This window comes from Sorex fumeus, unplaced genomic scaffold, assembly GCF_029834395.1.
Source record: "Sorex fumeus unplaced genomic scaffold, SorFum_2.1 ptg000003l, whole genome shotgun sequence".
Taxonomy (NCBI): domain Eukaryota; kingdom Metazoa; phylum Chordata; class Mammalia; order Eulipotyphla; family Soricidae; genus Sorex; species Sorex fumeus.
Genome location: NW_026606060.1, coordinates 7,057,365 through 7,201,543, shown reverse-complemented (window position 1 = coordinate 7,201,543; position 144,179 = coordinate 7,057,365). Strand labels below are relative to the sequence as shown.

The 144,179-nt window shown below is 45.2% G+C and overlaps 1 protein-coding gene and 1 pseudogene across 1 annotated transcript; one reads left to right on the top strand and one right to left on the bottom strand.

Annotated features, from left to right (window-relative positions):
- Positions 1–69,735: 69,735 nt before the first annotated feature.
- LOC130028211 (complex I assembly factor TMEM126B, mitochondrial-like) lies at positions 69,736–107,972 on the top strand (annotated as a pseudogene).
- A 6,992-nt stretch (positions 107,973–114,964) lies between these two features.
- On the bottom strand, positions 114,965–143,586 carry SEMA4F (ssemaphorin 4F). The gene is made up of 14 exons (XM_056115683.1): positions 143,311–143,586; positions 140,328–140,479; positions 139,255–139,314; positions 138,956–139,054; positions 133,591–133,684; positions 123,503–123,622; positions 123,269–123,420; positions 122,183–122,361; positions 121,846–121,993; positions 121,510–121,732; positions 121,304–121,413; positions 121,042–121,202; positions 116,263–116,321; positions 114,965–115,867 (listed from the first exon to the last, which is right to left on the bottom strand). The coding sequence occupies exons 1-14, from the start codon at positions 143,525–143,527 to the stop codon at positions 115,257–115,259; spliced, it is 2,385 nt and encodes a 794-aa protein (XP_055971658.1). The 5' UTR covers positions 143,528–143,586; the 3' UTR covers positions 114,965–115,256.
- Positions 143,587–144,179: the final 593 nt, after the last annotated feature.

Below are 144,179 nucleotides of genomic sequence, written 5' to 3'. Positions count from 1 at the left end.
TCCTTCCATCAAGTCACTGCTGCCCACCTACTCAGTCCTGGTGGTCTTTCCCTCCTGTGACCCCAACTTGGGCTCCTGAACTTTCATCACTGTTCAGGACCTCTTTGCTCTGGAATTTTTCTTCTTTTAGAGAGGTGGGGTGAGCCACAACCGGCAATGCCAGGACTTATATTTAGCTCTGTGCTCAGGGATCACTCTTGGCAGTGCTCGCAACCATAAGCAGTGCTGGGGACTGAACTATTTCAATCCCCTGCAGGGCAAGTGTCTTACCCACTGTACTCTCTGCCTAGCCATTGGAACTTTCCTTAACAGATTCTCTTAGAGATTCCCTCCCACCTCTCTAACTGTTTCTCTGGGTCTGCTGAAGTTTCCACTTTGACCTTATATCCTATTGTCAACATTTGCTGGAGATCAAGCCCTGAGCATTCACCTGCCTTCCTTCATAATCTCTCTGTCTCTGTCTGTCTGTCTGTCTGTCTGTCTGTCTGTCTCTCTCTCTCTCTCTCTCTCTGTGACTACACACTGCCTCTGCTTTAATTAACCTACTACATTGTGTGCTCCAAGCAGATACTGTCTCCTCTACCTGTAACAATTTCCAATTTCCTTACCTTCATTTTATGCAGGGGCTTGGGTGCTGGGGTGTGGGGAACTGATTTGGAGCAAACCTAATTATTCTCAGAGCTTCTAGCTCTGCACAGGAATCACTCACTCCTGGAGACGTTTTGGGGAGATGATATGCTGTGACAAGGTCGAACCAGGGCTGGCCACTGTATTATCTCCCTGGTCCCATCTTTGCTTTCTTCGGAGCTTTGAAATCCTTTTACATACCAAAATTAAAATTCAGAATTATCTCTGTTTTTCCTTTCTCTCTTTATCTTCCTTGTCCAAACTCCCTCTGTCCACTTGCCTAGCCAAATCTTCCTACCCTACTCCTATTTCCATTACCACCCTGTGAGATGAGCCTTTAATGTATGTTTATATAAGATTTCAGTCCCTCCCTTTCCCCTTATTTGTAAGATCTGTCTCTAGCACCATTGTTTGGAGTGCTGATTCTGGGATTTGTGAAAATGCCAGATTTAACTCTTAACTCCTTCATCTCCAAAAAAAAAATCATCTCGGTCACTCATCATTTCTATGTTTTATTTTGTTTTTAATTGGGAGAAAGGCCTGGCAGAGTCAAACCTGGCAGTGTCAGGTGCTACTCCTGGCTCTGAACTCATTTTCTTTTGAACACTTTTGAACTTGCTTGAACACTTTTCTTCTCTCTCCCACTCTCTTATTTTCTTTTTAGGCTCTGTGGTTTGCAATATTGTGCCAGATATCAAACCAGGGTCGCTACTGGCAGGGAAAGCACTTTAATCCCTATTCTGACTCTCCAGCCCATCACATCTCTCTTTTTTTTTCTATTGAATCACCATGATATTTACAGTTACAAAGTTGTTCACGATTGAGTTTCTGTCATATAAAGTTCCACCACCTGTCCCTTCACCAGTGCACATTTCCCACCACCAGTGATTCCAGTTTTTCTCCTGACTCTCCTCATCTCATTCCCAAAACTTGCCTCTATTGCAAACACTTTTCTTCTCGCTCCCTCTCTCTTATTTTCTTTTTAAGTACTGTGGTTTTCAATACTGTTACTGAAAGGATATCATGCATATCACTTTACCTCCTTTCAGCACTCATTTTTTGTTCAGAGTGATCATTTCTAACTATCATTGTCATAGTTGTCCCTTCTATGTCCTAACTGCCCTCTCCCTCCTCCTTTGTGGCAAGCTTCCTACCATGGACCAGTCATTCTGTGTAGCTATTGGTGCAGCTACAGGACCTGAATACACGAAGACTATTATGTCATCTAGGGCTGATGGCTCAAAGATACACACTCAGTGGATAAGCTGGGAGATACATCCACACGGATCACAGACTGATGGTCATGTGACAGTTTATTGGGAGAATAATGGGCAGAACATAGGGACAGAAAGGGATTCATGACACGAGGAGGACAAGACAGGAAGAGGAAGATGAAATCTATGGTTCCATGGGCTAGATGGGACAGAGTGTTCAAGGATTCTACAAACTAATGTAGAGGTGGAACAATAGGCTTTACAGATTCCACAGGTGTCAGGTACCCCTGCTTCAATTCCTGGCCACCAACACTTGCAAGTTCATCAAGCCATGCTAAACGCCTGGGAATGTCTGGGCCCCCTTGTGCCAACCCACCCTCATCAAAGCTGCTGCTCAGAGCTTGCCCCCATCATGACAGTCCAGATGACCAGGGAACTGTGCCAAGAAAAAATCCAATACATCTGGCCCTTGTTTCTACCGTCTTTGGGTATTTTTCACATACTATGGTTTTTGTTTTTGTTTTTTAATATCCTACAAAATTCTTTTCAACTTTCCCTTATGGTACTTGTTGACTATCAGTCTTGTGCCGGTATGTAGCCTTAGATGGAGTTGACCACCTGCTTTGGGCTGCATTCCCAAGCAACCTGACTCCAGGAAGATCCAGGCCCGGTGTGCCGGGGGCCACAACAGGCCTCACACAGTCCACAGGTTGTGCCTCCATCAGAAGAACTTGGGCCCCACACAAGCAGCACCAGGGACTGGATCTTCTGTACGCCACATGACTGTCTGTACTTTCAATGCACATATGCTGGCATCGGATGCATCCATTGAGGACCTGATGGTACAAGCTCAAAAGATCAAGTATGACATCATTGGTCTGACCGAAACGAGAAGGCATCAATCACATCACGCCATTTTCAACACTGGAGAAGAATTGTTCCTCAGAACATGAGACAAAAGAAGTGTCGGTGGTGTCGGTGTCCTTGTCAACACTAACTTGACCATGAGCATTGATTCATTCAAATGCCTAACAACCCAAATTGGATGATTACACTTGAATAGATGTGGTTCACTGCAGGCAATTTCTATCTTTGTTATCTACACAACAACATCCAATTATGATGGAGAAATTGAGAAGTTCTACATGGAGCTGGAGAAATTCTATAAAAAAAAAGACCACACCTTCTACAAGATCATTGTGGGTGATTTTAATGCCAAGATAGGACCGAGAAGATCAGCTGAAGAACTCCACATCGGGACCCAGGGCCTAGAATGGAACAAAAGGGTGAGAGCCTGTCTGAGTTCATCATGTCCACCAAGACCATCCATGGTAACTCACAGTTCCAGAAGACTGAATCTAAACGTTGGACATGGGAGTCTCCCGGTGGATGGCTCCACAACGAAATAGACCACATCATATTCAATCGACGGTTTTGCCTGACCAATGTCACTGTTGTCCCAAAATTCCAAACAGGATCGGACCACCATCTCCTTCATGCAAAATTCTTCTTCACGGAGCAGGGAGAAAGGGCTGCAAAGTTTAAGAAGAGAACTCCCAGAAAGACCACCAACTGGGAGCTCTTTGGCACTATTTCAGCAACATGAGAAGATGCTGTCATTGACAACATTGATGAATAATACGATCGACTGGTTCAGCACGTCCATGATTGTGCAAAGAACGCCAAGAGAGAGATAGCCACAAAAACTGTCTTCAAAAACTCTTGAGTTCATTCACCAACGTGGATTGGCACAAGCCTCAGGCAACCGCAAACAAACGTTCGAGCTCACAAAGCAGTACAGAGAAGCGATAAAGGAAGACCTCAAACAGAGAAGATCAGCAGTGCTGGTAGATGTGGCAAAAGCTGGGAAAAGCATTCGCAATGCCCACCTGTTGTTCGCCAACTACAAGACCAAGATGACTGCCCTCCGACGTCCTGCTGGATCTATCACAACTTCCAGAAGGGCAATGGAGAAGATTATCCATGACTTCTACTCAGATCTTCTCAATAGCCATGTCCACCTGCCCACATACCAAATTCCGCAGGATGGATATGTTGTTCCCAACATTCTCCCTTCCAAAATCCAACACGCCATTTCATCAGTAAAGAAGTGAACAGCACCCGGCCTAGACAAGGTGAGACCCAAACACCTGAAGAATCTGCCGTCAGTACTCATCAATACACCGACTCGGCTCATCACACACTACCTGTCTGAATGCAAGGAAAACCAGCAGGACTGTACTACTGTACAAGAAGGGAGACCTCCATGACATTGGCAACTATCTGTTGAGACTGAAGCTGTCATCGAAGCCCTAACCAAACAGGGCATTCAAACTCAATACATCAGGATCCTCCATGAGCTATATTATGGATTCACTACCAGGATCTCACCATTCTACAAGGAAGTGATCATCTATGTCAAGAGAGAGAATCGAAAGAGTGATACCATTTCACCGAAACTCTTCAGTGCCACCCTTAAGAATGTCATGCGACAACTGGAATGGGAAGGAATGGGAGTGAAGATAGACGGTCGGCAACAACACCACCTCTGCTTCGCTGATGACATCATTCTAAAACCACCAAGCAGCACAAATGCTGGCCGACTTCAACCATGAGTGTGGAAAGGTTGGACTACAGCTGAATCTTACGAAGACAGTGTTTATGAGAAACAGTTTTGTTCCTGATGTTCGATTCGCTCTCAATGGAATGAACATCTCCGAATGCAACAGTTATGTGTACATAGGTCGAGAAGGCAACATGATGAATGACCTGGAACCTGAGTTGTGCAGCAGGAAGAGAGTGGCTTGGAATGCCTTCAAAAAATAGCTAAGAGGACGAAGAACCTCCGACCGGCTCTGGGCACATCTCTTCGATTCCACTGTTCCACATACGCCTTAGAGACCTGGACCCTATGAAAACAGGATGAGTACGCTATTCAGGTCTCCCAAAGAGGAATCGAAAGAGCTATGCTTGGAGTATCACGCTTCACTCAGTGAGAGAAAGAATCCAGGGTTCTGACCTCCATCGATGATCAAGAATCAGGAACGCTATCTTGTTTGCCAAGGAGTCAAAAATCAGATGGGCCGGACACGTAATGAGATTTGGAGATGACCACTGGACTAGAGCCATAGCCAACTGGATTCCACAGGACATCAAAAGATTGCATGGTCGCCCACCTACGAGATGGTCAGACTTCTTCGTCAAGACTCTGAATGATCTGTTTGAGGCTCTTCATGTTCCTAAAACAAGCAGACGCCATTGAGTTACACTAGCACGCGACAGGGATGAATGGAGACGTTACTGGTGCCCACTCAAGCAAATCGATGAGGAACGGGATGTCAAGTGATCAAGTGATCCTGAAAATGAGTGCAAACATTCTATATTTCTCCCTTTTCCTCTGACTGATTTCACTAAGCACGATACTTTCCATGTCCATCCACATAGAAGCAAATTTTATGACTTCATTTTTTTAACAGTTGCATAGTATTTCATTGTGTAGATGTTCCAAGTTCATCACTTCTATTTTGGATTCAGAACCTTTTTTAAGTTAGATGCAGAAAATGAACTCATCCGCCTTCCATCCCAATCCTAGTGATATACTGACATTGGATAACTCTTCCTGTTGGTAATTTAAAACTCTATACAGACGGGGGCACATCCAGCAGTGTTTGGGAGATATCCCCTGCTCCGTTGGAGGTTTGCTTCTGATAATTCTCAGGGGGACAATGTGTTGACTCTAGTTTGCAAAGCAAGCACCTTAAACTCCATACTATTTCCACAGCCCTACATAAAATATTTTTTATAAACAATTGCTTGAAAGTACAAGAGAAAGTGAAGGACAGGCCGAAACTGGAGGGAGAACATGTACTTTAAGAGAAGGAAAAAGAGGGGGCTGGAGTGATAGCACAGTGGGTAGGGTGTTTACCTTGCACGCAGCCAACCCGGGTTTGATTCCCAGCATCCCATATGGTTCCCCAAGCACCACCAGGAGTAACTCCTGAGTGCAGAGCCAGGAGTAACCCCTGTGCATCGCCAGGTGTGACGCAAAAAGAAGGAAAAAAAAGAGAAGGAAAAGGAGAACAGGGAATCCTGCCTCACGAGATGCCTCCCGTAGTCCAGGAGCTCCCCTGCCTGCTTTCACCTGCCTTTTTATCCCCTCACATAAAAAAATTTCTGAATTCAGAAAAAAATAAATAAGAGAAGGAAAACACAATGGATTTGATCCACTTTTATCTGCCCTTTCCTCAGAGGGTTGTGCGGTGTGGTACAGAGGAACATGTGTGTCATTCTGAGCTACCTAGTGAGAGGTCAGAGTTTGGGGCGACTATGAAGGGACAATAAAGGGAAAATTCTAGAAAGGCAGGATCCACAAAGCAAGATCCCCAAAATATTTGTGCAGACTTCCCTTAAAACCATGAATGATTCTGAATTAGACAAGTTCAGGAAAATAATCCATGAAACTCAGAAAAAGCAACCACTGGAGACAGATATTCCATACAGATATTTTAAGGGCTGTTTGAGGGGATTCAATATAAAATTCAAGTTCCATCACATTAGAGGGGCTGAACTTTCTACGGGAACCCCACTGAAGACTATCTATTAGGAGTAATAATAATAGTTCAAGACTACAGGCTAACCCCTAGGATTTAAATAAGAGAAAAATAGCCTAGTCAAAATAGACCCAAACAGAAACCACCACCACAACACAGTGACACATTAGTACTTAAGCTTTAATCTAGAACAGAATTTAACTCTTTGTGACGTAAACAAATAAACCCATGGGACTACATGGAAAGTATCATGCTAAGTGAAGTGAGTCAGAAAGAGAGGGACAGACAAAGAAAAATTGCATTCATCTGGGGAATATAAAGTAACAAAATAGGAGACTAACACCCAAGAATAGCCGAGATAAGTACCAGGAGGTTCACTCCATGGCTTGGAGGCCAGCTGCACATGCTAGGGGAAAAGGCAGCTCAGATAGAGAAGGGAGCACCAAGTAAAGAGTGTTGGGAGGATCCTCCCAGGATAAGAGATGCATGCTGAGAGTACACTATAGACTGAACATGATTGCCACTCAATGCCTCTTTTGCAAACCACAGCTCCCAAAAGGAGAGAGAGAGAACAAAAAGGGAATGCCCTGCCACAGAGGTGGGGTGGGATGGGGGTGGGTGGGAAGGATACTAGGATCATTGGTGGTGGAGAATGGGCTCTGGTGGAGACATGGGTACTCAATCATTGTATAACTGAAACCCAAGCACAAAAATTTGTAAGTCTACAACTGTACCCCATGGTGTTTCACTAAAAAAAATTTTTTTAATAAAATAAAAATAAACCCAAAGTCTGTACAATGTAACCTCGACAATACTGAACATACAACAAAAATTAGACATATCACGAAGAAGGATGTGATTCATAATGAAAACAAAACTGAAATAAGCCTATTTTCAATACATTGGTTAAAATTAATAGTCAGTGTACAATATTTTAATGGTCTTGAACAGCCAGTCTTTCACCCCTAGGGATGTGGTAGGGAAAGAAACAGATATAGTAGCACATTTTACTTACCATAAAAGTGTGTGTGTGTTAGAATGAATTGATTATTGGTTTAGTTAATTGTGTTTTAAAATTAAAAGAAGAAAATTAAGTTAAGAGCATCTTCCATTTGGAGCTGGAGAGAGAACCCAGGGGTTAAGCCCTTGTATGTGGCTGACACAGGTTCAATCATGGGCACATGACCACATGGCTCCCCCAAGTATCACCAAATACAAAACCATACTGTATGACAGCCTTCCCTAACCCTCCTGTGGCACCTATGTAGCTCTTGGATATCATTTTGCAATTTACCCATCATACCCCTGATCGTCTTATATCTCCAGTTCTCAGTCCAGCATCTGGCTGCCTATGTGCATTCAACCAATATTGTTCATAATTGAATGGGAAAAAAAGTGAAAGAATTTGGGAAGATACATAAAGATTGTATTTACTAAAGTGAAAGAAGGGATGTTCAAGCAATTCTTGGAAATCTTATTCTTTGGGGGTTTTTTTAGGGGTAAGGGGAAGGCTGGAATCATGCCCAATAGTGCTCAGGGCTTACTCTCGGTTTTGTGCTCATGGCTCACTTGTGGTGATGTTCAGGAGACCCTATATGATGCTGGGATGAGATCAGGGTTAGCTGCCTAAAGGTCAATGCCTTAACCCTTCTACTGTCCCTCTGATCCATGGGTAAACTATTTTTACCACTGCCTCCACCTCTTGCAGCATCCACATGGCCACTGGCAGTGACAATCACTGGGTAAAGGCTACCGAAGTCCACTCCTGATGCTAAGTGCACACTGCAAGTCAGGCTGCCTCAAGAGGGTTTCAGCAATGGTCTGGTTTTTCTGGTTTTTTTAGGGGAGGGGATGGGGGCTGGTACTGAAAGACACTGCATAATGAGGTAGTTGGCATCTCCACCGTAAAGGCTGGGACTAATCAGATAACATATTTTAGCAGTCCCTGCAATTATCTGATTGTGCTTAACTTTTCCCTCTAATTCGGTGATTCAGTCCTGGTGGGAATGCTCCCAAGGTGTCTCTGATGATCTCAAACATATCAACAGATTCTCTCCCAAAATCCAATTTGCATTTACCTTCATACAGATTCCCAGAACTGGGCCTGGAACTTTAAAATTCAGCTTCTCAGATGTTCACCCTGTGCTGGATTGGGACCAGAATCCTGGTCTTCTGACTCCAGCTCCAGTGCTCTCAGCAACACTGCAGGGCCTCTGCATTCCCCTGCCTTGGCAGCTGGATCCTGGAAGCTGAGGGAGGCTTCACTCTGGGTTGTTTCTAAATGCCCAATGTGTGTGTGGAGGAGGGTGGGCAGTGCGTGTCCTGTGATGTGACCAGCCATGGTGGCAGAACCCTGAACGGTGGCGCGAGCTCCATGCGTCTGGCCTGCAGGGAACATAGACAGAAAAACGCCTCCCCAACTGCAAGAGAGAGAGAGAGAGAGAGAGAGAGAGAGAGAGAGAGAGAGAGAGAGAGAGAGAACAGCACGCATGCGCCTTCTAACAGTATGGAGGAAGCAGCCTAGAGGTGCGAGAGGAAAGGCTGCTGGGGCAGTCTCCATAGCAACACTCCATCCCTGCCCTTGGAGCTACGTGCTGCCTGGCATGTGCACTTGACTAGTCCCCGGAGGGCGCTGCTGCTCTCACCACTCAGGACTCAGGGAGGCGTTTTTAATCCCTGTGTTCCGATAAGATCTGGGAAACACTTGGGGGGACCCTGAACTGGAGGAACTGAAGGCTTGGGTCTGCGGGGCCCTGCAGGGAGGGGTCTGGAGCTTGGGCACCCTCAATTTCTCCTGGTACTGCAGGCCCTGGCACGCAGCAGGTGCTTAAATCCTGTTGAAGGCAGAGCTGGAGAGCCAGTCCTCTGAGGCTTCAGTAAAGAAAGCTCTTGTACTCTTGAAGGGGAACATGGAGACATGAGAAAACTCAGGCTAAGAAGCAGCAGTTCCTGGAAGCAAGGCAGGGAAGCGGGGACTGGAGAAAAGGGAACCTTCCCTGATTCTGGAGGGTACGTATTTCTTCCCAAATCATTTCTGAGTGCCTCCTCACCCCTCTGAACCATACACACACCACTGTCCACCAGCCCCTCTGAACTGCCAGGAGGAAGGCAACAACGTGGGGACGGACACACACACACACACACACACACACACACACACACACTAGGTTTGGTTTCAGTTTGATTTTGGTGCCACACCATGCGGTACTCAGGGCTTGCTCCTGGCTCTGTGCTCAGGAATCACTTCCAACCAGACATGGGAACCATATGTACTGCCAAGGATCAAACCTAGGTTGGTCTTGTGCAAGGTAAACACGCTATCCACTGTCCTATCACTCCAGCCCCTACATGTGGAATTTGAAGCACTGATGATGAAAATACTTGGTAGGAGATACAACCCTGAGTCTCCCAAATTATCTGCCATTGTCATCTTAACCCAGAGCGGAGAAGAGAGCTCACAGTGTCTTCTCTTCCCACTGACAGTAAATTCCCCATGGGGCCAGAGCACTAGGCTCATCTGCTAGGTAGGTCCCCAGCATCTCACATGGTCTTCTGAGCACTGTCAGGAGTGATCCCTGAGCACAGAGCCAGGAGTAACCCCAGAGCATCACCATACATGGTCAAAAAAATTAAAAGCACCTGAGTGAAATAAAAATAAACAAACAAGTAAATGGGCGTGTCTCTGGAGGGAAATTTTCATACTTTACCGAAGTGCTAAGACCAGTTTTGTGTTTGTAGTTTGGTTTGGTTCTGCTCTTTGCGGGGCATCTGAGTGATTCAGGAGATCTTCAGTGGTATGTCCCATGATCGGGCATCCTCGGGGCTACGGGGACCTGGGGAATTGGGCAGGGTGTGGGGCTGGGGTTCCCTGCCTGCCTTGGAAGGGCAACTACAGCCCTAAGAGTTTATCCTCACGCTCGGCCTCAGACCCTGTCTGCTCCCAGCTCCTTAGTTTTTGTTTGTTTTGTTTGTGGGGGTGGTGGGAGGAATAGGGCCGTACCCAGGAGTATGCAGGGGGTGCCCCCAGAGGCGAATCCCAGCATTACTGGGGGACCATGTGATACTGAGGGTTGAACTTTGGCCTTCCGCATACTCGGCCCTTTGTCGGGGTGGGGGGGGGGGAGGAGGAAATATCTAACTGTTCTCAGGGCTTACTCCTGCCACTGAGCCCAGGGATCACTCCTGGCAGGGCTCAGGGGACCATCCACAGTGTCAGAGAGAGAAGCCCAGAGGTCAGCCAGGCACAAGGCAAGCACTGTACCTGCTGTGCGGTCTCTCCAGCCCCAAGCTCAACCATTTGAACTATTTCTCTGGCCTAGCTCCTTCACTTGTGGAAACTACCAGAGAAAACTCAGCCCTGAATATGTCATTTCCAAAGGTTTGAGGGCACTGGCAGCTGCCAGCCACCCCCATCCCCCTGGCCCCCCTAGACACACACAACACACACACACACACACACACACACACACACACACACTTCCTTCCCACTCTTATCTTCTACATCTCTCAGAGCCTGCTTGCTTTCACACAGACTGTTTCACATTTTAACCATTGTCCTGCTGCTCCAGGGCTGCCGCTCCCCCTCACTATCAGCAGATAAGGCCCTAATATTTTCCAGAGGAAATAGGGGATGGGAAGCTGAAGGGCCAGGCTGGAGCCCAAGGCCATTTTATCTTGCCCTTATCTCAGGGAAGTAGGTGTATCTGCTCTAGCCCAAGTCAAACTCCCGTCTAAGGCGGATTTCCCTCCAGAGGGAATTCCTTTCTAAGGATTTGATTCAGGCATCACAGAGAAGCTTCCACCAGCTGCTTGGAGAAAGCAAAAACCACACTCTTGACCTGTTGTCCTTTACACGTGTCATTTTATATTATCATTTTCCCAGACAGTAACGTTTTATGTAAAGAGGATAAAAGGCACCGAAGTGATAGTACAGCAGGTAGGGCATTTGTCTTGCATGTTGTGGACCCAGGTTTGATCCCCAGTATCCCATTTCACCCCCTGAGCCCACCAGGAGTGATCCCTGAGCACAGAGTCAAGCGTTAACCCTGAGTGCCGCCGGTATGCCCTCCCCCCGAAACATTAATAAATAAAGAGAAAAAGATAATTCATTTGCAGAGACTAAACATGGACAGAGATTTCCTTTTTAACCAACAACCAAACAAAGCCCTCAAAAATGTCTCTATTTATACTCCAGTCCTCCTCCCAGAAGACTACGCTTACACACACATAATTTCATCTGTTTATATCCTTTCTCATTTACACTTGCTGGATTTTTGTTTGTTTCTGCAGTTCTCCAGTTCACACCCAGGGTCGCACACATGCAAGGTGAATGCTCTGTCTCCGACCTTCACCCTGGCCTTTCATCAATCTTCCTGCACACAGTTTAATGGCATGAAGTGCATTCTTCCTGCGCAGCCTTTTGCTACCAAATCTCTCCAGACCTTTATGTTGTCTCACACTGAAGATCCAGACCCATTCAAGAATAGCTCCCTGCTACTGCTAGCAATTTTCCTTTTTACCTTTTGAATTTTATCACGCACACACAGAGACAGAGAGAGAGAGAGAGAGAGAGAGAGAGAGAGAGAGAGAGAAAGAGAGAGTTTTTTCTCCTCCACTTTTTACTTTTTTTTTTTTTGCTTTATGGATCACACTCGGCGATATACAGTCCTGGCTCTGCACTCAGGAATTACTCCTGGCAGTGCTCAGGGAACCATATGGGATGCTGGGAATCGAACCCGGGTTGGCCGCGTGCAAGGCAAATGTCCTAACTGCTGTACTATCACTCCAGCCCCTCCTCCATTTTTTTAAAAATAGGGTCACATCCAGCCAGAGGCGCTGGTAAGAGGGAGGATGGCTGTCCCCTTCTGGTAATACCCAGCACGAGACTGATGAATCAGAACTTGGCTGATGCAGTAATGCTGTACCTGGTAAAGCAGAGACAGGCTGGCCTGCAGCACCAGGAATCAAATGCCAGGCACGTCACTCCCTGAACCATATCTCCAATTATTTATTTTTTCAGGTTTCTAAAGTCTACCCAGTTTTCTTTGAGGGGGGGATAGTCATCATTTTTCACACAATAATTTCTATTGTTAAAGTCATTTTTCTTGGGTTGAAGGGATATCTCAATAGGCTGAGCACAAGCTTTGCATTCAGAACTCCAGGTGCAATCCTGGGCCCACACTGTTAAGAGCAATCCCTAAGCACCGCTGGGTGAGGTCCCAAAATAGAGAAACACAGAAGAGAGCGCAGACAGGTCTCAGCATGTGAGCTGGTGTTGGTGATCAAACTCAGTCTTGCACCCACAAGGCAGCTCTCTGCCTTGGAGCCATCCCCGGGAACAGTAATAATGAGTTTTTAAAGTCTGCAATAGGAGTCGGCTCAATCTGCTGTGCCACGGAATTCCTTGAGCACTGCTAGGAGCAGCCCCTCAGCACGGAACAGGGAACAGCCCCAAGTGCCGCCAAAAATAATGAATTAATTCATCAAAGTCTGCAAAGAGCAAATTTTTGAAAGTGTGTCCGGGAACAGGAGTTCAACATTTGAGTTGTGTTCAAATGTTGAGTTGAGTTCAAATGTTGTGTTCCACATTTCTACAACTGCTATTTTAGACAGTATTAAAAAATAACTCCCAAGTCTTGATGTACTTAAGAACTTACGGCAGTAGGAGACTTTATTAAGTTTATCTTTTCAATACCCATAAGAAAATAGCAAATACAGAGTCTTTCTTTTCCAGATATGAAGTCTCTGAATGCTTCATTCATCCTTCGGTTTTAAACCCACCAGGCACTCAAACTGCACTGTTGATTCAGCGCTGGCTCAGAACACTGTGTGTTACTTAAAAAAAAAGATTGCCATGGGAATATCAAAGTACTATGTAACAGAAAGCAAATATCATGGCAAACATACTTTTGAATCTACACTTTGTAGTGTATGAACAAGCATTTAAAATATGAATCCAGGGCCAGAGAGAAGGTACAGGAGCTAAGATACTCACCTTGCTTGTGGTGACAGGGCTACGACTGTGGTTTGAATCTCCAGCCTAAGAATTCTGGCCCTGGCCACAGAGCCAAGAATAGTCCCTGAGCACTGCTTATTTTGGCCCCCAAAATAAAAAATTAAAATAAAATAAGAATAAACATAGACCAAAAGATTGCTTTCTAGGAAATCAAAATCTTCTTTCTTATATTACATATATATATTATATAGTCTATGCACAGCTGACACAGCCGACCCCAATTCGATTCCTCCACCCCTCTTGGAGAGCCCAGCAAGCTACCGAGAGTATCTCGCCCGCACGACAAAGCCTAGCAAGCTACCCATGATGTATTCGATATGCCAAACACAGTAACAACAAATCTCACGATGGACACAGTGACAGTGACAGTGATGGTCTATGCATATATATGTATACAAATAGTACTGTATCACTGTCCTCCCGTTGTTCATCAATTTGCTCGAGCGGGCACCAGTAACGTCTCACAACAAATTGTGAGAACTTGTACATATATATTTTTGCAAGGAACAAATGGAGAGCTTCATACATGTAAGGCATGCAGATTACCACTGAGCCACATCTTCTGGTGATAAGGAAAACAGACCCCTGCCCACATTTCAAGCAGGCTAACACCAGAGAGTAGCAGGAGCTGCCTAAGGGCTACTGAGTAAAGGTGCCATTGACATAACCATGAACCACATTCGGGATGTCCTTGAGATGGTCAGTCTTGCTTTGTAACCTTGGTTACCTGGGAATGTGTTCCAAACATGCTCAAGTCCTTGAACTGTCCCCGCCCTTGCTTCGCAGGTGATTTGCTTGAGAACTTCTGCTCTGTCCTCTCCCAGCAGCTGCTGCGAATGCTCCATCTCCCATCAAATATCAGAGTTCTCACCGTTGTTCAGGGCCTAGTCTTTCAAGCAAGAGCTCTGCTAGGTCCACTGCTGTAATAAACCTGAGTTCTCCCAACTCTCAGAGTTTACTGCTTGGTTTTTCACTGGCTCTTGGTGAGAATTCCTGAAAGTCTGGCCCCTGAATCGCCTTTCATTTTGGTGGGGGAGAGGATGTTTGGGCCACGTCCACTGGTGCTCAGAGGCTGTTCTTGACTGTTTTGAGAGGTCACTCCTGGGAATACTCAGGGGTACAGAACCATGGTCCGTCACATGCAAAGCAAGTGCCTTAATCCCTGTACTACCTCTCTGTACTTACTCATAAATTTATTCATTAAATAATACTATTGTGCATACTATATACCAGGATTTTCCCCCTTGGTAGTTTCATCTTTGAAGCTTGAAATTTAGAGGGAATATAGTAAGTTATAAATACAAAGCCAAAAAACAGGTAAAAATAAATAATAGTATAATTTCAGATGATAATAATACTGTGGAAATAAAACTGACTGATGTGATAAAATATTTGCTTGAGGCAGAGGATTATTTCAGTTGGAAGAGAAATACTGTCTATACCAAATTTGGAATGGACAGGGAAGACGTACAATCACAACACTAACTTGGTTTAGAAGGCAAAGAGAAAGAGAAATTGGAATGTCTTCATGATAGTGTCACGGCAATGGGTCTCATGTATTCCTTTAGAATCTGAAACTAAGAAAGACTATTTGTTTTAGTTTTAGACCTAAGCTAGGGAGTCAAAAACCAAAATCTGAAGCAAGAAATGAGAGACACAAAACCAAAGGCACATTTTCTACTAAGACCACATGCAAGAATTTCGAGCCTTATGTCAATATTTGGCGCCAGCAGCCACCTCCCGCCGCCCACCACCTACCTGGACACCTCCTCCCCTCCCCCCAGAGGAAGAAGCTTCCACCGCTGCTCATCCCTTAGCAAGATTCCAGTCTTTGAAGGACTATTTCCAAGTGAGCATGATCTGCCTCCCCTCACCCTGCTCCAGTGAACTTGAGCTCCAGAACTCTCTGCAACTCTCTTTTCACCTCACAGAGGCTGCAGCCTTTGCAGAACCCAGTTTGCTTTTGGAGACAAGCATTGCTGATGTCAAGGAGAACATCATTTACAGCTGCTTCTGCTTCTAGCTAGCCCTAGGCGTCCGCCCCCTCACTGGCGGTGGGAGAGCTGGTCCTCACACTCAGGGCTCCGACACAGCAGTGGGGCCTGGGCTGACTGGGGGCACTGGGATTTGAACCGCATGCCGGCCAGCTCCTTGAGCCCAGAGTTATTCTCCAGGCCCTTATGCCTTTCACTCTCAGTTCCTTCTAAACCATTGCACTCTGAATTCTTCTTCTGATCCCCACATACTGCTTAGCTCCAAGCTATTCCAGTTGATTTTGTTCTGAGTGGGACTAGAGACTAATTACTAACGGTCTATAGGCTCTAGAAGGTGGGTAGACAGCAATACCACTTCTGGGAATATACCCTGGGGCCCCCCAAAACACACAGCAGAAACACCATCTGCACTCCTATGTTCATTGCAGTACTATTAACCACAGCCAGAATCTGAAAACAACTTGAGTGCCCAAGAACAGATGAATGGATAAAAAAAACTATGGCACATATACACAATGGAATACTATGCAGCTGTCAGAAAATGAAGTTATAAAATTTGCCTGTAAATGGATGGACATGGAGGATATCATGCTGAATGAAATGAATAAGAAGGAGAGGGACAGATATAGAATGGCTGCATTCATTTGTGGTTTAAAATATATATATATATATATATATATATATATATATATGAAGAATATTCATGGCCAGGGAAAACAGAGATTAGGAGGACTGATTAATGGTTGGAACTAAACACAAGTGGGGGCAGGGAGCTGAGGGTAGGTAAGATAGAGAAGAGACCACTATGACAATAACAGCTGGGAATGATCACTGGACAAGATTCGAGGGTTAAAAGTAGGTCAGAGGATATTCTTGATAACCTTTCAGTATCAATATTGCAAACCACAATGTCCAAAAGGGGAGAGGGAGAGAGGGAGAGAGTGAGAGAGAGAGAGAGAGAGAGAGAGAGAGAGAGAGAGAGAGAGAACGTGCCCGCCATAAAGGCAGGCAGGGGTGGGGAGGGGGGTGGGAGGGAACCTGGGGACACTGGTGCTAGGAAGTGATGGAGGGATGGATATTGAAACACTGTATGACTGAAATCCGATCATGAACAGCTTTGAAAGAGTCTGTCTCACAGTGATTCAATAAAAGTGTTTTTTTTTTTTAAATAAGCACGGTCACAGTCAGAAGCACGGTCCTCCCGTTGTTCATCGATTTTCTCGAGCGGGCCCAGTAACGTCTCCATCGTGAGACTTTGTTGTTACTGTGTTTGGCATATCCAATACGTCTCCGGGAGCTTCCCAGGCTCTGCCGTGCAGGCGAGATACTCTCAGTAGCTTGCCAGGCTCTCGGAGAGGGGTGGAGGAATCGAACTCGGGCCGGCCATGTTGGCCGCTTGTAAGGCAAATGCCCTACCACTGTGCTATCGCTCCTTCGGCTTTTTAAATAAACAAAAAATAAAACAAAGACTTAAAAAAAAGTGGGTAGAGATGCTCCACGGCCTCCAGTGTTTGCTTCTGGGGTGCCCTCAACCTTCACGCAGATCCCTCTCAGTCCAAGTATTCAGCCACTTCTTGTGGCCCCTTGGACCTGTGGTACAGCATCTGGTTCCCAGCAGTGCTCACCCACATGTAATCTGTGTCCAACACATTTTTTCTTTCTCTTTTTGTTGGGGCCGAGTCAGGGACTGGGATCACACTGTCTGAGCTCAGGGCTGTGTGCTGGCTCTGCACTCAGAGATCACTCCTGGCAGTGCTAAAGACACCACATGTGGTGTCTAGGATTGAACAGGATCAGCTGCATGCAAGGCAAGTAAGTACCTTACTCCCTGCACTATGTCTCCAGGCCCACATTTTTTTTCTCATGCCTGGCTACACTCTCATCACCAGGAGAAGCTTTAAAATTGAGTGCCTGGGTCTTAGCTCCAGAGATTCTGATTTAAACAACTTAGGGGAGATGCCAAACATTGAAAGTTACATCAATTCCCCAGGTGATTCTAAAGTCCCATTCTATTGCTGCATATTTCAGATTGCAGTTTTTCTACTAAAGTCTTTTATTCATCTGGAATTTATACTAAAGTTAAATGTGATGTGAAAATTTTCTTTTTGACAGTGATTCAATTACTTCAACACCATTTAAGAAGTGTAAACTACCAAAACTAATCTCAAGAGATAAGTTCCTGCTCCTAGTCCATTGGGTGACTTGGAGAAAGACACTTTAAATTCTCTTTGCCTCATTTCTCTGTAAAACAGGGTTACTAGTAACAGTTAATAGAGTTGTATTGGGGATTTGAAAGTTTCATAAATGTGAAGCACTTAAAAATAGTGTGTAGACCCTAATAAAGTAGCATGTTAATACTTGTTACCTTTATTTGTTTCTATTCAGCAAATGAACACAGGCAGATCCAACAAATACACATGGTATAATTATGACAAATTTTATCATTAAAGAGTTTAGTTTAAGGCTCTGGAGAGATAGTATTGGGTGTAAGACACTTGCTTTGCATGCAGCCAACCTGGGTTCACACAGTGTATGACCCCTTGAGGCCTGCCAGGAGTGATACCTTACTGCAGAATCTCTGAGCTCTGTCTGGTGTGGCCCAAAAACAAACCTCCAAAAATTTTAGCTTGAGTGAAAGAAGAAAGAAAGTTAACTCATCTAGATAAAAATATGCAGACATTAAACAAACAAGCAGAAGAGTATGTTATCAACATGTTAGCAGGGATTGTATTTGGGTGTAGAAGATCATAAGTTCTGTAGTTCTGTTTTTATCTTTAGCTTTTTCTGTGTTTCCCCAATTGCCTATAATGAGCAAGTACTATGTCGATTCCGGAGGAGGAGGAAGGAGGTTTTGAAAATTACTAAGTAAATTCTGCTGACCTGCATTCCATTCCTCAGCACAAATGCCGACTGGCTTGTGTGTTTTGTTCTTGCTCTCATCCGTGTCTTGGAGAGCACAAGAGGCAAGAAGGCTTTAGAGGCTGTGTGATGGCCCAGTATTAGAAATCTAGCCCCTTCAGATTGGCATTAATGGTATTTATTCTAGTCCAGTTCATTGCCACCGCATTGCAACTGCATGGTGCTATCATTTTATCAAGCGGGTTACAAAAGACCTTAGCAAAAACTTCCCAAAAGCCTGCATTTGCTCAGTCTACAAGATGGATTAAGGCTCTAGTATACTCCAGGCCCTTTGTCTAAGTCATCTCCTTAATAGATGTGTCTAGAAAAAATATCAAGGGAAAAGGAAAAGGTCAGGTTGATATATTTTGTTTAAGAAGATGTCTTAAGCAGGTTGGGAGATAGCTCCAAGGGCCAGAACCTTTGTCTGCATGCAGGATGCCCCAAGTTCACCCAAGCATCACCAGGTGTTAGCCCTGGTGATCCCCAGCAGCATCACATCACATTGCATCAGAGGCTCCCAGCACTAAACCAGGTTGGATGGTTCAATGTATCCCAGAGTATCTCTAGGAGAGGTTGCAAGGCCCCTGAGCACCGCTTGTTCAACCCCTCCCCCAAAATGTCAGCCTTAATGCCCATGATTGCTGCTTTCCCCCAAAGTCTCCAAAACCTTATTATTATATAATATCATAATCACCATTATTATATTATTAGTAGCAGTATTTTAAATAACCTAGTTTAAAATATTTTCCGGGACTGAAGCCAAACTCAACCACTACTATTTTGAACAAGTGCTCTTCTCTCTTGAGCATCCAAACAAACTGGCTTCGGTATCCCTTTCCAGGCATAGCCGTTACCCTAAAATGATTCAAAAAGCACCACTCCAGCAGCCTATTCTGCAAAACTTCAGCACTTGGGCTATGATTCCTTTGCACCCAGAGTCTAGAACTCAGTGAGAACCGAAAAGTCTGAAAACCCTTCACTCATCTTGGTAATACTGTTGGCTAAGTCAGAAATGTTCAAAGTACTGGAGAACATTTCTCCCGACTCACTTGCATTCTTTTCAAGTACAATCTGCCAAACACCAAATATCTATTTTTAAAACAAGATCTCCAAGTGAAAGAGAAAATATTTCCTAGTGCATAGATGACTACTATAAACTGACGATAAATCAGCACTTTGAAACCCTGAATTGCGTAACAGGCTGAGAATGTGCTTTTCATACAGAAGGGTTCAATTCCTGACACTGCATGGTCCCCTGAGCACAGAGCTGGGAGTAGGCCCTGAGCACCACCAGGTGTGTCCCCCAAAACTAAAAAAAAACAAAACAAACAAAAACAAACGAAGAATTGAATTACTCAAGGATGTTTAAGTGAATGGCAAATAAATGAGTGAGTTGCCTATAAGAGGTTCCCAAGCTTTCTTTTTTTTTTTTTGAATCACCTTAAAAGCTTTTTTATATTTTTGTTTTGTTTTATTTTGTTTGTTTTGCAATCCCAGCAGTTCTCAGGGCTTACTCCTGGCCCTGCACTCAGAGATCACTCCTGGCAGGGTTCAGGGGACAAAATAGGGTGCCAGGGATCAAACCTGGGTTGACCCCATTCAAGGCAAGTGCTCTACCTGCTGCACTATCACTCAGGCCCCTGGAGAGCTTTTAAACACCAACTATCTTTCTACTCTTCCTAATTACATGGCCGAGAGTCAGACCCCAACAGAGGCAATGGCATCGGGACCATCTCTGAGGGCTGGCCCAGCTTCTCTATTGCCCATTCTGTGTGGGCAATGCCAATGTGCAGTCAACTTTGAGAAGCTCCGGTCTGTAGCCACATTGTGAATCTAGACATGCTATATATGACAAGTGACAACTGTGGGAGGTGAAAACCAAGTAAAATCCAAAGTTTTCATTTTAGAATTTATTAGGCAGTTTGATCTAAACCCAGCATTTTCTTTCTTTCTTTCTTTAAGGTTTGGGGGCCACACCCAATGTTGTTGCTCTTGTCTCTGTGCTTAAGGATCACTCCTGGTGGGGCTCAGGGATACCACATAAAGTGCTGAGGATCAAACCCGGGCCCACTGTGTGCAAGGCGGGTACTTAGCTACACTGTACTGTCTTTCCAGTCCCCAACATTGTTTTTAAAGTCATTTAGAAGATTTTAAAATAAAGTTGTCTTTAAATGCTATCTCAATGTAGCAGGTAGTAACATTTCCTAGGATTGATTTATTCTTTTGGAGGGGAGATTGGGGGGGTATTCGTTTTTGGCCCATATCCAGCAGTGCTCAGGAGTAGCTCAGGGGCTACTCCCAGCTCTGTGGCCGGAGTCACTTCTTTAGTGCTCAGGGAACGAAAGTGGTGGTAGGGAGTGAACCTGGATCTTCTGCATGCAAGGAATGAGGTCAGCTTATTGACTTTTCTCTCTGGCCCAACAGCATGAGTTTTGTTTGTTTGTTTGTTTTTTAATTGTTTTGTTGTTGTTGTTGTTTGTGTATGTTTGGTTTTGTTGTGCCACACCTGGTAGTGCTTAGGACTTATTCCTGGCCCTATGCTCAGGGGTCACTGCTGGCAGGGCTTGGGGAAAATATATGGGGTGCTGGAGACCAAACCTGGGTCAGTCAGACACACGCAAAGTAAAAGCTGGACTTGCTGTACTGTCTCCTCGGTCCCTTGAGTGTGAGTTTTCTAACAACCAATTGCAGGACTTTAATTCTGACTGTGCATCTCAAATTTGAGCATACCTCAGAATCCTCTGGAAGGCATGTTGAAAGCGCTGAGCACTACAGCAGACCTTCTGATTTAGCAGATGCAAAAGGAAACCTAGAAGGTAAAGAACATTCACTGAGGAGACTAATATTCTATCACTAGTTCCAAAAAGAGCTGAGGGGGAAGCGTGATAGCAGCTAACATCCCCAGCAGCCGCAATACGCTGCCCTCACCAGCATGAGCAGATGGAGTCCTCATTAGGGCTGTTCCTGCCACCGCCATCGCCATCCACAGATGCTTTTTCTTTATTGTGCTAAGTGACATAACCCAGACAAAGACAAACACCTTAAGATTTCACTCTTATGTGGCTTATGGAGGGGGAAACAAACAAACCTACGAGCTAAATAAAACGTAATAAACTCTCGACCATTCAGTGCTTCTCAGAAGAAAAGGAGAAGACATGAATGGGAACAAAGGGGAAGCAAGGTTGATGGTCACCTGAAACTTCTAGAATCTGATGTAGCGAAGTTACCTTAAGAAAAAATAAAATAAAGGACCAGAGCTTGGAGGTGTCGAGTGCATACCTCATGTGAGTGAGGCCCTGGCAGGAACTGGTTTCAAGACTTTTGACCTACATATTAGCACACGCAACCTCACTTTCTTCGGGGGGTGGCAGGGCAGGGCACCTCCCAAGTGATGCTCAGGAGGCCCCGGGAGTCACCCCAGATATACTCAGCAACTCATCTCAGTTCTTCCACCTGAGGAAGTGGTGCTGCTCGGCCCCCGGGGCGGCGGCCCCCAGGGCTCTATATTCAGTGGCATTTCCATTTTTCATTAAATCACTTAATCACTTAACTTCCCGTTAGTCAGCGATTTGCTCGAGCGGGCGCCAGTAACGTCTCCATTTGTCCCTGTCGCGTGCTAGTGTAGCCCAATGGCATCTGTTCGCTCCGGGAACATGAAGGGCCTCAAACCGATCGTTCATGATCTTCACGAAGAAGTCTGACCATCTGGTAGGTGGGCGGCCACGCGGTCTTTTGACATCCCGTGGAATCCAGTCGGTAACAGCTCTAGTCCAACGGTCGTCTTTAAATCTCATTACATGACCAGCCCATCTGATTTTCGACACCTTGGCAAATGAGACAGCGTCCCTGATCCTTGATCGTCGACGGATGTCAGAACTCCGGATTCGTTCTCTCATTTGAGTGAAACGTGATATTCCAAGCATAGCTCTTTCTATTCTTCTTTGGGAGACCTGAATAGCATTCTCATCTTGTTTGCGTAGGGCCCAGGTCTCTGAGGCATATGTTAATGCAGGAAGAACAGTGGAATCAAAGAGATGTGCCCAGAGCCAGAGGTTCTTCGTCCTCTTAGCTATTTCTTCGACGTTCTTGAAGGCGTTCCAAGCCGCTCTCTTCCTCCTGCGCAGCTCGGGTGCCAGGTCATTTGTCATGTTGACCTCTCGACCTAGGTACACATAGCTGTTGCATTCGGAGATGGTCGTTCCATTGAGAGCAAATGGGGCGTCAGGAACAAGGCTGTTTCTCATAAACATTGTCTTCGTAAGATTCAGCTGTAGTCCTACCTTTCCACACTCACGGTCAAAGTCGGCCAGCATTTGTGCCGCTTGGCTGATGTTTGGTGTTATTAAAACAATGTCATCAGCAAAGGAGAGGTGGTATAGTTGCCGACCATCTATCTTCACTCCCATTCCTTCCCATTCCAGTTGTCGCATGATGTTCTCGAGGGTGGCACTGAAGAGCTTCGGTGAAATGGCATCACCCTGCCGCACCCCTCTCTTGACATCAACGATCACTTCTTTGTAGAATGGTGAGATCCTACCCATGACATTCTTCAAAGAAATGGAGCAAACACTCCTGAAATTTATATGGAACAATAAGCCCCCAAGAATAGCTAAAGCAATTCTTGGAAAAAAGAAAATGGGAGGAATCAATCTCCCTAACTTCAAACTGTACTACAAAGCAGTAATAATTAAAACAGCATGGTACTGGAACAAAGGCAGAACTGCAGACCAATGGAACAGGGTTGAATACACTGACATCTCCCCTCAATCATATGATCATCTAATCTTTGATAAAGGTGCAAGTAATGTGAAGTGGAGTAAGGAAAGCCTCTTTAATAAATTGTGTTGGCATCACTGGACGGCTACATGCAGAAAAATGGTCTCAGAACTCTGCCTAACACCATGTACAAAAGTAAGATCAAAATGGATTAAAGACCTCAACATCAGACCAGAAACCATAAGGTACATTGAAGATAAAGTTGGCAAAACCCTCCATGACATTGAAGCTAATGGTATCTTCAAAGATGCCACGCCACTGGCCGAGCAAGTGAAAACAGAGATAGATAAATGGGACTATCTTAAACTAAGAAGCTTCTGCGCCTCCAAAGAAACAGTGACCAAAATACAAAGACAGTCTACAGAATGGGAAAGGATATTCACCGAATACACATCTGACAAGGGGTTGATATCCAGGATATACAAAATACTGGTTAAACTCCACAAGAAGAAAACATCCAACCCCATTCAAAAATGGGGCAATGAAATGAACAGAAACTTTCTCAAAGAAGAAATCCAAATGGCAAAAAAGCACATGAGAAAATGCTCTACATCATTAATCATCAGGGAGATGCAGATCAAAACCACAATGAGATACCATCTCACACCTCAGAGACTGGCCCACATTCAAAAGAGCAAAAGCAACCGATGCTGGCATGGATGTGGCGAGAAAGGGACACTCCTTCACTGTTGGTGGGAATGTCCACTGGTTCAGCCCTTCTGGAAAACAGTATGACGATTCTCAAAAAATTAGAAATTGAGCTCCCATTTGACCCAGCAATACCACTCCTGGGAATATATCCCAGAGAGGCAAAAATGTATAGTCAAAGTGACATCTGCACTTGTTTGTTCATTGCAGCACTCTTTACAATAGCCAGAAACTGGAAGAAACCTGAATGCCCAAGAACAGATGACTGGTTAAAGAAACTTTGGTACATCTACACAATGGAGTACTATGTAGCTCTTAGAAAAGATGAAGTCATGAAATTTACATACAAGTGGTACAATATGGAAAGTATCATGCTAAGCGAAATGAGTCAGAAAGAGAGGGATAGACATAGAAAGATTGCATTCATCTGGGGGATATAAAGTAACAAAGTATGAGATTAATACCCAAGAATAGCTGAGATCAGCACCAGGAGGATTACTCCATAACTTAGAGGCCAGCCGGGTATCCTAGAGGAAAGGGCAGTTCAGATAGAGAAGGGAGCACCAAATAAAGGGTGTTTGGAGGATCCTCCCAGGAGGGGATATGCATGTCGAAAGTAGACTATGGACTGAACATGTTTGCCACTCAATGCCTCTTTTGCAGACCACAACACCCAAAAGGAGAGAGAGAACACAGGGGATTGCCCTGCCTCAGAGACAGGGGGGATGGGGGGATGGGGGTGGGGGGATATTATCCATGGTGGTGGAAAATGGGCACTGGTGGAGAGATGGATATCTGATCATTGTATAATCGAAACCCAAGCACAAAAAATAAAAAAAAAATAAAAAAAAAAGAATGGTGAGATCCTGGTAGTGAATCCGCAATACAGCTCACAGAGGATCCTGATGTATTGGGCTTGAATGCCCTGATTGGCTAGGGCTTCAATAACCGCTTCCGTCTCAACAGAATCAAAGGCCTTCTTTAAATCAATGAATGTTAAACAGAGCGGCATCTTGAACTCCCGAGAAACCTCAATGAGCTTGGTTATCGTGTGGATGTGGTCGATGGTGCTGAATCCTTTGTGGAACCTGGCTTGCTCGCAAGGTTGTCCTTCATCTAGTGTTCTGCCAATCCTATTTAGGATGACTCGAGTGAACAACTTGTAGATGACAGACAATAGGCAGATCGGGCGATAGTTGCCAATGTCATGGATGTCTCCCTTCTTGAACAGTAGTACGGTCCTGCTGGTTTTCCATTGGGACAGAACCTTGCATTCAGACAGGTAGCGAGTGAAGAGCCGAACCAGTGTATTGATGAGTACTGACGGCAACATACATACAAGAAGATAATAACTGACTTAATTAATTTTTCCCAACTTTACTAAAATTTACTAAAATCGACACTACCTCCACTACCCAACTGCCGCCACACTCCAGGATGCTTTCTGGACCCGCGCGGCCACAAAGCAGCTGCGCAACACATCATAAGACACTAAATACCCATCTTCCGGAATTGTTGTACCGTATTTGATAGGGTTCAAATATGGTAACACCTACAAGGGTGATTAGAGGTCGCCCCAAAAGCCTCTATCCCTCTCGGAAAGACTGGCAAGCTACCGAGAGTATTCCGCCCACACGGAAGAGCCTGGCAAGCTATCCGTTGTGTATTCGATATGCAAAAACCAGTAACTACAACTGGTCTCATTCACCTGACCCTGAAGGCTTCACCGACATGGCAGCACTAAGAAGGATGAGAAAGGAGAGGCCGACAAAATCTCAAGGCCGACCTAGGCTGCCACAACGAAGGAAGACAAAAATGATCGTCTGTACTTTCAATGCACGTACGCTAGCATCAGATGCATCCATCAAGGACCTGATGGTATAAGCGCGAAAGATCAAGTACGACATCATTGGTCTGACCGAGACAAGAAGGCACGAATCTCACCATGCCGTTTTCAACACTGGAGAAGAATTGTTCTTCGGAACATGTGATAAAAGAGGTGTTGGAGGCGTCGGTGTCCTTGTCAACACAAACTTGGCCAAGAGCATTGATTCATTCGAATGCCTAACAACCCGAATTGGATGTTTACATTTGAATAGATGTGCTCACTGCCTGCAGTTTCTATCTTCGTTGTCTATGCACCAACATCTCATTATGATGAAAGAGAAATCGAGAAGTTCTACATGGAGCTAGAGAAGTTCTATAAAGTTCTATAAAGAAGACCACACCTTCTACAAGATCATTGTGGGTGATTTTAATGCCAAGATAGGACGGAGAAGATCAGCTGAAGAACTTCACATCGGGACCCATGGCCTAGAATGGAACGAACAGGGTGAGAGACTGTCTGAGTTCATCATGTCGACCAAGACCATTCATGGTAACTCACAGTTCCAGAAGGCAGAATCTAAACTAAATAAATAGAAATTTAAAAATAAGTAAAACATATCCATTCCTCCATTTCATTTCATTTCATTTCATCATCCTGTTAATCGTCGATTGCCTCGAGCAGGCCCCAGTAACGTCTCTTTCATCCTAGCCCTGAGATTATATTCAGGGCTCTTTAGGAGAATGAGACCCATCATTGTTACTGGTATTTGGCATATTTGGTAGGCCACAGGGAGTTTGCCAGACTCTGCCCTGTGGGCAGGCTACATTCGACAGCCTGCAAGTTTGTCCAAAGTAGGAATGAGATAATAAGATGTCGCACGGCCGCGAATGCGGCCGCGCGGTTCCGGGATCTGGATTTTATAGTCTCTGAGTCTTGGCCGCTGATGGGATTACACGGCGCCAGGGGGCCAGGTGGTGGGTGTGACCCCCGCCTACTGGAATTTGGAGGATCTGGGTGGAAGATGCTCGACTCCAATTCGAGTAGGCTTGGAGGTCTCGGCCCCGGAACCCGCATGGCTTTGTCCCTCTGCCAGTACCTTCAGGTGTGCGGAGAGTGGTCTCAGCATGGTGGTGGCTGGTCCTGGAGGTCTCCGGCTGCCGTAGCCCTGGCCGGGGCGGGGAGGAAAGCTCAACCCGCTCCCCTCCAAGGGACTCCGGGAAGGAACACCGAGGCGCGGGGGCAGAGACTGCACTGCTCTCGTCCGGGATCTGGATTTTATAGTCTCTGAGTCTTGGAGGGGAGCGGGTTGAGCTTTCCTCCCCGCCCCGGCCAGGGCTACGGCAGCCGGAGACCTCCAGGACCAGCCACCACCATGCTGAGACCACTCTCCGCACACCTGAAGGTACTGGCAGAGGGACAAAGCCACGCGGGTTCCAGGGCCGAGACCTCCAAGCCTACTCGAATTGGAGTCGAGCATCTTCCACCCAGATCCTCCAAATTCCAGTAGGCGGGGGTCACACCCACCACCTGGCCCCCTGGCGCCGTGTAATCCCATCAGCGGCCAAGACTCAGAGACTATAAAATCCATTCCTCCAAGAATTATTTATTTATTCTGCCCTCCTATGAGCTAGAAAAAGAGTTGGCAATGGGCAGACACTGAGCAGATGGGCAGGGAAATCTCATTTAAAGTGGGGCAGGCTCCAAGAACCTATGAGACGGTGGGGTGGGACAAAGGATCAGGCCTTCAGCAAGCCCCTGGGGTGCGACATTAGAGAAGGGGAAACCCCTGCACAAATCTGTCAGCCATGGCTGAACATGCACCTGTGGTTAAGCTACACAGGCCACTGAGACATCTGCTCAAAGCCAAAGGAAGGTTCCACAGGTGGACAACCCCCCCACCCCCGAGGAAAAGACACACCTGAGAGGCACGGTCTGGACACCAGACAGTGGGCAGCATGGTGGGCGGCTTTAAGGCCAAGATCTTCAGCCAGGTGGAAATCCGCCTCCACCTGGCCAGTTCTCCATCATGTAGCGCATGGATGACCTGGGAGGCATGGGGCCACTTACTCCTCCCACTACAATTCCCTCCAATAGTCCAGAAAGACACACACTTTTCTAATCCTTAAAAAAAATTTAAATGACCAGAAGTCTCTATAGCCCTCTCAGTGCACTCTTGACTCATTATTTTGTTTGTTGTTTGGACCACAACCAACTGCGCTCACAAGCTGCTGCTGGCAGTGCTGGAGGAGTATGTGTGTGTGTGTGGGGGGGGGGGGGCGGGTATCTGTGGTACTGGGGATTGAACCCAGACCTCCCGCCATGTAAGGCATGGACAACCTTGTGAGCCACTTCCTTCCCTAGTCTGAGATACATTTTTTTTTAGTTTTTTGCTATTCTTAGAGGACCATATGTGGATTCAGGAATGCAGATTGAAGTAGGCTGCATGAAAGACAAGTGCCTTATCCCCTTGTACTACTCTTCTCCGACCCAGTTTTAGAAATTTCCTATAGAAATTCAATATGATGAGACACACAAACGAATCTCGAACCCGAGCAACTTGCTGCAGAAATGGCTCTGGACTTTGCAATAGGCCATTTCTGCTGGGCTGCTCCAGACAGGGGCAGGTGTTATCTCTCTGCCTGACCTCTAGGAGCCCTGGTGGCTGCCATTTTCTAGAAGCCAGCGAGAAGCTCCACGGGACAGGGGAAGAGTGGGGCCCTTCCCCTTCCTCCAACCCCGACGGGACTCCAAGATGATGCCACATCCGGCCACCATCTACTTAAGCTCCCATATGGCCATGCTCCAGAGACACACAAACAGATCTCGAAGCCAAGCAACTTGCTGCAGCAATCTCTTCAGACCCTAATATTAAAATTTTAGAATTCCTAGAGTGTGTGGTCGTGAGAGTGTGGCATTATATTGTATCCATAGCAAGCAATACAAAACACATTGTCTAGCATTGCATTTTTGGCAGGTATGAGTGGTGGTGGGACTGGTCTCGAAATATCAAAGATAAGTAAAGTAGAGAAAGAAAGTATTGTGAAAATTGTCTGCCACACAGGCAGGAGGAGGTGTGGAATGGGGGGGTGGGGAATACTGGGGATTTGGGTGGTGGAAAACGTGCACTGGTGAAGGGATGGGTGTTTGATGACTGTATGATCAAAGCTCAAACATGAAAATTTTGTTACTGTACCTCACGGTGAATCAATAAAAAAAATTAAAAAAAGAAATTCAATATGAATGGTTCCTATGGAAAAACCTAATCATAGTGGACTCTCATTCTTGCACAGATTAAAAAAAAACAGGGACAAGAATAGCAGCTGTCTTCTAATTTTTTAATTTATTTTTAACTATATTAAAGTTTAAATTTAAGTATTTATATTTAGGTATTTTAAGTATTAAATACTTTTTAAAGTATTAAGTATTATATTTAAGCATTTTTACAGGGGCCACTCCTGGCAGGGGTTCTGCAGTGCTATGAATTGAGCCCAATACTTTGGACATGCCAAGTATGAGTTCCACACTTTGAATCCAATGTCCAGTCCACCGCTGTCTATCAATGGGGTGTGTGCTCCCCAGATAACCTTAATCTGAACTATTTCCTATTATAACACGTTTATCTGGATTTATTATTTTTGTTATCTTCCAATAAACATTTGAGTTTGGGACTTCTGATCTCAAACTTCTTATGGGCAAGAGTCTATGTGGACCTGAGTTAAGAAACCACCCTTCATGTCATAGAGACATATGCTAGTGTGGTTTGGGAGACTTCCAGTGAAATGGCAAGACAGAGCCTGACAAGCAAAAGCCCTTGCTAAAGCACAACCAGAATCAACTGCATATTAAAGAAAAAGCCTCACACACTCCCTGCCTGGCTGGCCTGAGAGACCTATGCATTCGTGTGCTGGAAGGTATAAGATCACAGCATGGACTGGAATTAAAGAGAATTTATCAACAGGTGAAGTGACCCCCAAGTGACCAAGGGCCCATCAAGCAGGCAGACCTTATCCAGCAGGAGGAAATGCAAGATGGTAGAAATAGAGGAGAAAAATAGCACTGATGGCAGAATCTGAGCCTGGGGGTGGGGTGTGGAGGTAGGGAAGCTGGGTGCTTGCTTGTGTTTTAGACTAGGGGCAGCTGAACCCGTGGCAGCTCCTCCATCCTTCCAAGCAGAAAGGACACAGCATCTAGCCATGGCCAGAGACTGTGACTATGCACAGACTGTGGGCAGCAGTAGGAAACCAGAGTGGCCACAGAGGCCCAAGGGCAGCATGGAACTTTACCTCCTACTCAACCACACTGAGAGCCCTGTGGTCAGTCCGCTGCTGTTTTTGATCTCATTGTTGTTGCTCTCACCCTTTCTGTCTTGGCCACAGAAATGAAAAATTAAATCCACGGTGTCACCTGCAGGAAAAACAAAAGAAACCAGCAGAGGTATGTAAGCACTGCACTGTAGCACTGTCGTCCCGTTGTTCATCTATTTGCTTGAGCAGGCACCAGTAATGTGTCCACTGTGAGACTTGTTACTGTTATTGGCATATCAAATACATCACAGGGAGCTTACCAGCCTCTGCCATGCGGGCAGGATACTCTCAGTAGCTTGCTGGTCTCTCCAAGAGGGACAGAGGAATCGAACCCAGGTTGGCCACATGCAAGGCAAACGCCCTACCCGCTGTGTATCGCTTCAGCCCATAGGTAAGTAAAGGCAGAAAAATTCTTCACGCAGTCTTGCAAAAACATAATGAAACTACTCGAAGAAAATAAGACATTTCCTGGGCTGAAGAGATGACTCAACCAGCTGAGGGCGTGTGCTGCATGCAGGAGACCCTGGTCTGGTCCCTGACAACTCATGATTTCCTCGGCACCACCAGAAATGACCAATAAACACAGAACCAAGTTCTACCAGATAGTTCAGGGGCCAGGGTTTAAATAGTACAGGGTTTAAGATGCTTGTCCTGCAAGAGGCTCGTCTGGGTTTGATTCACAGCACCACATAACCCACTGAGCGCTAAACAAAACTTTAACACAGAGAAATCGAAAGTAACAAAGAATGGAGATGGACAATCATAGCAAAAGTTAACTTTAGATTTAGAAATTCTCAACTGAACTGGAAAGGAAGTCTAAGTTATCAAAAAAGAGCTACACTATAGCACAAGGTGTGTTTCACCAAGGGGATATTAAGCATATTAAAATTCCATGAAGGTTCCAGAGACTGTACAGAAGTTAAGGCACTTGTCAGAGAAACTGTACAGAGGTTAAGGCACTTGTCAGAGAGATTGTACAGAGATTGAGGCAAGTGTCTTGCATGTAGTTGACCCAAGTTTGATCCCTGACACCACATATGGTCCCTGAAGCACCAATAGGAGTGATCCCTGCGCACAGGGCCACCAGCTGGGAGCCCCAAGTACAGTCAGGTACAGTTCACCACAACCCCTAATTCAAAAATTAAGTATTAAATATGAATAATACATTTATTAAAACTTAATTCAGTGTAGAAAACATAAAAGGTACACTCAGCCTCACAGAGGAAAGAATGTGAGGCATCGAAGATAATATCAGAGCAATGAACAAATGAAAGAGATAAATAAAGGCTTTCTCAGACAAACAAAAATTAATAGAGTTTATCATTACCAGACTGGTTCTACAAGAGGTACTCAAAATAATTCTTCTACATGAAAAGAAGAAACAAAAGATCACAAATATTTAAGCAAGGGAATAAATAATAGTGTGGTGTAACTGAGACAAAACTAACAATGATATGAATCAACAACAAAAAGAAAAAGCAGAGAAAAAAAGGGACAGGACCAGCACAGTCTTATGATGACAAGCTAATAGCAGCACAAAAAGTACTATTTAGTATGCAAAATACATCATACAATCCCCATTGTCACATCAACATAAAAATTTGGAGCAAAGAAGATTGAAGATCTTGGGAAAACCAACAGTGTAAACCAACCATGTAAAAAGACAGAAACAAATGGGAGATAAACAATTAAAATATAAATCAATCCGAAAGCAAAAGATAGAATAGCAGTTAGTAAGTCCCATAATCAATAATCACCCTAAAGGAAAAGATAACAGTTAGTAGGCCCCATATATCAAAAGTCACCCTAAATATGAATGCAATTAACTCACCTATGATAAGATGCAGCGTAGCTGAATAGATATTTTTAATGCAGGATCCAACTATATTAGGCAATGAATTTCCCTTCAGATATTAAAATAAGCATAGTTCAGAGCAAAAGCTAATAATACTCCTCAAAGGACAGGAATTACCATTTTCATAGCTGATAAAATAGATATAAAACTTAAAAAGGTAATAAAGACAAAGATGGAAAATATATATGAGACAGGGGTCAATCCAGCAAGAAACTATAACAGTGATCAGTATAGATGCTCCAATACGAGGACATTAAAATACACAAAACAATTGTGTATCTTAGCAGACCTCAAGGGATACATTGATGGCAACACAATAAATATAGGTGATATCAACATACCACTTACTTAATTGGGCATATCATCTAGATAAAAACTAACAAGGAAATGGTAGTATTAAATGAAGTAATCAAAAAGATGGACTTATATTTACATATATGTTTTCCTCCCCAAAGCAATGAATACATATTCTCAAATGTACATGAAACGTTCTAAAGGATTAATGAATCACATATTGGTACACAAAATATTAATAAATATCTTAATATTTAAATCATATCAAGCATCTTTTAGAACCACAATGGTATAAGACTAAAACAAACAACAAAGAGGAAAAGGGGGTGAAGGGGTCCCAAACAGATATAGGCTCATACTCATGCTTCTGAGTAAATTTTGAGTCAATGAAGAAATCAAAGAAATTTTGTAAAATTACCTGGAAAGCAACAAAAACAAAGAGATGAGTTACCAGATCATAGGGGATGGAGCAAAAGCAGTATTAAGAGGGTATTTCATCACTATTCAGGCTCACATCAGTAAATAAGAGAATTCTAGGGGCTGGAGTGATATTACAGCGGGTAGGCAGGGTGTTTGCCTTGCACACGGTCGACCTGGATTCAATTCCTGGCATCCCATATGGTACTCCCCCAAGCACCACCAGGGGTAATTTCTGAGTGCAGAGCCAGGAGTAACCCCTGAGTACTGCTGGATGTGGCCCAAAAAGCAAAAAAAAAAGAGAGAGAGAGAGAGAGAATTCTAGAGATCTAATCTCAAAAGTGAACAACCTAACTTTATGCCTGAAGAAACTAGAAAAATTGGAACAAACAAAACCAAAAGTCAGCAGCATAAAGAAGAAAATAAAAGCAGCTAAATAAAAGAGGCAAATAAATAAATAAATCTGATCAGGGATAAAAGGGGAGAAATCACAACAGACACCTCGTAAATAGAAGAGGTTATAAGATTATTACAAACAACTCTGCCAACAAACTGGAGAGCCTAGATTTTAAAAAACGGATGAATTATTAGAAATGTATAACCTTGATGTGCATATAAATGAATAACCTTCCAAGACTGAATCAGGAGGAAATGAGAATCTTGAACAGATCAATATCGAGCAAGGAAATTGAAATAATAATAATTTTAAAATCTACCCAAGAACAAAAGCCCAGGTCCAGATGGGTTCACTAGTGAGTTTTACTAAATCTTCAAAGAAGTACTACATATACTTCCAAAACATGAAAAAAACAGGAACTCTTCCCAACAGCATCTATGACGCCAACATTACCCTAATACCAAGAGCAGGTATGTTTTTTGGCTACATGAAGCAGTGCTTACTTCTAGCTCTCTGCTCAAGGATCACTTCTGGCTGGGCTCAGGGGACCAAATGAGGTAGCAGGGGTCAGACGCAGATTGACTGTGTGAGATAAGTGCCTTACCCACTGTATTTGCTGTCTGCTCTCGTGTTCCTTTTTAAATCTCTTGGAATGCTCAACCTTTAAACAAAACCAGACACTATTTTGACTGAACCCCAACTTTTATCACTTGTTTGAACTGTGGAAAAGTAATTCAAGATCTCTGAACTTCCTAGGTAAATAACAGTTATTTCACAGAGTACTGTTGAATTTGAGGAAAGAACTAAAGATCGGCGGGTCTATAAATTGCTTTGGATGGTGTCTGGAAATCAGATGTTAAAAAGAGGTTGACTTAGAAATGACAATGTGGTCCAAGAGGTTTGGATGTAGGAAAAAATTATATGATATGGGGGAGGAGGGATTGGGAACAGGAGGTGGCTTCTTGAAGAACGGGGACCCCTGGGGCCAGAGTGATACTGTAGGGGTTAAGGCACTGCAGATCCCAGTTCATGACTGACCCAGTTCTATCCCCAAGAAAGTCCTGAGCTCCATCAGTTGTGGTCCAAATTCTCCCTCTTCCCTTCCAAAATAAAGAACTGGGCATCTAAAGCACTTAAGGGTGCAGAGGAATGATGAAGAAGAGGAGCTGGCCCAGCAGGTGAGGGTGGAGGAAGTGATGCCACTGGAGTTGTTACTCCCTATCTATTGTGTATCCAAACATCCAAACAGTGATTCATTTCCCACACAGCTTCCCTGAAGCAAATGCGTCCCTCTTGATACCTCACCCTCCTTTTACCTTTTAATCCTTTGTGTACCCAGTGCCACTCCCTGAGGAGACACACAAACCCATCTTCCTGGTCCCATGTGATCCTGACTCAGATGACTCAACTGCTCAGAAAAGTCCACTGGAGGGAGAGGGCATCCTCTAACCCAGGCCTGCCCAAACCCTTGGCCTCACACCTCTTGGTCCTACTACTCTGCCGGGGGAAGGAACAGGGCCAAGAGCTGGGAGATTAAATGCACAACTTGCTGTTACTCCTTAATGTTTGGCTTGTACGTTGATATGCCACGTACCTTCTTTGGGTGGGGTTGTACCTGAGGAGTGGGGTTACCTGGTGGGACTCAGAGACTACTCCAGGATACAGCTGGTTCCAAGAGATTTCTCCAGGTGGTGCTCAAGGGATCATGGGATATCAGGGATCAAACCCGGGCTCCCCGCACTCAAATCCTGTGCTCAGGTCCTTTTGATGTAGGCAAGCAGGCAGATAGGGAAGGCCCCCGCCCAAGGCAATGGCAATAAATCTCCTGGGAAGAATAGCCCTGACCTCAGGGAGAACTGGCATCAGTCCATAACAGACCCTGAGGAGGCAGGACCTCTACGGAGATGACAGCAGCAGAAACTGAGACCAATTAAGGACCTGAAAGAGATTCATCAGAAACTCCAAAGCTGTTCGCTTGTTACCAACCCCGACCTCTGTCAGAAAACTCCAGACTAAGGCATCCTTCAGAATATGCATATGAAAGCCAGTCTTAAAGGCTATTTCAAGGCTGCTCCGCATTTAGGGAAGCCAGAGCTATCCCTGAGTGCCTTACTCTCTCCCTCTCTCCTCCCCTTCAAAACCTCCAAATGAAATCTGTTTTACTTCATTGCTTGTTAACTCCTGAATTTTTTTTCTGCGAGGTGAGACAAGAACCCTGAAAACCCTGTAGGGCCTGGGACTGGCCTCTCCTTTCTTGCAAAGATCAAATCCTTGCTTCAACCTGAGTCTGTGGCTCCACGAAAAATCGGGTGGCGGGGATCAATTCCCGTGCCTGGCAGACCAAGTGGACTTCAGGTGTGGCCTAACGGTCATCTGGTGCAGCTGGGGGGGCGGGGGGAGGTTGGGAGGGGGTGGCTAGGCTCATGCTGAGCAGGGTCTTGTAGCAGAATTTATCAGTCCTAGTCTTCACAGCAGGACCTGGGTGGCAGAGGCGGATGGAGAAAGTGACCACCTTTCTCCTCCTTGCTTCACACAAGTCACCAGTGGGGCCCACTGACATCACTTTGAACTATCTTACTGGTCCAGTCTTGACCAGATTTCCACAAAGTTCCTTCAGGTCACATGCTTGTTTGTTTTGTTTTGTTTTGTTTTATTTTTATTGGCATATGGTAATCATGGGCCAGAGAGATAGCATAGCAGATAGGACGTTTGCCTTGCACGCAGTCGGCCTGGGTTCAATTCCTCTGCCCCTCTTCGCAAGCCCCGCAAGCTACAGAGAGTATTCCGCCCACACAGCAAAGCCTGGCAAGTGTTCGATATGCCAAAAACAATAACAAGTCTCACAATGGAGACATTACTGGTGCCCACTAGAGAAAATCGATGAACAATGGGAGGACAGTGACAGTGACGGTAATCATAGAAATGCATTCAGATCACAAGTTGTTTCACTTTCTGAATCTTCACAAACTTATAATACCCCTGTGTCCAGCACCCAGATCAAGAGACAGAGCCATGCTGACATGCCCATATCTGGTCATTTGGAGCAGAATTCTGTCTCTTAGCCAGAGAGTTCCCCCCACTGGCCAGGAGCAGTGCTCTCATGCTCTGGAGGCCCTTAGGGCCAGTTGCTTAGTGGAGGCTTGGAACGGAGACAGCCCCTGCAGGCTCTGTCAATGCTTGTTGATTCTTCTGGTTTACTATAAGCGAAACCCCAGGTTTACAAGGCAAAGGTGAGTATCCACCCACACTTCAATGAAAGGCAATATTCTAGTCGTTGCTTCCTTCAAATAAAGATATTCTGAAACTGGCTAAGAATCAACTAATTCTATTTATTTATTTATTTATTTATTTACTTATTTTGAATCACCATAATACAGACCACTACAAAGCCGTTCATGATTGGGTTTCAGTCATACAGTATTCCAACACTCATCTCTCCACCAGTGTACATTTCCCAGCACCATTGTCCCCAGTTTCCCTTCCAGCACCTTCCAACTCACCTACTCGCCCCTCCCCAGCCTACCTCTATGACAGCCACTTTTCTTCTCTCTGTCTCTCTGTCTTTGTCTCTCTGTCTCTGTCTGCCTATCTCTCCTCTCTCCACCCAACCCCTCTTGGTCATGCCATTCTTAGTCTTATCCATGGTTTTCTTTCATTCCCAGAGCTGTATATAGATAGATTCCTGAACCAGCTGCTCTCCCACAAGGTTGTTACAACTGTCCAAAGTAGCCACAAGAACTTACCTCCACCCTGTGCTTTCAGATGTCACCAGGCAGGTTTTCTTGGCCAAATTTTGGCATTTGTCTTTGATTAAATGCAGAGACACCAATTGGATCCCATGAGCTATATCTGTGAGATGACTAACTGTGGCATTATTTAGTTTATTTTAAAAGGTAAAAACCAAAAGGGCCGGAGTACATGCTTTGCATACAGGAGTCCCAGATTTGATCCTCAGCGCCACATGGTCTTCTGAGCACCCCCTGGAGTGGTCCCCAAGCACTATTGTTTTCCAAGAATCTATTGTGCTAGGGAGATAATACAAAGGTTAGGTTGCCTAGCTTTTGGCTATGGCCATGACACTGGTTTGATCCCTGGCTCTGAATAGATCCCTGAACGCCAAATTCTGCCAGAAGTAGCTGCTGAGAAAAGGACCAGGTATGGCCCCCGAGCACCACTAGATGTGCCCCTTCCCACTAAAATATAGTTTTATTGAACCCCAGCTATTCTAGGAAGTTGACTAAATAACAGTGTCCAAGAAGAACAAATTCCCTAACTTTGGAGAATTTATAGTCTAACAGAGGCAAATAGTTACTTGATAAATTTTAGTAATGTGTGTTAAATGTTAAATAGTACAGCAGTAGGGCTTGCCATGCATACAGCCACGAATGGCACAGATCCAATCCCCTACATCCCCTGTGCACCACGAGGAGTAATTCCTGAGTGTAGAGCCAGAAGTAGGCCCTGGCCATCACAGGGTGGGTGATCCAAAAACAATAACAAAAAGAAAGAAAAAAAATAGGGAAATGGAACCTATCAAAGTGATAAAAAAAAAAACCTGAAAGATGATTTTATTTTGTTTGTCTTTTATTTATTCACTTGTTTTTTACTTTAGATTGCGCACAGTGATGTTTGAGGGTTATCTCCAGTTCTGTGCTTGGAGGTTGCTTCCGGCAGTGTTCAAGGACCCTGGTAGGTCCCCAAATCTTCCACATGCACAGCCTATACTCAGCTCATTGAGCTACCTCTGGTTCTTAGGTTTTGCTTTTTGTTTTTTGGATTTTTGTTTGTTTGTTTGGTTTGGTTTGGTTTTTGTTTTCCTTTTTGGGTCACACTCAGTGATGCACAGGGGTTACTCCTGGCTTTGCACTCAGGAATTACTCCTGGCGGTGCTCGGGGGACCATATGGGATGCTGGGAATCGAACCTGGGTCAGCCTCATGCAAGGCAAATGCCCTACCCGTTGTGCTATTGCTCCAGTCCCCCGGGGTTTGTTTTTAGGATGGGAAGTACATTATGACTTGATTGTGTGCCACTGAGAAAACTGCATAGAGAAAGAGAAAGTAATGAGGTAGGAGAGAGAAGGAATAAGTACAGGAACTATTTGGATGTCCCTTTCTCTTTTACACACCCTTCCTTCACCAGAGCAGTTCAGTCTTTTTTTCCAACTGATCCCTCTGTAGTCTGTGATCACCAGATTCCCCGTGATCCGCTTGATCAGTACTGCTTCTAGGATTATTTTCCATGATAGATTCTATTTCCAAAGAAAGTCATGCACGAGAGCATAAGGTCATCTGGCAGCAAGCACCTCACTCAGGACTGGGTGTTTTTCTGGTATCTGCAGTTCCCAGGTATTTATTCTTTTTTGTTTGGTTGGTTTTGGTTTCGGTTTTTGGGCTACACCCAGCAGTGCTTGGGGGCTACCCCTAACTCAGTGCTGGTAGGGGAAGAGTCGCTTCCGGCAGTGGTTGGGGGATCAAAGTCAGAACTCCAGAAGACCAAGTATGTGTGTGTGTATGTATGTTATGTACGTGTGTATGTATGTATGTACATGTGTGTATGTATGTAAGCGTGGAAGCTCCCTGGCCCCTCACTTGGATATTGTTAGTCAGTTTGGGCATCACACTGTTGCCAAGGATTGTCTTCCCTCTCACACGTGTATCTTGAAAGGGACCCTTTTTGGATCCTTTTTTCAAATAATCCTATCTGGTTTGGCAACAAAAGCACCTCCAGCAAACTACTCGATTCATTTGCCATTATCCTTCCCAAGAACACAGGAAAGAGTGGCGATCCGCTGCTCCTGCCATCCAGAGTTCCTGAGAAAATAAGCACTGCTTCCCACCAAAGAACTGTGGACTCAAATCTCCTTATGGGTTTCCTTGGACTTGGTGAGCTTGGTCATGCCATGCATATGCATTTGGACCCCTTGGTACAGCCCAGACTTGCTCCTGACCAAAACTTAATCTTGAACTAAGTTGTAGCATTTTTTTTTTGGATTCCAGAGCAGAACCAGTCAAGAGCCACCCCAGCAGAGAGATACTTCATTGTGGAAGGTGCCCTAGAGGAAAAGACCCAAGAACTGGGAGATTTCAAAAGAATAAATACCTATAAGGAAGATGAATTAAAACAGAAAAGCTTTTAATCTTTTACTGATTGTACCATTGTGACCCAATAGTATCCTTAACTTTGACCCTTTAATATTAAGGATCCTATTTCCTTCTCTTCTTCCTCTTCTTCCTGTTCTTCCTTCCCTGCCTCTGATATGTGTGCAAAATATTTGACAGAGAGGTTCTTGAACCCCTCCTAGAGATTTCAGCATGACATACACACAGAATTTAAACTTTTACAATTATTAGAGTCATACCAATACCCAAATATTGAATGTTATTTCTTTATTGTTTTTGTTTTTTTTAAACCATACTTGACAATGCTCATACTTGATGACCCTGAGCATTGTCAACTATGTATGTATGTACAACCTTCAAGTACATCCAGTTCTGTACTTGAGGGTTTTTCCTGGTGATGCTTGAGGGACCATACAGTTCTTGGGATCAAACCCAGGACTCCCACACACAAAACTATGCTCAATCTGTTAAGCTCTCTTTCTAGCCCGAATACTACTTCCTTAGCTTCTCCCAAAAGAATTTTCTTAGCCTATATTCTCATAACTGAGAATAAAATGTGGATTCCTGACCTGAACCTCATCACAAGTTACTTGTTTGTGATTCTTCTGGTGAAATAGCTTGGAAGGGTTACACAGGTAGCAAGGACAGTGTTAGAAATTTTCCATTTGCTTTGGGTCAGAATCTTAATTGAGAATGTCTCCTGACAGTGTTTAAAATCACATAGCCCAAAGCACCATTTCTGTTTCCTTGCTTCTCACCTTACCCCTAACCCAACTTAATGAATTTTTGTCTGATAAGATCTATTTGGGTAACCTCTTGCAGTCAATTTAGTTCTATCTGATGCCACTTACATAAAAGCAAGTCACCATATTCGTCAGCATAATAACTTCAAATGTTTCGTGAACATGTTCACAAAGGCTTGAAGAAGAAACCAAAAACTATGCGTCACATCAAGTTTTGATACCAGCATTTTTCCAACATTAACTTAGGTTTGGAAAATATATCAAGGGAACCTCTGTCCTTAAATGTAATACTATTTGAAAAGTAATGTCCCATCTTTCAGTCATTACTAATCATGAGAAAAATTATGATCAGCTTTAAGCTTTAGCTAAATAACTTACTCTGACTTTAAGGAGAAGAATAAGCAAGGGAATTAACAAAAAAGCAGAGTATGTTTCCTCTTGATGATACAAAGTCAGGAGGATAGCAGCAGGCAAAGGTCATCAACAGATTGGAAAAATTATTAATTAAGGTTGTGAAACTGGTTGATGACCTGACAGACACTTTATAACCATAGTCTATAATGTACTATTACTTTCTATACGTTAGGGGCAGTGAGAGAATACAAAGAAGAAAACAAGGACAGAATACAGGAAGTGATGGAATTTTTTTTTGGAGGGGGCCACACCCAGAATTCCTCAGGGATTACTCCTGGCTCATGCACTCAGGAACTACTCCTGGCAGTGCTCGGGGGAACATATAGGATGCTGGGAATCAAACCCGGGTCAGCTGCATGCAAGGCAAATGCTCTACCCTTTGTGCTATTGCTCCAGCCCCAGGAAACAATGGATTTTTGTTTTCATCACTCCCTCCTCCTACCCACCTGCAAAAAATAAGTGATGATTGCAATTTTGGCAGCTATATTACAGCACAAACAACCTAGAAATGGAAGCCATGCACTCCAGAGGGCAGGACAGATAAAGGAGGGATGGTATTTATCCCTCACACCAGTTTTGGAACTCATGCTTCCAGATTTCTTTTACCAAAAGAAATAGACATACAATAAAACTAAGTTCTTTTTTGTTTATTTTATTTCAGGGACCACACCTTGAGGTACTCAGAAAATATTACTGACTCTGCACTCAGGGGTCACTCCTGTCAGGTGACCATAAAGGTAAAGGTAAAGGCCCTCCCGTTGATCGTCGATTTGCTCGAGCGGACCCAGTAACATCTCCATTGGAGATTTTGTTGTTACTGTGTCTGGCATATCGAATACTCTCGGTAGCTTGCCGGGCTCTCCGAGAGGGGTGGAGGAATCGAACTCGGGTCGGCCATGTTGGCTGCTTGTAAGGCGAACGCCCTACCGCTGTGCTATATGGGAATCAAATCTGGGCTAGCCACATGTAAGCCAAGTGCCCTGCTTATTGTACTATCTCTCTGACCCTAAGTTTATATTTTGTTGATGTACAGTTATTTAGTCTCATGTCATTTCTATCTGAGATCCTCCTCGAAATCCTAAAAGTAATGAAAAGCTAATGCTTTGTTAACCATACCAAGCATTCTTCTAAGTTACACTGTTTCCTTTAATGCTGCCCACATTGTGATCTCTTTGTACAAGAGATTTGAGAAAATCCAGATCAGGACACTGAAGCTTCTTGCTCAAGTTTACACAGCTAGAAAGTAGTAGAATCAGAATTTTATTCCAAGGGTCTAGAGTCTGCTTATATTAACTGCCACTAACAATTCAGTGCAAATACCAAAAATGGCCCAGAAAGTACATCAGGCACTGCAACTAGGGACAGTTCCCAGCACTCCATCTGTCTGGTTTCCAGGTGCCTGTAGCACCGATGAGATTCTAGGCTTTTCTAAGCATGGGGTCACAGATGTGTGCAACCCCCCAAGCTAGCAGCCTGCTGCCCAGGCCAAGCTGGAATTGTGGATGGGGGCTCACAGCTCTGCAGCAGGGCTGTCCTCTTCCCTTCCTACATCCCAGTTGCAACTTCACATGCACATTCATACAAGAATCTCAAAGTCAGCCTTTGGCAAGATCCCAGTGCTTTCCCCCCAAATAAAACAGAAGCAGAGACGTTGAAAAAAATGCATTTTCATGACCCTGCAGTGTTCCTATTACAATGCGTTTGGTGCCTGGGTTCACATCATTAGCGAGCACCAATCCCACAGAACCATAGTTCTGCTGGCTCTGTCTACAGCTGAGTTATCCTTGCATCTTGTCCCAGACTAAAAATAAAATCTATTTACAAGAATTTGCCCAGGCGCTCTGGGTCACTCATATAGACATTCCCAAAGGTAGTCTCTGTCCCATCTCAGTCAAGCCCAAGTCACAACACTATTACACATATAAAATTACTGCTTTCTTTCTTCTTTTTTCTTTCTTACCTACAGGCTATTAGAAAGAAAAAAAACAGCTGAGGGGTCCAGGGATGAGGCTCAATGTCAGGAACACATATTTTATATGCAGAGGCCCAGATCCAATCCTCAGCACCACAGAATCAGAAGACCACCTACCTACAGCATCCAGTTGCAAGCAGCCTCTGAGCACAACTGAGTGTGACTCCAAATTAAACAAACAAAAAAAATTAGACTGAGAGCATCTGCCTGAGTCAGAATTAGTCCCAATACCAACAGAGAGTACGCTGAGTAGGGCTCTTCAAGCCCATGTGTTGCTTCACTAGAATTTACTAAAGTCAGGGAATCTGGATTGGGGGGAGGGAGGGGGCAGCATTTCTCCTAGGCAATCGGGAATTCCCTCCCTACAAAACGTGGTTTAATCATAAACAGGAAGAATCCTCGAACTCCAGGCCTCACTGACCTATGAGTAATGTCTGAAATCCAACAATTGTAGACATTTGCTGTTCTTGATGCGGTTCAGAGAGTCAGCTGTTTGGGGAAGATCCAATACAGGACAATTTTTCTCTGTCTCTGTCTCTGTCTCTGTCTCTGTCTCTGTCTCTCTGTCTCTCTGTCTCTCTCTGTCTCTCTCTCTCTGTCTCTCTCTCTCTCTCTCTCTCTTCCCCACTCCCTCCCTTTCTTTTCTTTGGGGATGGGGCACACCACAATGCTCAGGGGCTACTCTGACCTTGGTGCTCGGGGGACCCTGCGGTGCTGAGGATCGAACATGAGCCTCCAACAAGTAAAGCATGAGCTCTGACATGTTAAATGATCTCTCCCACCCACAGCTTTGATTTCCTTCCCCAGAGAGGGTGACGTAGTTGTCAGTGCTTTTCCAACCTACCTGAGAGCAAATAAATCAGGTCATCGAAAAGGTGTGTGCCTGCACATGCTCAGAGGTGGGGTGCAAAGAGAGGCGGCAGGGAGGAGTGGGGAGGGAGAGCAGCAGGGCATAGGGCAGGGGAGATGCGGGCCCCACAATAGGTACTTGACAGAGGTGAGCATGGGGAAAGGGGGCAATGCATGGGGGAGGAGTGGGGGGAGCCGAGGAGAGAATGACACTGGTTCCTGCAAACCTGGACAGAACACGTGGCCATGGGCGCTGTCTGGGGGCACCAGCTCCTGCATGCTGGGCTCAGGAAGGCAGGAGGGCAGCTGTAGCAGGGAGAAGGGGAAACAGCGTGGAGCACTGACTCTGCTCGTGCAAACACCTGCCTCTGAGGTGAGCACAGCACACATGGAGGCTCCCAGTTACACCATCACACCACACACACACACACACACACACACACACACGCTCCTCCAGCCAAGGTCAGTCTCCAAATCCTCGTTGCCCAATCACATGGGAATGAGTCAGGGCTCGGCTGGCTGGGTGGGGTGGGGGTGTGGGCGGGAGCCCCAGAGACTTGCACAAGTCTGGACTGCTGAGATCACTACAGGGAGCCCAGAGTGGATTCCAGAGTCCCCCTCTGGGGCCCTCTGATGGCCGCACACTGGACAGCATGTGGAAAGGGTATTAGAACCAACGTCCTGACACCACCAAGCTCACTTGCTGCTTCCGTAACTGACACCGGATGCTTCTGGGTGGACACTGGGGCCCTTGGAGCTGAGGGAGGGCACTTACCAGAGCAACTATCTAGGTGGAATGGGTCCCTCTGCTTGCTTGGGCCTGAGAGCCCTGGGTAAAGAATCTTGAGCCTCCCTCTCAGGTGAGCTCAAACTGGGGCACTTCAGAAACAGCCTAGGCTCGTGCCATGCCCAGCACACAACCACACTGATCTGCAGAGGCCATCTGCTGAGCACGGGCAGAAGATGGGCTGCAAAGCTGCGGGTAGCAAAGCAGGTGCTGCTCCCTCCCCTCCTGCGATGGAGAACTGGTCACAGCTGAGCTACAGAGAACAAAGAAGGGGCTGAGAGATGATCGAGCTGTAGGATGCCTCTTGCCATGCACCTGACTGCCCCTGCCAGGGGTTATCTCAGGAGTCAGCCCTGAGTCCCGCTGGGTGTGGCCCCAAAGCAACATAAATAAATAACTAAAAGACAAGAAAAAAAATGTGAACCAAAAAATTCCTGGGCAGTGACTACAAGACGATCTGCTCAAATGGTGGGGGCCATTCATGATTCTGGGGAAGGGGCAGTGAATTTCCTGTCACCACCACACCCATCTGCAGAAACTCTGAATCATCTTCCAGGAAAGAAGAGCTGCGGTACTGAGCGCCAAAAGGATCCTGCAGTATCACAGACCCCTTCTTGGGCCAGGGCAGATCCCCGGGCAAGAAGGGCAGAGTGGAGACTCTGAGGGTGGACAAAGCAAAGCACCGTGGCTCCCCACTTCTGCGCTCTGGGCCTGAGATCCCCTGGAGAGGGTCTCATGAGAGTGGATCCCTGGTCCAGCCTGACCCCCAGTGCTCAGCCAGGCAGGTGAGATGAGGTGTCACTGTTACCTGCAGGCCAGGGTTTGCTCCACCCTCCATTCATAGGGCGCACAAGCTTTGCAATGAGTGAAGCAGTGGGAGGAGGCGGCAGCTGTGCCCGGGACTGTGGCACGTTCTCCAGCACTGGGGCTGGACAGGGAGGCAGCTGTCCCTGGAGATTGTCACAAAGTGAAGCAGAGGCCTCAGGGGAAGAGAACGAAATTCCCGCTTCGGTGATACTGCAACCTTGGTTCCAGACCATCACAGTAGAGTGAGTCACACACATTTTTTGGTTTCCCAGTGCACATGAAAGTAATGTTTACACAATACTATAATCTATCAGATATGTCATAGCATTGTATATAAAATAAGATATATAACTTAATTTGGTGGGGTAGGGCCTCCCAGGTGGTGCTCAGGGGCCCCTGGCGGCCCCATAGGTGATTCTTGGCCTACCAGGCGGGCATTTCAATGCCAGAATCTGCAGAAGCTGCACTACCCAGGCACCCTGTGCCAGTGGCTCCTAGGCCACACCTGACAGTAGGTTCTTGGGGGGCCACATGGTGCCAGGAATTAAGCCTGGTCAGACTCAAGCTAGGCGTGCGCTCAAACTGCTGTACTGTGGGGCTGGAGTGATAGTACAGCGGGTAGGGCGTTTGCCTTGCATGCGGCCGACCCAGGTTCAGTTCCCAGCATCCCATATGGTCCCCCGAGCACTGCCAGTAGCAATTTCTGAGTGCAAAGCCAGGAGTAACCCCTGTGCATCACCGGGTATGATCTAAAAAGGAAAAAGAAAAACATGCTGTACTATTTGCCAGCAGCTGTATATAATTCAAAATAGTTCTTTGGGGACCAGAGAGATAGTACAGCAGGTAACATGCTTGCATTGCACACGCCTAACCCGGGCACAGTCTCTGGCATCCTACCTGGTCCCCTGAGCACTGAAGAGCCAGGAGTCATCCCTGAGCATCACTGGGTGTGGTACAAAAAAAAGAGTTTATTGGGTCAGAGGAATAATACAGGAGTTAAGGCACTTACCTTGCATTTGATGGAGCCTGGTTCAAACCTTGAGTGGCCCTGCAAGCACCACCAGGAGTGATCCCTAAGCACAGAGCCAGGAATCAGTCCTGAGCACAGCTGGGTATGACCCAAATAAATAAATATGGTATTTCATTGCTAAAAATTGCTGAACATCATCCGAGCCTTTGGCAAGTTGTAATCGATTTGCTGGATGGAATGTCTTACCTAGATGTTAATGGCAGCTGTCACTGGTGGTCACATGGGGTCTCTGTTGTGATTTTTTTTTGGGGGGGGAGTCACACCTGGTGATGCACAGGGGTCACTCTTGGCTCTGCACTCAGGAATTACCCCCTGGAGGTGCTCAGGGGACCATATGGGATGCTGGGAATCAAACCCAGATCGGCCGCATGCAAGGCAAATGCCTTACTCGCTGTGCTATCACTCCAGCCCCTCTGTTGTGATTCTGAAGGACAAGGTAGCTATGGCAATTCCTTGTTTTGGTTTTTGTTTGTTTGTTTGTTTTTGGCTTTTTGGGTCAAACTCAGTGATGCTCAAGAATTACTCCAGGTTCAGGAATTACTCCTGATGGTGCTTGGGGGACCATAAGGGATGGTAGGGATCGAACTCGGGTCAGCCGTGTGCAAGGCAAACGCCCTCCCCTCCAGCCCTGGCTATGGCAATTCCTTAAAATAAAACAAAAGCATAGATAGTACAATGATGGATTCTTCCTTCTCTGCAGCATTTGATGCTGTTAAAAATATTTTATCCATGGTGAAATCATGGGCTGAGGATGAAGACAAGCTTGATGGTACAAGGTGTATCTCACATGTCTGATTTGATCCTTTGATTCATGAAAAGAAATAGTCACTGAAGAAATACAATTGGAGCAAATCTTTTCAAAGGCTGCTGCTACACTGTAAACAAAATTTTTGAATATTCTAAAACACTGGCTTTCAACCTTTTCACAACTTTAGAACTCCACTAGTCTGAGCACCAGGTGATCAGAAGTTTTTTTGTTGATTTTTTTTTTGGCTTTTTTTTTCCCAGCCGTAAATTCTTTGTTTTTTTATTTTTTTTTTTATGTATGAGTACTGATATTTATTCAGCCACTGATTAGGTTGACTGGATTGGGCATGAACTCCACCTTACTTTTTTTTTTCATTTTTTTATAATTGTATTTATTGAATCACCATGAGAGCAGTTACAAAGCTTTTGGGTTTAAGTCTTGGTCATACAATGAAATACCCGTACCTTCACCAGTGCCCATTTTCCACCACCAAAAACCCCAATATGCCTCCATCCCACACCCTCCCCCTACCTGTGGGGCAGATGATTTCCACATTACTCCATTACTCTCTCTCTCTCTCTACTTTGACACCAGACTCACCATTATTATTTGGGACTTTACCCCAACTCTCAGATCTACTGAAAAGGCAACAGTAGACCATTTGTTTTCTATTGCTGGTTACGAATAACATATGATGTCGTGTGGCTGTAGTAGTGGCCACGCAATTTTGAAATTCCGAAATTTTAACAATTAAATCTGGAGGGATTTCTGCCAAAACCTGCTGGGTTCTGAGATTTGTTCCTGAGTCTCTTGGATCATGACCGTTAAGCATCTTGATTAGAAGTCAGAAAGGCCATTAGAGGGCTGTGACTCGGGGTCTCTTTGGGGTGGGGAGGAAAGGGCCGGCCTCACCCCCATCCCATAAGGCCCCACGTATCTTGTAACTGTGGGCCCAAACCTGACTGTCCAATGGTCTCTGGCAGATGGCGGCCACCAAGCGGCCAAGGGGGAGCAGGTGGAGGGACAGCAACGTTTCGCCCCAGGGGTGGTCTGTCTACAGTAACCTACTACGCAGTCCGGACGCATTTCTGCCAAAAGCCGCTGGGTTTCAAGATTTATTTCTGAGTCTCTGGGATCATAATCAGCATAATCAGGAGCCAGAGAGGCCGTTCATGGGGAAGACTTGGGATCTTATTGGGGCAGGGGAGGAAAAGGCCGGCTCCACCCCATCCCGTGAGGCCCTGCATGTCTCGTTGCTGTGGGCCCAAACGTGACTGTCCAGTGGCCTCTGGAGGATGGCGGCCACCGGGCCGCCAGGGGGAACAGGCCAAGGCACGAAACCTATTCCCACCTGGGGTGGCCCAGCACCTGTAACTTACTGCAGGGACTGGACGCATTTCTGCCAAAAGCCGTTGCGTTTCAAGATTTGTTTCTGAGTCTCTGGGATCATGGCCATTAAGCAGTTCAATCAGGAAACCAGAGAGGCCATGCCTCCAATTATATAGCTGAGCCGCAGATGGTTGTGGGTGTGTCTCCCACATACCTAACTTTTGGCCGTTTACTTTCTTGGTAAACTTTGCTCCAAGTTTTTGGGGTCTGGCCAAAGGCACAGCAGCGATTTTGGGGTATCTGAAAGTCTGAAGGTGCCATAAGGCTGCTGATGTACTCGCCTCACAGGTACAGACTGACCTGCTGGCATCACCATACCCCCAATTCTTTATTTTTAAATTTTTTTTTTCAAACTCTACAGTAACAAGTGTCACAATGGAGACGTTACTGGGACCGCTCAAGGACAGTGACTGTGACGGTGACTTTTTTCTTATTTTTTATTGAATCAGTGTGATGTAGGCTCTTACAAAGCTGTTCATAATTAAATTTCAGTCATACAGTGCTCCAACACCCATCCCTCCACCAGTGTCCCAGCACCATTTCCCAGCACCAGTGTCCCCAGGTTCCCTCCCATCACCCTTCCACCAGCCACCCCCTACCTGCCTCAATATCAGGCAGGCGCTTTTCTCCTCTCTCTTTTTCTCTCCCTCTCCCTGTCTCTCTCTCATATTGATACTGAAAGGTTATCAAGAATATTCTTTACCTACTATTAACCCTCAGATCTTGTCCAGTGCTATCATTCCCAGCTATTATTGTCATAGTGGTCTCTTCTCTATCTTACCTACCCTCAGCCCCCCACACACTTGTGGTTAGTTCCAAGCAATAACCAGTCTTCCTAACCCCTGTTTTCCCTGCCCCTAGACATTGAGCTCCCATTTGACCCGGCAATACCACTTCTGGGAATATACCCTGGGGTCCCAAAAACATGCAGAGAAACACCCTCTTTTCATCACAGCACTATTCACCATAGCCAGAATCTGGAAACAACCTGAGTGCCCAAGAACGGGCGAATGGATAAAGAAACTATGGCACATCTACACAATGGAATACTATGCAACTGTTAGGGAAAATGAATTCACAAAATTGCCTATAAATGTATGAACATGGAGAGTATCATGCTGAGTGAAATGAGTCAGAGGAAAGGGACAGATATAGAATGACTTCACTAATTTGTCATTTATAGACCCTGGTTTGGGCCCTTTCGAATACAGCTGCTGGAATTATAATCATTGCTTTGGAATAATGCTGGGATCAATCTCATGGCTTCATACTTGCAGGACAGTGATTTTTTTGCCCCTAAACCAATATCCATGAATATTCTAAATGACATATATTAATGGAGAATCCTTTCCAAAAATTTTTCATGCACCTTTTTCTTCAGCACCACCAGAGACAGCGATAACCTGATAAAATATATTTCTTTCATTTTGTTTTGCTTCGATTTTTTTTTGGTCACACAGAGCAGCATTCAGGATTACTCCCAGCTCTTGTGCTCAGGGGTGACTCCTGGCCATGCTAATTGGATCACATGGTATCAGGGGTTGAATCCTGGCCCCGCACATACAAAGCATACAATCGTCCATTGAGCTATCCCTCCAGCTAGCTCAGTACATTTCTTAAATAATAAGACTTGAAAGTCTTGCTCCATGAGCTACAGAATGGATGTTGTACTAACAAGCTTGAAAATCTTAATCCTTTTGTGCCTCTCCATCAGAACACTTGAGTAATCGGCACATTATCAATGAGCAATATCATGAAAGGGATATTTTCTTTTATGAGTTCTTTCATGAGTAGTAGATTTCAATAGGAGACTTAAAATGTTATTCTTCTTTTTTTTTTTTTTTGGCAAGGGGTGGGAATGGGCCACACCCAGCAGTGTTCACAGCTCATTCCTGGCTCTGGGCTCAGGGATCACTCCTGGTACCATATATGGTGTTAGGGATCAAATCTGGGAAGGCTGCCCACACAGCAGGTACCCTGTCTGCTGTACTACTTTTCTCAGCATTCACACAACTGAAGAGAGTTTGGACCTTGCTCTGTATTATACTCAGGTTGAAGGCACTATTGTGGCTGGTGTGATCTCTCCAGACACTCCCTCCCATCACAGTCAGGTTGTTTCCATGCTGAGATCTAACAATTTTCACAAGTTTTCTTCTACATAAATTACATAAATGCTTTTTAATCATTCCATTAGCCATTTAGTGTAACAAACAATATAAAATAAATTACTGTGGGCCTGCTACAGGGGCAGGCTTGAAGGGTGGGTGGGAAAATTGGAGACAAAGGTGGAGGGAAGGTGACAACGGTTGTGGGATTGGTATCGGAGTAAGTATGAATGCCTGTAAGAAATTATCACAAGCAGCTTTGTAAACCCTGGTGTTGAAATAAACGCGGGGGGTGTGGGTGGGGGGAAGTAAGGCTGTTTCTCTTTTCATTCATGAGTTTATTTACTGCAGTCACATTTTTCCTTTAAGGACTTTTTCTTTGCATTCACAACTTGCCTAACTGAGTAACACAAGAGTGGAGCTTTCCGTCTGTGCTGGTTTTCAACGTGACTTCCTCGCTGAACTTGGTTATTTCTAGTTTTTGATTTAGAGAGCTGTGTGACTCTTCCTTTAATTTGAACACTTATAGCCCATGATAAGGCTATTAATTGATCTCATTTCCATATTTTTTTAACTCAGGGTCAGGGAGATCATTTCTGCATCTCTCTCCTTTCCTAAAGAGATCTCCAGGAAGGGAGAAAGATGGGGAATTATACATCATTGGCACCATCAGAACACACATTTATCCACTAAGTTGTCTGGCTTATAGGGGTGCGTTTCTTGGAGTCCCAAGCAATGACAATTATAACCTCAAAGATCACTAATTACAGATTAACACAGCATACATAAAAGTTATTTTTAAGTTTGGAGGTAGAGAGATAGTCCAGGAGTTAAGACACTTGCCCTGCATGTGGCCAATCCTGGCTCAATCCCTAGCACCACATGTGGTTCCCAGAGAACTTCCAGGAGTCACCCCCTGAGCACTATCATGTGTGGCTCAAATCTCTCCCACCCAAAGTTTGAAATATCATAAAAATTACAAAAATGTAATTTTTGCATGCTATGTTAATTTTATGTAATTTTATGTATGCTATGTTAATTACAAAAATGTCACATAGAAACATGAATTGATCATGCATGGTGCCCCATAGACTTCTGTAAGTAGAATTGGGGGGGCGGGGAATACAGTATTTGTGAGATATGGTGAAACAAAGCACAATAAACTTGCTTGGTAGTTAATTCTGGATTTCCTTGTATTGGAACGGATGGCACAGATCTCAGGAAATTATGGGCTGGGCAGAGACTGGGAGTCTGCAGAAGAGGAAATCAGTGGGTTTGACTGAGATGACCTGCAATCTGGATTGAGTTGCCGGGTAGCGAGGAGGTGGTCATCTGTCTCTTTAAAGCCTTCACAGTTCCTTCATAGGAACTGCAAAAAAGTGTTCCAGCTGGGAAAACATCCAAGAAGACAGCAGAGGCCTGCAGAAGGCTCCTCTGTCTGAAGAGAAAGTTTCTGCTCCCTCCTGCACACTACCTGTGAACAAAGCACCAACAGGAACCCAGCTTCCTCCCTGGGCCAGCGTGTGTGTGCAGGCCTCAAGCTGCACAGCTTTGCATGGATGCCCTGGAAATGCTCAGGAGAGGGGATGGGAATCCTCCTTTGGAACTCCTGCCTCCCTGGCGTGCGCAGGCCTGGACATCCCAACCGGAAGCTGGGTTCCAGGGTGGGTTTATCTCTGCAGCAGGGACAAAGGGACATGCCTTGTGATTCTGAAAACAGCTCACACCTCAGCTGCCACCATGCTATGCAGCCTCTCACGGGTTCCTTGTTTGTGCTGGGAAGGGATTTCACTCGTCTAGCAACCATAGAGCCAAGGCTGGAAAGAGCCTGACAACCTGGGAAGCCTCTGGCAGAGACTTGATTTCTGACCTGCAGGTTACAGTAATTACCAGCCACAGCTAACATTTATAGGCCACATTGCAGTTTACAAAGTGCTTTGACATACCCCATCTCATTTGCTCCCTACAAGGTGAAATGATTGGCAGACCTTTTACAAATGTGGAGACCAACTCAGAGGTGCCAAGGAGTGTAGCAAGTAACGGTTGGGAGACAGTTTGTGGAGAGTGATTGCAGGGCTTCTCATCCCGGACTGCCACTTCCTAGCTGTGTGCCATAGAGGAAGTTGCTCCATCATTCTGAGCTTCTGTTTCTTCTTGCCTGAGAAGGGGATATCAGTAGCTCTCTCATGCGCGAGGTTGTAGTTGCAGTTAAAAGACTAGGGGCCGGGGCTGGAGAGATAGCACAGCAGGTAGGGCGTTTGCCTTGCATGCGGCCGACCCAAGTTCGATTCCCAGCATCCCATATGGTCCCCTGAGCACCGCCAGGAGTAACTCCTGAGTGCACAGCCAGGAGCAACTAACCCCTGTGCATCGCCAGGTATGACCCAAAAAGCAAAAAAAAAAAAAAAAGACTAGGGGCCGAAGTGATAGTTCAGTGGGGAGGGCATTTGCCTTGCATGCACCTGACCCGGGTTCAATCCCAGCATCCTATATGGTCCCCCAGCACTACCAGGGGTGAGCTCAGAGCACAGAGCCAGGAATAAGCCCTGAGCACAGAATCACGTGTTCCTGCCCTTCCCCCCAAAACCACCAGAGGTGGTCCTGCTGCCGTTTACCAGTGTACTTATTGTCAGTTTTGCACTCCTGGCCTGTGCTCTGAGATTTTGCATGACATGGGACAGCAAGTAACACTGGAGAAGTCAAGAAGTGCAGAATGTAGGACAAAGCATGTAGGTCTCTGACTCCAGAAACTGGGGGGCATTGTGAATTGGGGATTTCATGCGCTGCCAAGAAAACATCTTAGTCCTCTTGGCTGTTGACCTCTCCTTTGGTGATGGAGGGGAGGAAAGTGCTGGAACACTTTTCGACGATGTTCAGGCCTATCCTGTCTCTGTGCATCCCTGCCAAGGATGGAGCTGAGGCTGGCTGCAAGCAAGCACCTGGGCGTCTCATTTCATCCTCATGATGAAATTGTTTCCATTATTATTCCCATTGTTCAGATGCAGAAGATGAGGCTTGTGAAAGTATGTTTCTTTGCCACCGAAGAGGAGTGATGATCCCAGGAAGAGCAAGGGAAGGTTTCACTGAAGAGATCATTGTGGAACTGCCTTATAAAACAAGTCCATGTCTGTTGGGTAGGCAAGGGAGGAAAGGGAGCGGGAACAACTATATTCTCAGCAGGGGCATCAGCTCAGGCCAAGGCCCAGAAGCAAAGAATCATTGGAGAATCTGATTGAGACTCATCTGGAAAGGCTAAACAATAGGGGTTAGGCAATGCCATCATGGAGAACTTGGGGGTAGGGAGGACGGTCACATGATCTGATGTAGGGGATGAGTTATGATTTTTTGTTTGCTTGTTTGGGGGTGATACTCAGTGGTGCTCAGGGAGTCATTCCTGGCATGCTCAAAGTGATCACATGTGGTGCTGGGATTGAACTGGGTCAACCATATGTGAGGTGCTTTCTTCCTGTTCTATCTCTCCAGCCGGGATTATATGATAGTGACTTTTTGATAAAGTCTACATTTTTTGTTTATTCTGACTATAACTTGCTCCCAGTTTCCCACCACTTCCATCTCATTTCCTTTGGTATGGCCCTAGTGTAGTGTCACCTACTTCTGTCACCTATTAAGTCCTTTTTGGAAGGAGACAAGTGCAGGTATATATAAAAGCAAAAGCAGAGATGGTGTCAAAACTAAGGAGGAGAAAATGACAAGAGAGAACACTTCTTAGGTTGTTTTTGTTTAGTTTTGGGGTCTGGTGGGGCTCAAAGCTTACTCCTGGCTCTGTACTCAGGTGTCATTCCTAGCAGTGCTCAAGGACCGTATATGATGTCGGGGATGGAATCTAAGGCAAGTACTTTAACCTCTGCATTAAAAAGCGACTCTTTTTTTTAAGTTTTCTGAGAAGAAAAGTAAAGAGGACAAGAGGAAGAGTCAGAAGAGGGAGCATAGGACCAGACTGCCACATGCAGCCACAGGCTTAAATAGGACAAGGACTGGGAAAAGGTCACGGGACTGAGTCATGACAAGGTCACAGCAGCTCACAAGGACAACTTGTGGCCCTGTTGAGTGGAATCCAAGCAGGACATAAAGGCACAGGGTGGCGGGGGGCGGGGGGTGGCAGGGGTTGGGGAGGGCGATGGCAGGGACAATGAGATCTCCTCAGATGAGCGAGGGTCTCCCACGGGCTTATTTTGTCTTCTTTGGGGAATGAACAGGAAAGAAGACAGCCTGACACAGGGAAAACACACACGGTGGGGGGGGCGGGGGGGGGCCCTTTGGGGATTAAAGTGTCAGGAAATGAGATGGGAAGTTAAGACCTCAACTCCAGGGTCCCTGGAATGACCTAGGGGTCTGAAAAGCTTGTTTCTATCCATTTCTTCCAGAGTGCTGAGAATCCTGGGTGACCCCTGGCAACCTGTTCTGTTCCTCACCTCACCATCCAACGCTTCTCTCTCTCTCTCTTCCTGTCTCTCTCTCTCCTTCCTCCTTCCCTTTTTCTCCTTTCCTCTCCCTCCCCCTCTCTCCCTCTTTCCTTTCCTCTCTCTCCCTCTCTCTGTCTCTCCCTCTCTATCTATCTCTGTCTCTATCTCTCCACTCTATTCTCTTTCTGTCTCTGTCTCTATCTCTGTCTCTCTGGCTCTGGCTCTGGCTCCACCCCACCCCCCTTGGCTCTCTGCCTGAGGTTCTTGGTTGGGGAGGAGCGGGACGTGTGTGTGTGTGTGTGTGTGTGTGTGTGTGTGTGTGTGTGTGTGTTGGGAGGGGCTTTCTGAAGAGAGTCAGTGACTCAGGCAGGCTGGGGGTACAGAAAACCAGGGTTCCAGAGTTCCAATCCGGCTCAGGGGTCCTGCTTTCTAATTCCAGCCGCCCTTCAAGGGCTGAGTTCTCCCTGATTGATAGACAATTCCTGTTCTGCCTGTCTTCCAGTCATGCTCCCATTTCCATTACAAAGATGAACTCAAAAGGCTTCTTTCTGGAAGGATAAATAAATAAATATATAGTAGTGAGATCGTGAATGGATGGGAGGGGCGGGCTACAGCTTGTGTCATGCTGCTCCAGGGCACTTACATAATGGCAGAGTAACTGTGAGTCATGGTGCAAGTGAAGCACCATTAACTCCCTCATTCCCTCTGCTTGGAGCAGAGCAGGATAGGGGCCTTGTCTTTAACCCTTTCCCACCATGACACGGGGCTGCCTTGGATAGCTAGACGTCGTGATGAAATTATTTCAGATCATCGGGACAGGATACCTCCACCCGACCCCAACACACACACACACACACACACACACACACACACACACACACACACTACCACCATCACCAGCAAAATGCCTAAGGCAGTGAGAGACCTTTCAATCCACAAAACAAGCCTCTCTAGGAGTGATAACAAATGGCACCCCAACATCTGAAAGTTGAAAGGAACTTTTTCTTTCTTTCTGCAGGCCAGACCCAGCGGTGCTCAGAGCTTACTCCTGGCTCTGTGCTTGGGGATCACTCTTAGTGGGCCTGGGAGAACTGCATGCATTGCCATGGATCAAACCAGGGTCGGCCACATGCAAGGCAGGCGCCATCAAGCCTGAACTCTCACTCCCAAATAGAACTGGAGTTGTCCAGCTGGGTCTTCCCACTGAAGCCCAGAAACCATGGAGAGTTTGGCAAGCAGGCAGGGTAGGGGAATCCCTGGGGAAAAGGCAAAAGAGCGGGGACTTATTCCTGGCTCTCCTGATCGATAACAAGCTCATCATGTGCTGGCCATGAGGTCACCTGAGAGTGTTGTCAGGTGACAGAAGGGGTTCAGGGGCCTCCATTGCACTGTAATCTACGCACACAGACTCCATAATAATGACCACCAAGGAGTTTTCCCTTAGTCCCAACTTCTGCTTAAAGTTCTCCATTTTAAAGTTCTCCCACTGAAAGTTGGTTAGTAAGACCGACGGCTGCCAGCACCAACCAGCTCAGTAAATCCTCAATGACTTTAGAAGCACCACTGTGAGACGCAACAATAATCACAAAATGACTTTTATTGATCTATTTTCTGATAATTCCATATTCCATGTTGTTGTAACAATGTGAAGTAAATTTCTTTGTGCCTGCTAAGGGGTTAGACTTGGGAGATGGGTGGGAAACTGGGGGCATTGGTGCTGGGAAGGGCACACTGGTGACGGGATTGGTGTTGGAACACTTAATGCCTGAATCAACTGTATTATGAACGACTTTGTAAATCATAGTATATCTGGGGCAGGTGTAATAGTACAGCAGGTTGGGCATTTGACTTGCATACAGCCAACCCAGAGCATCAATCCTGAGCATCCCATATGGCCCCCTAACCCACTAGAAGTGATCCCTAAGCACAGAGGCAAGAGTAAGGCCCAAGCGCAACCAGGTGTAGCCCAAAAGCCAAAACCAAAATAAAATAAAATAAAGTATTCCTATCAGGAATTCTTAAAGAGCGAGCATTGGGTTTAGGTGGGACCGAGCTCTGCAGACTGTCTCTCTGACAGACCTCTGACCCCGGTGACCTCCCATCAGGTTATCAAGCCTCTCCTAGTCTCAGTCTGCTCAACTGTAAAATGGGGATGAAAAAGAATAGGATTGTTGTGAAATCACTGAAAGGATTTATGAAGTTTTCCATCCAGTGCCTGCCCTGGAATCTGTCTCATCAAGTTGCTACAATTTGGATCTTTTTTGTGATGCCATTGATCAAACCAAGAGCCTCATACAGGAACTATGTGCTCTGCCCCTGAGTTACAGTCCTAGTTACTGATACAATTTAAATAGCAGAGTCACTTCAACCTTCACGAAGTGCGTTCCTGCCCAGAGCACCCAGGAAATGCTTCCTGAAGACTGACCCCAGCCACCACCCAAATAGACACCAGGTGCCCTGAGTTGGTTCAAATGCCCAGCCCTGCAGTTGCTGACATCCAGGTGTGAGAACATCTGAATTGCCACATCCTGCCCGGTGTTGTCTCTGGCTGAAACATCCAGGCATAGTCTGAAAGAGGTTGTCTTAGTACCCTCCTCTAGCTTGCACTTTTGACAATAGTTTTAAGTGTCATCATGTAGTATGTATTCTTCTTTCATGAAGCGTCATGATTTTGAGATTCAATCAGGCTATAGATACAAATGCCCTTTGTAAAAGTGAACTTAAGGATGCAAAGAGCTATTACAGGAGGGAAGACACTGGCCTGGCATGCAGCCAACCCTGCTTCAAGTCCCTGACAGCCAGAGCACTGCCAGTGGTCACTGTGCACACAGAGTCAGGAATAGCCCTGCACGCTGCTGGGTGTGGCCCAACTCTTGCACCTCCAAAATTAACTTGGGGTGGTGGTGAGATGGGCTGGAGAGTGAGAAGGAGGAAATTTCCACCTGTGATGGACTGCCCCAGGATATGACATGCAACATGGTGATTATAGTTGCTAATGTTCTGGTGCATGGTTGCTGGGAGTGGACTTGGAGATTCTCATCAAATCAATACTATTCACACAACATAAACATGAAAGAATTCCCTACCAGATGAGACCCCGAGTTGCCTCCCACGAACGGCTCCTCTTCTCCTGAATGGCCATGATGCCAGAGGCACACACTGGCAGAAATGCTTCTGGATGGTGAACTAAGCTACCGCCCCATGCCGCCCCGGGGATGGTGTTTGTCCCTCCGCCTTTTCCCCCTCGGTGGCAGCATGGTGACTGCCAACTTTCAGAGCCTATTGGACAGAGAGGTACGGGCTTGCAGTGACAGGACATGTGGGGCCTCTCGGGATGGGGGGCAGAACCGGCCCTTCTCCCTGCCCAGATGAGACCCTGAGTTGCCACCCACAAACGACTTCTCCGCTCCTGAAGAGCCATGATCCCAGAGGCACATAAACCAATCTTGGAATCAAGCAGCTTCTGGCAGAAATCCCTCTGAACTTAATCACTTAAATACCAGAAATCTAAAAATGCATGGCTGCAACAGTGGCCGGGCAACATCATATGCTCTTCATAATCAGCAATAGAAAACAAATTATCTAAAAATGCCTTTTAGGCAGGTCTGATTGTTGGGGGAAAATTCCAAATATAATAGTGGGTCTTCTGTCGAAAAATTGAATGTAATCAAAGTAAAGAGAGAGTAAAGTGAAAGTCATCTTCCACACAGGCAGGGGGAGAGATGGGAGGGGGGTGCACTGGGGTTCTTGTTGGTGGAACATGTTCACTGGTGAAAGGATGAGTATTTGATCATTGTATGACCAAGACTTAAACCTTTGTTTATGTCTTGTAGCTTTTCTCATGGTGATTCAATTTTTTAAAAATTAAATAATTATTTTTTAAAAATAGCCCTCAAAATCTGAAATAAAAACCACAGAAATCACCTACACGTTTTTTAAATAACAATAGTGACCTAGATAAGGAGAATGAAAATGAAAGGAATTTATGAAACAATACCTATGTTTCATGATAAGGCAGATGGGTAGAACATCCTGGAAAATAGAATAAAGTAGGCATTTCATCTATCATAAGAAAAAATTCTATACTTAAAATAAGTGAGAAACAAGTTAGACAATATTTGACTGAATATTATTGACATTTCTTTGATTTTTTGTATTTGTCATTTTGAAATATGGGCTACATGAGTCAACCTACAAACTACAGTTGCAGAATAATATCAGTATATTTGATCAGAAGCAGAGCTGTTGTGAGTGATGTCTTTCTAACAGATGAGCAATCTTTGCTTCAGTCCTAAACAAAGTCAACCTTTAATTGGCGTGGTACTTGCTCTTAAAAACACAAACCTATTGAAATCTCAGGGAATGTTACACCAGTGCAGAGGTGATTTGTACATATATATAAAGCGGAATTGACATTCTGGATCAAATCATTATAAATGGGATTTTGCCTACATAAATCTCAGGAGGACATTGAAAGTGGTATGGAACACAGATGGGGTTGTCATATTAAGATGTACTCTCTGAAATATCCCAATACACTAAACAATATACAAAAAATATATTGTTTCTTTGAAATTTGATTTTGGTCCAGAGTACTATATTTTATCTAGCAACCCTGGACAAATGTGTTATTGGAACTTTATAACTTTTCTGTTGATAATTAGAACAACATTGCTCAACTAGGAGCCATATGGTCCCCCTGAGAACCTTACAGATATTTCAAGAAGGGCACGGGTGAAAGTGTAAATGGTGGACCAAGGAAAGAGACTAGGGATCTAAGGGAGCGGGGTGCTGTAAGAAAGAAATGAGGGACAAACTTGAGAACCTTTCCGTACCTGTACTGCAAATCATAATGCAGAGAAAGAGAGAGAGAGAGAGAGAGAGAGAGAGAGAGGAGATAAAACAGCAGTAAGAGCATTTGCCTTGTATAAGGTGGACCCAGGTTCAATTTCTGGCATCCCACATAATCCCCTGAGCACTACCAGGAGGAATTCCAGAGCACAGAGCCAAGACTCACCCTGGAGCATCAGTGGGTGTGAAATAAAAACCAAAAGAAAAACGAATTGAGAAACACTGAACCAGAATTCTTAGCCTGCGCACCCACACACTGAATTCTAATAGACTTTTAAAAAAAGAATTCTCAACACTGAAAATGCCACAACTTTCACAGCACTTCTGACACCCTATTGTGGGCTTTATCCCATCTATCAATTAATATTCCAACTCTCTAGACACAAACTAGGTGTGCTGCTATTCCATCTTGACACTAACTACCCAGGCAGTATTCTCACAGCCCTGACACGTTACAGGCTTAATCCTGTGAGGTTGTCCCTACTTCACACATCAGTCACAAATCAGAGGTGTCGCCATCCTCACTGACCTCAGGAGCTATGAATCAGGATTCCCACAGCCCCTTTTGGGAGGTTGGATAATTGACCATAATGGCTTGCAAAACTCAGGGAACTATCTACTTACATTTGCCAAATTATAAAAGAGGCAGTAAAGCATTAGATGAATAGCAAGACAAAGGGGTGAGCGGGAAGGTCTGGAAGGCTCCTGAGCACTGGACCATCTGACCCACAGAGTTTGGGGTACAGTACCCCTTCAATTCCATAGTTTGGTCACCAACCTGGAAGTGTACGTTCCTGAGCACTGTGGTTTAAGGATTTGTTGATAAATTAGGCATGATTATTAACTCCATCTTCACCCCTCTCCCCTCCTTGAGCATAAAAAGTGACTGAAAATTCTGAGCTTCTAATCATGCCTTATCCTTTCTGGGGATAGGTCTCCATTCCGAAAACATCCAGAGGTCCAGAGTTTTCATTAGAACAAATTATATTCCGATCACCAGAAAATTCAATGGGATTTAAAAACTCTGTATGTATATGTATATGGAGCAAAAGTACAGCGGGTAAGGTGTTTGCCTTGCACACGGCCAACCCGGGTTAAATTCCCAGCATCCCATATGATCCCCTGAGCACCGCCAGGAGTAATTCCTGAGTGCATGAGCCAGGAGTAACTCTTGTGCATTGCCAGGTATAACCCAAAAAGCAAAAAAAAAAAAAAATTTAAAAATTTTAAAAAATAAAAACTCTGTATGGGATGCTCCTAGCAGCCCTGTTATGAAAGAAATTATAAGGGTTTTAGGAGTCAGGGGAAAAACAGAGATATATTTTTTACACTGTCACTGTTCTCCCGTTGTTCATGGATTTGCTCGAGCGGGCCCAGTAACGTCTCCATTTTTGAGACTTGTTGTTACTGTGTTTGGCATATTGAATATGTCACGGGGAGCTTGCCAGGTTTTGCTCTGCGGGTGAGATACTCTCGGTAGTTTGCCAGGCTCTCCAAGAGGGGTGGAGGAATCGAACCCGGCTCTGCCGGGCTGGCTGCACGCAAGGCAAACACCCTACCGCTGTGCTATCGCTCCATATACTTTTTACAGGTATATGTATTAAACATATGTATTTTTTATATTAGGAGTCAGGGGAAGACCTATATACATTTTTATTATGTCACAACCCCTCCCCAAATAACTGTAACAAAAATCCTCACAGCTTTCAGAAATACCCCTCAGGATTGTAGTTACTAACATCTACTTTTCTACAATAAAACCACCTATTCCTATACCACCCATTTTTTTCAGTGATTGATTCACATGTTAATGAGCAGTTAAGGATACACAGACACTTGAAAAAAAATTCCTGAGCCTCCTAGAATTCAGAACAAATTAACAAAGAGAAAAGAAGAGAAAAGGAACTGGAAAATTAGAGAATTGATTTACAGAGTCTATTATCCAATTAATAGGAATTCTAGAAAGAATAAATCAGAAAACCAAGAAAGGAATAAAAGACCATACCAGGACTGTGAGAGAGTAGAGAGGGGAAGACACTGTCTCGGGCTCAATCCCTGGTATGAATACGGGCTAGCCCACCATGACTAATTCCTGAACACAGAGCCAGGAGTGAGTCCTGAGCATAGCTGGCTGTGGCCCCAAAACAAAACAGACCATAATAACAACAGTAAAAGATGGAAAAATAAAACTTGGAGAAAGAGACCAAGATGAAAAAAATTCAAGAGGAAAAATTGTACATAATCTTGGAAGTGGGGAGGAAGTGCTACAGATGTTGAAGAAGTAGCAAAGCATTAAAGTCACTTGAAGATTAAATATGCAATAGAGGGGCCAGAGTATAGTACAGTGGGGAGGGTGTTTGCTTTGCATGTGGCTGAACACGGTTCAATCCCCAGCACACCATACGGCACCCCAGCACTGTCAGGAGTAATTCCTGAGTGCAGAGCCAGGAGTAACCCCTGAGCGTTGCTGGGTCCGACACAAAAAGCAAAATAAAATAAAATAAATATACAACAGATAATTAGGGTGCAGTACAAAGGGTATGAGACAAATTCAAGAGCGTCTCCTAGAATTCAGAACAAATTGACAAAGAGACAAGAAGAGAAAAGGAATTGGAAAATTAAAGAATCAATTTAAAGTTCATTATACAATTAATAAAAATTCTAGAAAGAATAAACCAGAAAACCAAGAAAGGAAGAAGCTTATCAGTAAACAGTTCAGGAAAAATTTTTACTAACAAAAGACTTGAGTTTCTAGATTAAAAGAACCTGTTAAGCCCTAACACAAAAATATAATCTATATCCCACTTGAGACATACTTGAAAACACCTATAAAAAGACGTTTCTAGGGACCAGAGCAATTGTACGGTGGGTAAGGCATTTGTCTTGCACATGTCTGGGTTCTATCCCCAGCATCCCATATGGTCCCCCAAGTACCACCAGGAGTAATTCCTGAGTGCAGAACCAGGAGTAACCTCCGAGCATCACTGGGTATGAACAAAAAATAAAAGGAAGAAAAAGAAAAAGAGCAGATGATTCTAAAGAGAAAATAAAACCATTACAACAGAATTTCTGGGTGTCTCAGTGACTAAAAGCCATGCCTTGCAAGTGTAAAGCCATGAGTTCAATCCCTAGTGCCACCTCCATGTGCTGAGCACGACCCCAGCAACTCTGCGACCTGAGACTTCCAGTACAGCATGTGCAATTTCCGGTCCACAGTCAGCTGTGTAAAAGTACTCCAACTTAAGTGGGTAACCCAGGTGAACACCACACCCAAACTTCTGCAACCCTCAGTCGTGGCAACAACAGCAACAAAGGGAAAGAGAAAACGATTCGTAACAGGTTACCCCAGAATATCTAGGACCAAGAGAGCCCACTTCTGGGCTGTCAAAAGAAACTAGAAAACACAGAGCAGGAGCAAAGCTTTCAAAATTATTGATAAAAAATCATTTTCCATAGTTCAATGGGTTAAGCACATGCGTTGCACTCAGGACACCCAGATTCAATTCCTGACTTCTCACAGTCTCCTAAGCACATCTGGGAGCAGAACCTCAAGCATCAAGTCAGGAATAACCTGAGAGCATCAATAGATGTGACCTCCAGGCATCAAAATAATCATTTTTAGTCTAAAATTCTACACCCAACTGAATTATCAATCAACTATGAGGATGAAAAGAAAATCAATCTTGCAAAACCTCAGCAGACTTTTCTCCGGCACATTCTTTCTCAGGAAGCTCTTTGAGAATGTGGTTCATGAAAATGAGTTAATAAACTATAAAAGAAAAGACCTGTAGGGCTGCAGAGATAGTATAGAGATTAAGACGCTTGTCTTTTATGCAACTCTGACTGCACATCTGGTTCAAATCCCTGGCACCATGTATGATGCCCCAAATACTGCCAGGAGAGAACCTGAACACACATTATCCCACACCCACCCCTCCCCCCCCCAAAAAAGAAAAAAAAACAGAGAAAAAAGTGGGATCTAGAAAACAGGACAGTCAAATGGGGATTTTCAGAATGATGAAGGAAGTTGGGGAGCCATAGCTGCATCTCTGACCTAAAGAGTAAGATGCTGGAGGCAGGAAAGTTATTGGATACATTTAACATGACCAATCATCTATCGGGATGGGAGATGTGTGCTGAAGGTAGATAATGGACCGAACATGATGACCTCTCAGTGTCTGTATTGCAAACCATAATGCCCAAAAGTAGAGAGAGAGTATGGGGAATAAAGTCTGCCATGGAGGCAGGGGGAGGGTGAAGAAGGGGGGGGGGGTGTACTGGGGACACTGGTGGTGGGGAATGTGCACTGGTGGAGGGATGGTTGTTTGATCATTATGTGATTGTAACCCAAACATGAAAGGTTGTAACTATCTCACAGTGATTCAATAAAATTTAAAAAAAAAAAAAGGAAGCCATCACCGAAAGACCCAGATAGTACAACAGGTAAAGAGCCTGCCTTGTCTACTGTACTATCCCTGGCACCACAAAGGATCCTCCTGAGCATCACCATAATGGTCCCTGAGCACAGAGTCAGGAGTAAGTCCTGAGCACTGCTAGGTGTCACTCAAAAACAAACAATAAAAGAAGCCATCATTGAAATGCAAAAACTTAAACAAAAGGGTGAAAAAAGGGCAATTACTAACCTTAACAGTATAAAATTGCTTACAAGAAAGGGAGCATAATTACTATCACTGTCCTTGGTTCTTCAATGAACTGTGTTTACATAGTCAAAACAATATTAATAGATGTATCAGACTTAACCAGAAATTCCAATATAACTAACTCTCTAGGCAGAAAGAAGAACAAGAAGACAATGTGAGAGAGAACAAAACTTCATCCCATTGCTCTGTAAAAAAAATCTGATGAAGTTTAAAATTCACAACGCATACCAAATATCAGCAGATCTTACATAGAAAAGTTAGAAATAATTTTTTTAAAAGCAAAAATATAGTGGGTAGGGAGCTTACCTTACATGAGGTCAGCCAGGGTTCAATTCCTGGCATCCGAGGTGGTTCCCTGAGCACCGCCAGGAGTAATTCCTGAATGCAGAGCAAAGAGTAATTCCTGACGATTGTTTTCAGTTCTAAGAGAAAAACCTAAAAATACAGGTGAGATGGGAAATAGCTATTGATTTTTCCTTATGAAATCTCTGGCAGTAAAAGGTAGGTGTATATACTTCTTAGATAAAATTAAAAAAGAGAGTCAAGAAATTGATATGATTGAGGCCGGAGCGATAGTACAGTGGGTAGAGCATTTGCCTTGCACGCAGCCAACCCGAGTTCAATCCTTGGCATCCCATATGGTCCTCCAAGCACAGCCAGGAGTAATTCCTGAGCATTGCCAGGTTTGACCAAAAAAGCCAAATAATAGTAATGTAACTGCTCTTAAAAAAAAGAAATAAATTAATATGATCAGTGTTATAAGTGATCCAGAACCTTGAATGAATAAGATTTGCTTCAAACTGAAACGGAATTTAGTAATTGAGCTATTCTCTATCCTGTGATGAAGCAAAGTAACTGGGCACCTTTGAATGTGTGTGTGTGTGTGTGTGTGTGACTGTGTGTGTGTGTGTGTGACTGTGTGTGTGTGTGTGTGTGTGTGTGTGTGTGTGTGTGTGACCCTGGGAATGGATTGGAGGAGGAGACAGTGCTAGAGACAGAGTCTTGGTCATGCCAGGCAGGTGCTCCACCACTGAACAATATCCCCAGCCCCTTTGAAAGGGGAAACTGAGGGCTCTTAGGAATGGGGACTCTTCCCAAGGAGGGGACTGGGGCAGCTGAGTGTCCCTGCTATGGCCATCATCTTCCTCGCCTGTGGAGGGTTTGTTCTGTCACCAGGAGGCTGCTCTCTCTACAATACCAAGGGTTTGATGACTGGTTTGATGAGGATTGATAAGAGTCCCACGCAGAGAAAGACTGGGCCTCCCAGAAGCCTTGAATTACAACTTCGATGGTGCAGATCAGAGTTCCTGAGTTTGCGAATGGAACCTGGAAAAACCACGGGAGAAGCAGGGAGAGTGTTTTTCTCAAACACAAACAAAGACCTAGAGTCAGACTAAACAAGATTCCCAGCTGGTGAAGCACACATTGGGAGGTGCAGGGGGAGGGGTGGAGAGGGTGGGGGAGCCTAAGAGACGTGTCTATCTCTTTAAATCTTGCCCAAATTGCAGGTTGCCGCGTAGTATGGTGAAGATTAGAAATTGACTAATTGTTGTTCAGTTTTAGTGGAGAGTTTTATTTTGGTAGGGAAAAAAACACAAATGGACTGGGTGGGGTGCTACAGTTTGTGACTCAGTTAGCCATACTTAGGAAAAACCTGTCTGCTTGGATCACAAGCCCACGATTCACACAGGTGGTGGCTTCCCCTGGGCTCCCGCCTCGGCTGAGTGTAGCGCAGTCACCGGATGCGGCCCACCCCGCTGAATCCCGCCACTGAAACGCAGGTTGCATCTGAGTGTATGTTCAACCTCCGTCCGCTCCAGCCAGACCCGATTATTCGTGTGTTTATGTGCTTGGTTTGGTTTTAGGGTCACACCCCACAGTGCTCAGGAGCTGTGCCTGGCGCTGTACTCAGGATTGGCCCTGATGTTGCTCAGGAAACCAGATGTGTTGTCAGGGATTTGAACCAGGGTCAGAAAGAGGCACAGCCAGCACCTGGACCCCTGTATTATCTCTCCAGCCCCTGTTCATATAGTTAATTCATTACAAATGCTGATTGCAACACTGCTGCAGCATGGGGCTAATGCCCTGTCCCCCATCAGTACTAAGTTTGATTTAGGCTAGACCAGGTAGACTTCATCCCAGGTGTTGCAGTTAAAGGCCCATTTACTCTCTGGACATTTAATAAAGAACATGGGAGATCTACAAACCTGAGATTCAGGGAATCATTTTGAAAGAGTCTTTGTCAGACTCTTCTCTGGCTGACTTTTCATTTCGTATTTTTACTAAAAGCCTGGCAAGCTACCCCTGACGTCTTCGATATGCCAAACACAGTAATAAATGTCACAATGGAGTCGTTACTGGGCCCGCTTGAGCAAATTGATGAACAACAGGAGGACAGTGACGGTGACAGTGACAGTGACAGATGCTAAATACCCCCTCTCAAAATGGACATTCTTTGGTTTTAAAAAGGAAAGAAGAGCCAAAATGGGGGTGGGGTGGGTTCTGGTGAGGAAAATAGACATCTGCCCATGTTCCAAAGAGACTAACACCAGGCTGCAGCACAAGCTGAGTCTGACATCGTCCTGGAGTGCATCCGGGATATCCTTGAGATGGTCTGAGTCTCTCTTTGAAAACTCGGTAGCCTCAAGGTGTGCTCCAAATGTGCTCATGTCCTTGAGACGGTGTCCCTCTTGCTTTGCAGCTGAGTTGCTTGAGAATTTCTGCTTGTGCTGTCTCCCACTGGCCGCCTACAAACACTCCACCCCCCCCCCCCCATCAAATGTTCTATAAAGTGAACTATCACCTTTGCTCGGGATCGAGACTTTCAAGCAACAGTTCTGCTGGGATCACCAGTGTAAGAAACCTGAGTTCCCCAACTCTCACAGCGCTGCTGCTTGGCTTTCCACTGGCCTACAGTGAGGACTTCCCAAAGTGCCAGACCTAAATGCTGTGTGTAAGTGTGCCATCAGTGTGACAAGTCACCGTTAAACACTCAGAAGTATCTTACATGGGGCTGGAGAGAGGATATGGGGTAAAGGCACGTGTCTTGCATCAGCAGACAGGGTGGGCCCCCAAGTCACACGGTGGCCTCCACTCTGGTGGTCCCCAGTAATGCCCTGTGATTACTGAAGATTTGGTCCTGTACATCACTGGACACTACAGGCATGGCCTGGGTATCCCCGACTCTGCACTGCACCCTCAAACCCTTGCATAAAACTATTGAGGATCCAAGAATCTCAGGTTCCGCTTAAGAGACCACCCCCCACCCCACCCCCAAAAGAAGAGTCTTAGCATGATTCTCTGCATCCCAGTGGGCCTGAAACCATCATCTCAAATGGCAAAGATCCCACAGAATCTCTAAGGAAAAATCTCTTACTGGTAACAATTTAATTTCTCCTGAGTCTTAATTCTAAGGGCCTGCCCGTTAGTCGAGAAATAGTCCCTCGGGGAATTGTGCGAGCCGGTGGTGGGAAAAAAAGGATGTCAGAGCATGGCCTTCCACACCGCAGCAGGCCATGGAGCGCCTCCTGAGAGGACAGCAAGGAGCACCCAACTGCCTCGTTTCCGGCTCCCCCACTTCCTCTAGTGCCTGCCTGCAGTGCCTGGGGACCCTGTTTCTCAGATCTGCCCCTTTACTGCTGATTCAGCTTCTTCCCATGCATCCTCTTCCCATGCATCCCAGTAACACTCTCACAAGAACAGGAGTTCTGTTCTCCAACTGAACAAGCAGAGGCTCTACGAGATAAAGAAACAAGCTAAGAACCAGAGAGAGACAGTACAGTGGGTAAGGCGTTGGCCTTACACTCCACAGACCTGGGTTCGATCCCTGGCACCTCATAAAGTGCCCTAAATCCCGCCAGGAGTGATCCCTGAGTGTAGAGCCAGGAGTAACCCCTGAGCATTGCCAGATGCTGCCCAAACAAATAAACAAAGGTAAAGAGTCAAAGAGAGAGCACAGCGAATAAAGCATTTACCTTGCACATTGCCATCCCAGTTTGATTCTTGGTTTCTCAAGCACTACCAGGAGAAACCTCTGAACACAGAGCCAGGAGCAAGCCCTCAGCACTACTGGATGTGGCCCCCAAATCCAAAAATAAATAAATCATCAAACTTTTTACTAAAGCATCTAAAGAACTGGGGAGAGGTGGACAGCACAAGTTGGCTGCATACAAAGAAAATGCCTTATCTTCTCTATTATCTCTTCATCCATGCAGAGCTGTTGTTATCGTTATGGTTGTAGTTGTTTTTGGGCCACGAATGGTGGTGCTTGGAGGCCTATATACAGTGCCAGGGACTGAACCTGGCTTGGCCACATATAAGATAAGCATCTTAGGCCTGTACAATTTCTCCACCCCATAAAGAATACTTTTTTAAAAACTGCTTTAGTTCTGAGTATAAAAGTAAGGTGTAATGAGTAGAACCCTAGTGCAAATGTGCACATATATACGGAAGAAAATTAAAACTACCCAAAGATTCAACTACTAATTTACAGAACAAGAGACAGAACAAGTTAAATACCACCCTGGGGATCACTATAATCTAGACCGGATTTCTTCAGTAGAAAAAAAAAATCAAAGCAAAGATGTAGGAAGGAAGCTGTTGCTTTTTTTTTTAAATTTACTTTTACTAATGAGCCAAAGCAACCTAGCACAATGTATGATTTGTCTGGATCTCACTCAGCTTTGGGTGCTAGGGCATCAAAGCCAACACATCGGGCCTAAAGGCACACTCTCTCACTGAGACGCATAGACACAGCCTTGGTCCTAAAGCCTCAACTTAAACTCCTCCCTCCCCCAAACAGCATTATAAGGCTATTAAGAAAATGTGAACTCTACCACTGAAATACATCCTTAATCCTGGAACCTCAATTTAAATAATTTTTTCCTTGGGGGCTATTCCTGGTGACTCTCTGGGTCATATGGGGTGCCAGGAATAGAACCTGGATCAACCACGTGCAAGGCAAGTGCCCTACTTGCTGTACTATCACTCCAGCCCTTAAGTAATTTTTTATATATAAAGGTGTTATAAGACTATTGGGACTGAAGTGATAGCATAGTGGGTAGGGTGTTTGCCTTGTACACAATGGACCCAGGTTCGACTTCCAGCATCCCATATGGTCCCTGAGCACCGCCAGATTAATTCCTGAGTGCAAAGCCAGGAGCAACCCCTGTGCATCACCGGGTGTGACCCAAAAAAGCAAAATAATAATAATAATAATAATAATAATAATACATTTTAAAAGGCATTATAAGACTATTAAGAAACTGTCAGGTTTGAAGATTTGGTAATCTAGGGAATTTTTATTCATTTTTAAGTGAGACAATGGTATTGTGTTTATTTTCTAAATATTTGTTTTAGAAAGGGAGATTTAAATTTTTATAGATGCTATAACTGCTACAAAGTAATGGGGTGGGAGGAGCAGATACTGCCAGGTGAAATAGGTTGGTCACGTACTAATAATTGCTGAGGCTGAGACATAGGTGAATCAAATTCATTAAACAGTTTTCTGTGCCTCTGTATATGCTTGGAAATTTTCCATCATGAAATGCTTTTATTATTAAAAAAAAAGATTTATTTAACAGCCCCAAAGTCATTAAATATGTATGCATGCGCGGGTGGGTGTGCGCACGCAGAGCTATGGCTTGAGTGATAGAGCTGTAAAACGTAATTGATTTCTTGCATGCCAGGTTTAGGATTTATTTCTCACCCTCCTATTTTTTCTCATTCTCTTCCCTCTGCTTGCAACTTTCTCCCCTCATCTTTCCCTTCTGAACCTTCTCCTGCTCAGAGTCCCTGAACAAATGCTCCTTCTCTGAACAGTTCCTCCATCACAAGACCAAGAACCCTCTCCCTGCCCCTCCGGACTATGAGATCTTTGCTTTCAATGCTCCGGAGAAGTTTATACTGTTTCTTGTTAAGCCATGTCACTACTTTATCTCCCTGCAAATTATGATGCAACTATGCCTTCCTCATATCTAAGATTGTCTCCACAGACAAACATAGGGTCTGGCACAATGCTGACACTCAGCAACCTTCAGACAGAAGATGGAGAATACCCCTTTGTGTCGCTCAACAGTGAAGCTTCTGCTTGGTAACTGTGTGTTAAACAAATATGTATTAAGCTAGTTATTCATAATATTAATAAACCCTTAAAATTCATTTCATTAAACTTTAATTTTTATTAAGACAGCATAATTTACAAAGTCATTTGTAGTTGACTTTTAGGTATACTATGTTCCAGCACCAATCCCACCAGCACTATCAACCTGCCTCCACCAGTGTGCCCAGGATCCCTCCCACCACCCCAGCACACCCCGATCTGCCTCCATGGCACATTTTTAATGTTGGTTATTGTAATTTGGACTTCCTGCTTCTAATGTTGCTGACTCTGCAGTTTTGACATAGAGCTCTACCACTCCCCTATACCATTGAGGTAACAAAAGCCCTTGACCCCTGTCCCCAGTTACCCCCCCTTCCCCCTCTCTGTACTTCTCCTTCCTATGTTCTGGGGTCAAGAATGATCAAGTTATCTCCCTACTGAATACCTGCATTCTGTTGCCCAGTTATTCTATACGCTATAGATAAGTGAGATCATCCTGTGTTTGTGTTTGTCCTTCTGGCTTACTTCACATAACATGTTAGCATGTTAATGTTATGTGAAGTAATTCCAGCCAAGTTGCATCAAATAGCATGATTTCATTGTTCCTTGCAGCTACCATTGTTTATATATACCACATCCTCATAATCCACATATCTCACTTTGGACACCTGAGTCGATGCTATATCTTGTTTTTTGTAACTCAGTACTACAGTGAATGATGGTGTACATATTTTTGAATGAATGTTTTTGTGTCCTGGGGGTAAATAGTCAAAAATGGAATTTCTGAATCATATGGCAGCTCAGTTCTTATTTTAATGAGAAATCTCTGTACTGTTTTCCATAGGGGTTGAGCCAAATGCATCCACTCACCAGCAGTGGTTGCATACTGACTGATGCATCTTATTAAGCTTAGGATTTATGTCTGCAGTCCTTGTCCTCTTGAGGCTTCTAGCCCAGTTCAGATATTGTATTTGCAGAAAGAAAATGGAGAACAAGTTCGGGCAATATTTAACAATGTGTTTAATCAACTATAATCACATTCCATAATGTATAATCCAGACAGTAGCTTGGGTGGTCAAGCTAGGAAGTGTTGAGGTGAGGAAAGGCGGAGTCAGACATCTTCGCTGGAAAGTGGAAATCCCTGAAAAGCAGGTGAGTTTAAGTAGGGAAAGTAGAGGGAGGAGTAATTTTACAACAGAATAAAACCTGTGTTCACAGGGTGTGAAGGGGAATAAACTAATAAGAGTGCGCCACCTACTAAGTGAGTGATTCTTTGTGCTGAGCACCAGTCAACGACAATGGGCTGATAATGGACGCCAGTGACATTGTTCACACAGTAATTACTGTCATTGCAAACATCAGGGATTAACACATACTTGTCAGAAGTTCATATGAGTTATAGGTGTCTCCAAATATGTAATGAGTGGAAGCGGATGGAAGTCCAGGAGAATCAGCTTTGATTCAGTATGTTTCTGCATGTTAATCTTTTTTCTACTGTAAGGTACTCCACAGTTCTCCCAATTCATAAGGTCACAGCTGCATGCTTCACCCTAGAGAAGGTTGACTAGGAAGTCCTATTTCCCCTTCAGCCGCACTTGGCCTTAAGACACAAGCCAATTGTGGGTCATGAGTTGGCTTCTAAGGAATCCTAGAAAGGAATATATTGACCCAATGTTCTCTCCGAAGCCTGTCCACCTGACCAATATGCTTTGCTTTTATATATCTTGCCATCATATTGTTCCTTTAACTTAAAAAAAAAAACAGAAAATCACATTTCTATTTCTTTTATTATGGGGGGAGCCTTGAGCCTCTCTAGAAGCCTGGGTCCACCGCACACAAAGCAAGCACCTCACTTCCTGGACTTCCTCCCGCCCCTGTATCCAGTTTTCTTCTCACAAATTAACATTGAACGTTCCTCCCTTTGGAACCCCCAAATCGCGTGTGGTGGGAAAGGACCCGTTTAGTCCCTGATGTTTTAATTTAAATAGGATTAGTATCCATTTGAGGGAGAGGAGAGAAGGCATAGAGAAAGAGATGGAGACAGATCCCTCTGGGGAACAAAATAACCTCCAGCTTGTCTAATCTAAGGGGGGAAAGTCTCTTGTCCCAAGACATGGGAGCCGGGACAGCTTCTCTACTTCTGCAGGGGTCTGCAACAGGCACAGCAGGTACGCCACCTACCATGCACCTCACATTTGCCCCTGCACCCCAAGCCCCTGGAGGGAGATCATGTGGGAGGGCAGCGGCTGCAGAGCTGGACGATCTTGTGAAATTCACAGCCACTGGGGCTCCTAAGGGGCTGATAACGTAGCTAGCGGGATATTGCTCGGGCCCCTAACTACAGTGCCCCAATGCCACACTGCCACAGCGCCTTTGCAAAGGCAGGGAAGAGGCAGCGTCTGCCCTCCCGGGTCGGCCCTATGCCGCGTGTCTCCTGGGCGCTACGAGCTCTGCTGGTCGAGCATCACTTTAAATTAGACTGAAAGGACCTAAATGAACGCCACGGGCTGTTGCAAGTCAGCTCTTAAGGGTTGTGTGTTTGTGTGTTTGTTTACATACTCAGGGCTTATTCCTGACTCTGCGCTGGGGTCACCCCTGGCGGGCTCGGCGGAGCACAAGGGATGCCGAGGATCGAACCCGTGTGAAAGGTAAGCGCCCTGCCCTACCCGCTGTGCTCGGGTTCCTAGTTCTCTGCCCTAGCCTGCTCTCAGCCCAGAGCGCGCCCGGGAACTCGTGCTGCCCCCTGCCGGCGAACGAGAACATTGAGTGAATTGAGAGAATTAGATGTACGGGAAGGAAGATTTCAGGGCCAGGGAGATACGGACATTTGGTTTACTGGAACTGATGGGATTACTGGCGTCCGAATACGTTAACTAGAAAGAGCCTACCAACTAACAAGAGATTTTTATCTATTCTTTGGAGGCTTCCCTTTGCTTTATCTTTTTTTTCCATTCTGTGGATTTCAAAGGCAATTGCTGAGATGTATCAGTTCAGTGCAATAAAACGTATGGTCATCTCCAAAGCGTGAAATTGGTGCTCATGGGTCAGAGCTGCTGTGTTTCCAGTGCCACCTCCATGATGTCACTGATTTCCGGCGAGGCCCGCCCTGCCTGCATTGCTCAGTGTGACATCACGAGTGGTCAACATGTAGGTCACTCACCGTCCAGTGGGTTACCCCATCACCCTGCGCTCTGCATTATAGCAACCATTATAGCAACTCCTTCAAGAACTCCAAAACCAGGATTTTGAAAACAAATACATATAATCCCCTGTCTTCCCCTTCCCCCTCCCCCCCACTGCCCTGCCTTCCCTTCCCTTCTTCCCTGCTTTTCCTTCCCTTCCCTTCCCTCCCGTTCAATGTAGCCGTGGGGTCTGCAGTTCAGTACAGGATGGCATCACATAAGTGCAAGGCTGTACTGCTCACCGAGGTCACACATCAGGCCACTTGAGACTTGCACAGTTGGCCTCAGTGTTTACTGGGGGTCACGCTCCTTTTGTTGTGGCATTCACACACCCCCTGACTACAGTGTTACTGGAAGTTGTAGCACCAGGGATCACAAACAACAGTGTTTGGGCTCAGACAGCAAAATCACACTTGGCACATGTGGTAGCCCATTGCCTCCATAGGTTCCAATACAAGGTCTCTGTGCCACTAAACCATCTCCATTTTCCTATGATGTTTTTTGTTCGCCTTTGGTAGGGTCAGGAACTGAACCCAGGGTGATGGATTCATTAATCCATATCCCCAGCCCACAAATTACTCCTTTGAAAATAGTGTTAAAATAATTCTGTTAAAGGGATGATTAAAAGCATAAGCCCTGAGATATAGGTGCCAGAGTTTGAATCCAGCTATAATAACAAACACATACACATATATGTATATATATATATATATATATATATATATATATTAGCTTTTCAGCAGTGCCAGGAATTGAATCCAGGACCTCACATCTGCAAGGCAAGTGCTAATCAGCGAGTCACAGCACCAGCCCCAAATTACAACTTTTATACTTCACAATCTTGAGAAAGTCATGGTTTTCTACAGCCTCAAGACTCCTCATCTATTAAATAAAAATTATAATCTAGTCCTCAGAGAATCGTGGTGCATTTCAGGTTTCATTTGGTTTGCCTTCTTGGCACAGCGCAAGGAATCCAACCCAGCGCCTCACACAGGCAAGTTCTCCACGGCTGAGCTCCACCCTGGCCCTGGTGGTGCCATTTAAATGAGAGGATGTGCGTGAGTTCCTGCTGTGTGGCTGGGGGGAAGAGGGTGACACTGGGCTCAGAGCACCAGGCTCGGGCTTTGCCATGCACTCCTTAGGGAAATATTTCACTTCTCATCTATAGGTGAGAGTTCAGAGTCTGTTTGTGGGAATTAAAATGCCAGGCTTATGCGCAGTAAGTACTCTAATGTTAGTCTTTTAAGTCTGAGCTATTTTTGTTATTCTGTCATTTGAAGGTTCTGGTGTGTGTGTTTGTGTGTGTGTGTGTGTGTGTGTGTGTGTGTAAGAGAGAGACAGAGAAAGAGAGACAGAGAGATAGGGAGGGAGGGAGGGAGACAGAGAGGGAGGCAGGAGGGTCCCAGTGCCCTGGACAGAGAAGGTTCAGTGGCTGATGCAGGAAAGGCCAAGCTGCCTCTGAGGCCTGTGTGAGGACAGGCTGGTGGTATTTTTAGATAGATTTACATTTTTGGTTGATTTAATGTAAACTATTTTCTATGATTTACAATACTGATAATGACGAATTCTCATGCACGTAATTCCAACACCACATCCATCACCAGTGTAGCCACCTCCCTCCCCCAAGGACCCCATTGCCCCTCCCTTTCACAACTCCTTCCCCAACTGCTACCACCAACTCAATTCTGTGCATTAGAAGGAGATTCAGAGTTTTAGACTCCCAAATAAACCACTTCTGTTTGTTCATCGTTTTGGAATTAGCATCATTTTATAGTACCAGCACCTGGGGGATAGATGTCCTCATTCCCATTTTACAGATGAGTAAACTAAGACTCACAGTGGCTCGGTGCCCTGTCAATGTCAAACAGAAAGTGGAACCAGAGTCCAACTCTTCTTGCCTTAAAACCAGGTTTGATAATTCTTCTAAATGTGACGAGTCCACATTGTATCTTACCACCTTTGCTACACATATCCATGAGCCTTGAGTTTTTCAAGTTACAGTATCTTCCAAAATCCATCCTCAAATTTTCAAGAAAGCCTGAAGAAATACACTTTGGGTCCTTTCTTTGTAACAAATCTTTCTTCATGATTCAGTAGCCTATTCATTGTGGCTTTTGTAGGGGAAGATGATAAGGGCATAGCAGGAAGGGGTTGGGGGACGTAAGCAGGGAGTACGCTAAGCATTTTATACATTTGAGTTCATATACATCTTGTGGGCTGGAGTGATAGCACAGTGGTAGGGCGTTTGCCTTACACGCAGCCAGCCCGGCTGAGACGGGTTCGATTCCTCTACCCCTCTCAGAGAGCCTGGCAAGCTACTGAGAGTATTCAATATGCCAAACACAGTAACAAGAAGTCTCACAATGGAGATGTTACTGGACCCGCTCAAGCAAATCGATGAACAATGGGAGGACAGTGTTTGTTTGTTTATTTTATACATTCCGCAGAGTCTATCATCTAGGTACCGCCCATCATCCCCCTTCTCCTGATGCAGGTTGCTGGGGGTTGCGACCACCATACAGCTAGTAGATAATGGATCAGAAATGGGACTTGAATTCAGGTCCATGGAAAAGAAGAAGCTCTCAGCCCACGCCTCCGTGCAGCCTGCCTCCCAGGAGCGGCCAGACAGCTGCTGCCAGGTGTGTTCAGGGGAGGTATCTGGGGCAGCGTGGTGAGTGGGGAGTGGGAGGTGCAGGCTTCCTACCATCTGTCCTGATTCCTTCTCTTTGGTTCTCTTCCCCCAGCAGACTGGCCTTCTACCAAAGTCCCTGCTCTGCCTGGCCTTCTTGGCCCTGACTCCGGCCCCAGGGTGCTCAGTCCTCGGGCTCCTACTCCAGGGCAAGGGGGAGTCTTGCATGTATGAGATCAGTCAAGGCTTCCACGTGATGGGCAGGCGCTCAGCGCTCACCTTCCCTGCCAACTGCACCCACGCCCCTGGTGAGTGATTTCAATGACAACAGGACCCAGACTCTGGCTCTCAGCAGATCCCAAATGCCCATCGCAGAGGGAGCAGCTGCTGCTCACAAGCTCCTGACCCTAGAGACCAAATGTTTCCACTTACTCATGTGGTTCCAAGCTTTCTCCGAGCGTCTCTTCCCTTGACTGTTTGTCCGGCCATCTAGCCTCCCAAGGCCAGGACTTTGTCATGACTAACGGCACAGCCAAAGTATTGTTGAGATTTTATTTCTAAATCAGTATAGCTCCTTCAGAAGCAATGCCTGGGGGCTCCACGCCAGGCTGTGGGTCCCCACCCCAAAGGACCCAGCCCCGGTAGCCGACCTCCACTACCCAACCACCGCCACACTCCAGGCCGCTCTCCAGATGCTCACACATGAATGAAGTCCCACGGAACCCAGATAATGAAGAACTTCGTGACCTTGAACTCTAGACTCAACAGGAGCCTGGAACAGTATCCTCTGCCTGCTTCCCCCAGTCTCCAATGACTCAGGGATCACACCCATAAGCCACACCCTGCTGGCACTAGATAATCTCCTCACCCTCCAGACCTCAGGATACTCCTCCCAGACGGGAGTATAAAATGAGGCTTCCAGAACCATGCCACCAGACTCCATGCCAGGCTGTGGGGTGGGTGAGAGACCTCCCCACCCCAAGGGACCCAGCCCCGGTAGCTGACCTCCACTACCCAACCACCATCATGCTCCAAGCTGCTTTCCAGATGCTCAGGCCAGGCCTCATGCATGAATGAAGTCATTCATTCATTCACTCACTCGCACTTTGCGGCAGCGCGACACATTATAAGACACTTCCTACCCACTTTCCACAATTATTACACCATATCTGATGGGATTCAGACAGTATGTAACAAATAATAGAGAAAAATTTATAAATATATGCCTCTCAGAGAGCCCGACAAGCTACCGAGTGTATCCCGCCTGCATGGGCAGAGCCTGGCAAGCTTCCCATGGCGTACTCGATATACCAAATACAGTAACAACAACAGGTCTCATTCCCCTGACCCTGAAAGAGCCTCCAATCATTGGGAAAAGACGAGTAAGAAGAGGCTGCTAAAATCTCAGGGCTGGGAGGAATAAAGACATTGCTGGCGTCCGCTCAAGTAATTCGATGCTCAACGGGATGACAGTGATACAACTCATTATTTCCAGATACTCAATAGCTCCAGTCTCTCTCTCTCTCTCTCTCTCTCTCTCTCTCTCTCTCTCTCTCTCTCTCTCTCTCTCTCTCTCTCTTCTCTCTCGTGTGTGTATGTGTGTGTACCAAATTAATAGCAGCTAAGCAAAAAGGTCTGAGATGGAGGTAACCGCTAGAAAACAGCAAGGTTGAAAATAGTCTAAAAAGAAATGACAGCACACCAGAGAATTATGGGATGAGTTCAAGAGAAACATATAAGAGTCACCAGAGTTCCTGGAGAACAGGAAGGCAAATGTGATTGAGGAACAATATTTTTAAACATCACAGAGAGGAATTTCCTAGACCTGAATATTACAGGCATCAAGATCCAAAGGGTCCCAGTCAAAATAGACTCAACTAGCAGAACTCCAAGACACAATGTACTCAAAATAACAAATTCCAAAGATAAAGACAGAATACTGAAAGCCGCAAAATCAAAAAAGGAACTTACATACAAAGGAAGGCCCTTTGATAAGATTCACAGCACATCAATCAAATGAGACTCTATGAGCCAGAAGAGAATGGAAGAACTAAAACTCAAAGAACACCTCACCAAGAATACTCTACCCAGCTAGTTTATCATTCAGATTTGAAGGAATGATACAGAAGGACAGGCAGCAGCTTAGGGAATTCATAGCCTTGAAACCAATTTTACACAAAGTAATAAAGGAACTTTTTTAAAGGACAGGACAAATTTCTCAGTACATGCCTTGAGTATGGCACTCACTCATGGTGGTTAGAGTTGCCCTCCACTAGATTAAGGGAATTACGTTTACTCCTAGCTTGCTAAGGGATTTTATACACTTTCAATAATGAATTAACATCTCATTTATATTGAATTTTCTATGTCTAATCGCTCATTTTTTTTACATTCATAGAGATTTTTTTTATAATTTTTTTTTAATTTTGGCTTTTTGGGTCACACCTGGCAATGCGCAGGGGTTACTCCTGGCTCTGCACTCAGGAATTACTCCTGGAGGTAGCTCAGGGGACCATATGGGATGCTGGGAATCGAACCCGGGTCAGCCGTGTGCAAGGCAAACGCCCTACCCGCTGTGCTATCACTCCAGCCCCCGTACATACATAGAGATTTTTATTGTAATATCTTGTCTGCATTAGCAAGAACTTAAGGTAAAGGTAAAAGGTAAAGGCCCTCCCGTTGATCGTCGATTTGCTCGAGCGGGCCCAGTAACGTCTCCATTGGAGACTTTGTTGTTACTGTGTTTGGCATATCGAATACTCTCGGTAGCTTGCCGGAACTTAAGCAGTATTTATAATATAATGTTTTAATATAAAAATAATATTTCCGGAGTCAAAGAGAGTCCAGCAGGTATGGTGTTTGCCTTGCATATGACCAGCCAGCCTAGGTTCAACCCCTGGCATCCCTTATGGTTCCCAAAAGCACCACCAGGAGTGATTCCTGAGTGCAGAGTCAGGACCCCTGAGCAGCACTGGGTGTGATCCAAAAACAAAAATAAAATAAATTTTTAAAAACTAATATTCCCTGCCCTGCCACAGAGGCAGGGTGCGATGGGAGGGATGGGGTGTGGGAGGGATACTGGGATCCATGGTGGTGGGAAATGGGCACTGGTGGAGGGATGGGTATTTGATCATTGTATAATTGAAACCCAAGCACAAAAATGTGTAAGTCTGCAACTGTACCTCATGATGTCTCACTATTAAAAAATTTTTAAAAAAACCTAATATTCCCTTTTTTTTGAACAAAACACTCTGTACTTTTATTTTATTTATTTATTTATTTATTGAATCACCGTGGGAAAGGTTACAAAGCTTTCAGGTTTAGGTCTCAGTCATGCAAATATCAAACACATTTCCCTTTACCAACACTTATTTTTTACCATGAAGAACCCCAATAAAACCCCACCCCCCACCCTTCCCAGTCCCTGTGGGGTAGATGAATTCTAGTTAACACTCTATCTGCTTTGATTAGATTCATTGTTTCAATAAAAGATTCACCACTATTATTTAGAGTTTACCCCCGCCCAAATCAGACATGTTGAAAAAGCATTGTGAAGTGATTTGCTTTCTACAGCTGGGTTCAATAATTAAATGTTGGTTTTGGATTTCTGCTATTTTACTTATTGACCCTGGAAGTATTTCTACTGAAAGTCAGATAGTTAAGAAATTGGTTTCTGTGTTCTGGAGTCGTGGCCGTGCTGGAGAGCCGCTAGTGGGGGGCAACTGGTGGCCTCAGTAGGGCGTGAAGGGCGGACCGGAACGCCCCCCTTCCCATGAGGTTTTAGTCGCCCCCACTCCCCCGGCTCATACCTGCTGTCCACAAGGCTCCCATGCGGCCGCCATCTTTCTTTCCAGAGAGGAGAAGGCGACTGGGGCAACACCCTTTCCCCTCCGGACAGACCTGATGGCCTGGATTAATGCATAGTCCGTTCACTTTTCTGCTCCAAGCTGCCGGGTTCTGCATTAAGTCCTTGTGCTTCTGGGGCCGTGGCCGTGCTGGAGAGCCGCTCGCAGGGGGCAACTGGTGACCTCGGTAGGGCGTGAAGGACAGACCGGAACGCCCCCCTTCCCATGAGGTTTTAGTCGCCCCCACATCCCCGGCTCATACCTGCTGTCCACAAGGTTCCCATGTGGCCGCCATCTTTCTGTCCAGAGGGAGGAGGGCGGAAGGGACCAACACCCTTTCCCCTCCGGGCAGACATGATGGCCTGGATTAACGCATAGTCCTTTCACTTTTCTGCTCCAAGCTGCTGGGTTCTGCATTAAGTCCTTGTGCTTCTGGGGCTGCGGCCGTGCTGGAGAGCCGCTCGTGGGGGGCAACTGGTGACCTCGGTAGGGCGTGAAGGGCGGACCGAAACGCCCCCCTTCCCATGAGGTTTTAGTCGCCCCCACTCCCCCGGCTCATACCTGCTGTCCACAAGGCTCCCATGCGGCCGCCATCTTTCTTTCCAGAGAGGAGAAGGCGACTGGGGAAACACCCTTTCCCCTCCGGACAGACATGATGGCCTGGATTAACACATAGTCCTTTCACTTTTCTGCTCCAAGCTGCTGGGTTCTGCATTAAGTCCTTGTGCTTCTGGGACTGTGGCCGTGCTGGAGAGCCGCTCGTGGGGGGCAACTGGTGACCTCGGTAGGGCGTGAAGGACGGACCGGAACACCCCCCTTCCCATGAGGTTTTAGTCGCCCCCACACCCCCGGCTCATGCCTGCTGTCCACAAGGCTCCCATGTGGCCGCCATCTTTCTTTCCAGAGAGGAGAGGGCAAATGGGGCAACACCCTTTCCCCTCCAGCAGACTTGATGGCCTGGATTAACGCATAGTCCGTTCACTTTTCTGCTCTAAGCTGCTGGGTTCTGCATTAAATCCTTGTGTTTCTGGGGCTGTGGCCGTGCTGGAGAGCGGCTCGTGGGGGGCAACTGGTGACCTCGGTAGGGCGTGAAGGACGGACCGGAACGCCCCCCTTCCCATGAGGTTTTAGTCGCCCCCACACCCCCGGCTCATACCTGCTGTCCACAAGGCTCCCATGCGGCCGCCATCTTTCTTTACAGAGGGGAGAGGGCAAATGGGGCAACACCCTTTCCCTTCCGGGCAGACATGATGGCCTGGATTAACGCATAGTCCGTTCACTTTTCTGCTCCAAGCTGCTGGGTTATGCATTAAGTCCTTGTGTTTCTGGGGCTGTGGCCGTGCTCCAAACTTAACTATGATTTTCAGAGAGAAACGTTGGGTGGTTTACTTCCCATGGATCACTTTGTATATAGAGAGACGTCGCGCGGCAGCATAAGCGGCCGCGCAATTTTGAGGAAAAGTCCTAGTTCCCGCATACTCAAGCTGTGCTTGTAGAGGCTTCTGGTCACTGGGGTTCCATCTGGGGGAGGCGGGATGCGGTACCTACCCCATCTGGGACTTCCCGATGATCTCGGCTCTTTTTGGAACCTGTTTTTTTTTTTTTCCTTCGGGATCTGTGGATCCCGCCCTCCATGTTGTCCTTCTCTTCGGCTGAATGCTGTAAAGATGGTCCACTCTGTACTTTTATCGGTCTATTCAGATTTCCCTTTTAAATTTCCTTAATTCTCCTCACTCTTACTAAATTTTATAGTTGTAGCCTTTGCCTATTTTATGAAAACTCCAAAATATATCAGTAAAGAATATAAAAATATAGTTTTATTAAAGATAAGGGAAACATAATTATTATAATTATCATACCCATGTACAAAATAAAAGTTAATGAAATATATTTTAGATACTAGAGTTGAAAAACTCATATATAAATATGAGTAGACATTATATTATATTGTATTAAGTGATTTTAATTTCTTTATTTACATAGGTTAAAATTACATAGTAATCAATCATCAGAATTTGACTTTTATTTATGTATTTTTCAATAATTTCATTTGCCATTCCTTTAAGTTTTCTTGAAGTAAGCAATATGAAATAAAATGTTTTGTGAAGTGGTGTCTGCTAAGGGGGCAAGCCTGGGGGACACATGGAGAACTGGGGACATTGCAGGGAATATTACACTGATGGTGGGATTTGTGTTGGAACATTGTGTGCCTGAAACACTGTGCTATAACTTTGTAAAGCATGATGCTTTAATAAATATAATTTTTTAAATAAGGAAACCTGGAGGCTGGCATGACTCATGACCATGCCAACTTCAGCATGGGCATTGGTCTGTTTATTTTTTTGTCTTATTACTGTTTATCTTTTATTCTTTTTTTTATTAGTTAAACACCATAAAGTACAGGTGTAGACTTACAAATTTTTGAGCTTGGGTTTCAGTTGTATAATGATCGAGTACCCATCCCTCCACCAGTGCCCATTCTCCACCACCAATGATCCCAGTATCCCTCCCACCCCCCATCCCCTCATCCCACCCCGCCTCTGTGGCAGGGCATTCCCTTTTGTTCTCTCTCTCCTTTTGGGTGCTGTGGTTTGCAAAAGAGGCACTGAGTGGCAATCGTGTTCGGTCTATAGTCTACTTTTAGCATACATCTCCCATCCTGGGAGGATCCTCCCAACACCCTTTATTTGGTGCTCCCTTCTCTATCTGAGCTGCCTTTTCCCCTAGCATGTGCGGCTGGCCTCCAAGCCATGGAGTAAACCTCCTGGTACTTATCTCAGCTATTCTTGGATGTCAGTCTCCTATTTTGTTACTTTATGTTCCCCAGATGAATGCAATCTTTTTATGTCTGTCCCTCTCTTTCGGACTCATTTCACTTAGCATGATACATTCCATGTAGAACTACTTGTATGTAAATTTCATGACTTCATCTTTCCTAACAGCTACATAATACTCCATTGTGTAGATGTACCAAAGTTTCTTTAACCAGTCATCTGTTCTCGGGCACTCAAGTTTTTTCCAGATTCTGGCTATTGTAAAGAATGCTGCAATGAACAAACAAGTGCAGATGTCACTTCGACTGTACTTTTTTGCCGCTCCGGGATATATTCCCAGGAATGGTATATAACCCGGAGAGGGGTCAAATGGGAGCTCAATTTATAATTTTTGGAGAATCGTCCATTCTGTTTTCCAAAAGGGCTGAACAGTCAGCATTCCCACCAGCAGTGAAGGAGGGTCCCTTTCTCGCCACATCTGCACCAACACCGGTAGCTTTTGTTCTTCTGGATGTGGGCCAGTCTCTGTGGTGTGAGATGATATCTCCTTGTTGTTTTGATCTGCATCTCCCTGATGATTAATGATGAGCATTTTCTCATGTGCCTTTTTGCCATTCAGATTTCTTCTTTGAGAAAGTTTCTGTTCATTTCGTCACCCCATTTTTTGATGGGGTTGGATGTTTTCTTTTTGTGGAGTTCAACCAGTACTTTATATATCCTTGATATCAACCCCTTGTCAGATGTGTATTGGGCAAATATCCTTTCCCATTCTGTAGACTGTATTTTGATCGCTGTTTCTTTTGAGGTGCAGAAGCTTCTTAGTTTAAGACAGTCCCATTTGTCTATCTCTGTTTTCACTTGCTCGGCCAGTGGCGTGGCATCTTTGAAAATACTGTTAGCTTCAATGTCGTGGAGGGTTTTGCCAACTTTGTCTTCAATGTACCTTATGGATTTCGGTATGATGTGAGGTCTTTAATCCATTTTGATCTTACTTTTGTACATGGTGTTAGGCAGAGATCTGTGCCCAATTTTTTGCACGTAGCTGTCCAGTTTTTCCAGCATAATTTGTTAAAGAGGCTTCCTTTGATCCACTTTCCATTTCTTGCTCCCTTATCAAAGATTAGATGATCACATGTTTGGAGGAAGATGTCAGTATATTCAACCCTGTTCCATTGGTCTGAAGCTCTGCCTTTGTTCCAGTACCATACTTAATTATTACTGCTTTGTAATAGAGTTTGAAGTTAGGGAGGTTGATTCCTCCCATTTTTTCCCCAAGAATTGCTTTAGCTATTCTTGGGGCTTATTGTTCCTTGTGAATTTCAGGAGTGTTTGCTCTATTTCTTTGAAGAATGTCATGGGTATTGTTATAGAGATTGCATTGAATTTGTACAATGCTTTGGGAACTATTGCCATTGCCATTTTGACAATGTTAATTCTCCCAATCCATGAGCAGGGGATATCTTTCCATTTTCTCATGTCCTCTTTTACTTCCTGAAGTAGCGTGTTTTTTTTTTTGAAGTAGCGTTTTGTAGTTTTCTTTGTATAGGTCTTTTACTTTCTTAGTTAAGTTGATTCCTAGGTACTTGATTTTCTGGGGCACAACTGTGAGCGGGATTTTTTTTTCTTATGTCACTTTCTTCTCTCTCACTATTTGCATATAAGAAAGCCATGGACTTTTGGGTATTGATTTTATAGCCTGCAACTTTACTGTACAAGTATATTGTTTCTAGGAATTTCTTGGTAGAGGTTTTAGGGTTCTCTAAGTATAGTATCATATCATCTGAGAATAGTGAGAGCTTGATTTCTTCCTTTCCTACCTGAATACCCTTAATATCTTTTTCTTGCCTAACCACTATTGCAAGTACTTCCAGTATCATATTAAACAGCAGTGGAGAGAGTGGGCATCCTTGTCTCACCCCTGATCTTAGGGGGAAGGCTCTCAGTTTTTCCCCATTGAGGATGATGCTTGCCATAGGCTTGTGGTAGATGGCTTTAACTACATTGAGGAAAGTCCCTTCTATCATTTGGTGAGGGTTTTCATCATAAACAGGTGCTGGATCTTGTCAAATGCTTTCTCTGCATCTTTTGATATGATCATATGATTTTTTATATTTTCTTTTGGATTATGTTGATTGATTTCCGAATGTTAAACCATCCTTGCATCCCCAGCATGAATCCCTCTTGGTCATGGTGTATGTTCTTTTTGATGAGTTGTTGAATTCTATTTGCTATTATTTTGCTGAGAATCTTCGCATCCATGTTCATCAGGGATATCGGCCTGTAGTTTTCTTTTCTTGTGGTATCTTTGTTTCCTTTTGGTATTAGAGAGCTATGGACTTCATAGAAACTGTTTGGGAGAGTTTCTGTTTCTGTTCCTTCAATTTCCTGGAAAAACATGAGAAGAACTGGAAATAGGTCCCCTTTAAATGTTTGGAAAAATTCACTAGTGAATCCATCTGGACCTGGGCTTTTGTTTTGGGAAAGACTTTTGATTACAGTTTCAATTTCCTTGATGTTAATAGGTCTATTCAGGTACTCTAGATCTTCTTGATTCAGCCTTGAGAGATTATAGGAATCCAGGAATTTATCCATTTCTTCTAGGTTTTCTTGTTTAGCGGCATACAGACTTTCAAAGTAGTCTCTGATGATCTTTTGAATTTCTTTGGTTTCTGTTGTGATATTGTGATATCCCCCTTCTCATTTCTGATTTGGTTTATTAGGGTTCTCTCTCTCTCTCTCTCTCTCTCTCTCTCTCTCTCTCTCTCTCTCTCTCTTTGTGAGTCTTGATAGTGGTTTATCTATCTTGTTTATTTTCTCGAAGAACCAGCTCTTGGTTTCATTGATCTTTCTGATTGTTTTTTTGGTTTCCATGTCGTTGATTTCTGCTCTAAGTTTTATCATCTCTTTCCTTCTGCCTGATTTGGGCTCCTTTTGTTGATCCTTTTCTAAGATCTTGAGTTGTGAAGTCAAGTTGTTTATGTGGGCCCTTTCTTCCTTCCTAAGAAATGCTTGCAGAGCTATAAATTTTCCCCTTAACACGACTTTAGCTGCATCCCATAGGTTCTGGTAGCTCGTGTCTTCATTCTCATTTGTTTCCAGGTATCTTTTGATTTCGTCCTTGACTTCCTTCCTGACCCACTCGTTGTTCAACAATGAGTTGTTTAATTTCCAGGTGTTTGATTTGATTCTCCGTGTCTGTGTGTGATTCACTTCCATCTTCAGTGCATCATGGTCTGAAAAGATTGTTGATACTATTTCTATCTTCCTGATTATATTGAAGTATGTTTTGTATTATATTGAATTATATTGTATTATATTGAAGTATGTATGGTCTATTTTGGAAAATGTTTGTGTGCACTGGAGAATGTGTATTCTTTCTTTTGGGGGTGTAGAGTCCTGTGTAGGTCTATAAGCCCTCTCTCTTCTATTTCTTCTTTCAGAGCCAATGTTTCCTTGCTGAGTTTTGTTCTTGTTGATCTATCCAGAGGTGATAAGGCGATATTGAAGTCTCTGGCTACTATTGTGTTGCTAGCAATGTCCTTAAAATCTGTTAGCAGTTGTTTTAAATATTTAGCTGTTCACTCATTAAGTGTGTATACATTTAAGAGTGTGATTTCTTCCTGTTGTACGTATCCCTTGATGAATCGAAAATGGCCTTCGCTGTCCCTTCTAATCTTTTTCAACCTGAAATTTATGTTGTCAGATACTAGTATGGCCACCCCAGCTTTTTAGAGGGAGCTGTTTGCTTACAGGATTGTTTTCCATCCTTTAACTTTGAGTCTGTGTTTGCTCTGACTGTTCAGATGAGTTTCTTGTAGGTAGCAGAATGCTGAGTTTTGTCTCTGAATTCATTTTGCAACTCTGTGTCTCTTAATTGTTGAATTTAGACAGCTGATGGTGAAAGAGATTATTGTTATGGGGTTTTGTGTCATCTTTCTGTAAGGGTCTGTTGTGCTTGTAGGGTTTGTCTTGTCTTATAGTAGCCCCTTTAGCCCTCCTTTAAGGTTTGGTTTTGAGTCTACGAAGTTCCTGAGCTGCTGTTTATGCAGAAAATAGTGTACCATTCCTTCGAGTTTGAGTGAGAGTTTAGCCGGATAGAGAATTCTTGGTGAAGCGTTCATTTCAGTGAGTTTTTTCACTATATCCCACCATTGCCTTCGGGCTTGGAGGGTTTCCTCTCTTAGGTCTGCTGTGAATCTAAGGGGTGCTCCTTTGTATGTGATTTTCTCCTCTGACCTTGCTGCTTGCAGTATTGTGTCTCTATCCACAGCATCCATCATTCTAACTATGAAATGTCTTGGAGTGTTTTTGTTAGGGTCTCTTTTAGCTGGCACCCTTCGGGCTCCTTGAATCTGAATGGCTGCATTGTCCAGATCTGAGAATTTTTCAGCCATGATTTGTTTAACCATGACTTTTTCATTGGGATTTTTTCCTGACCTTCTGGTACTACAATGATTCTAATGTTGTTTCTCTTGGAATCATCTCCTAGGACTCTGGTTTGCTCTAGAGCTATTTTGAGGTCTCTCGCCATTGTTTGTTGTTTCCTGTTGGCTTCATGCAGCTGATCTTCCAGCTCATTTATTCTGTCTTCAACTGTGGCCATTCTACTGTTGAGGGCACAGACTGATTTTTTATTTCATCTTATGGAATCTTTTTTTCGTGACATTTCTGTGCATAGCTTTCCAATTTCTGATCTCATTTTTTCCTGGATTTTCTCGATTGTCTGATCTATTGTTTCTTTCATGACCTCCTTCAATTTACTGGATATCTGTCTCACTGTTTCATTGAGTTCAATGAACATCTTCATTACTTCATATCTGAATTCTTTCTCAGAGAGGTCCCTTAGATGAGTAGCACCTACTGAGGTGCTACTGGACTCTTTTCATCGTCCTCCCCACGTGGTGGGGATTTGCATTGTTTCTTCATGTTGGTGTGGAGGTATGGAGACTGAGGTGTTACTTGAGATTGCTGGGTATGAGTAGATCACCTGTGGCCGCGTGAGCATTGGTCTGCCCAAAATTAGGCCATGCCCACTTCTACAGAAGCTACACCCACTTCTGAAGAGGCCACGCCCCCTAGGGCTACCTGGTGTTTGGGGGGATACAACCTGAGGGAGGAAGAAGACTGGCACAGCATTGGGGACAAACAGGAAGGGGCTAAGGGATGGTGGGCGGCCCAGGTCCTACAGGATGCCTGGGGTGCCTATGTGGAGAAAGCCAAGTCCTGTCCGGGTTCAAATACTGACGGACTAATTGACCTGTGGGAGGAAGAAAACCAGCACAGCACTGGAAACAAAGATGGTCTGTTTTAAAGGCAAGTTTTTCCTTTACTTTTTCACTTTCTTTACTTTACTTTTTTTCCTTTACTTTTTTTACTAACTTCTTGGATTATATTCTGGTCATTGTAGGAATCTCATTTAATGCTGTATTTTCACTTTTTTCCACGGTTCTTCCTCCTTTATAGAGGGCAGGGTGAGGTACACTCTTCAATGCGTGGGAAGCCCGGAGTTAATCCCAAGAGTTCATGAGGGCCACCGAGGCAGGAAATCAGAGGGCCATGCAGTGCTGGACTCATGCATACTGTGCTGCTCGAGTCCATCCCCAAGCACCTCCTTCCTTTCCGGACAGTGCCAAACACCTTTTTTTTTTTTTTTTTTTTTGCCTCTTTCTGTTTCAAGAACTTCTGGCAGATTTTCTCTCTTTGTGCCACACCCAGCAGTGTTCTGGGGATACTCCCAGTTCAGGACTAGGGAGGGGCATCTCTCTGGTTCAGGGGAACGTGCAGGGCACTGGAGTCTGAGGCAACCCAGGTGCTTTAGCCCTTGAGCTATCTCTCGCCACACCCACGGCCATGCTTCTACTGGAAATTACATCCAGAGGGAATAAATTCTTTTTATGCCCTACCTTTCCCCCCATGACTAAATGGCTTCAGGCTCTGGCTAGTAAGTGTAAAGTGGTAAGTTCAAACTCTGGGTGCCACCAGTTGCCTTAAGGTGACTGGACAATTCTGATACTTGTGAGCCTAGGCAAGAAGAGGCAGGAAGAAGGTTCAGTGGTGTAGAAAGCCCCAGGGCAAGCCTGAGGTGCTGAGACTTAGAGATTCAGAGGGAGATAGCAATTGATCAAGGCCATTGTAAGCACGGTCCTCCCAGTCCTCCCGTAGTTCATCGATTTGCTCAAGCAGGCACCAGTATCCATTGTGAGACTTGTTACTGTTTTTGGCATATCAAATACGCCAAGGGGGAGCTTTCAAGGCTCAGCCATGCAGGTGGGATATGCTCAGTAGCTTGCGGGGCTCTCCGAGAGGGAGGGAGGAATCAAACTCAGGTCAGTCGTGTGCAAGGCAAACGCCCTACCCGCTGTGCAAGGCCACAGAGATAATACTAGGGATGTGGATGAGATACTGACTTGTCCTAAAGCACATTTCACAAGGTTTGGTTTCTTTCTTACTCCAGCACAAGAGTTGAGCCAATGCTCGTCCAGGTTCCAGCAGCAATTCCACATGGATAGTGGGACCAAGACCTCCCTCCTCTCTCTCTAGTTCTCTCTCTCTCTCTCTCTCTCTCTCTGAATCTCTCTTTCTCATGAGAGAAAAGGGTGTAGTGGGGGTGTGTCATTTTGATAGTATGATAGCAATAGAACTTTTATTGGTGTAGTGAGGCTTATATCCATATAAAGGTGTCAAGTTGTACTCCCCAAATATTGTATTGTGAACAAATGGTGGATAAATGAAATTTGCCTAAAAGATAAAAAAATAAAATTAAAAAATATACCCCCCCCCCAATAATTCTTCTTCCCTCTACACTCAGCTCACTCTAATGGACTCATTTATATAAGAATTTGCTTTGTTTTTTTCTCCCTTTGTTAAAGCAACTCTGTCTTACCAAACAGGGGTGCTGAATTAAAAGTACTTGACTCCAGTATCTGATACTTAGGTCTAACAAAGCCATCTGATTCCCATTTCACATACTCTGACCTCTTTTTCCTTTTAATGCAGTCTAAACTTGAGCTCCCACACAACCCAGCAATTCCACTTCTTAGCATCACCCCAAGGAAGGACCCAAAACACTATTTCAAAAAGTTATCTACACTCCTATGTTCATTGCAGCATGATTCACAATAGCCAAGATCTGGAAACAATCCATATGCCCACAACAGATGACTAAATAAACTATAGTATACATACACAATGGAGTACTACCCAGCTATTAGAGAAGAATGGAACTATGTAATTTGCCACTACATAAATAAAACTAGAAGCTATCATGCTCAGTGAAGTCAGTCAAAAGGAAAGAGACAGATACAGAAGGATCCCTCTTATGTATTAGATATAAACAAACAGAATATGGTAATAACCAGTGGAGAGGAAGTAGTTCGGGGTACAAGGCACTTGCATTCAAATAACCCTAGCCCAATTCCTGACACCATATACAGTCCCCCAAGCATCACCAGGAATAATACTCAACCACAGAGTAAGTCCTCAGCATTACTAGATGTTGCCCACTCCACCTATCAAAAAAAAAAAAAGTTAAATCTAACAGAACCTGAGAACTAGTCTATAGAACTGAACTTATCAAAGGCAAGGAACAGGGTGGGTGAGGGGGACCCTGAGACAGTGGGCAGGAAAGGGTGTGATGCTGCCACATTAATGGTATTGTAAACCACCATTTTTCAAATGAAAAACAAAATGCTTTTTAAATAATATAAAATCAAGGGAGTACCACAAACTCTCACTGGTCAGAGTGTTGCACCTGTCTTATGTTACTGTTCATTGGCACTCCTCAATCAGACCCACAAGGTGGGCTTGGTCACAAGTAGAGAACAGATATGAAATCAAACGAGGGAGAGATCTGTGGGAAAGAAAAGAGACCCAGAAGAACCTTCCTGGCAGCAGCTTTTGATGGTTGTCGTTACAGGGCAACGGGCTGTTTGCTTACATTTTCCTGCCCAAGCAATTAGGAATCTCTGTGAGGAAGAGATGACTACTGAGTCTACAGAAGTTTGGTCCCTTCTGAGTTCAACACCCGGCCTTGACCTGAGAGCTGTTTTCTCAGCAGCCCCTTCCGGCTGGTCATGGGGGGCAGCCACTGCACCACTGTGAGTTTTCTTTCTTCGTCTAGTTCCTGTTTCTTCCCACTGCAGCTGCTTCTTACCAAGGCCACGCTGATGATCTCATGTCTGCCGTGGACTGCTTCCTAGCAGCTCACGGGGTGAGTGGGAGGTCAGGGAGTCTGGGACCTGCTTCACTGTTTTCCAGATCAATTCCACTCCCGCCTGGGACTTTTTCAGGCCACTACTGCTGTCAGTGCTTGGGCTGCATCCTGCTCTCCAGTCTCTCTGACCTTCTACACCGTTGTTTTTCTCCGTTAGCTATCCACATAATGCTTTGTTTGTTTCATCACCAACTGACATGTGAATGCTGCCTTGTCTCCATCAGACTCTGCATTTCTGCAAGGCTGAAATGACAGTTTCAAGATACTTTTGTATCTTCCCCCAGGCCAGAACATAGTATTATGTGCCTTCCCCGATCACCCCATTCAAACCTCCAGAAGATGAGTCAGCCCTTTCCCTCCAATCTGGAATATACTGGGAGGAGGGAGAGAAGTTTATTGAAAGGAAAGTTTATTGATTAGAATTAGTACAATCTCTTAAAAACTGAGTGGTCTTTTATTCAATGGAATAAAAGAGACCTGGAATATAACTTATTTTGTTTGATATCTTCCCCCACTTTCAGAAGATTAGAGCCTAAAAGATGGGATTTTTGTCAGTTTTGTTGAGGGACTTTTCCTCCAGCATTTAAAAGCAGTGGTAACATGTAGTGACTATTTAATCAAGTTTTCAAATGTGTGTTGAATTAGTGGATGAACAAAGAGAATAATAATGAAAAAAATAATAAAGCACCAAATGCTTATAAAATGTATTATTTCTTTTTATTCCTGATCTTCTATATTGTTCTTTATGAATTTCAGGAGAAATTATTTAGGTTCCCAGTTTTACTTTATTTCTAACTCAGAAAATCTTAGGACAAAGAGAAACTACCATTATGTGAGCTTTTACTATGCCCCATTAACTAAACAGTACTTCTACTCTATCTAGGGCTTAAACTACAATTTCAGATTGGAAATCTATACTACATAGTTAAGCCCATAACCGCTGCTTCTATACTGAACAGATAGCACTTTTCTTATTATTACTCCCTAAAAAAAATTAACACAGCACTTCCTCACCTTAGGAATTATAAATAATCTAGAAATTATTTTAAATGTATGGGTGATCATAGATTATATGCCAATAGTAAAGCATTTTGTTTGGGTGTCTTGGACCCCTCTCAGTGATACTCAGAGGAACGTGGTTGCTGGGGATAAATCAGGCTCGGCCACATTCAAGGAAAGTTTCTTAATCCCTGAACTACTCTGATACCCATTACCACATTTTTTATTGATTAAAATTTTGTGATTTACAATACTATTAATATTGAATTTTTGTTCACATAATTCCAACACTACACTCTTCACCATGTACCAAAGGACCCACGGATGTTGGTCTTTGAGGGGGTCCTGAGACCCACTTTCCCCCTAAACACAGATTACATTGGGTCTTTTGACTATATGGTCTCAATTAATCAGTACTCCTTTCCCCAGATCAATACTACTTACATCATTTTATTGACTAAGATCTCAATCTTACAGAAGGTAGTAATGTCCCTGGCCTCATAACTATAATGTGGTAAAACCAGGACTTGAACCCATGCCATTTTTTTCTGTTGATCATCACTATGTTTTCCTGCCTTAATGGAATACAGACTTTCCTGGTTTCCCCTAGAAATCTTCAGGTTCTGAAAAGCCCAACACAACTTTCCCAGGGATGAGAGACCATTTCTTAGGGATGCATAGGAAAGGTTCCTCACTCCTGCCCAAAGACTAACATTGAATAAGTTTGTAGTAGAAAAACATACAGAAGGAAACAGTATTCCTTGATCACTGAGTTTTAGTCATTAGATACCACTGATATTAACTGGGAGGAAAATCCTGAAGGTAAAGCAGCTTGAGAGAGAGAGAGAGAAGCAATCAAGCTTCACTCATCTTAATTATAAAATAATCTGTTTGATGATCAAGAGCAGATGTTGCATAAACAGTTGCATATGCAAATCTAAAATTTAATATATAAATTCGGGAGTTAGCAACATCATGGGACCTTGTCTATAGCTAATATGTGAGGGCTGCCAAAGTCTTAAGGATCATGTCAAATGCTCTAAAAGAGATGAGGTCCATGTAGGAGTTCTCACTATTCCCCGCATTGCTGCATTACAGAGCTCAAGTCTGCTGCATTTCCCTACTCACTGGGGTCCCACTGGGATTTGTTGAGTTAGTGATCAACAGAAATTGCTCTACTGAAGTGGTAAATCCTGGCAACAGACCTGAAATTCCCTTTTTTCTGAGCATTCGTGTCTAAACAAGTCTCTTGTAAATGGATAACAAGTTTTTTTTTTATGTTTGGGGGAGTGGGATTTTGTTGGTTTGGTTTACAAGGAGGCCATTCCCAGCAGTATTCCAGACTCAGGAGTCATCCTGACAGTGCTCAGGGGATCATGAGTTGTCAGGAATCAAATACAAAATCTTGTATGCAAAGCATGTGCTCATCCCAGTGCACTATCTCTCCAGGCCCAATAACATGCTTTTTAAGATGTATCAAAACAATTCTCCAAGTCTGGGATCCAGTTAGTCTCTTGCCAGTGACTTTGTATGTCTCTGACCCCAAGTAGGAGAGACAAAGTAGAGGACTCTCTGATTTCTTTTCTTTTCCTAACCAGGACTCAGCATATATTACTTCTGGACTCAACTTAGTCAATATACACCAAACTAAGACTGTGAAAGAGAAATCACAGAGATACAAAGAAAGGATGTCAGGGACCATGGCCACAAATCAAAGCAACCATCATGGGGAATATCTGAAAAGTACTGACTGAAGGAGGAATAAATAGGTTTTCAGCAGTTTGAGAATCTAGCAGAGGTTGGAAACCATAGGTTTGTTCTGGAACTGGTTCACTTGCATGAGGAAGTTTCTATAGCTGAACTTCAACAGAGAAAAGAAAGAATAGGAAGGAGTATGGTGCCTCCAGCAGGTACCTGTGAGGCGAGTGCATCAGCAGCCTGATGGCCCCTTCAGACTTTTAGATACCCCAAAATTGCTGCTGTGCCTTTGTCCAGACCCCAAACACTTCGGGCAAAGTTTACCAAGAAAGTAAACTGCCAAAACTTAGGTATGTGGGAAACACATCCACAAACCGCCTCCGGCTCAGCTATATACTTGGAGGCATGGCCTCTCTGGTTCCTAATTGAACTGCTTAATGGCCATGATCCCAGAGACTCAGAAACAAATCTCGAAACCCAGTGGCTTTTGGCAGAAATGGTCCGGTCCCTGTAGTAGGTTACCAGTGCTGGGCCAACCCAGGTGGGAATAGGTTTCATGTCTTGGCCTGTTCCCCCTGGAGGCCCAGTGGCCACCATCCTCCAGAGGCCACTGGACAGTCAGGTTTGGGCCCGCAGTGACAAGACACGCAGGGCCTCACGGGATGGGGGTGGAGCCGGTCCTGTCCTTCCCGTCCCAACGAGACCCCAAGTCATCGCCCACGAATGGCCTCTCTGGCTCCTGATCAAGCTGCTTAACGACCATGATCCCAGAGACTCAGAAACAAATCTTGAAACCCAGTGGCTTTTGGCAGAAATGCGTCTGGACCACGCAGTAGGTTACTGTCGCCGGGCCACTCCAGGGGGAAAAGGGTGTTGTCCCTCCACCTGCTTCCCCGTGGCGGCTCAGTGGCCATCATCCTCCAGAGGCCATTGGACAGTCAGGTTTGGGCCCACAGTGACGAGACATTTTGGGCCTCATGGGATGGGGGTGGAGCTGGTCCTGTCCTCCCCATCCCAACGAGACCCTAAGGCCATGAACGGCCTTTCTGGCTCCTGATCAAGCTGCTTAACGGCCATGATCCAAGAGACTCAGGAGCAAATCTCGGAACCCAGCAGGTTTTGGCAGAAATCCCTCCAGATTTAAGTGCTAAAATTTTGGAATTTCAAAATCGCGCAGCCACTACTGCAGCCACGCAACACCATATGCTATTCATAACCAAAAACAGAAAACAAATTGTCTACTGTTGCCTTTTCAGCAGATCTGAGTGTTGGGGTAAAATCTCAAATAATAATGGTGGGTCTGGTGTCAAAATATTGAATGTGATCAAAGTAGAGAGAGAGTAATGTGGAAATCATCTGCCCCACAGGTAGGGGGAGGGTATGGGATGGGGGTATACTGGGGTGATTGGGGGTGGAGAATGGGCACTGGTGAAGGTATGGGTGTTTCATTGTATGACTGAGACTTAGACCCGAAAGCTTTGTAACTACTCTCACGGTGATTCAATAAATAAAATTATAAGAAATGAAAAAAAATTAAGGTGGAGTTCATGCACAATTCAATCAGCCAATCAGTGGCTGAATAAATAGCAGTACTCCTACATAAAAAAAAAAAAAAAGAAAGAATAGGACAGTTTCAGGTTTGTAAATGGGTGGTACCAGACAAGCCCTTTCTTTACCCACGGTACTATCTCTCTAGTTCCTGGAAGAGATAGATTTTAACTGAACATAAGAAACCCCTTTGGAGGGGCTGGAGCAATAGCACAGCGGGTAGGGCGTTTGCCTTGTATGCGGCCGACCTGGGTTCGATTCCCAGCATCTCATATGGTCCACTGAGCACCACCAAGAGTAATTCCTGAGCACAGAGCCAGAAGTAGCCCCTAATCATTGCCAGGTGTGACCCCAAAAAGCAAAAAAAAAAAAGAAACCCCTTTGTAAATCAAAATAGCTCATAGTCGTACTCGGCCTCCTTAGGAGACTGAGCAATAAGTTCCTGAGACCATTTGAGCACTAGAATTTAAGTACCTTCGAACTTCAAGAACCAGTGGTTCCATGAGAAAGCAAAATAGCTTATGAAGGTTTGACCACATGCAATAAAACCTGATGAAAAAAAAAAGGTGCTAGTAGAAGCTGGACATTGGTGTGCTGGCTGAACACTCTACCCAGCTAAAATGCAAATAAAACAAAATTGGCTAAGTTCCCCTCTCTTGTGTGATGATAGCCAAAGGAAATTGGGGGGTAACTTTCTTGAAGGTATTTAGTTAGACCTTCCATTGGCTGGATTTTGCTTGATCAGTGTTGCAGTGGGACTTTTGAGTTAAAGATCTGACTCAACAAACCTAACTAGGTATTATTTGAGGCAACTGAATCTAGTTGAAGCTGAATATCAACTGATCAGCTAGGAATGACTTTCATTCCTGAGTCCACAACATCTCTTTTATTTTATTTTATTTTGCTCTTTGGGTCACACCGGCGCTGTTCAGGGGTTACTCCTGGCTCATGCACTCAGAAATTACTCCCGGCGGTGCTTGAGGGACCATAAGGGATTCTGGGAATTGAACCCGGGTCTGCCGCTTGCAAGGCAAACACTCTACCTGCTGTATTATCGCTCTGGCCCCACAACATCCCTTTTAATTGTTACCTGGAACATTACAAGTTCTGCACACAGCCAGCTCCAAGACTTTTCATGCAACAAGAAACTCCAACCCTCCCGCAGCACCATCCTTGCCCCTCCCTGTGTCACCCAGTCTCATAGCATGTATTGTACTTGGACTCTCTTGCTTACTGGACTCCAACAATCTCTGTATCCCTTTTGTTCAGTGAAACCTTCTTGTTATTCATAAATATCCTTCATTTACATCTGCCTCTCTCTCTCCCTCCTTCCTTACACTGGATTTTCCAGCTCTAACTAATCCTTGATCATTTGAAAGTTTTTCCATCATAATGTCCCCACCATAGTACCTGCATTTGATGCCCCAGAGTGCTGGAGTTCGGGCAATTTGGTGCTGAAGACTAAACACGGGGGCACATATATCAAGGAATTGTTTAATTTCTTTGAGCCATCTTCCTGGACCAGTCTCTGAGTTGTAGAGGATTTTACTCTGACAAAAAATCCTTTAGCCCAAAGGGAGATGCCACCTGAGTCCTTGCTTTCCTCTAAACCATCCTCGCAGTACCTGGGATCCTGCAATTCCCAATATAAATAGCACTGAGGGGCCGGAGCGATAGTACAGTGGGCAGGGCATTTTGCCTTGCACTAGGCCAACCCAGGTTTAATCCCCGGCATTCCAAAGCACCGCCAGGAGTAATTCCTGAGTGCAGAGCCAGGAGTAATCCCTGAATATTGCTAGGTGTGACTCAAAAAGCAAAAAAATAAATAAATAAAATAAACAGCACTGAGTCTACTTCTAGGCCTGGGAAGACTCTCCTTGGGTCCCTAAGATGGAACTCACTGCCTCGATGTATACTTCCTGGCTTGTGACCTGGGTGTCTTGAGATGAGGATGGCAAGGAAGGGGGTGGGTTGGAAATTGGCATCTTCCATTTTGACTCTGGCACTGGGCCCTCCAAACCATAGGTGCCAAGGATGAAGATGTATGAGGCCCAACTTCCTGTCCCCAAGAAACATTGATACAGAGTCAAACCAGGCTCCATAATAAAATTTGAACTTAAAATTGTTTCCTTTTGCATCTTGATCCTGAAGCCTAGAGCCAACCTTCAATGTGCTCCTCTCTACCCACTCTGAATTTCCCCACAGGAGATATTCAGCTCAACATGCACCCCTATCTTGCATGTTCTCTGGCTCATCAAGGCCTCGATTTAAATCTGAATGCCAATTCAAGAGAAGAGATGGCCTAACAAAGCTGATGTCTCACCCTTCCTTTTTTCATCTGTCAAGTAGAAAGCACAATAGCTATCTCTCATGTCACATGTTCACTTTGAGGACAAAATTAGAATTAACCACCTGATTGCCCAACATCTAAGACTATTCTTAGATGCTTTGAGGGACTAGCCTCTCAAAGAGAAGTACAGGGAAAAGCTCTTTGGGGGCGAGAGATACTGATACTCTGAACTACATATTTTGCACTAGCCATGCCAAGATTTTTGGTCTAAATTGGTTCCACCTGTTCCGAGGTCTGCTTCAGTATTACTGCCCCTTCAATTGATGCCAACTTGTATTTACTCAAAACAAGAGACAAATTTAACATTAGTCCAAATAGAGGCTATCCTGGGAAGAGAGATCTCTAGCAAGAGCTAACTCTAGGTAAACAGGCACGGTTCTACTCGGCTGATTGGAATGCAAGATGACACGACTCTGTGAAAGGCTCCTATCACCAATATCTAGCCAAACTACCCACTCATTATCCTTTGACTTAGAAAACCCACTTCTGGGAATTTATCTCACAGATACACCAACATTCCTATAAGATGACAATGTGAAAACGATATTTATGGGAGCCAGATCTAAAGCAGAAGATTAGAACTAACCCAGAGGCACATAAATCGGAACTCGTTAAATGCTAGTGTGGTACAGCTTTACAACACAACATCTTAAAACAGAACAAGGAAGAATTGCATGCCGGGATGTGGAAAGATCTCCTTAAGACAGCATGGTAGAGTGGGACCTCGGAATGACACATTTTCATATTTTAGATTTGTTTGTATTTTCACAATCAAAGAATGAGTAAGAAATTAACAAAAGAAGGGAGAGGGAGATCCTTTGATGTACACTCTGGTATACGGCATTTTTTTTAAATAATCATGTGACTATTTTAACTTCTCAAAACATTTCCTTAAAAAAGACAAAAACACCTTCTAGAAGGCATTCCAGAAGGGCAACAAGTGCTGAGCAGGGAGGTGAAAGATCAGATTTGATCCTGGCTGAGTTGTTTGTCCCTGGGATTTATCTCAGCTGAAAGACAAGCTGTCGGCTCTCCGTTCTTTCCAGTCCACTCTTCTATAAATAAGACTCTCTCCCGCACTGTGCCCTGTTTTATATTACTGCTACATTCTGTGCCCTTTCGCTAGTTCAGATCCTAGCAGATTGACTGTGCATTTTAGCACCACTTTCCAGAGAACTCCCCAAATCCTTAAGTCCGTATTAGGTTGTTTCTCGGATTCTCTCTGCCAGTGCTTCATGACCCTGCATGTCTCTCTTAGGCTTTATCCAGAAGATTTTAAATTTTCACTTTAACTTATATCAACCCTTTTATGAATCAATGTGGACATACGAAAGCTCAGCCCTAAGGGTTTAAAACAGCGTTGTGTTCCTTAGGTGATTAGTCTTCATCTAACTAAGTACAGTTCTGTTTTACTCGCTTACTGGAAGGCACTTCTGTACAGGACTGCAGGAATGAGGGTACAGGGTTCTTAAAAAATGCGGAAAGGGCTAAGGAAGCTGAGACAAGCTGGTCAGTTCTGCTATGTTAATGGGGGAGAAGGACAAGGCTGAGGTCTGAAGAGTCCTAGGCAGGACAGGGGGTGGCCCAAGGGTTTTTCAATGCCACAAGCAGAGCAGCACCACTGCTTCCTGAGGAGATGCAGAAAGGGACTAAGCTGAGGGAGAGAGGAGCTCTAGAATGAATGCCCCCAACTCCCACTTTGGGTCTGAGCAGGTAACTCAGCTGTCACATCTGGCCAAATGCCTGATACCTGGGTCAACAATGGGGGTATAAAAGCACCTGCTGAGGTTCTCAGACAGCCCGTCACTAAGATTTTCTTTCTTCCTTAAAAAATTATTTCTGGGCCCGAGCAATAGTACAACAGTAGGGCATTTGTCTTGTGTGTGGCTGACACGGGTTCGATCCCCAGCGTCCCATGTGGTCCCCCAAGCACTGCCAGGAGTGATTCCTGAGTGGAGCCAGGAGTAATCCCTGAGCATCACCAGGTGTGACACAAAAAAAGCAAAAAAAAAAAAAATTGTTTCCGCAGGCTTGAGTGATAGTACAGTGAGCGATAATACAGAGGGCAAGGTGTTTGCCTTGCATGCAGCTGACCTCGGTTCAATTCCCAGCATCCCAGATGATGCCCTGACCCTGCCAGGACTAGTTCCTGAGTGCAGAGTCAGGATTAACTCCTGAGCACTGCTGCGTGTGACTCCCAAAACAAAATAAATAAATATATAAAAATTGGTTTTGTTCCCCAAACAAAAATTTTGAAAACTAAAAAAAGAACTACCTGAATTATTCTCATCCAAACACAGCTCTTTGTGAAGGTGGATTTCTGCCATTTGCATTTGGTATTACTGTGTAAATCTGTGACCCTGAAGTCTTCCTAAAAATTATTTTAATGACTGGATAATATGACATTGCATAGATGCTAAGACTTAACTGTGTATTAGCATCAATTCTCAGAAGAGGATATCTGGCTTAAAGGATATAAATACGTTGGAAAGTTTCTGCCTTACTTTCCATTCTTTTCTAACTTTATCCAATCTCCAGCCAAAGAATTTACTAATACAATCAGACAGCTTCACTGTGTATATTTTATTGGCCAATATTTGGGATCATGGTAATTTTTTATGCATTTTAATAATGTGTTTCATTTTTAAATTTGGACTTAAATTACTGTGATCATTGTTTTTATTTTAAAAATAATGCTTACAAATTATAAAACTCTGAATGTCTCATAAATTTTTGTATAATTGATCACATACGCCTCTTGGAGAGCCCAACAAGTTACCAAGAGTATCCCTTCCACATGGGCAGAGCCTGGCAAGCTCCCTATGGCATATTCGATATGCCAAAACCAGTAACTGTAACAGGTCTCATTCCCCTGACCCTGAAAGAGCCTCCAATCATTGGGAAAGATGAGTAAGGAGAGGCTGCTAAATCTCAGGACTGGGACGAATAGAGACATTACTGGTGCCCACTCGAGTAAATTGATGATCAACAGGATGACAGTGATGATGATGATGATGATGATGATGATGATGATGATGATGATGATTACATATCACGATCACGATCATCCTGTTGTTCGTCTATTTCCTCGAGCAGGCACCAGTAACATCTCCTTCTTCCTAGCCCTGAGATTTTAAAAGAGCCATTTCAATGCTCTTTCAGGATTAGGAGAATGAAACCCATCATGGTTACTGGTATTTGGCATATTGAGTACAACATGGGAAGTTTTCCAGACTCTGCAGTGTGGGCAGGATACTTTTGGTAGCCTGCCTGGTTCTCCAAAGGAAAAATAAGATAATAAGATGTTGCTCGGTCGCATTTGCAGCCGCGCACTTCCGGGAGCTGGGTTTTATAGTCTCTGTGTCTTGGCCATTGATGGGACCAACCTGGTGCTGGCGGCAGCTGGTGGGTGTGACGCCTACCTTCTGGAAGATGGAGGGTCTAGGAGGAGAAGGCCCAGTCCCAATCCGAGTAGGCTTGGAGACCTCAGCCCTGGAACCCGCATACCTGGGTTTCTCTGCCAGTTCTTTCATGCATGAGGCCCGTCCAGACATGTGGAGAGTGGGCCCAGCATGGCCGTGGCTAGCTCTGGAGGTCCTCAGCTGCTGGGGCTCTGCTCGGGGTGGGGTGGGGTGGGGTGGGGTGGGGGGAAAGAAACTCAACCCTTCCCCCTCCAAGGGGCCCCGGTGAGGACAGCCAGGCACAGGGGCAGGAGACTCTGCACTGTTCTCCTCCGGGAGCTGGGTTTTATAGTCTCTGTGTCTTGGCCATTGATGGGACCAACCTGGCGCTGGCGGCAGCTGGTGGGTGTGATGCCTGGGTTCCTCTACCAGTTCTTTCATGCATGAAGCCCGTCCGGAGTGTGGAGAGTGGTCCCAGCATGGCCGTGGCTGGTTCCGGAGGTCCTCAGCTGCTGGGACTCTGCTCGGGGTGGTGGGGAGGGGACTCAACCCTCCCCCCTCCAAGGGGCCCTGGTGAGGACAGCCAGGAGCGGGGGCAGGAGACTCTGCCGATGATTACATATAATCTTACTAATTATATTAATCACCTATAATCTTACTTATGTGTTAAAATAATTTTTTGAGGACCAAGGAGAGAATGCTTTGCATGTGGAAGCTCTAGGTTTGATCCTTGATACATCACGGTCCCCAAATGGCACATAGCATCCCCACAAAACACTGGGAATAACCCTGAATATCGTCAGGAATAACCCACAAGTATCACTGATAATAGTCCCTCAAAAATTTCTTTTATGAAATTTTTCCATATTATCTTCTTATTTTTATTATTTTCTCTATATTTCTTTTAAAAGTTATTCTAGGCACAGAATCCACCACACCAGCAGAGGGTGGTCATGCCAATCTCAGGAAATTTGACAGTCTCACGCAGTCCACTTTACATTGCTGCAGCTCTGGAATGATTGATTCAAAAGACTAAAGTCAAGACTGGGCTTGATCCGTGGATGCAGGAGGAAAAGGCACCCACATTCATGGCTGATGGGAACGTTGACTGGTCTAGTCTTTTTTTTTCTTTCTTTTTCGTTATGGTAGCACAGTCCTCCTGCTGTTCATCAATTTGCTTGTGTGGGCACCAGTAACGTCTCCATTGTGAGACTCGTTGTTACTGTCTTTGGCATATCGAATACATCATGGGTAGCTTGCCAGGCTTTGCCCTGCGGGCAGGATACTCTCCGTAACTTGCCAGACTCTCTAAGAGGGACGGAGGGATAGCACCCGGGTCGGCTGCATGCAAGGTAAACGTCCTACCCATTGTGCTATCACTCCAGCATGTTATGGTGAAATTACAAAACTATTCATGATCAGTTTTAAGCGGTCTAACCTTTTTGGAAAACAATATGGACAATCCCCCCAAAAACTAGGATTTGGCCTTCCATATGATTCAGCAATTCCACTTCTAAGTATATACCCACGGATCCTAAAACACAAGTAGAAAGGACATTCACACTCCTAGGTTTGTTGCATTACAATTCATAACAGCCAATATCTGGAAACAACCCAAATGCCCAAGAATAGATGGCTGGATAAAGAAATATATCACAATCACGATCACAACCATCCTGTTGTTCGTCGATTGCCTCGAGCAGGCCCCAGTTACGTCTCCTTCGTCCTAGCCCTGAGATTTTTTTTTTAAAGTGCCATATTCAAGGCTCTTTCAGTCTGGCAAACTCCCCGTGGTGTACCCAATATGCCAAATACCAGAAACAATGATTGGTCTCATTCTCCTAACCCTGAAAGAAATATATGTGTGTGTGTGTGTGTGTGTGGTTATATATTTATATATGCAATAGAATACTATTCAGCTGTAAGAAAAAAATGAAATCATACAATTTGCAGTTACATGGACTGATCTGGAGGGTATCATGCTGAATAAAGTTATCAGAGGGAGAGGGACAGACACAGAGACATAGAATGGTCTTTCTCATGTGTTGAATATAAAGAAGCATAATGTAGTAGAGGAATTTTTTTCTAATGCCCAAAGGTGTAGAAAAAAACATGAAGTGAAGAACATAAAAATTGGTCTTCAGTGGAAAGCTTGCCCCTAGGAAGAATGTGGGGGCTAGAAGGGGAAGAGAACACTGCAAATATTGTGAAGGGAAGTGGTCGCTCTGGGGAGGGGTTGTTGATGGAAGTTGGTAAAGAGTCAAATAGCAACGGTATTGTAAACCAAGTTCCTAAAGGGGGAAAAAGTGCCTGCAACAGAGGCAGGCTGGTGGGTAGGACAGAAATGGGACATCGGTAGAGGGAAATGGATACTGGTGAAGGATTTGTATTGAGACATTGGATGACTGAAACTCAATAATGAATAACTTCATAAATCACAGTTCCTTGATTTAAAAAAAAAAAAAGTACTGACCTTGATCACACTAAAGCATTCCTTATCCACCCAGAACCAAGATCCCCATCCATCTCAGTTTACCATAATTCAACGATGAACTGGAAATAATATGCAAATATGAATGCCTTCAAGTAGATTTGCTTTGAACCTAGTACTCTGAGGGCAAACTGATGCCATGACAAGCTGCAGCTAACATAAGTCTCAGGAAGGCCTCAGTTTCTGTTTCCCCAGGGTAGGACTTGCAGTTTCTGGTGAACTCCCAATTGAGTAATTTACCTAGATAAGAAACTGGATAGTTGGATCTGGCCAGTCATGAGGGGTCACCATACCCTTCTTGGAAAAAAGCCCCAAACTGTTACTGGTACCTGCTGTCTAATTGCTGACCACTGTTGTAATAGGGCAATACTAAAAATAGACCAATATATAAACCGCTTCTCAATTGAACCCTATAAAAACTGCTTGTGATTTGGAGTCGGGGTCCTTGTCAAGACTCCACTGCGTTGGATGAGACTTGGACCCTAGCTCGACCTAGCGCTGGCTCGGGCTAGTAATAAAGTTCCTTTGCTTTTGCATTATCATGTGTGGACTTGGTCTTTACGCAACTGGGGATCTGAAACTTGGGTACAAAAGTACATTTTATAACTTCTACCTAATTTGCTTATTTGACATCTAACTTTCAAGCACTGGAGAAAAATCTGTCTGAAAAGGAAAGGACAACAGCTACAAAATAGCCTTCAGGAAGAGATCACCTTCGAATAAGTGTCTGTCAGTGCTGAAAAGTCATGAGACCTCAGAGGGAAGAAGCGAACAACTTCATGCACCTGAAATTATCACAAGCACAAGAGCTGATGCAAAAACATGAACCACATTCAGCAAGTTCCTCGGGATGCACAGCTGTTTTCAAGTACTCTTGGACCGCTGAAGGGTCCCTTTGCCCAAAGTTTAAGGGGTCCTCTTTGCATTTCATCGGTCAGAAGTTTTACACAACCACAAGACAAGTGGCCAGTCTGGTTTCTCATCAGTTGGACAGCAGTTCTCAGAAAGTGCTCTAAATGTATTTTTACAATGGCTATGCTTATATACCAATATAGTTAAAGCACAAATACTATTGTTTTTCTGCCTATATGCTAATTTCTAAAACTAACCAATGAAAAGGAAATAAAATGACCAATTCACTGGTTGGGAATTTTGTTTTGTTTGTTTTTGTGGTGGGAGATTGGCTTTTGGGGTCACACCCAGAGATGCCCAGGGGTTATTTCTGGCTCTGTACTCAGGAATTACTCCTATCGCTTCTCAGGGGACCAAATGAAATGCTGTGGTTTGAACCCAGGTTGGCTGCATGCAAGGCAAACGCCCTACCCACATCGCTATTGCTCCAGACCAATTAACTGTTAATAACTTTTATCACCTATAAAATGGAATATATAATACCTTCCCAAGTACTGCAAAAAATCATAATGAAGATAGGTTGCCTATGTGAAAGTTCTATCTCAGAAAGGAATAAGGAGTGAGTTTTACTATAGTTTACTCTTATCTAGACTGAGTCATTGATTTAAATTTTAAAAGGAGGGAAAATTACAAGCACATAGTATTTGGAGGTTAGAGATTATGTGTATCTCATAGCAGATAACTGACTTAGAATTAAATCAATTATCTATCTAAAAGATACTAGGCATTACTGAGAACTTCCTGCCCACATGAGCAAATACCACTTTCGGGACACAGCGACATCTACTGCACCCTATCATTACTACAACTGAAGTAATGAAATCCTGAAAAACTTCAAGTCAGTGGTAAATTGTGTAACAAATTCAATAAATCACAAACCATCATTGCAAAAACAAAAACTGAAGATAGTCATAATACATACGTCCTCATAAAAATCACAATATTCTTTCATTTAGAAGTAACTTATTGAGTGTCAGAGAAATTTTGTACAGTTAAGACACTTGTCTTATACACAGTAGACCCAGGTTTGAACCCCAGCATCACATATGGTACCCTAGCACTTCTAGAAGTGCTCCTTGAGTGCAGAGCCAGAAATAAGCCCTGATCAATGCCAGGGATGGCACGAAACAAAACAAAACCCAAAAATAACTCATCAATAGCACAGCTGGTAGGGCGTTCGCCTTACAAGCGGCCAACATGGCTGACCCGAGTTCGATTCCTCCGCCCCTCTCGGAGAGCCCGGCAAGCTACCGAGAGTATTCGATATGCCAGACACAGTAACAACAAAGTCTCCAATGGAGACGTTACTGGGCCCGCTCGAGCAAATCGACGATCAACGGGAGGGCCTTTACCTTTACCTTACCTAATTTATCTGGTGCCAGGGAAGGAGCCCAGGCCTGAAAATATACGGGAAGCACTTTGCCTCTGAACCACAATCCCAGTTCAACAGTATTTACATCTAGATGTGTAAGATGCCACATTAGTTGTGGGTGTTGGTGTGCAGAGTAACTAACTGGGGTTGACTGCATACAAGGCAAGAGCCTTGCCTCCTAAAGCACTTCTCTTCGTCTATTCCATACATGTTTATGGCAATGGACGCAGTTCTCTAAGACAAACCACAATTGACTGGTTGTCACTGCTCTCCAAAGATGACCAGAAACACAGATGTAGTTGAGTTTATCACTCTTCAGTGAGAGAGAGCACACACCCCGGGGCACTGTGGGGGTATTTTAGCAAGAGGGTGTTTAGAAAGAAATTATAATTAGGATATGGCTTGTGCAAGACGGTTTGCAGAAAGAGATAAGGGAACAGGGCTTTGCTCTGGATAGATATCATAAGGAAGTCAAGAAATTCAGTGAGTATTTCAGTCAACTCATCTAGAAGAGGGATGATCGTGCGACACTGAACTAACTTGGTGAGAAATTTATGAAAAAACAGCAACTGCTTGATGAATCAAGCCAGGTGGCTAGTTAGACACTTTTGTGACTTGACCAATGTTTCTGTTCCCTCTGTGGACAAATATGATGATGGAGTGGTCTTACTTTAGTCTTGTTTTTGTCCCTCACATTATAGCGCTCCTATCTCATTTTTTATTTGTTCTGTTTGTATGTATTCGTGAGTCTCTTGTTTTTTTGGTTGGTTTGGGGCCACACCAAGCAATGCTCCAGAACTGGTCTTGGATCTGTGGGCAGGGGTAACTTCCAGAAGTGCTGGGATGAGCGGGATCAGGCAGTGTCTGGGACTTGAGCCTAGCCTTCAAGGCAACAACCAAAAGTCCTATACTTTTTCTCTCAACCATTCTGTGTAAGGTCAGTGCTTCAAAATATGCTCATAATATTATGTGACCATCACACTACCCATCTCCAGAATATTGTTCTTCATCCCCAAAACTAAAACTTATTCTGAGTCCCCGCCTCCCCCCAGTCATGTGAACTGTCAAGATAGCAGCGCTGGGGCATGAGGTTGGGTTTGACCCGAGGGATAAAATTGTGATGTCCCAAGGATAATAGAGATAAGGGCCAGGAGGATCGCTCCACAGCTTGGAAGCCGGCCTAACATGCTAGGGGAAAAGGCAGCTGGGATAGAGATGGGACCACTAAGTGAATGACGTTTGGAAGGCTTGCTCAGGATGGGAGATGCATGCTGAAAGTAGACTATAGACCAAACATGTTCACCAGTTATTACCTGCATTGCAAAACACAACACTCAAAGGAGAGAGCGAGACTAAAAGGGAATGTTCCTGCCACAGAGGCAGATGGAGAGGATGGGGCGGGGGGTTGGCAAGAGGGATACTGGGAACATTGGTGTTGGAAAATGTGCACTTGTGGAGGGATGGGTACACAATAATTTTATGACTGAAACATAATGAGGAACGTTTGTAAGTCTGTAACTGCACATCATGGTGATTAATTACAAAATTTTTAAATTTTTAAAAATTTGTGGTGCCAGTGGGCTAAAGCGATAGCACAGTGGGTAGGGCTTTTGCCTTACATGTGGCCGACATGGGTTCGATTCCTCCATCCCTCTTGGAGAGCCCGGCAAACTACTGAGAGTATCCCACCCACATGGCAGAGCCTAGCAAGCTCCCCGTGGCATATTCAATATGCCAAAAACAGTAACAACAAGTCTCACAATGGAGACATTACTGGTGCCCACTCGAGCAAATTGATGAACATCGGGATGACAGTGCTACAGTGCTACAGTGGTGCCAGTGGGACCTTGGGTCTGGGAATGAGTGCCAAGACCTCAGGATGGCAACATACAAACATGGCTCAGGCAAGCCTTCCTTTAGGAGATAGGAAACTCAGAAGAACAATCACTGTCCTGTCACTGTCCTCCCATGGTTCATCGATTTTCTCGAGCAGGCCCAGTAACGTCTCCATTGTGACAATTGTTACTGTGTCTGGCATATCAAATACGTCATGGGTAGCTTGCCAGGCTTTGCCGTGAGGGCAAGATACTCTCGGTAGCTTGCCGGGCTCTCCGAGAGGGGCGGAGGAATCGAACTCTGGTAGGCCACAGTGCTATCGCTCCAGCCCCAGAAGAACAATGATTTTTGAAATCATGGAAAAGAAATTGGAATAGCTTAGAAATGAAAAGACGTTAAAAATAGAACAATGTTCTTTAGAACAGCAGCTGACTTCTCTGGAATACTGGCAAACTTTATTTTCAGAAATTGCTTCAAGTTTCAACATGATGCTTTGAAAACGTGTGCATCATGGGCCTCACTTCCATTTTTGTCTACTGTGGTTGCTTACAAGTTCCTTGTAACTGATGTTTTATATTCAGGTGATAAAAGTCAGGAAAATTGTGTTCTGAGAGGTTCACTTGTTGACTCAGTGTGCAGTGTTTTATATCCCAGGCTTTTTCTAAAAATGGGCATCTGGCAGTCAAGCAACAGACTGTTCTGTGTCACCAGCAAAACAAGGTTTACTTCATTGAATGCTGCTTTGTCAAGCACAGATAAAAGTAATGATGCTTCCTCTCGTCTTTCAAACATCCTTTGGAATAGTTGATGATCTGTATCATTATGTAGTCTTTGAAAGCACACTGAAGAAAATTGTAAATAAAATCTATTCAAAGAATAAAAAGGATACAAGTAATTTTTAAACCTAAAATTCATACTGATTAAGCATCAATGACACCATACCTGATGCACTGAGTCCCTGCCTTTCTAGGTTCTTTCTAGGTTCTTTCACTATGACATTTTTTGTTTGTTTTTGGGTCAGAGCAAGAGGTGCTCAGAGGTCACTCCTGGTAGTGTTGTATGGGGATCAAACTTAGATCCCCTTTATGCAAAGCCTGCACTCAATTCATTGAGCTCTCTCTCTCTCCCTCCCTCCCTCCCTCCCTCTGTCTCAATCTCTCTCCCTCCCTTTCTCTGTCTCTGTCTCTGTCTGTCTCTGTCTGTCTGTCTCTCTCTCTCTCTCTCTCTCTCACACACACACACACGCACACAAACACATAGACACACATCCCTGTCTCTATGATTTTACCTATTTAAATTTCCTCATAAAATAGAGTCAGTGACCATTTGTCTGTTTGTGATGGGATTATTTCACTTAAGATTCTCCCATATAGATGTGTGCTGCAAACAGATAAAGGACAAAATGTGATAACCTCTCAGTATCTGTATTGCAAACCATGATGCCCAAAAGTAGAGAGAGAGTATGGGGAAAATTGCCATGGAGGTAAGGGAAAGTTTGGAAAGGGGAGGTATACTGAGGACATTGGTAGTGGAGAATGTGCTACCAAGAGTATCTCATCCGCAGAGCAAAGCCTGGCAAGCTACCCGTGGCATATTCAATATGCCAAACACAGTAACAACATGTCTCAAAATGGAGACATTACTGGGCCCACTCAAGCAAATCAAGGAACAATAAGAGGACAGTGACAGTGACAAATAAAATAAAAAATAATTTTAAAAAATATTCTCCTATGGTAGAATCAGGATTTCCTCCTCTCTCTTTGTTTTTGTAACAAATAAACTGGGGATTCTTTTAGACACTGAAAGAATTGAATTTTTCATTATTATGTCATAGCAAAGCCTATTCTGTCTGGTGTGACAAAAAATATCCAAAGGACTGAAAAGTTGTCTACAAAGCTCCCAATGATAGCTTTGCCAATAAACCCTCCAGAGGTCACCTGTAGACACCTGGGCTCATCACCCAGGACCTGCAGGTTTCTTGGTTTCTAAGAACTTTTACCTGGAACTAGATGGTGATCACTAGCTATGATGAGTTGCAATATTATGCTGAAACACAGACAGACCTCACAAATCCATTAAGTCAGTGAGGTAATGTATCGTAAGTCTGATAAAAAATTAAATGTGATGGGCATATGTATGTGCATATGAGCCATGTAATACTGTTGCCCTGAACTCAGCTGTTTTTTTCAAATTTTATTTTCATAAAGTTGTTCACAATAATGAATTGCATTCAATATTTTGACAACAGTTCCACCACCTTTACACCTTCCCACCACCATTATTTTGAATTTTTCCTCCACCATTCATACCTGCCAAACAGGCAGAAGCTAAATAATTTATTTTGCATTGCTTGTTATGAATAGCATAAGATGGCATGCATTCCTGGAATTCGAAAATTTTAGATAATTAAGGTCTGCAGAAATCTCTGGAGCCTCCGTTACAAGATTCTTTTGTGTGTCTCTGGATCACAGCCATTAAGGAGCTTAAATAGCAGCTGGAGGCATTTTGTGGGCGTGACCGCCAGGATCCCATGGGGCAAGAAGATGGGAAGGGCTGGCCCATCCCCTATCCCTTGAGGCCTGGTATTTGCCATCACTGAACCCTCATACCTGGGGTTTTCATTGAGTTCTGGAAGTTGGCAGCCACTGGGACTTCTAAGGGGCAGGTGGAAGGATGACAACCTGGTCCCGTCTGAGGCACCCTAGTGAAGTCGGCCTGGCACAAGGTCCAGCGGCATCTCTGCAGCAAGCTGCTCAGTTCCAAGATGCTTTTGTGCGTCTCTCTCAGTTGTTTGTTTTTTTTAATGCTTATATTGATTTTTCTTTACAAACCCACAGGTTCCAAAAATATTACTTTAGAGCCCGAAGGGATAGCCTGGGCCTAACGCACCTGCCCTGCAGTCACAAGTTCAAAGCCTTCGTGTCCCACAGCTCTACTGCCTGGGACCCCCCAGCACTGCCAGCAGTTTCTGTCTGCACTTCAGTGTATGAACACCACAAAAAAGGGAGAGAAACACCCCATTCCCACCCCAGCAAGCACCACAACTCAAACAATGTGCAAACTGGAAATGCATCACAAGCACTCCTGTAAGCACCTCAGTGGAGCCCTAGTAAGCACTGCAGCTAAGTGAAAACTTCGTGGTGAGCATCATGGCTGAGTGTGTGAGCACCACAGCCTGAAAGCACTCAGAGGTGCTCAGAGACTACTTCCAACTTAGTGCTCAGGAGTGACCCCTGGCAGTGCTCAGGGGTTGAACCAAAGTTGACTGCATGCAAGGTCTTTAGTTTTCATATTATCTCTCCAGTTCATATCATATATTATATATGGGCTGTATATAAGATATATACATATATAACTATTTCTATATGTATTAATATTACTTTATTTCTATAACTCTAACTAGCCTGGCTCTGCATTCCCAGTCACTTCAAGAAGAAAATCATTTGTCTGGACCATTTCAGGCAGAATCATCCTTCTCTTAGAATTAAACAAGAATTCCTGGGGCCAGAGAGATACGGAGGGCAATTGCCTGGCATGAGGCCAATCTGAGTTCGATCCCCGGAATTCCATATGGTTCCCCAAGTATTGCCATGGGGTAATTCCTGAGTGAAGGGCCTGGAGTAAGCCCTGATCACTGGGCATGGCCCAAAAATAAAAATAAAGAACAAGAATTCAGAGCACCCGTGTGGCAGAAAAGCCTCTAGTCCCGTCACAGCTACTGAGAAGAGCATTGTTCTGTGAGGGGAGGCAGCTGCATACTCCCACACCAAAGCTCAAGTTCACTTCCCAAAACCCTGGAGCCCAGAGCTGACCCCACACACCCTCGACCCATCAGAGCTTGTGTCTCAATGGAGAAGCCGCTTGAAAGCAGGGAACAGGCCTACATCAGTGCTATGGGAAAGTGTCTGCCTCCTCCCCCCTTACCAAGGAAAAAACAGGGCCTGAAGTATCATACGTGAGCTCAAGTGTCCTGAAGAGAAGGTGCTGGTCTTGGCTGATCAGTCTTTGTGTTCTGGGACCTACAGAGGAAGTTCCAGAGACTCCCTCTAATTAGAAAACCTCACCTGACAGGATAGAGGGGAGGAAGGTCTGACACCTGAGGTTTCCCCTTGTGTTTTCTGCCTCAAACTCACCCTCAAGAGATCTAATCCTGCGTCCTTAGCACTTAACCTTCAGAGAGTCCCTGGAGAGAACCTCTGTCCTGAAGTGATTTTCTCAATTCAAAGGACTTCCTTAGGACTGAGGGGAGGATGATGTTTCTGAGAGGTCCCACTGGTGGGATTGGAGAGATAGTAAGGTGGGTAGGGCACTTACTTTGCATGCGTCAGACCTGGGTTTGACCCCTTGCCTCCCATACGGTTCCCTAAGCACTAACCACCAGGAGTGATCCCTGAGTATCACCAGGTGTGGCCCAAGAGCCAAAAAAATTAAAAACTAAAAAAAAGTAAAATAAAATTGGTGAAAGCCTTTTATCATGTGGCTCTGCACTGCCAAGGCTCCAAGTGCAAGAGGATGTCACCTTGAACAAAACATGAATACCACCTCCACCATGAGTAGGTCTGGGACTCCTCATTAGCCCTAAATCCCAAGCACCGTGTGTCCAAGATCAAACCCCAGCCCCAATGGCCAGGAACCCTTAGAAAAATAGAGAAAGAGGGTTCCAAGCCTACACCTACACAGTGTCTAGAACAGGCTTCTCTGAATATCTGCTTTCCAACCACTTCTGACCCCAGGGAACCCCCTTGGAGAGCCAGGCAGTCTCTGTAGCTTGTCCTTGCCCATCCCCCATGTTTCCCAGGAGTCCGGCTGGGCCCCTCTGAAGCCACATCTGGGAAGTTTGCTTATCACAGGGAAGCTGGTCCTGTAAGTTGCTGTTGAACAAACTGAAAGATTTCTTGTTACACTTAGAGCCAGCTTTTCCTTGCATTGGTAAAACAATCTTTAAAAATTCCAGTCTTGGGTCCAGAGCAATAAGACAACACAGTAGGGCCTTACACGCGGTCAACCTGGTTCAATCCCCAGCATCCCACATGGGTCCTTGAGTCTGCTCAGGAGTGATTCTTGAGCACTGAACCAGGAATAACCCCTGAGAACCACTGAGTGTACCCCCCTACCAAAAAAATTGTTAGACCCTGTCAGACCCTCTCAGGCCCTGTCAGACTCCATCAGACCCCATCAGATCCTCAAGACCCTCTCAGATGCCGCCAGACCCTGTTAGATCCTGTCAGAATTTCCCAGACCCTCTCAGATCCTCTCAGATCCTCTCAGACCCTTTCAGACCCTGTGAGACCCCATCAGACCCCATCAGACCCTTTCAGATTCTCTCAGACCCTCTCAGACTCCGTCAGACCCTGTTAGATCCTTTCAGATCCTTTCATACCCCATCACACCCTGTTAGATCCTGTCAGACTCTCTTAGACTCTCTCAAACTCTCTCAGACTCTCTCAGACCCTGTCAGACCCTGTCAGACCCTGTCAGAGCTGTCACAGTTTAGGAACCAGGGACTAGAGCCAAAATCAGAGAAGAACTTAAGAGCAAGGATGAGCAAGTGGGTAACATTTGGGGTCTGGCAGTAACCCCCAGTCCCAGTCCCAGCCTCCTTAATAGGCAGTCCCAGTGAAGGAGCGTTTCAGAGCCAGAAAGACCCTCAGCTCTCAGAAGTCCAACAATTCTCCCTGCAAGAGTCTGGCATCTTCTTCAGCTTCTCTCCATGGCTCCTCTTGCCTTTCTTCTACCCAAGGGTAATGCAGTCAGTCATTTGCACTCTTCCCTCGAAAGTCAATCCCATATTCCTCTGTTCTCACTCATAGAGCTTGACCTTTCCGCCTAATAGGATGTGGCTTCCTCATTCCATTTTTTCTTCATTCCCCTCCATTCTTCATCCTATTTTCTTCCTGGAGTCCCTGACCCAGGGTTATTCATCTCAAAGCCACTGTGATGTACTCTCTCCCTCTTTGGTAAACTCTTCCCCTCCATGCCTCAGAGACCCCAGGTCCCTCAGACATGGCCAATCTCCCTTCTCCCTCAAAGCTGAACAAATCCCTAACCTCAATAATATTAAATGACACACCTGATTAACAGTGAGCCCCCTCCACTCCCACAGAGAGGGACCAATAATGTCACTATGCTCAGACACTTGAATATTGACAGATGAAATCTGGCCAGAGATGAACCAAGTCAGATGCTTCAAATAATCCTAAGTGCTACCATTATCATTGGATCAAACTACATGAATGTGGCATAATAGACCAAATAGCACAAGAACAACATCTATGGGGCTGGAGCAATAGCACAGCATGTAGGGCATTTGCCTTGCATGTGACCAACCCAGGTTCAATTCCAGCATCCCACATGGTCCCCCACCAGGAGTAATTCCTGAGTGCAGAGCCAAGAGTAAGCCCTGTGCATCACCAGGTGTAACCCAAAAAAAGAAAAAAAAAGAACAACATCTACTGGTATCGATAGTGCTTTATTGTTTGCATGATTTCTCACTGAATCCTTGCAGCAACCCTGAGGTAGGTATTACTATCCCCACTTTACAGATGAGTACAATGATGGTCTTAGGTTAGATGACTTGCTAAAGACCACAGGTATATTAACGGCAAAGCCACTGGTCATTCCAAACCAAGGGGGACTTTGTTAAGTGGTTTCACAGGCTGCTGCCAAGGGAAATACAGCTGCAAACTTCAACTGGGAAGGGTTGGATCATTCACTGCAGTCCAAAGGGCCCCTCACCAGGGATGAACGAGGCACATTCACAGGCCAAGACTGGAACTGAGCAGGAGAAGCCTAGAGCATCCGGGAGTTGTGAAGCAGGAAGAGGTCTTTGAGTTTGGTGAGAGTTGACAGTGTTTTCAAAAACACACAGAGCCTGGCTTCCCGGGAACAGATCCAAGAGGGCGTCCAGCGGCTGCAATTCCAGGGCAAGCCACAAGGGGCAGTAGCAAGGCCAGGAAAGACTACCACCCAGGGCCACTGTCTCTGCTTCAACCTTGGTGACCCTGGGGCAATGGTCCTTTGACTTTGTTAAGGCCTTGAGAATCAGATGAGAGCCATAAAACCACCCCCATAAACATACAGACACAGAAAGACAGCATTTTTTGCATACAATTTTAGGGAATCCTAAATGTGGAGAACTCCGGCTTCGAGGCAGGGGGTACCACCCTGAGTAAAATCACTGAGGTGACACAAACCTCTCTCTATGTTGCTTGTATTTTCTATGACCAGCTGTTCCCCTTTCGTCATTCCCTAACATTTACAATGTCATGAAGTTTGTTTGTTTGTTTATTTCATGGGAAATGAGGAAAGGGGTCTCAGTCCACTCTCCAGCCAGAGAAAGCATGGCTGTGCATGGTGCAGTGGCAGACTGAGACAAAAACAAAGAGAAAGATGGGGTCACATGTCCCCACTGGCCCTCCCACCCAGAAGGTCACTTGGGGAGTTGTTCTCTCCTCGAGGAAAGGGGCATGGGAGGTGCAGGGAACAGAAGCAGGGGTCTGCTTCCTGTTAGAAAGGGAGGTCACCCCTTCACCGGTTACAGGAAGCTAGACGTTCAGCAGGCGGTGCCCCCGTTCCATCCTCTCCCATTCCCGCCGCCCCACAAACACACCTGAGCGAGGATCTACTCATTCCTGAGCCTGTGGCCAAGTCTGCACACACGTGGGTATTTACACATGCTCTTTCCAGGAAGAAGGAAAAACTGGGATGAGGGTTGGGGTCTCAGGGTAAAGGTGCCAGGGAGCAATCCGGGGATCATGCACTCCCCACTGAGAACAAGATAGACTGGGAGAAGCCGCAAAAGGCCGCACCACACATGTGCCTCCCGCCACCTCCTCCGCTGCATCCTTCCCACCTGTGCCCAGCCAGCCCGCAGGGCCTGGCCTGTGCCCCCTTTCCCTATGAACAGGCCCCAGATCAGGAAGCCAGGGATGAAGGGGCCACAAAAGTCCAGAAAGCAGGATGGGGGTGGGGAGAGTGGGAAAAGTCCTCATCTGCTACAGCGAGCAGTTCTGGTGTCTGATGGGAATCTGGAAGCAGGCCAAGACCTGGCCGGCGCCCAGCAGCCCAAGAGAGGGCAGACAGAGAGAGCCAGGCCAAAGAGGACTGAGGTCATGACCATCCCGCAGGCCCAGCGATCTCAGCATTGCCGTGGCCATTCCGTCCTGTTCCAGTGGCTTTGCGCAGTCCTAGATGGACGTCTCATCACACGTGGCCAGGGGAGCCCCTGTCAGCCGGACGTGGGCTGGGCTCGGGCAGGAATCCAGCAGGAAGGGTGGGGGGAAGCCTCCGAAGCCATTGGCCCTCTTGGCCAGGGCCAGGGGCAGCCTCTCATCTTCAGGGGAGGGCGAGGGAGGGTCCTGGCTGTAGCTTGTGGTCCCAGAGGGCGGGGCCCCCAGGTCCAAGCCCACCTTGTCTCTCGCCAGAAGTTCCCTCTGTCGCCGGCGCTGCTGACGCCGACCAATCAGGAGGAGGGTCAGGGAGGCCGCAAGCACCCCCAGCAAGAAGCCAGCTAGTCCAGCCCCCACAGTGTGGGCCTGACCCGCTGGGCCCAGCTGGCTGCCCCCCACCAAGCTATAAGCTGCGACCACGTGGGTCACACCCCCCTCTTGACATTCACAGGCATAAGCGCCCATGGCCCCTGGGGTGACCACCACCACTAGCCCATCCTGCCCTGGGCTGTACTCCGTCATTCCACTGGGCTGGTGCCACACACAGGATGCCCATGAGGAGCTCGGGGAGCACGGCAAGATCACATGAGCGGCGGCAGCCACAGGAACTTCAAAGACTACGGGATCTTCTGCAGAGAGACAGGAAAGGCACGAAAGACAGTGAGAGTCTAGGTTGGGGTGTGACAGAGAGAGGAGTGCAGTAATCTCAGAAAGGAGGGCCTGGAGCAACAGGACAGCAGGGAGGGTGCTTTCCTTGCACACGGTCAAACCCAGTTCAATCCCCGGCACCCCATATGGTCCCCTGAGCCCCTCCAGGAGTGATTCCTGAGCACAGAGGCAAAGTAATCCCTGAGCACCACCAGGTGTGACCAAAATTAAAAACAAACCATCAAAGGGATTCCCAAAGAGGGGGTGACCCGGGGTTACTGGCTGCCATAGCTTTGAGGATCCAAATTTTAAAGTGGGTCCAAAACGGACAAGACTCTGGTCCCTTCCCAGCCATGTTTCCATGCATCACACTCACCTCCAGGCTCTTTGGGGCACAAAGAAGAGGCGTTTGCTGATTCCACATCCTGGACCAGCCTGTGAAGAAAGAACATTTGGTAAGTCCCTGTCAATATTCTCTTCCGCTCCTCAGAAGCACTGAATGTTTACTCGCTTGCATACTCCTCAGGGCATTTGCCACAGCAAATCTGGCACACGGACTTCTCACAGACCTCAGAGAATTACATTAGCTGCATTACGTCTGCTGGGAAGATGGTAATTGAAGTGTTCTGAAGGAAACATTGCCTTCCAAGAAATGCGGCTGGGGCGGGGAGCAGAGATAGCACCCGGGGGACAGACAGGTAGTACTTGTCTTGCACACAACCCATTCCAGTGTGATCCCCAACACCACACACGGCCCCCTGCTCCCCAAGTCATGCTGGAGTGACCCCTGGGCACAGGGCCAGGAGTAACCCCCGAGCACTGACAGCTATGGCCCAAACCCCTTAGAATGAATGAAAGAGAAAACAGAAATATAGCTGGTTGCCCACAACCAAGATCTCACAGGAGGCTATGGGGAGATATTTTAAACTACAAGGGTTTGTTTTTCCCGTTCAGAGAAAGAATAAGCTTCTGTTCTATAAAAGCCAGCTGCAGCCGTGGGACGACTTTTCCTACCTTAAAAGCTGCTCCTCCTTCACGGCCATAGTTGAGGAACGCCCCTCACCTATGGCCATGAACCACTGGCCTCTCGTGGATCTATTTCAAACACAATCATGCAACTTCCAGAACTGGGTGCCATGTGAGCTGGGGTGGAGGCCAGTGAGTCCACACCCCGGGCCATGCGAAGAGCGGGCACAGCTGGATGAGGTGACACAAAAGCTGCCACAACCCCCGAGGCCCTGGAAACCAGCCCTGAGGTGGCAATGCTCGTCAAAGCCTGCTGGCTGGCTACAACCAAGATTGTACAGAACCGAGGCTGTGGCCCAGGGGCAGAGCATGTGCCCTGCACATGTGATGCCCTGAGGTTCTTGCCAGCATGAAGTGCGACCCTGACCACTGCTACTTCTCATTGGGCCTACAGATCCTGGTGGCCACCAGCACTGCTGGGTGCATATAAAATTAATAATAACAATAATGATAACCAATTCTGAGAAAAAGGTAAAAAATAAAATGCTGAGAGGTAGCTCAAAAGGGGTGGGGTACATGTGTTGCATTTGCAAGGCCCCAGATTCAACCCCTGGCATGCATGGTCTCCCCAAACACCACCAGGTATAGCCTGAGTGGCGTCCAGCAGTGGCGTCCAGTACCTGAGCACTGCAAACACCCGGCTCAAGCACTGAGCAATTGGCCCCAAGCCCCGGGTCAGAGTCTCCAGGGTCTGCCAGCACTGCTGGAGAGTAATCTATTAGTCAGAAACAAAACAAATAACAAAGTGCGGGATAATAATGAAAATGTCAAATAAAATGAAACCAGGGTCATTCTATCAAGCTAAAAGTGGGGAATACGGAAAGCCTTGGGTGCGGCTCTGGCCGCAGGGACTTGAGAATCAGCATTTTCTTCCCTGGTGAGAATGGAGGCGAGGACCGTGATGCACTCAGGAGTACCAGGAAATACTCTGGCACACAAGATGGATCTTAAGAGATCCGTGAGTTCAAGGATGTAGGGTCCCTAAGACCACTAGAGTCCTGCTTTGGATGGGTATTAGAACAGTGGAGGAAAGAGAAAACACTCACTTTTGTCTTTGAAAGGTGTAAGTTCTCCCAAAAGAGAGATGGTTGAAAGGGCTAGAGGACATGCTCAATCCTGACACTACAGGGTCCCTTGAGAGCTGCCAAGTATCACCCCAACCTCCAGAAAAGAAGACAGTAAGAGACTAGGTCAAAGTTCTTTGGGAGGTTGGAGGGAGGGTGTGTTTTGTCTTTGCTTTATTTTGGTTTTGGTTAATGGCCACACTCAGCTGAGCTTAAGACTTACTCCTAGCTCTGCACTCAGGGATCATTTCTGGCTGTGCTCAGGAGACCTGTTGCGGTGCCAGGGATGAAACCCTTGTCAGCCTTGTGGAAAGGCAGGTACCCTAACCATGATTCTCTCTCTCTCTGTCTCTCTCTCTCTCTCTCTCTTTCTCTCTCTCTCTCCAGATAGGTCAAAGTTCTTCACCAAAAAGTAATAGCCAAAAATGAAGACATGCGGGGGCTGGAGTGATAGCACAGCAGTTAGGGCGTTTGCCTTGCACACGGCTGACCCAGGTTCGATTCCCAGCATACCATATGGTTCCCCGAGCACGGCCAGGAGTGATACCTGAGTGCATGAACCAGGAGTAACCCCTGTGCATCGCCGGGTGTAACCCAAAAAGCAAAAAAAAAAAAAAAAAAGAGGACATGTAATTTTTAAAATATTTGTACCCTCGGAGGTCAGTAATATGTACAAATACACTTAAAATAAACTGAACTTTCAAATAGGACATTATAATTCAGTCTGAAAAACTGTTTTCTAAGCAGTTAATTAAATGAACTTTCAAGTAAAAAGACTCCACTGAGCGGAATGCCGAAGAATCAAAGATGAGGAACAGAATAATTACAATTGAGGGACATTTATTTAAATCATGATATACGAATTATTGTTATTATTATTTTGCTTTTTGGGTCCACACCTGGCGATGCACAGGGGTTATTTCTGGCTCTGCCCTCAGGAATTACCCCTGGTGGTGCTCAGGGGACCATATAGGATGCTGGGAATCGAAACTGGTTTAGTTGAGAGCAAGGCAAATGCCCTACCTGCTGGGCTATCTCTCCAGCCCTACAAATTATTTTTAAGTATCTCAACTGGCCAATGGGAATATTGCATGTATAACTGATGCCATTAAGAAATTATGCCTAAGGAAGTGGTCACTCTGGGCAGAACTAAGTGTTGAAGAGAGGTAAAGTGGCAAGGATGACAGCCTGTCAGTAGCAGTAGAGTAAGCCATAGTCCCTAAGACAGGGGAAAAAAGAAAAACTAAAATGTAAATAGTACCCGCCACCAAGGCGGCTGTGAGCGGGTGGGGAACTGGAGACATTGGCGAAGAGAAGTGGACATTGGTGGAGGGATTTGGTGTTTGAATATCGTATGCCTGAAAGGAGCCAGGATTAATCTCTGAGTATCTGGGTGTGACCCCAAAACTAAAACTAAAACTAATAATAATAATAAATATTTTCAATGAACATGGTGTCAGAGATTTGCATCAATGTAATGTATGATTTATGTTAACTGCTGGGTAGAAAACAGATGGTAGGAACCCCAGATGAAAAAGAAAAAGAAGGGGGAAAGACCAATGAAGAGGCCATTAAAGAAATCCAGTCGAGAATTAATTATGGAGGGTTGGGGGAAAATCGTGAAGGGCCGGTGTTGTCTTGCATGTGGAGACTCGAGTTCAATCTTGAGCATCGCAGGGTCCCCTGAGAACCACCAGGGAGGTTACACTGGAGCACTGCTAGGGAGGGACCCCCACAATGTATCAATCACACCTAGGATGAGAGTGACAGTAATAAAGAGTAGAGAAGAGGGCATGACTGAAGAAGTGAACGACAGAGGTAGAGCTGAACAATGTGCTACATCATTGGCCCAAGTTCTGGCTTGAGGAACTGAATGGACGGAAGTGTCTTCATTGAGATGAGGGAAACAGAAACAGAAACAACAGGGCATGTTAGGACTTGCCAAGTTAGGACTTGCTAAGTTAGGACTGAGTTCTAAGGGGACTATCAAAACTCTGCCAAAGAAGCACCTGTGATTGCTGTGGGCACTTTGGTGATGTTAAAAGAATGGTAATGAAAGCACCCACAGAGGTTGTGGAGCACAGAGCAGAGGCAGACCCTTGAGAACATCAACATTCGGATGCTGGATTTAAAAAAATGGGAGGCTGAAGAGATGGTGTAAAGTGCTGGGGGCCGGCATGCTTTGCATTTGGGAACCCTAGGATTGACACCTGGAACCACACGGTTTCCAGAGCATCAAGTCAGGGAAAACTCCTAAAAACCACTGGTCTGGCCCAAAAAGAGAAAGAGGGAGGCAAGGATGGAAGGAAGGAAGAAAGAAGGGACAGAGAAAGGGAAGGAAGGAAGGAAGGAAGGAAGGAAGGAAGGAAGGAAGGAAGGAAGATAGTGAGGGAAAGAGGGAGAGAAGGAAAGAAAAATCAGAAAGGAAGGAGGGAAGGAATGAATGAAAAAGGGAAGGAGAAAGGGAAGGGGAAAAAGTAGAAGGGAAGGAAGGAGGGAGGGGAAAAGGGAGGGAAGGAAGGGAGAGAAGGAGGGGGGGAAGAAAGGAAGAGAGGGAGAAAGAGAGGGAGAGAGGATGAAGGAAGGAGGGAAGGAAGGATGGGAAGAAGGAAGGAAGGAAGGAAGGAAGGAAGGAAGGAAGGAAGGAAGGAAGGAAGGAAGAAGGAAGAGAAGGAAGAGAAGGAAGGAAGAAGGAAGAGAAGGAAGGAAGGGAGGGAGGGGGAAAAGGAAGGCGAGAGGGAGGGAACATGGGAGAGATGGAAGGCAGGCAGGCAGGCAGATGTTAAGAGACAGACTAGTAAGGAAGGGAGGGGACACAGGAGGAAGCAGCCTGAACAGAAACAAAGAAGGAAAGGACCTGCTGCGCAAACACTTCTGGAAGTGCGAGTAAGAGGAAGCCGAGCTGGGTATGGCAGGAAGGAGATCCATCGCATGGTCAGGAAGGTCCGGCAGAGAGGCAAGGACATTCATGGGGCAGCATTAGGCAGACAGAGCAGTGAGGGTGAACCGACACACAGCACCGAGCAGATGAGCAGCAGAGGGGAGGTTAGCGCGGCCACACTCACCTTCCGCGCTCTCGGGCGTGCGGCACGCAGGCACGCACTCGGAAGCTCCAGGCGCAGGCGGGGTCCCGCGCCAGGACGCACTCGGAGCAGCTCTGCAGGCGGCCGCAGTCGGTGGTGTTCACCTGCGTCACCTCGGTCCCGGAGCCCACCAGGAGCCAGCCCTGTTTTTTTAAAAGGAAGCAACGGTGAGCAGGTCGGGTGTCCCAGACCTTCGCGTCGCCCAGAGTCCGGCTCAAACATCTCCACCAAGCCTGTGACTCACTTGATACAGTTTCATGCTCTCTATTGGCTGCGGCTGGGGAAACAGAGGCAGATCCTCCAGGACGCTCAACCGGCTTTGAATCCGCACGGCCCGGTGCACGTGTCCGTCCTCTGGGGAAGGGGCGAGACAGAGGGACATGGAGCCCGCGGGAGGAGCACCCTGTCTACCCGGGAGGGCCGGCGTGCCCCGCAGAGTGCGCCACATACCTGTGCCCAGGTAGAGCACGTCATACTCTCGCCCTGAGAGGCCGGTCACCCTGTGGGCCGCGACTCTCACATAAGCTGTGTCGCGCGTGACCAGCAGGGAGCGGCCACCGGGTGGGGTGACCGGCTGGTCCATGAGTGGGTGGTCACGGATGAAGGTGAGCACCCGGTCGGGCAGGGCGAGGGATGAGCTGAACTGCCGGAGCTTCATGTTGTTGGAGAGGCACTGAAGGGAACACAGCGCAGGTGACACGTGGAGCTGCCCGGAGGAACCCTTCACTCGGGCAACTCAGGTCTGAAATGAAGGGCTGGCCACCCCCGCCGCCCTGACCCCCTCACCTCTCCTGGCCTAGGCTGGGGGACCTCATTGGCCATGACAGGCAGCCTTCGGTTGCAGTCATGTTCCAGGTCTCTGAAAGGCCCGCTGAGAGCTGACCGGATGTCCTGTGGCCAGAAGTCACAGACGGCAGACAGTGTGCCCCCCTCCCTGGAGAGACACGGGTGGGAGCCAGGAATCAAGAGGGAATGAAGCGGGCAGTGGTCTGTCCACATCTCCCCTGAACATGCACCCGCTCCCGGGGAGTAGGAGCCGGACCCCAAGAGAGTCCCTCCCCAGGGCATGCTCCCACCGACTGCTCCAACCCTGGAAACTCTCCTCCATGCCAAGCCCCCTCACCACCGGGAGGAAAAGATGCCGTAAAAAATGGGCGAGCCCACTCCAGAAGCAGGCCTGAGAATGGCCACGTCCTGCAGGACACTGGACAGCAGGCCGTTCTGGGGCCTTAAACAGAGCAGGTCAGCCTTCAGAAATGTCGTCCACCGCTGCTGGAGGGTCTTCCGGCCCCCGAGGTCCCCCTAGGATGACAAGGGCATGGGAAGTTCCCTTTAGAAGACTAATGTGCAGGGAGGAATGTGGAGAACAGTACCAATGTCCCAATCTTACAGCCGACTCAGAGCGACAGATGCAGAGAAATGGAAGGACCCACATACACAGAGCAATGGCAAGGACAGAATGAGACAGAGGGGTGACGGGATGACAGAAACAGTGACAGTGTCTATCTTCATTATGTCCTTCAAACAACACTCCAAACTGTTATTAATATCCTCATCTTATAGATGTGGCCAGAGAGAGTGCAAGGGTTAAGGCGCTTGTCTTGCACATGGCAGACCCCGGTTTGAACCCCAGTACCAGAATGGCCAGCAGTGACCGCAGAGCAGAGCCAGGAGTAAGCCCTGAGCTCTGCCAGGCTGTGGCCCAAAAAACCAACATCTCCAACCCCCAATAAAATAGACGTGCCATGTTGCAGCTATAGTACAGAGCGTAGGGTGCTTGCCTTGCACGGAAACAGACCCAGGTTCAATCTCTGGCATCCCAGATGTTCCCCCGAGCCCCGCCAGGAGTGATTCCTGAGTGCAGAGCCAAGAGTTAAGTTCTGGGAGTCAGAGAGCCCCCACTCCTTAAATTCCCCAGGTGAGGGAAAATGGCAGAGAAAAGAGGGAAGAGAAGAGGCCGGAGAGCTACAGTGGATTGGGCGCTTGCCTTGCATGCAGCCGACCCTGGTTCAATCCCCTGCTTCCCATATGGTCCTCTGAGCACTGTCAGGAGTAACGAAATCCTTGAGCGGGGAGTAAGCCCGGAGCACCAGAGGGTGTGGCCAAAAAAAGAGACAGACAGACAGATACAGACACAGAGAGAGACAGACAGAGAGATGCAGAGACCCCGGAGGAAACGGCAGGACAGACAGCCCGAGCTGGCACTCACCGCGCACACACGCGCCACGCGGGGGACCTTGGTGACCTCGTCTGGGTCAAATCCTCGGAAATTCTCCGTAAAGAAGAAGTAGATCTCATCGTCTCCCTCTTCGTCCCCCCACTCGGAAGGGCTCAAGGCCTCGGCGGCCACGAACTCTGGCGCTAGGGAGACCAGAGGCGTCAGGTCCCCCAGGCCCGGCCGGCGCCCTGCCTCCACCCGCGGTGCCCCCAGCCCTTTGCCCACCGTTCAGCCAGGAGGACAGGATCTCCGTGCGCACCCAGTCCTCCGCGCGCCCCGCCGCGCGCACGATGATGGGCTCGGTCCCCAGGAAGTTCTTCACGGTGGCCACGTAGAGGGCGCCCCCTGCAGGGCGACAGGAGGAACAGGCCGTCAGCGGGGAAGGCAACCGCGGGGATAACGGGGGCACCTGCCAGGCAGCACCTGGCTTTCAAATAAAGGCAGATCTGAGTGCTCCGGGACAGAATGGGGTGCGGAAGCTCATGCGCGGGAAGGGGGAAGGGAGGTCCCTTCCTTTGTTGGCTTCGTGTTGCTGTTGGAGGCCGCCCTAGCCAGCGATTCAAGATGCTCCAGCGACAGGACAGCAGACAGGACGCGGGCCCTGCAGCCCATCTGGTCCCCTCAGCACTGCTGGAGTGACTCCTGCACATGGATCTAAGAGGAACCCCTGAGCACAGCCGGGTGTGGCCCAAAAATCAAATTTTCACTAGCCTGTGACTCCCCAAGAAGGGGACTTGCTCGTGGACCTTCTCAACCTCATCTCAGAGTCGGGGACAGCAAACTGCATCCTGTCAGGGGTGTTTGCTCCCTCTGAAACAACTCACAGCTGTGGGGCACAAGTGCGTGCTTAGGGAATTGGTCAAAATGCTGATTACTGGGCCCAGCAATTCTGACCTCCTCCGGAGAGGCTGGGAGGGGCCCAACATGATGCTTTGCAAAGGAGCACTTGAGCTCCTCAGGTGTCTGAGGCCTGTTAATTTTGGGAGCTCCCGATGAGAAACAGTGGCCCACAAGGGCTTCCTGGAATTGTCATAGCCAAATAGGAGAAGCAACAGTGGATTCAATGTTCCCACGGGAAGGCAGTGTAGAAGGAATGTAGGACCAGGCCTTGGAAAAGCACACGGCCTCTCCAGGCACAGAGGGGTGCGGTAATGCCAACGGCCAGAAGTCCGGCCCCTCTGAGTAGCATGGTCAGAGGGGTGACCGTGGACGGGAGAAAAATCCTTCAGGAGCTAGTACAAGGTTGTAAACCTTCAGGAGGCATGTGACAGTACTCTGGAGAGTACAAAGCAGAGTGGCATTCATTCACCTCTGCTGTATCTAAGTCCTGGGCCCCAGGGACTGAAGCTATAGTACAGCAGGTAGGGTGTTTGCCTTCACGCAGTGGACCAGGGTTCGATCCCCAGCATCCCATGTGGTCCCCCGAGCACCACCAGGAGTAACTCCTGAGTGCAGAGCCAGGAGTAACCTCCGTGCATCACCAGGTGTGACCCCCCCAAAAAATACCCAAGCCCCGGGCCTCAGAACCACCATGGGAATCCAGATTAGAGCAAGCCACCAGGTATTGAGGGTATGTGCTCACAGGAGTGCTTGGCACATAGAGGACCCCACCACATCTGGGGAAGCACCCCTTCAAGGGGGAAGTCTGAGCTGGGGAAGAAGAATGAGCAATTTGTCATGTCTGGCGAGCAGGATAGTGGGCACCGCCTTCAGAATCAGGGGGACCATCCTGGCTGGCACTTCTGCTGGGCACAGGGGCTGCAGAGGAGGGTGAAGGTGTCGAAAGAAGCACCTGCTAGAGCATGCTGGAGAATGGGGACTTTAACCTACAGGGAAGACAAGAGAAGTTTTCTTCAAGAATCAAGTGGCAATCAGGGCTTTTGTTTGTTTGTTTTGTTTTATTTTGTTTTGTTTTGGACCACATGAAGCAGTGCTCAGGATTTGCTCTTAGTTCTGTGCTCAGCGATTATTACCAGAGGTATTCAGGTGATCAGAGGCAATCTGAGGATCAAACTGGGATTGGCCATCTGCAAGGCAAATGCTTTAACCCTTGTACTACCTCTCCAAGCCTCAATCAGTTTTGTTTTTAGGAAGAAATGCTAGTCAGAAGGTCCTTCACAGTCTAGGTAAGAGTCTATTCTAAGGCAGAGCCGAAAGGAACACAGAGCTAGGTTTAGGAGCCATTTCAAAAGAAATCAGATGTGAGAATCCACTGAGCGTGAGCTGTGAGTGAATGCAGTCAAATAGTGTCTGTAAGGCTTGCGGCTTCTAAGATGAATGGTGCCTTGTGATCTCATAAACTGAGCCAGGAAATGGTAGGAAGGACCAGAAGGCGGTGGCTGGACAGAAAATTAGTTCTGATGTTGGACACACCATGGCTGATGCACCAGAGATACTCAGGAGGCAATCCAGCAAAAGGGCATGGCAACAGGACCAGTGTTGAGCAATTTAGAATCATCCGGAAGTGATGATATGAACACAAAATAGCAAAGGAGAAATGGAATATAAGAAGAAAGCCTGAGGGAAACCACCACTTACGGTCAGAAGCTACTGAAGGAAAGAGAAGATCGGATTAGAGAAGTTGGGGAAGAAAGAAGGGTTGGGATGCCAGAGTTGGTGCATGGGGACCCCTGCAAGATCAGAGGAGCTCAGGCCCACTGAAGGAAGCAGTGAAGAGGGGCCTCCTTGGGAAAACCACAACCACCTTGAGACAAATGATCAAGTAAAGCTACATGTCTCAGTTGCTGAAAGATGAACACAACTGGGAGTCGCACCTGGAGCCTTGGGCGTGTGAGGCATGTGCCTATCACTGAATTGTTGTCACAGCCTCAACACTATTTTAATGACATGTTATGCAAAACAAGCTCCCCAAAAATCATCAGGAGGCCTCCAAGGACAACAGCAGAGAACAAGAAATCCGCTGTGAGGTAAGGAGACTATTCTCTTACTTGAGACAGTGAAAGAATCCAAGAACTTTGGAGCCAAGAAAACCTGGGTTTGAACCATGGATGCTAATTCAGAGTATGATCCTGGACAGCTGAATATCAGGGGTGATGCCCTCTCACCTTCAGAAAGGTGCAGATTTGATGAGCATCCACCAGAACCTCGGGCAGAGCCTGGTGCATGACTGGCACTCAGACACATTAGCTGCGGCCCCTTTTGAACCATTGAGGGGCCATGTGCTTGCTTTGTTGCCAGAAAGGGGTCAGAGTAGAGAATAAAATGGCATCCTTTTATTCAAGAGCACTTCCTGAAATACTCTGGGCAGTGGTCCCACAGGAAGCAGAGCTGCAAATGAGTCAATTCTCTATATTTAAAGAGATGAGTAAAATTGGCACAAAAGAGTCAGAATGAAATTTTTCCTTGAAAACATTATGCAGGGTCTGGAGCGATAGCACAGTGGGTAGGGCATTTGCCTTGCACACAGCCGACCTGGGTTCGATTCCCAGCATCCCATATGGTCCCCTGAGCACCTCCAGGAGAAATTCCTGAGTGCATGAGCCAGGAGTAACCCCTATGCATTGCCGGGTGTGACCCAAAAAGCAAAAAAAAATAAAAAATAAAAACCATTATGCACAAACCATCTAAGCAAAACCCTGGCAGAAGTCATATCATGGACACTGAGGACAGTTAGGAGATAGTTACAGATATTTGAGCATGTGACATGGGAAGATGGCAGAGAAAGCCATGCAAGGACTCAGCGGTAGACAAAGACACAAAATCACTAAACTTTCTCTTTTTTTAGATCACTAAACTTTCTAGGAATTATGAGGCAATGAGCAACTCTGAAACCTGGAGCATACTTACTCAAAAGGGAATAGCAGAAGATCACTGAATCTAAGAGGCAGCACGAGGGAGGAAATTCTGACAGGAAGTAAAAGAGTTCCAAGTGTTCCAAGGGCTTGTAACACTTTCAGATATGTGCACGAATGCATACTCACACTCTCACACACACTCACACACACACACACAGAAAAAGAACCAACAACAGTCACAGTTGTAAACACAGAAATTCACAAGATACAGAATCTCCACAGGTCCTAGAGTATCCAGGACCACCTCAATTCCAACTATTAAGTGGCATTTTATATAACATTATCTCCCTATGTGTGTAGTGTTGACAAGAAATGATTGAAAGGATCAAGTCAATAATGATTAAAATACACACTGACTTCAACAATAGATGATATGCAAAACAGAGCAATGCTCCCATGCTGAGCTCAGTGATCAAGATAATTAGGAAAGAAGACTGACTGAAACAGAACAGAAGGACTGATCCACATAAATGAGCTGGGGGGGGGGTGGATTGAGAGGGAGAAGGACTGGGGTCCTTGGGGGAGGCATGTGTGTATTCTGGGGATGGATGTGCTGTAGGAATTATATGCATGAGAAACCATTATTGTATTGTAAACCATGGGATTTCTATCAATAAAAAGGACAGCTGATAATCCAATCCTATTGTAAATATAATTATACATGTCTATACTTATACATGTATATATAATATACATATTATGTATTATATGTAATATACATATATATGTATATATGTAATATGTATATTATATATACATATCTGTGTGTGTGATATAGAAAGGTTGTTGAAAGAGGAACATCTCCACAGTGTTAATGTCTAATTCTTATTTTCTCCTTTTTTTTAACTTTCTAGATTTTTTTTTTTTTGCACTTAGCATCATTGAATTTTGTAACCCAAAAGTTCAAGCTTACTTCATTTTCTTATCTACAGGTTGGGCCAATTTACTACCTTTTTGTTTTTAACATCCTATTGTTAGAATATAATTAGATAATTGAAAATGCAGTAAATGAAGTGTTACCCTACCTGTTCCTGTGTTGGCCCTGGAAAATTTCTATAGCTGTCTAGTTGAAACAAGTAGTGTATAAATACTAGGTTTGCGATAGACACATCTGGACAGAAAAGAGGTGGCCAAATGCTGGCAGTAACCAATGCATCTGGAGTATGTGCAGTGCCTTGGGGCAGATGCAGTAATCACAGACTCAGTGAAACAGGAAAATTATAAAAACAGGATAAGTTCCCAAAGCAAAAGGGTCAAAGTTGCCTCCTAATCTTGTCAAATTCCTCACTGAAAAAAAATGACTGCTGTCCCAGTTTGGTTACCTGGTTGAGTAATGGCACCATAATATCAGAAGAGCCAAGTGAGGAGGTGAGGGAATATGATGAGCCTAGTTAGGGAGTTAGGGACATGGCAATTCTGGAATCCTGAGGGACATGCAAATACAGATGCCTGGAAGCATCTGTATGAGGAAGGGAAGAGGAAGGGAAGAGAAGGGGAGGGGAGGGAGGGGAGGGGAGGGGAGGGAGAAGGAAGGGTCTTGGCTGGAAGTCCCAGGAATCCCAACATTTATATTATAAACAAAAGACAAAGACCCTACCAAAGAGATGGAGAAAGAACTTCCAGTGTTCATAGTCTAATGTTATTGTCCAGTACTTGGATTTCTTCAGTTTTCAAATGTGTAATAAAAACTCTGAGATCAAATGCCCATTTGTTCATTTTTATCTAAATGCAATATGAAAAAAAAGCCCTATTTGAAGATGAGACTTCTGAGACATCCTCCAAAAGTTAAGTCCCAACAAACCCTTGAAAGTTGTTCAGCCTCACTAACAGAAAAGAAAATCAAAATGTGCATCAAGTGAGGCTTTGGAGGTCACTATGTGTTTATCCTCTGTGTAACTTGGGGTAGACAGTGGTGTGATAAGGCTGGCCCCCTCTAACTGCTGATGGGACTAGTTGTAAAGCAATTTGACCAGATCGAAGTATTTATACATTCTGTTTCAACAACTCTTGTTTTTTGGCAATATGCAATTATTTAGTTTCAATAAAGGAATTACATAAATGCTTATGTAAAAAGATTTCTTCTGAGCATTATTTTTAAGAGTGTCAATGTTTGAAAATTTGAATGGTGGGACTCCTGGACTAGCTCAGCAGCAGAGCACCTGATATATATATATATATATATATATATATATATATATATATATATTTGGCTCTGAGTTTGATATCTAGCACCAAATTTAATAAAATCAAAGCAAAAATTAACTTGAATATATAAGTATATACAATTAATTCTATATGTATAATGAAAGAGTACATAGTCACAATATTCTTGTCTTGAATAATTAAACATTTCTATGACAAGAAAATGTTCAGAGGGGCCAGAATGATAAGAAAGTGGGTAGGGTGTTTGCCTTGCATGCAGCCAACCTGGGTTCGATCCCCGGCATCCCATATGGTTCCCCGAGCACCACCAGGAGTGATTCCTGAGGGAAGAGCCAGGTGTAACCCCTGAGCCTCACTGGGTGTGACCCAAAAAGCCAGAAAAAGAGAAAATGTTCAGAATACAATACTACTTGAAACATCATGATTCTAATCTGTTATGAAGATATAACAGATACAGAAGAAAATATTCTAAAAAAATAACAGTGGTTATCTAGTGATAATAAAATTTTAAATTATTTATAGATAATATAATTAAAATTTACTACTTTATACATTTCTATATTTCCTACAATGCACATTGTAATTTTTTTGTAATTTTTATAATTTAAATAATTCTGCTAAGCTGTGGATACGAGTCAGCAGTAGAGCACTTGCCTTACATGTGTAAGCCTCTGGATTTAATCCCCAGAATCACAAAAATAAATTAGCAGGGCTGGAGAGATAGTACAGCGAGTAGAGCTTTTGTCTTGCACGCGGCCATCCCAGGTTCAATTCCCAGCATCCCATATGGTCCCCCGAGGACTGCCAGGAGTAATTCCTGAGTGCAGAGCCAGGAGTAACCCCTGTGCATCGCCAGATGTGTCCCAAAAAGCAATAAATAAATAAATTAGCATTTCTGCTATCATATTCTAAAAATACCTGCGTCACTAAAAACATTTTTATTTCAAATATCTCTATTACCTGAAGTATAGTCTTATAAATCCTAACTGGAATTTTTTTCTAGATCTTACATTTTGTTGTGACTATTTTCAATAGTTCTGTGTCCAAAACTAGGACAATAGAACATAAATCAGCACTTACAGAGCCAAAGTGAATGCTGGCACTTAGATGGAGAACAAAATCGAATGAGAGCTGTATAGAGTAAGAACTTCAGAGGAAATGTTAAAATGTATGTCAACTGGGATTTGAATCTGAGACAGAAGAGGACATGTTAGAAAATAAATTCTGGTCATTTTCATAAATTATCAGTTGAAAGACAATTCTGAATTCATTTTGTGTGTGTGTGTGTGTGTGTGAGAGAGAGAGAGAGAGAGAGAGAGAGAGAGAGAGAGAGAGAGAGAGAGAGAAGGAGGGAGAAAGGAAGCTTTTTTTTTTTTCAAATTTTCTTTCCCACACTTGCAAAATTTGTATTCTTAAACTACACACTGAAGTGAATCCACTTGCCAACTCAAATACAAATCACCCACGGAAGGTTGAACAAAGGTCGAACATATTAAAGAGAACTGCTAGGAACAAAGAAGCCGTGTTAACACCTCACCTTCGATAACAGCAGTTGAGACGTCATTGTCGAATCAAGAAATATGCATAACTGCCAAAACTGAGAAATCTTTCTTAATGATCCCAATGACTGGCTCTGATGCTTGACAAAAAGTCGTAAAGATTTGGGCAAAGAGAGATAGTACAATGGATTGGTGCTTGTCTTGTGTGTGTGTGTGTGTGTGTGTGTGAGAGAGAGAGTTCAATCCCTGGCACCACATGCATTCCCTGACAGTAGTGATCCTTGAGCACAGAGCCAGAACTAAGCCATGAACACTGGCAGGTGTGACCCCAAAACAAACAAGAGAAAAGAAAATTAAACTGTAGATTATACTGTTTTTATTCCAACCCTTGTGATTGCATATAGATGAGACTACATCAATTTCAACTATAGATGAGTGATAAAAATATCAGCCCAAATATTGTTTATTACTTTTCAGAAAAGTTAAGTCACTATATGATGAAGAGTGGTTTGTTTTTAATAAACTTTGAGACTTTTCCTATAAGAAAAAAAATAGCATTGTTAGAAGTTGTATTCCAATTTTTGTTTTTTATAAAATATTAAATCAAGGTATAGGCAAAAAACAATTTTACGGGGGCCAGAGAGATAGTTCAGTGGGTAAAGTACTTGCTTGCCTTGCCTATGGCTGACTAGGGTTCAAATCTAGCAACACATTTGGTCCCACCAGCCTGGCCAGGAGTGATCCCTGAGCACAGAACCAGTAGTCAGCCCCAAGCACAGCCTCCCCCAACAACAACAAAAATATTTTGTAGGGCCAGCAAGATAGAACAGCAGATAAGACACTTGCCTGGTATGCATCCAACTCAGTTCAAATCCCTCACTTCTTGGTGCCCTGAGTACTGTCATGGATAACAGCCCTTGAACACCACTGTGTGGTCCAACCTCCCCCACAAAAAATAAGTACCTTCACTTGTGGTAAGGAAATTTAAAGAAACAAGATGTAATTTTTAACTTTTGCTAATTAGTGAAGATTTTGTGTATCTGGTGGCCACACCTAGTCAGGCTCAGGGCACCAAGAAATGAGGGATCAGAAGAAACCTCCCACATGCAAAACATGCATTGAGCTATCTTCCTGGCCCTAGAAAAGTTTTTCTAAGTAACATATTCCAGTGAAATCTGTATGAGAATAAAAATACTCTCATTTACCACTGATTTAGGGTGTAAATTGGTGCGCCTTTTCTAAAAAGTCTATTAGCAACAAATGATGAGCCCAAAGATGTTCACACCCTTATATTTAGTAATTCACTTCCAGGAATCTTGAGAAGAGAATCTAAATACAACAGTGTATGCACCAAAATATTTGTAACAGGGCCAGAGAGATAGTACAGCAGGCACAATCCTTGCCTTGCAAGCGGCGGACCCAGCTTCAATCCCCCACACCTCATATGGTTCCCCAAGCCCCACCAGGAGTGATTCCTGAATGCAGAGGCAGGAATAAACCCTGAGCAGTCAAGTGTGGCCAAAAAAAGAAATTTTTAAAAGTTTTTTAAAATGTTCATTATGGTATCATAAATAATAGCATAAACTTTAAATAAACTTGGAAATAAAATTAAATTATAAGATGACTGAATTTGTTTGATTAAATTATTACAACCTCATGGGTGAACAGCAGAACAACTTAAAATTTTTCATAAAGATCATTTTAATATTAATATAGTTAGCTAGAAATGCCTGTGGTATACTTACATGCCAATCAAAATTACATTCAAGTAGCATAATTGAAAGTGTTTACATTATGCTTACACATCCAAAACATTTCTATTAACCTGCCTATTTCACTGTTTATTCATTTGTTTCTATTAACCTTCATGAGGAAATAGCTGGGCTCTCACTGAATCTGAAGGGTATCTGTGGACTTGGAAGTCTGAGCTAAACTCTAGCCTACATGACATACCAACAGTTCACTTTGTGGTCACCAAAGTATTAGACAGTCATTCTCCAGGAAAGGTTTAGGCATAACCTGTGACAGAACCATTCCACACTTGAGCATCTGTACATAATTAGCTCAAAGGAAAAAACAGTAGAAATTTATTAATAGCCATAAATGATTCCTCTGAGCAACAAAGGGCTAGCCAGCAAAAAAAAAGTAGTATATATGCATGTATATGTGTGTGTGTGTGTGTGTGTATGCACATACACACTTTAAAAGACCAGAAGGAAATGTACTCAAATATCAGCAGTGCTTTTCTGAGTAGGATGACTTCAGAGGTGTGCTATTATGGTAGTTACTAAACACACATGGCCATTGTATTTAAATAAAAAGGAAATCAAATTTTTAATTCCTTCCTTCAATCACACTACTCACATTTCAAGGCATCAAGAGCTTCATGAAGCTAATAGCTATCACATTGGAGAGAACAGATCTAGAACATTTCCAGGGTCACAGCAAGTTCTTTTGGGCAGTGCTGTTCTACAAGATTTCTTATGTTCTCCTTAATACTTATTTCAAATTTATTACAATATGCATTGTAGTAGATTCCTCTTATAAACAGGAATAGAAAAAAAACACAATAGGGGAAGAAAACGAGGTTAACAGAGGAAAAATACTAGAGGTGCAGAGGTCACATTCTCTAGAGATAAACTGGGGAAATACATTCTGGGGGGTTGGGAAGCAGAAGGTCACAGGCACTCAGGGAAGAACAGAAACAGCTAGAGAGAGACATGGGAATAATAGACATTCCAAGGAGAGGAAAGAAAGAACACAGAAATTCCAACAGCGGGAGAGAAAGGAGGCAGATACAGCAAGAAGTCACAAATTCTTGTCTCTCCCCACTCACCAGCCATTACAGCTGCTGACCGCTGAGCTGGCTCAAAAGGACATTTCCCCCGGCCACTCTCAAGTCTTTCAACCTGCTGGAAACTGGACACATCCTACAGACCAGAAGGGGGCAATTGGTTTAGGGGTCATGAGGAGGTTCATGGTGAGAATTACAAAGATCGTCAGATGAAGGAGAAGCCCCAAATCCCATTCACTTCCCATCCCCTGCGACCATCCCCCTATGCCCAGTCTGCTCTCCCTGTTCCCCTGCCCTTTCCTGCATTTCCAATGTCTGTCTTTCCTATTTTTATCAGTTTTTCTCCCCTCAATTCCCTAATCTCTACAACCCATATGCCCTGATGGAGAAACACCAAGGATGGGTCTAGAAAACACCACGAGACTGATCTTTTCCCTAAAATGCTGCTGAAAGGCGAAGTTTGTGACTGGCTGGAGTGCATGCTACTGGACAAGATCCAGGAAAAAATGCAGTCCAGTACGCCTTTGGGAGAGAAGAGAAAATCGTGGACTGTTACAAGACCATCTGAAGCCCATGGGTCTACAGGGGAAAAGAGACCATCTTCGCACGACTTTCTCTCAGGGCCAAGATGAAAGATAAAAGCAGAGTCAAGCACACATAAGACGGTGGAAGAGAAACTGCATATGCACTGAAGAATGGCCTGCAGTTCAGGTCATAATTTGAGGACTTGGTAAGCAAGTGCCTTCTTCAATCAGGGATTCCAGAGGAACTGTCCTTGGGGCTACAGTGGATGCAAATAATGCAGGAATTGCAGGACCACCCAGAATTTTCCTTAGCTGGGCATCCTGTACTGAGAGGGATCAAAATGACACTCAGCACTGGAGATTATACATGACTGGGAACTGGCAGGGGAATAGACTGTAGCTGGAGAATCAATGTTATGCCATGGAAATGCCAGGAGTGCTATCACAACTGGAGTGGACATGGAGGGTTGAGAAGATCGCTTTGCTTTGATGACTGAATAGCAATACACACACACACCTGTGTGTATACATATGTAAATTTGCATACATATATTCCCTGAACAAAGGCATATTGCTAGTCCATTCTAACAGCTAACATATTTGTCACAGTTGACAAGGTTTTATTTTACAGCGATCAATGAAAAGGTTTTTAAATTATATATGATGTGAGGACCTCCAAAAGTAAAGAGTCATCTGGAATGGAGGACCCTGCCGGGACACCAAAAACCTATGCTGGATAGCAGTATACATCCTAGCCTGAGAAGAAAGGTGACAGCTCAGTGAGAGACGACCAAGAACTCTGACAGTTTGGAGATGGAGCTAACACATGCTACTGTGGCCCATTGTCCCTCTCACCTAAACTATGACAATATTTCCCTTTTCCACAAGGCCTTGCCTTGTCCCCAGTTTACTCTACAGAACAGCCTAGAGTCATATTCCTAAACTATCAATCAATAACTACGTATTTTACCATGAGAATGACAAAATGGGTCACAGCCTGCTAGCATTAAAAGTTTTTTAACTCATCATTTTCTAATACATTTCATTATCAACTCTTTCTCCAAACCAAGCCTAGATTGTCTATTATTTCTACACAATAATTTGTTTTTCCATCTCTCATCTCAGTAGTTGAAACTATTCCCTTACATTTCACCAAGAACTAAAAGAATTGACTTTTTCACAATCCTTATTCTTTTTAAAGTTGGGGGGAAGCAGGGTAAGGAGGAGTGCTGGAGATGGAATCCAGGGTCTCTACCACTGAGTCACATCCTCCCAAGGAATTCTCAAGGGGTCTGGAGGACACTCATAACAAATATTTGACCAATGGAGTTCAAGATCAAGGTCTGTCATTATTAGACCATCCTAGCCACAGAAAGACTTGAGGAGCCCTCAGGGATATACCCAGAAGTGCTTCAGGAGCATATGGTACCCAAGGTCAAAGTCTGATCTTCAAGTATCCCAGGTATGCGCTTCAGTCCTTTTGAGCTATCTCTCCAATACCCTCCTTTCTCTTTAATTTTTATGCATTATTTGATTCTTTTGAATCACTACTTTCTTTAAAATATTCTATTTCTTAACTCATGAAATGTTACTTTTTTGGTGTCCCTTCTCTGATCCAAAGATCTGTCTCTTCTCTAACTCCTTTGATTGTTCTTCTTACTAGCCTGTATATACTAATCATTTACCTTTAATCTATTAGACATGTACTCCAAAGATCTCATTTATTCTTATGTTCTCATCCAACCCACATAAATCATTTAATAGCCCTTACGCAAATGAGCTTCCTATCAACTAGATAGGCTATGGTCACTGTATGGCCAAAGAGGTATTTTTTTTCTTTGCTTTTTGGGTCACACCTGGCGATGCTCAGGAGTTACTCCTGGCTCTGCGCTCAGGAATTACTCCTGGCGATGCTCAGGGGACCATATGGGATGCTGGGAATCGAACCCAGGCCAGCCGCGTGCAAGGCAAACGCCCTACCCGCTATGCTATTGTTCCAGCCCTTTTTTTTCCTAAGAGGTATTTAATTAGAACCCAAAAGGGACAAGAAATGCTCAGCTAATTTATCTTAAATGTTGAGAACCTTCACTCTCAATTTTGTGTCAGCAAAGACTGAACATCAGTTATAGTGAAACAAGTTACCGTAACTAGAATCCAGAGATAGGTAAAAAGATTATCATGGAGCTATAGAGTTAGAAATATGTCCACTGGTCTTGACCAGGAAGGATACAATCCATATAAATAACCTTTTCTATATGATTCTAGAAAAATATATATGCCACCTGTTACATCAAATAAGTCAGAGATAACAAGAAATTGAAGCCAGATAAGGTTCTCTATGTTACAGTCTGGAATAGAGAACAGGTTAAAGAAGCAGAATCAGACAAACCTCGGTTTGACTCTTGACTCAGACTCTATGTAATTTTAGACATGATACCTGTCTTTTCTAAACCTGTTTCTGAGCCTATAAATGAAGTAAATAATATCTACATATCATGATGTGGTGATAAGAATGAAGATCAATTGTGACTGTAAAGTACCTACATCAACCAAAGATAATCTATACTCAACTGAAAGGCAATTGTTATTATTATTATTATAAATCCAACACTTTTCTCTATTAACTGCAGGAGTTCCTTCAACAAACTAAAATATTCTCCTCCAATAATCAAGAAGCTGCCACTGAAGGATAGCACCTCACATTTGGAAGTGGGAGGTCCAAATACTTGAACTTTCAGTGGTAAGAACCTGAACATTTCTTATCAACGCTGGTTAAGTTACTCAAAAGCTCTCAAATAATAGCCATGCATGGTTTCAAAGCCATAAGACTAGGATATGAGAAGTTTATCACTAAGAATACGGCAAGAAATTATTCAAGCCAACTTCGTGGCAGAACAAGACAGGATAAAGGTAGAAAAGTATCCAGAGAGTCTGGAAAGCAGACTGGGAATGTGATCTAAAAGATTAATATACTCTATCTTTGTACGTCAACGCCTGATACTCTCCTAGGAACAAGGCTTCACAAAAAAGGGCCCTCTATTAATGAACCCACTAAATAGGAGGGTTCAGGAAAGAGGTAAACAATCATGGGACTGCAGGACACAGACCCTCAATTTCACTCTTGTAGTTGATGCTCCTCATGGATATGGGAACAAACCACATCAATTCCAATAGGTATTTCCAGGACATTTTCTCAATCAGTACTTGTCTAACAACCATTAGGTGCCATCTCATAGTGCAAGAAAGAATAGAAGGCTCTGGGAGATTAACCTGGAGAAAATGCTTCGTCTATAAGCTACAGTTCTGTTCTTCATATAAGAGGAGGAGGAGGAGGAGGAGGAGGAGGAGGAGGAGGAGGAGGAGGAGGAGGAAGCGGTGGGGGAGGAGAAGGTGCAGGAAGTGGAGGAGGAGGAGGAAGAGGTGGAGGAGGAAGAGGAGGAGGAGGAGGAGGAAGAGGAGGAGGAAGAGGAGGAGGAGGAGGAGGAGGAAAAGAAGAAGGAGAAGGAGAAGGAGAAGGAGAAAGAGGAGGAGGGCAGCAATAGCAGTTGATCAAGTACTCCTGGATCACTGTGAGATCTACAGAGAAGCTGGACCCTCTACCTTACCTGAACTATGCAGGTCTAATAAGGGAGTTTGTCACTGCCACTATAAGCATAATAAGCCCAACTAACCCAAACCCAGAGAGACTAAGTGGGAATCAGGCACATACAAGTATAAAATTCTAAGCCAGAAATGTGATAGTGATCTTAAAGAAAAGGTATTTTGGACAAGCAGTTTATATAAGGGTCCAGTCAAGATCAACAGCAAGAATAAGAGTGGAAAAAGGGGTTCCACTCATAATGCCCTTCTAGCAGAAAGTCACTGAATACTAAGGACATATGAGGCCTTCAAATCCTTCCAGGGTCTTGTCACAAACACAATCTACAAGAAGATCAGTGACTGAACTTAGGAACTGACAGGAAAAGCTGATAGTTGAAGAACTGTCACTGTCACTGTCCTCCCGTTGTTCATCGATTTGCTCGAGCGGGCCCAGTAATGTCTCCATCGGAGACTGTTGTTACTGTATTTGGCATATCGAATACATCACGAGTAGCTTGCCAGGCTCTGCTGTGCGGGCGAGATACTCTCGGTAGCTTGCTGGGCTCTCCGAGAGGAGCAGAGGAATCGAACTTGGGTCGACCATGTTGGCTGCATGCAAGGCAAACGCCCTACCCGCTGTTCCTGAGATGCTACCAGCCCGTGAACTTTGCAGCCGTGGCAAGCCTACATGTGACTGGGGTATTACATGTCCCAAGCGTGTGAGAGTAGCTATGTCCAGAGTTCTAGCAGCAATGAACAGGACCTAGGACAAGATCTGAAGAAACCACGGTTGCTGGGGTGCGCACCTTGAAAATAAGATCCAAGAAATGGGACCAGCAGGAGCTACATAAGTAGGAAGTAACATCAGAAGCCATGAGAGCAGAAGATAACACTCCACAGAGAATAAGGCTGGCAGAGGAAGTGGGAGAAGGCAGGGAGAGATGATTCTCACATATCATGGGAAGACCAAAAAGGAATAAGCTATGCCGATAAGAAAAAGGGTGCAGGCCCTCTAGACAACGCATATATGCCAAGCAAGAGAAACATGAATTACTCGTTAAGTCTCTCCTGTATTTATCCACCCCCAACCAAACCAGCATCCTTCCCTTCCTTCAATGTCCTACCCACATCCCTGCCTTCACTCTATATATCTTAATTGCTACAGCATCCCTCCCCATCTCTTTTATACCTTCCCTATGAGGCCTCTACCGGACACTTGTCATGCACAAGGATTGCCTGAAGCATGCCCCCCATCATGGTCACTCACAGAAGACCCTTCCCATCCGACCACCCCTGTCACTCACAATAACCCCGCACTTCGGATCAAAGGCGAAGGTGCCACATGTGAGGAGATGAGAGGCATTGGCAATGGCGAGAATCTGGATAAAATTGTGACATTCATCCTGGGGGTTAGAAATGGTTAGAGAGAATCAGAAGCAGCAGGTTACATGGGAAGGAAGCAATGTCAGGACAATTAGATGCATCTGGGAACAAAGTTGACAGGAGTCCTTGCCTGGGGCCACTGGGATAGGAGCACTGGGGGACAGAACCAGGGCTAAACCCAAGACAATGGACACAGGCCAGGGTCCAGATTAGTACCTACCTCCTTCTTGCCTTTCTTCCGACAGTTCTGTCTGTGGGCATCAGGCACCTTCCAGTCAATCTGAGGAAAGAAGGAGTTACTGTTTTCCCCAGATTCTACCCCAAATTTCTCCCAGGTTAAGGTGCTGAGACAGTTCCATCAATCTGACACCCACCCCCCATTAGTGTTGTTTTCCAGACTGGAGATCTCTGCTCATTAATAAGTAAAGAAATCAATTGTGAAATCACAACCAGCATTATTTTTAATGAGACACAATGTAACTATTACATAGAGAAGTAATATTTTGAGAAAGGTTTCTTCCAGGATACGCTTTTCTTTGTTTCATGTTTGAGATTTGGGGAGTTTTTTTTTTTGAGGGGAGGGGGAGATGGGGTTTTGGGTCTTGTATTTACATGTTTGTTTTTTGTTTGAGGGCCACAGCCGGCGATGCTCAGGGCTTACTCCTGGCTCTGTATACAGGAGGAGTTACTCCTGACAGTGCTTGATATGTAGTGCTAGGGACCAAATGTCTTAACCCCAGTACTATCTCTTTGGCCTTCGGTACACACTTAATTCTTTTTTATTTGGGGAGATTTTTGTTTTGTTTTGATTTCGGTTTGGGGGTCACATTCGGTGGTGTTCATGGGCTATTCCTGGCTGTGCTCAGCAGTGACCCCGACAGGGCTCAGTTATAACTACGTGTGACACCAGGGAACTGAACAGGGGTAAGAGAGAAGGCAAACACCTTAACCCCTAACAGGACATACTCTGTATCAGTATACACTGATGTACCATATTTCTTTCTGAGGTGTGGTCAAAGCATAATGAATTCTAATGATTTCTTTGTCCACGTATATCTGAACCCTATTTATTGAGGCCTCCTCTCCATCATATGGAGTCACCCTGACCCTTCCATTCCCCTCAGTCGCGACACTAAAATGCTCTCCCCCTCATCAACACTCTGCTTAGTATTACCACATTACCTCTTCATTTTTATGAACACCATCACCACCCACCCTAGCCACATTTCATAAAATCACAGATCTAGTTGCATGCTCTTGGGACCAAGATCCTCCCCGCCTCTCAACTCTCACCCTGCGGGGTCGTGCCCCTGATAAGGGCAAAGATAAGGCGAAGATGGTGTCCTGGGCGCCGACATAAAGTGTGTGGGAAGCAGGATCCACAAGGAGAACAGAGTAATTGTGTCTCTGGGGCACGGAGAACCGAGTGAGATAGGAGTCAGCCTCTGGCAGGAAAAGAAGTTGAGAGGGGAGAGTGATGTCAGCCATTGGTTGCTTCATAGGATTGGATCCACAAAGTCATAGTGAAAGGGATCAGTTTTGCTTTCTTCCAAGTTTGGGGACAAGGGACACAGCCTACAGTGCTCATGGGCTACTCCCAAATTCGTACCATGGGTCACTTCTGGCCATGCTCAAGGGAGCTTTTAATGACAGGGATCAAATCTGTGCCCCCCTCCCCATGCAAATAATGAGCTTGGCCCTTTGAATTATCTTTACAGTCTCTTTCCAAGGATTTGTTTAGCAGACTTCAGGAGAAAAAGCAGAACCTTGAAAGACCAAACCTCTAACTTCATCATAGTTAGATAACTGATGAGGTCAGAACACTCGGCACACAATTTAGTGAAGTATGCTTTTTCTATAAAAATAGAACACTATATTAAAATTATAGCATAAATATTAATTTTGTTATTTCTATTCATAGCGACATAATACAAAATTTGAAAATACCTATAGATGGGACAAGTATGTCCCTTTCTATTTTTAATCACTATATAATAGAAACTTGACGAAGAATGGCATTGTTTTATCCCTTTCATTCCAGGGATAGGGCCCTCCCCAGCAGTGCCCAGAGGCCGTGGATCTTCTCCCTGAGACATTTCCCACCAGGTCCAGTGGTTTGGTGCTTGGACCCAACAAGACGGTGAAGTTCAGACCACTAGTGCTTAGGGGTCACCTAAGTGATTGGGAGGACATGGAGTGATAGGGATCAAACTTAGGGCCTCATACCTACAAGGCATCAACCCTTTGAGCTATTTGCCCAGATCCAAATGCTTCATTCCTTTCAACAACATACTAAGACACCATCTCTCACATATCCCTCTTGATTGCTCCCTTTCCACTCATAGAGTCAGAGAGATTGGTAGACAAGAAGCATAAAAGTCTGGAAATGTATCAACCTGAATTGAAATGTGACTCCTTTGTTCACCAGCAAAATGATCTTGAATAAGTTACTTGTCCTATCCAGATATCACTTATCTCATCTGTAAACTTCACCATGCAGGATTACTGGGAAAAAAGTAAATATTTCAAGGCCCAAACGTGGAAGAAAGAAGAATATGGGAGGCCCTGACACATATAACAGGTTTCACAAATGACTGTTTTTCTTTCCTCCATGTTAGTGTAACAATAGCTTCATATTAGCTTTCAAGACTAGTAACCAGCAAGATAGCATGATTGTTACCTTTTCCACTCTGGAGTTCCTATTCCTGCACTAATATAACTTGGTTCTACCAGCTTTATCTGTTTAGTTCCTCTCCAAATTGACATAATGGCCAAGCCACTCATTCCTAGATGTGTTCATATGGAGTGCCACCTACCCATCCTCCTACAAGCATACTCATGACTGTGTTACATCCCACCCACTCTCTTGTGCTTTGAATAAGCCCTGGCTCACCCAACCTCCACTACTAGATCCAGTTCCATTTTACCTTGCCATCTAGACCTCTCTGGAGTCTAGGACATCAACCCAACCTGCCAACCTCAACTCCGTTCCGTAGCTACTGCCCCAGCACTAAAGCCTCAGACCTTATGCTCTGACCACAACTTGGTCTCCTGAATCCACAGCACCTCTTCACAATACTGGTCTGAAAATGAAATCTAAATTACTACTTCCCAGTCACAGTTTTTGTCAACCAGCTGTACTCTTGGCCTCATTGATTCTATCGGTGCAAAGTACCCACTGGAAAGAAAACAAGGTCATGCCCACCTTAGCAGAAAGTGTTTAAAGTGTGAATCATTCCAATGACCATTTTTCTCATTTTACTTTAGTTTGGCAGGGGGAAGTAGCACACCAGGGAGTGCCCAGAGCTTACTCCTGGCAGTGCTATCTCTCCAACCATCAACCGAGGCCTCAACCCTTAGACCCATGGTTGATGCCCCCTTTCACACCCCCATGACCCTTCCATGACTACAGTTAACTTCGTGACTTCCTCCTGGCCTCTTCTATATCTTTTTAAAGGACCATATTGCCCTCTTCCCTTTTTTTCCTTCTGAAGATTAAAACAAAAAATGATTTCAACAACATTTTAAACCAGTTCACTGAATAGTTTCTCAACATTTAATGTGAGGGTTGAATAGAGGGAGGCTGAGGAAGTTAGGGGGGTCACAGAGGATGGTAAATGCATGAACAAAATAAAGGGGGTCAAGAGTTGTCATCAGAGATGTAAAAGGACCGGGAAGTGATTTAAGAAAATTAAGGGAGTCCCTGAGCTGCCCCCGTGAGGCCCCCTTGTCCCCCAAAATGCATAGGGGTATGAATAGGGCAAAAGACTTGCAGAGCAGGAGAAGGGTGGTGAGAGAATGGATAGGAAGAGGGGGTCAGATGGAAGTGCTGCGCCCGGCATCAGAAGGACGGGGTGGAGTCGAATGAAAAGACAGGTGGGTTTGAAGCAGAACAGGCTGGTCAAATTGGCGTGGTGGACACAAGTGTGTGGGAGCAGTAGAGGATTAGGAGGGAACTTCGAAATGAATGACTTGGGGCAGTCCCGGCGCCCTCCCTGGGCCTCGGTTCCTGATTCCGTTCGGTGACACGGGGCTTCCCTCTCCCACGCTTTTGAGCATTCGGGGCCGCGGGAACCACCTGGGCGCGGCAAGGGGAGGGAGGCCGGACCTGGGGGTGCGGTGGAGCAGCCCCCTGCAGCCCTCTGAGATCGGGGGTCGTGGGCGGCTCGGGATGCGGCGCAGTCGCTGGGGGGACGAGAAGGCAGATGGGTGTGGGCACTGCGGGAGGGGCCTGAGCGCGCCGAGAAGGGATGGGGAGAGGATGCCCGCACCTTACCCGAGATAGACAGCGAGACCCTGGGCACCGAGCCCGGGACGCGGCCGGACACCGGGCCGCTGAGCACCGCCAGCAGCAGCAGCGGTAAGGGCGACACCGGAGGCGGCCCAGGACCCGGGCGTGGCCGCTCGGCAGTGGTCCTCATCGCTGGCTCGGCCTGGCCGCGGGGTGGGGCTCGTCCAGTCGCCTCAGCTCTGGGGCACGACGCCGTGGGCATCTCTCCTTCTCGGTTTTCTTCGGCCAGGTTCGGCCTGCAGCTGTCGAGCCCAGGGCAACCTGGCTCCACCCGGGCTGGAGAAGAGACCAATGATTGAGCTGATTTTCCTCCTGTAGCCAATCGGTGTGGAGTGGAGGCGGAGCTAATGGAAGAGCGGCCCAACCCAGTTAAAGGCGGGGCTAGACAGGTTATGGGAGGGAGGGTGGGATCAATCCAGTATCTCCAAGAGGTGCCCCTAATGCCAGTGTTTATAGAGAATATTTGCAGGGAAGTGATTCTCAGAGTGATTATTTTCACAAGCATTTAATGAAGGTTCTCTATGTGCAAGGCATAACTCAAAACAAACAAAAAATTAGAAGTATACACAAAGGTATGGTCCTTGACTTTGGGGAGCTCAGTGTAATAAGGTAAAGGTGTAAACAAATAACTGCAAATAGATAATGATATTATGAAGTCACTCCTTTTCTTGAGTGGCACTGTTGTGGTGGTCCTTGTGAAACACAACACTGAAGATATGTCTTTCCACAATGTGAGCTATAGTAGAGTACCAGCACTAACCACAGTGCTCACAGCCCACAAGTCAAGCAATAAATGGCACTGCTAGTAATAGCTGAACATTCAACAACCATCAGATTCACACACACACACACAC

Bases quoted from the DNA above. Each gene is read 5' to 3' on its own strand.
- SEMA4F (XM_056115683.1), bottom strand. From the start codon at position 143,527: ATGCCCACGGCGTCGTGCCCCAGAGCTGAGGCGACTGGACGAGCCCCA. The intron at 139,315-140,327 runs GTGAGAGTTGAG...TTCTTTCCTCAG, and splicing joins CAGGGGCACGACCCCGCAGG to ATTGACTGGAAGGTGCCTGA. The intron at 122,362-123,268 runs GTGAGTGCCAGC...TTGTCATCCTAG, and splicing joins GCGTGGCGCGTGTGTGCGCG to GGGGACCTCGGGGGCCGGAA.